Here is a 144179-nt window from a genome sequence, read left to right on the forward strand (position 1 = left end):
GCACACTGGCAAAGCTTTAGTACATAGAGAGATTAATAAGATTAGGTCTGTCTCTGTATCCATCCTGCATGGAGCATTGTCACATCAATGACCACAGGAATTGGCGAGACCGCACAAACAGATCTGGGACCAGGCTACACTTCTAGTCTAGCACCACATGGAGCTGTTTAAACCAGCCATATTCCCCAATATCTCTCTGTAAGCAGACATGACAAAGTCCTCCTGATGATGTCTCTTCATCTCTGCGTGGTGCCTTGCCTGGCAACACTGGGTTTGAGTGCTGCTCTCTGTGTCAGAGGTATAGTTGAGCAGGCTTACTGTTGCGAGTACATATCTGGCTCTGTGAATGATCACGTCTGTGATCTTCACAGGCGACTCATAGTGTCTGTGTTAATGAAATGTGATGAAGAAGTGAAATGTGTAAGTGGATCAACAGGCAGTAGAGGGAGAAATCAGAGCGCTTTAACTAGGCTACTGGAAACTGTACAGGGAGAGAGATGTAGACTAGATCAGAACAGTCGGCTTGCTACTCTCTCTCCCTGTAAACACTCAATAATGGATGGCATTTCAGATGATAGAGATGTGTTGGATGTGGGTTTGAAGGGGTGATCATAAGGGGATATGTACAAGGGCCCCTGTTCACATGCTTAACACAGATGCAAATGTCTGGAGTGTTTTGAAGATTTTAGATGTTCGTGATTAGTTTTGCTTATCAACAAATCCTACTCTCACACACACTTTTTTGTGTTGACCAAGCATGATCGTGTGATACCAATTATATTAGGCCTGAATTACAATCTACTGAAGTAGCTAGAAATGTAACCTACTTTTCATCAGAAACATAGCTAGCTTCTTTCCCTCTCAATGGAGCACTTTTTAGCACCATACGTAGAGAGCACCCCACTTAAAGCTCAATTCAACATTAGGCTAGTTATAACTGTGGTGCTGTACCGATTTGTCCAATCCACAACAGTCAGGATGACATTGAAACAGGTTCATGCGTCATTAATTTTGCCATAGAATGTTGAGCATAATGACTCTGAATACGGAGAGGAGTCAGAGTGGAATTAAATCACATGCCTAGGAACTCAATTTATGTAATAGCACAAGACCTTGGTTGGATTTTTTTGATGGTCATGAATGGGCATGCATTCACAATAACATTCTGCAAACGATGAGTAGAAATCACTGGTGTCAAGTGTCCCACCACAATGGACATTGCTCTGTAGTTTGATGAATACATTCCATGTTTCATACTCTTTACAGACAAAATGATACCCTGATTTTGAACACCAGAAATTATTTTCTAATCCACCCCATACTAATAATGTTAGATCAGACAGTTTCATTCCTTCACTACTTTTTTCCTTACTAATAGTCTGTGAAGTTCACATGCCATTTCATAATGCACTGGTTATCTTTTGCCATCTTCTTCTTCGGTATCATGGCGTTCGCACATTTTGTTTGCATGCCGCCACCGTTACACGTAAAAAACATTTAAAGGAGAAGGGGGAAAAAAAGGAAAGTATTGCACCACCAACTAAAAGGTGCTGCATGGTCAATCTGACGTCTGCATTGTCCGTGCAGCATTTACGGTGAAAAGGCCTCTGCAGAAGTCAGGGCATTCATATTTATTGCGCTTCGCGGAGCAGTGCAGAGCTGTTGAGCAGAGCTGTTGTGAAGGAAGTTGTCAAGGAAGTGAGTTTGTGTTTATACAGGACCTCCCACCCTCACCTACCATCAACCAATCATGTCAATGTGGAGCTATACGGAGCCCTCCGCATTGTTAAAAAATTTGAGAGGCGCACGGCAATGCGGTACGGAGCTTGATTTGGCCTCTGGAGGCTCCGCAATTGCGTCACATCTCCATATGAAGCCTCCGACCATATTTTCGGATCAAGCATAAATTGCCTTTAACCCTACACCTATATACCACTATTCCATAAAAATCACCACCCCATTCCACTACTTTCACCCTAACTGATCCTACACCAGGCCGACTGCCTGGGAGGACGGGACTCTTGTTCAACACACCTTGTAACTCTTCTGCAGTAAAACCTTGTACACCCAAGTACTTCTCTGCAGCTGCTACCGCAACATCTATTTTCTGTGATTTACGTTCTACTCTGACCCTTGCAACCTCAACCTGTCTCTCTCGCACCGGGCACTTCTGATCCCCAGCAACATTGGCACCCCCACAATTGACACACAGTTTCTTCCACCGATACTACACATTCCTTTGTCCCTTGCCCTCATGCACACTTCTCACAATCTCCCTCCTACACACTGCTGCAACATGACCATAAGCTTGGCATCTGAAACACCTTGGTGTGTTCTGCACAAAGGTTCTCACGGGATAGCTGACATATCCTAACATTACTTTATTAGGTAAAGACTCTGCTTCAAAACTCAAAAGGACAGACAGCATCATCTCAGTTTCACCACGCTCGCCACCGGGTCTGCGTCGCACAGGGAATCTTCAATTTCAGTTGCTCCACCTCTTAACTTAACGCCACCCTAGTAATCGCTCCTTTCAAACCTCTGGCCCAACCCATTGGTTTCTAGACCAATCAGACGGCCCCGAATATGTCACATTTGGTGAAGTGTCAGGAAGGTATTCAGATCTAGACCCTAGAGATAGATAGAGTAATCATCTTTGTATCTGTGCCATTATAGTGTATGTGACAACATGGGCAGCGCCATGAGGTGATCTCCATTTTGAAGTAGTTAATTTTCTTCACGATTTGGCTGATCTCTCCTGATGACCCGGTTGGACATGACTCCAACAGGGTCACCAGGAGGAATCAGCCAATGAAGTTGGAAGTCCCACCCAGCTGACTACATTAAAATGGTGGATGTCCTCGATGGCGCTGCCCATGCTAATACAGCCTTTTGGCCACTAGAAGTCTCTATCTTTCTCTATGATCCAGACTCATTGTGGAGAAGAAACAAACGTCTGTGGTCGTGGCGTAGTGTTTGTCTGGAGCAGGAGTCTGGGTAGCCAGGCAAATCAGATGGCACCATCAGACCCAACTCCTTGAATGCCCTACTCCTTGAAGTTTGCAGTTGTAAAAAAAAACCCACTTCTGCTCAACCATTTTTCTTTTACCTTTTAGTTTGTGTGCTTTAATGTATTTATACTTGGCCTCCCGAGTGGTGCAGCGGTCTAAGGCAGTGCTAGAGGCGTCACTACAGACCCTGGTTCGATCCCGGGCTGTTTCACAACCGGCCGTGATCGGGAGTCCCATAGGGCGGCGCACAATTGGCCCAGCGTCGTCCGAGTTAAGGGAGGGTTTGGCCGGGGTAGGCCGTCATTGTAAATAAAAATGTGTTCTTAACTGACTTGCCTTGTTAAATAAAAATAACAACTTGGGATATCGCTTTTTAGTAGGAAAAGTAACGAAATCTCTGCTGGAGGACGTCTTTTTAAAATACACTACATGACCCAAAGTATGTGGACACCTGCTCGTCGAACATCTCATTCCAAAATCATGGGCATTAATATGGAGTTGGTCCCCCCTTTGCTGCTATAACAGCCTACACTCTTTCTTTGGGAGGCTTTCCACTAGATGTTGGAACATTGCTGCGTGGACTTGCTCCCATTCAGCCCTAAGCATTAGTGAGGTCGGGCAATTATGTTTGCAGATTGTCATGCTGAAACAGGAAAGGGTCTTCCCCAAACTGATGCCACAAAGTTGGAAGCACAGAATCGTATAGAATGTCATTCTATGCTGTAGCGTTAAGATTTCCCTTCACTGGAACTAAGGGGCCTAGCCCGAACCATGAAAAACAGCCTCAGACCATTATTCCTCTCCACCAAACTTTACAGTTGGCACTATGCATTGGGGCAGGTAGTGTTCTTCTGGCATCCGCCAAACCCAGATTAATCCGTCGGACTGCCAGATGGTGAAGCGTGATTCATCACTCCAGAGAACGCGTTTCCCCTACACGAGTCCAATGGCGGCGAGCCTTACACCATTCCAGCCGACGCTTGGCATTGCACATGGTGATCTTGGGCTTGTTTGCGGCTGCTCGGCAATGGAAACCCATTTCATGAAGCTCCCGACGAACAGTTCTTGTGCTGACGTTGCTTCCAGAGGCAGTTTGGAACTCGGTAGTGAGTGTTGCATCCGAGGACAGACGATTTTTACGCGCTACACTCTACTTCGCGGCTTAGCCGTTGTTGCTCCTAGACATTTCCACTTCTCAATAACAGCACTTACAGTTGACCGGGGCAGCTCTAGCAGGGCAGAAATTTGACGAACTGACTTGTTGGAAAGGTGGCATGCACGTTGAAAGTCACTGAGCTGTTTGTCTGTGGAGATTGCATGGCTGTGTGCTCGATTCTTATACACCTGTCTGCAACGGGTGTGGCTGAAATAGCCGAATCCACTAATTTGAAGGGGTGTCTACGTACTTTTGTATATATAGTATATAAGTTGTTTTTTTTTTCCTCCTTTGGACCATTTCTATCCTTTTACAATTTTACAAACTGTACAATGTTGCACTTCACCACTGTAAAGGAAAGACACTCTTCATGGCACAGCAATTTATTCTACTGGAATAAGACATTAACTGTATACTGTGAATGGATCCTTTGGAGAGTGTGTCTTTTTAGATTAAATATGATTTAAACCTGAGGCGAAAATGTGGTCACCATCCAAAAACAGAACACTACTTTTTGTTGCCTCAAATAATGTGTACTGTTTGCATTTGAATGTGAACTGTTTACTTTTAAAAAAATCATGATTTACTCCAGTGTAGAGAGAGTAAACCTATCAGAGGTCTTATATTAGGACTTCTTATTGGATTTCAGTGTCTAGATGGAACAGTACTATCTATATGTGAATTAACTGAAGCTAGTCACGATTGACTAGATGGTTTGTAACTATTGAATCTAAAGGCTTAAATGTACTTCTATAACACCACCCAGCATGTATATTGTTGACAGAAGTGGTGAAAATAATCAGAAACTAACGATGAAGTAAGTCTTGCTTCAAGTAATCAAAACCATCACTGTCAGAAACTGAAGCTAGTAGTTATGAATGATTTGTTGTCATGTAGGATGTGATATAATTCTTGTTTGTTTTGAAGTTCAAGTGCATTTTTGTTTGATTATTATGTTTTAATCTGTTGTATTAAGGATGGCAAAGAGCCTGGTATGTGTATGGAAATGGTTTGAGAAACACGTATTTATTGCACTTTCTGATTTGGGTGTGAGCTGTTTCCTTTCTCATGAGACTCCTGAAAGCTGTGAATTGTATCATGGACACTGTACTGTCAACCAGAATTGTAAATATTTCACCAGCACAAAAAAAAATGTTTTGTAGTTTCACAACAAATAAAAAAAGTTTTTGTTCTACTCTTGCCTGTGCTTTCTCCTCTTTGTGTATCTGTGGTGTATTCAATGTCAATTTTGAAGGTCATTTGCAGAGCATTGCAAGTTGAGAATAAAAATAACAACATTGTTGCTATGTTTTATGAAAGTTAAAGCATAACTTTATGGCCCTTCCCATAGGGAGGCGCACAATTGGCCCAGCGTCGTCCGGGTTTGGCCGGTGTAGGCCGTCATTGTAAATAAGAATTTGTTCTTAACTGACTTGCCTAGTTAAATAAAGGTAAAAAAATATATATATATGGCTGTTGTACCTATTCGTCTGTGGTAGTACCTTGAGTACCCACACGAGGTCGGTAAATGGAATTTCCTACATTTTACTTCATTGCGACTCTGCCTCATCTAGGTTCAGAAACACATTTAGCTAGCTAGAAACACTCATCTAGGCTCAAACTCATTTAGCTAGCTAGAAACAAACACAAATGTACTGTTCTAACGTTATACTTTTACCGAAAATGGGAGATCCTGTGGCTGAATACACGTCCCGACTTCAACAGCAGGTCAGCTCTGATACTTTACAAAGACCTCTTGGTTTGCAATAATGTACTGAAGTTAAGCAAATGTAGGTAGCTACGCTAACGTGGACTCGTTTCTGTCGTAATGTGTGGCAACTGGCTAGCTTGCTGGCTGACTGGCTGGCTAAACATTGCAGCAACTTGCTAGCTGCCTTGAAATGTGCTATAAAACGTGTAAAATCAGCCTGATGCTAGGTAAGTGTTATCTTTGTTGTATTCTAGCTAGCTGTATTCAGTGTGTGTGTTACTGCAAAGACTGGTTACAGGTTAGCTGTCACTCATGATGTTGAAAATGCAGCCATGCATTCAGTGTACGTACGGCCCTTCCCATATAGACGTTTCCTGATAACTATCAATCATGACATACTGTAACGTTAAGGGACAATTATTAGCTAATTTAGCTGAAGCTTTCAGTTTTGTTCTGACGGGTGTGGCATCATGTGATTTTCTCAATATCTGCTATCAGTAGCTACATTTATGAGTTTGAGTCAAAGTCCTGAATATTGTCATTGCACACTGTACCTCAACCAATCCTGCATTTGTGCTGTTTTCGTAGACCGGGTATAGGTGTAGAGGCAGGACATTTTCTTAACAGTGAACCCTTCGTCTGTCTAGGAGCAGGATATCCATTCCCTGACTTCTGAGATCGAGAGCCTGAAGAACCCACAGAACCTGAGATCGTTCTCACACCTGGATGGGCTGAGAGAGGAGAACGCCAAGCTCAAATACCGCCTCAACGTCCTCAAAAGGGTGAGTGATCACTTGCATAGGTATTTCCACACTCCACGCTGGGTACATTAATGTTATGAGATTGAGCTATCTTATTCATTCACAGGATTACAGGCAATATCCGCACTGAGCTAAAGGGTAGAGCTGCCGTTTTCAATGAGCGGGACTCTAACCCGGACGCTTATAAGAAATCCCGCTATGCCCTCCGACGAAGCATCAAACAGGCAAAGAGTCAATACAGGACTAAGATTGAATCGTACTACACCGGCTCCGACGCTCTTCGGATGTGGCAGGGCTTGCAAACTATTACAGACTACAAAGGGAAGCACAGCCGCGAGCTGCCCAGGGACACCATAGACCCACTCCAATTTGCATACAGCCCCAACAGATCCACAGATGATGCAATCTCTATTGCACTCCACACTGCCCTTTCCCACCTGGACAAGAGGAACACCTACGTGAGAATGCTATTCATTGACTACAGCTCAGCGTTCAACACCATAGTGCCCTCAAAGCTCATCACTAAGCTAAGGACCCTGGGACTAAACACCTCCCTCTGCAACTGGATCCTCGACTTCTTGACAGGCCGCCCCCAGGTGGTAAGGGTAGGTAACAACACATCTGCCACGTTGATCCTCAACACGGGGCCCCTCAGGGGTGCATGCTCAGTCCCCTCCTGTACTCCCTGTTCACCCATGACTGCATGGCCATGCACGACTCCAACACCATCATTAAGTTTGCCGACGACATCAGTGGTAGGCATGATCACCGACAACGATGAGACAGCCTATATGGAGGAGGTCAGAGACCTGGCCGTGTGGTGCCAGGATAACAACCTCTCCCTCAACATGATCAAGAGAAAGGAGATGATTGTAGACTACAGGAAAAAAAAGAGGACTGAGCACGCCCCCATTCTCATCGACGGGGCTGTAGTGGAATAGGTTGAGAGCTTCAAGTTCCTTGGTGTCCACATCACCAACAAACTATCATGGTCCAAACACACCAAGACAGTCGTGAAGAGCAGCTGCACCATCGAGAGCATCCTGACTGGTTGCATCATCCTGACTGGTTGCAAGGCCCTAAAATGTTTCTAAGACTCCAGCCACCCTAGTCATAGACTGTTCTCTCTGCTACCGCACAGCAAGCAGAGATCCAAAACGCTTCTTAACAGCTTCTACCCCCAAGCCATAAGACTCCTGAACAGCTAATCATGGCTACCCGTACTATGTGCATTGTCCCCCCCACCCCATCCCCTCTTTTACGCTGCTGCTACTCTGTTTATTATCTATGCATAGTCACTTTAACTCTACCCACATGTATATATTACCTCAATTACCTCGACTAACCAGTGCCCCCGCACATTGACTCTGTACCGGTACTCCCTGTATATAGCCTCCCTACTGTTATTTTATTTTACTGCTGCTCTTTAATTATTATTATTTAAATTTTTTTGCTTATCTATATATATATATATATATATATATATATATATATATATATATATATATATATATATATATATATATTATTTTTTTCTTAAAACAGCATTGTTGGTTAAGGGCTTGTAAGTAAGCATTTCACTGTAAGGTCTACACCGGTTGTATTCTGCGCATGTGGCAAATACGATTTGATTTGACATACAGGAGGTGACTAGATCAAATCAATTGTATTTGTCACACGCGCCGAATACAACCGGTGTAGAGCTTACCGTGAAATGCTTACTTACAAGCCCTTAACCAACAATGCAGTTCAATAAATATTTAAGAAAATATTTACTAAATTAAAAATTAAATTAAAAGTAACACAATAAAATATCAATAACGAGGCTATATACAGGGGGTACCGGTACCGAGTCAATGTGTGGGGGTACAGGTTAGTTGAGGTAATTTGTACATGTAGGTAGGGGTAAAGTGACTATGCATAGATAATAAAGAGCCTGTTGGAGGAGAGGAGAGAGGCTAAGTAGCTATCTATAGATTGTCCCCTATACTTTGTATTGAAGTGCTCTCTATCTATCCTCCCTCCCCAGAGTCTGCAGGAAGAGAGGAGTCGGTGCAGTAAGACCATGATGAACATCAACCAGCGTCTGCAGGAGATCTTTGGTGAGGCCATCCGGGAGGCCTGCCCTGACCTGGAGAACCCTCCCCTGGCCGTCACCCCCAACCAGCAGGCCAAATTTGGGGACTACCAGTGTAACAGCGCTATGGCAATGGCCCAGGTGGCACAACAACACTGATGGATCTTATTCTCTTTGACGCTTGTTTCTCTGCACATCAGCCAATTAAAATCGTGGACATAGTTGCACGTGATAAAACGCTACGTTAGCTGTTCCCATTAGATAACCTGGCACATTTAGCCCTATGCTAACCTAACCAGCTGGCAGTGATTATTTCCTGTAACAAATTCCGCAGCAGCCTATCAAAGATCTTAGACTATATATCCAACAACCAATGGCATTTCTTAAAATAGGTCAACTTGGACACCAGAAGTATACATTAACCCTCCAAATTCAAGGTTGACTTTGTTCCAATTGGTCTGTCACGTGTAGTGTGCCAATATAGCATGATGCATCCTTGACCAGTTTACTAGCTACTAACGTTAGACAAAATTCTAAAGTCAAGTTTTCGCATATATGACAAAATCCCACGTTTCACACAACCATGTGTTTTTACGGGAAAGAGATAAAGGAGGTCTATTCAACATTTGTGACCGACTGCCTCGATTCGGTCTTATGTAGCAACATTTGAAATAGTGTTTTTTACATTGGATAAGTAGAGACTCAAAGCTAGAAAATGGTATATCATACACTACAGTTGAGGAACAATGGGTAAGTAATTCTGCTTTGAAAGTTGATAAACTTGTAACCCCACTTTTGAGAAAATGGCCCTTGAATGTTTTGGTACACCTACTGGAGAGCTCTTTTTTGTCTACACCCATTCAGCATCGTTCACATGTTCCAGAAGGATTTTCTGCCAAAAAACGCATTTTGATAAAAAATAAATGTTAACATTCTAATGCTGCTCCTGTGAAGTAGTGACGTGTGACGACATCCTAGTTTCCTGAAACGAGTCACATTTGAAGTTTATTGTACATCCCCCAAAAAATGCCTAATGGTCTTGTCAAATAGCTGTCATATAGCTCCATTACTATCGCTGCCAGGTGGCATACTCCGCTAAACCGGGTAACTGTGAATCTACTGGGCACAGTAACCGCGGGTTTGAGGCCCCCTCACATTAAGCGTTTTTGTTAAGGATTTTTTTTTTTTTTTACTGCTGGTCACTATGCTCGATACAAATAACGCGTATGTGACAAAGTGGATAATTCGAATAATGCATATAAAACATTGTACATTTAAGTGTAGCCCGGTGGTTCCCAAACCTTTTTTAACCATGTTACACCTTTGATGGGATATCAAATTCTGTGGCACCTAAAATTCCCCTATTAATTTATTTAGTGGTAATGACCTCCATCTCATCTGGTCCATACTGCAAATCATCTATTTTCTGTGACATAAAAAAAAAAAAAAAGATTTAAAATAGGGTTTATTTGAAATTGTTTCATGGTTAATTTGTGTGTACTCCTTTTAAGAGCGTCCTGCGAATCTGTGCCAGCAAGAAAACAATGTAGCTCCGGTAAAAATAGGTGTTTAGTTTTGAACGGTTTGAGCTAGAGGCAAGTGGTTTTCTGCATTGTAAAGATGCAACTACGAACACTAAGCCATGCTCCATTTGTTTCTATGGCAGAGGCTGTGGTATAGCTAAGCCCAGAGCAATATATGAAGAAATAAATGACTCTGGCTAATCAGACTTGCTTGTGCTAATGGTTTTCACAGACAAAGTAAAATTATACAAATGACTTTGCTTGTAATGCGCGCACATCAAATTATACAGCCTGAGCAAACTGGACTTGAAACAATGATACAGATGTAACCATGTGCCATTTAATGTTTATAAGTGAGTGTTACATTTTTCGTGGCACACCTGAACATTTCCTCAAAGCACACCAGTGTGCCGCGGCACATCGGTTGGGAACCACTGGTGTAGCCTACACGTCTATGTAATATATGTAGGCCTAATAAACTTGATTATAAGCAGTGTTCTTGTCTATAAGGATGAAGAAAGATGCAGCTCCTCATGAAATATATTCTTATTCTTCATTTTCAATGTGTTGTATGGACTTCCCTTCTCAACACACTAACACAATAAATGTAATTCTACATTTCAAAGGAATACACTATCTCACCTGGGATTTGAACTTGCCGCAAACTGCGAAAAATTACCAGGAGCCAGGTTCGCTACACTTTGAGCTATTCATACAGGTGAAATTTCTAGCGTGTTTTAGTCACTTTGCAGGGCTCAACATTAACGCTTGTCCTCTTGTCCGGGACAAGAAAACATTTTTTTGTTTGACAAGAAGAATATAGATTCAATTTGTCTGAATGGACAAGTTAAAAAAATCCCACAAGTCACTATCAAACAATTACTCCGATCAGAATTGGATCAAAGAGGCCAACATTGGAATAATATTCAAATCTGTTTTTCATGTAAATAAATAAAAAGCCTACGTGCATATTGGCTACAGCCCAAACCGATGCTGACATGAGGTACAGTGAGGGGAAAAAAGTATTTGATCCCCTGCTGATTTTGTACGTTTGCCCACTGACAAAGAAATGATCAGTCTATAATTTTAATGGTAGGTTTATTTGAACAGTGAGAGACAGAATAACAACAAAAAATTCCAGAAAAACGAATGTCAAAAATGTTATAAATTAATTTGCATTTAATGAGGGAAATAAGTATTTGACCCCCTCTCAATCAGAAAGATTTCTGGCTCCCAGGTGTCTTTTATACAGGTAACGAGCTGAGATTAGGAGCACACTCTTAAAGGGAGTGCTACTAATCTCAGCTTGTTACCTGTATAAAAGACACCCGTCCACAGAAGCAATCAATCAATCAGATTCCAAACTCCCCACCATGGCCAAGACCAAAGAGCACTCCAAGGATGTCAGGGACAAGATTGTAGACCTACACAAGGCTGGATTGGGCTACAAGACCATCGCCAAGCAGCTTGGTGAGAAGGTGACAACAGTTGGCGCGATTATTCGCAAATGGAAGAAACACAAAATAACTGTCAATCTCCCTCGGCCTAGGGCTCCATGCAAGATCTCACCTCGTGGAGTTGCAATGATCATGAGAACGGTGAGGAATCAGCCCAGAACTACACGAGAGGATCTTGTTAATGATCTCAAGGTAGCTGGGACCATAGTCACTAAGAAAACAATTGGTAACACACTACGCCGTGAAGGACTGAAATCCTGCAGCGCCCGCAAGGTCCCCTTGCTCAAGAAAGCACATATACAGGCCCATCTGAAGTTTGCCAATGAACATCTGAATGATTCAGAGGAGAACTGGGTGACAGTATTGTGGTCAGATGAGACCAAAATCGAGCTCTTTGGCATCAACTCAACTCACCGTGTTTGGAGGAGGCGGAATGCTGCCTATGACCCCAAGAACACCATCCCCACCGTCAAACATGGAGGTGGAAACATTATACTTTGGGGGTGTTTTTCTGCTAAGGGGACAGGACAATTTCACCGCATCAAAGGGACGATGGACGGGGCCATGTACCGTCAAATCTTGGGTGAGAACCTCCTTCCCTCAGCCAGGGCATTGAAAATGGGTCGTGGATGGGTATTCCAGCATGACAATGACCCAAAACACACGGCCAAGGCAACAAAGGAGTGGCTCAAGAAGAAGAACATTAAGGTCCTGGAGTGGCCTAGCCAGTCTCCTGACCTTAATCCCATAGAAAATCTGTGGAGGGAGCTGAAGGTTCGAGTTGCCAAACATCAGCCTCGAAACCTTAATGACTTGGAGAAGATCTGCAAAGAGGAGTGGGACAAAATCCCTCCTGAGATGTGTGCAAACCTGGTGGCCAACTACAAGAAACGTCTGACCTCTGTGATTGCCAACAAGGGTTTTGTCACCAAGTACTAAGTCATGTTTTGCAGAGGGGTCAAATACTTATTTCCCTCATTAAAATGCAAATCAATTTATAGCATTTTTGACATGCGTTTTTCTGGATTTTTTTGTTGTTATTCTGTCTCTCACTGTTCAAATAAACCTATTATTAAAATTATAGACTGATCATGTCTTTGTCAGTGGGCAAACGTACAAAATCAGCAGGGGATCAAATACTTTTTTCCCTCACTGTAGGTGCCAGAAAATGTAGCCAAACTTGAATGACTTTTAATTACATAAACATAGGCTAAACGCCAGTCATGTTTGACAAATATAATGAAGGATAATTAACATTAATGTCTAAAGGCTTGATTCTGTCGACAAGGCACGGTTCGTTCAGATCAAATGGTCAAAAGACCGGAGAGTGAAGGACAATGCCTGTTGCTCACTGCACATCACCCACCTTGCAATCTGAGCGGAGGCGGTCAGCATTTTAAAAAATGATTTCACCATAAACTTCATTGTTTAAAACCTGGATGTTTAATGTCATTTTATGAAGCATGTCTTACCTTGTTTCAAAGTAGCCTAGCCAAAATACGACCATAGAAATGTTGAGGGCATTATTTCATAAACACTTCACATGCCGTTGAAACCAGCATTTTTCTCGTGTTCTATTGGTTTTCAAATCAACATGATTTTATTGTCCAGCAGCCAAAGGAATAATCCTAGTCATATTAGTAACCCATGCTAGTTGATGCATCTTTAGATCTCCCCTTTTTCTTAATCTCTAACGGATATTTTAATCTGTGTCACATGAAACTGCTCACGCGTGGTGTGCTTTTGAGAACTGTTTGTTCCCGCTAATTCATTTTGGAACATTCCCGAGTAGCCTACTGCCATGTGTGCATTGTTGAGCTTATAATATGAAGAAATAAAACTTTAGAAACATTTTAAGCTGATCTGTTGCATCAGCCTCATTGCTTTTTTAAATGTTTTAATGTGCAGTGGTTGTATGAAATTTGGATCTGTCGTTCCAGAACTGTCCCCGAGTTTTTTTTAAACCGTAGACATTTTTTATTGTCCCAGGGACAACGGGACTCCCTTAATTTCGAGTCCTGGAGGGAATTATTTTATAAAGACATAAAACTATTTGGTTGTAATTGTAATGTTGCAATATTTTATAGGCTACCAAGGGTGGCCAACCATCCTCCAGGAGAGCCTTAAAAGGGGAGTGTTGTATTTTGAGACGGGCTTGAATATGAAAAGAAGCCAGTAAGCAGAGTGTAGCGAATTTTTTTTGTCTGATTCTCTATGGTAAAAAAAATATACTAATACATTTTATTTTGTGTGGCATCCTTGCATCATACAATTATGTGTTACAGACCTTTTTCTGGGGGGGACAAGTGACTTGAGCTTTTGTAAAAAATCTATCCTAAAATAAGCAGATCGTACCGTTTGAAGTTTGTTAAGGACATTTTCATGAAATAGTGCTAGTTCACGTCCAATTAAATTTGTAATTTGCCGATGCAGAATTTGTGACATGGATATAATCATGTCCATCTAGTGATATTAGCATAGTGCAAAGTGCGCAAGGTTAACTGATGAGAAAAGCTAATATGTAGCGTTTTATCACGTGCAACTACATTGACGATTTTAATTGGCTGATGCGCATTTTGAGACTGAGAAAGTTTAAACTGAAACTTTTTTCTAATGTTCAAGTATGGACCCACTTTGTCTTCTTTTGTTACCTGTTTTGTTATGCGTTTGTGTTGTTTCAGTCTGTCTCTTGCTCTTTCTGAGTTAGGCATATAGCCTAAATATCAACAGCTCAACTTTCATTTGAGCAGTTAGGGGGTGAATGAAATGGGAGTGTCATTGTTTTCGATTTATTGTGTTTCAGATGATGAAATCAAAGGGCCTGAAAGTGAACCCCAGGGAGATCGCCGAGAAGATTCAGCAGAACATTCCAGACAATGAGCTCATTGAGAAGACCGAAATTGCTGGACCAGGTTTGTGAAAATTCACCAAACAAGGAGGTGGGCAGAACTAGCAAGGAGGTGGGCAGAGCCAAGCACGAGCTAGCAAGATCTTATTGGCATGTTTTAGCATGTATTTGCATATTTCCGTTAGGGAACGCCTACTCTGTGAAGTGTGCATGTGCAATAACTCCATTTGCCCTTGCACTCCTTCTAAACAACGCAAAAGTCTACAAAACTTAGTGTACTTTATTGATATTAAATGTTTCATGATGAGAACATTTGCAGAATGTCGGCCCAGTTACATCTCGCTCCATATTCTACCACCACCGGCCACTGGGCTTCCTCTCCTCACCATAATTAGTGGGGAGTGAAATTCCAACCGATGCTTCAGATTGATACATCTGGTGAAACTAGGGTGACCACATGTTCAGGATTGTGCGGGATAGTCCCGCATTTTAGCCCTTTGTCCTGCAACTAAACAGTCATGTCCCGCATGTTATCAACAAATTCAAACCCCACTAATTTAGAAAAAAAGGTTGATTTGTCCCGTATTTCAGACATTCCAAACTGTCTCTTGCAGTCACGTTGCGCTTATTAACATATATATATATATATTATAAGGATGTGGTCTGTTAAACACTTCTCCAGTTATTGTTGAGATCTGATATTCTATCATCAACCAATCTCATTTCTCAAATCTTTTCAGACTAAATTCCAGTTAAACTTGGAGAGGACACTTACTTACAAAATGCATGTTTCTGACGAAGAGCTACAAAAGTTAATTGCCGTATTAGACAGAAAGATATAAGGTCATTTTGTGAAACTTGAGGTGTCCATGCTCATTACTTGCTCATTCAACATATTTGCTGCTACTTCACACAATCCCATTTTAAAAGTATCCCTTTCTAACTGTTTTACATTCCCTGAGACCAACCAGAAATGTTTCCTTTGGGAAAAATATTCCCAGATTTATAAAACAGCCACATATCTCGTTTCTGCATCACCACATTTTCCGTGAGGCATTAGAGTAGGCTACGTGCACTTAAACCAGCTCATTCGGTGTAGGGGTATAGTGCTGCCGGAGGGTTATCGCTCCGCCACTTCTCACAATGTTGCTTATTTAGTAAAGTTAGATCAAAGCTGAATCAATGTCTTGGAAGATCACATAATATTTAATTAGTATTCTACATAACAGAACCAAATATAATAGCAAAGTATAACGTTACTCTTACACCAAAAACACCACCTCAATTCTTGAGATTTTAGGATGGTTAGCTAAAATGTCACAAATGTTTTTTTCTCATGCTGCCACTAGGCAGAATGTGCTTGGTTTGAAACAAAATATAGGAAGGCTATATAGTTTTAACACCATCTGCTCTAATTTGTTCACGAAACAGTAATTCAATGAGATCTAAATGCATATTCCCATGAAACTGATTCAGATCAAACGATTGGCATGCAGATGATGTTTGGACGTTTCACTGGTAAAACATGGAGAATTATAATTCACGATTGACCGTGATGATGGCCTATTGTGAAATGAGTTATGCCTAACTTGGTGATTAAAAAACCATTATATTTTGAAAAAAAGTAAAAAAATAAAAAAATAAAAAGTCTGTAAATGATATCATAGGTAGGACTGGTGGAGTTATGTCGCACATGCAGCTAACAAAAACATATGGAAATGTCTGCTCTACTCAAAATTACAACCAAATAATTGCAGCATTACCGCAAAAATGGAAGAGGAAAGTGAAATGGGGAAAAAGTAAGGAACTTGTCTGTTGGCCCTGCATTAAAGAACATAATTGGTTAAAGGAAATTGTGATAAATAAAAAAGTATACCAGTTTCATTTAAGGACCAAAGGATTGACAGCCGTCCCATATAGATTGCAAAATAGTTGGGAAGAGATTTTTGACGTACCGATTCCATGGCATAGTGTTTATGAACTGATGCGCAAAACGATGCCGTATTCAAAACGTAGAATATTTCAATTAAAATTATTATATAAAATTCTTGCTACCAATAGAATGTTATTTATATATACAATCTTCCCAGCTCTGCAGATTTTGTTGCGAAGAGACAGAATCATTAGATCATTTGTTTTGGTACTGTCCATTTGTGGCTTGTTTTTGGACACAGGTCCAGGAATGGCTAAAGGATTGCAATATTTTCCTGGAGCTAACCCTGCAGATAGCACTACTGGGTGATCTGAAAAGTCATAGTCAATCGATCAATAATATAATAATACTTTTAGCAAAAATGTTTATTTTCAATTTACAATCTGTAGAAACAATGAGAATAGAAGGGTTCAGAACTTTTGTAAAACATCACAGTACAATTGAAAAATATATGTCAAATAGAAATCCAATATGGATGGTGTTGAATGGAGTAGAAGGATGGGACTAATAACAACTAACAACAACTAATAACAACAAGATAACTAATGTAAAGCATGCTGTGTCTATAATAAGTTTATAGGTTGAGAGCTTTTGTGAACTGGATGGACATCATGAAAATAAGTAGAGGTTGAGGGTAGAGGAAGTTCATGAGTAAAAACAAACAAAATATAATTATTGTAAAATTGACTGTGTCCATAGAATGTATATACACTGCTCAAAAAAATAAAGGGAACACTAAAATAACACATCTGAATGAATGAAATAATCTTATTAAATACTTTTTTCTTAACATAGTTGAATGTGCTGACAACAAAATCACACAAAAATCATCAATGGAAATCAAATTTATCAACCCATGGAGGTCTGGATTTGGAGTCACCCTCAAAATTAAAGTGGAAAACCACACTACAGGCTGATCCAACTTTGATGTAAGGTCCTTAAAACAAGTAAAAATGAGGCTCAGTCGTATGTGTGGCCTCCACGTGCCTGTATGACCTCCCTACAACGCCTGGGCATGCTCCTGATGAGATGGCGGATGGTCTCCTGAGGGATCTTCTCCCAGACCTGGACTAAAGCATCCGCCAACTCCTGGACAGTCTGTGGTGCAATGTGGCGTTGGTGGATGGAGCGAGACATGATGTCCCAGATGTGCTCAATTGGATTCAGGTCTGGGGAACGGGTGCGCCAGTCCATAGCATCAATGCCTTCCTCTTGCAGGAACTGCTGACACACTCCAGCCACATGAGGTCTAGCATTGTCTTGCATTAGGAGGAACCCAGGGCCAACCGCACCAGCATATGGTCTCACAAGGGGTCTGAGGATCTCCTCTCGGTACCTAATGGCGGTCAGGCTACCTCTGGCGAGCACATGGAGGGCTGTGCGGCCCCCCAAAGAAATGCCACCCCACACCATGACCGACCCACCGCCAAACCGGTCATGCTGGAGGATGTTGCAGGCAGCAGAACGTTCTCCACGGCGTCTCCAGACTCTGCCACGTGCTCAGTGTGAACCTGCTTTCATCTGTGAAGAGCACAGGGCGCCAGTGGCGAATTTGCCAATCTTGGTGTTCTCTGGCAAATGCCAAACGTCCTGTACGGTGTTGGGCTGTAAGCACAACCCCCACCTGTGGACGTCGGGCCCTCATACCACCCTCATGGAGTCTGTTTCTGACCGTTTGAGCGGACACATGCACATTTGTGGCCTGCTGGAGGTCATTTTGCAGGGCTCTGGCAGTGCTCCTCCTGCTCTTCCTTGCACAAAGGCGGAGGTAGCAGTCCTGCTGCTGGGTTGTTGCCCTCCTACGGCCTCCTCCACTTCTCCTGATGTACTGGCCTGTCTCCTGGTAGCGCCTCCATGCTCTGGACACTACGCTGACAGCCACAGCAAACCTTCTTGCCACAGCTCGCATTGATGTGCCATCCTGGATGAGCTGCACTACCTGAGCCACTTGTGTGGGTTGTAGACTCCGTCTCATGCTACCACTAGAGTGAAAGCACCACCAGCATTCAAAAGTGACCAAAACAATAGCCAGGAAGCATAGGAACTGAGAAGTGGTCTGTGGTCACCACCTGCAAAACCAGTCCTTTATTGGGGGTGTCTTGCTAATTGCCTATAATTTCCACCTGTTGTCTATTCCATTTGCACAACAGCATGTGAAATGTATTGTCAATCAGTGTTGCTTCCTAAGTGGACAGTTTGATTTCACAGAAGTGTGATTGACTTGGAGTTACATTGTGTTGTTTAAGTGTTCCCTTTATTTTTTTGAGCAGTGTATTATGTATAAGCTGGAATTAGAGGACAAAGCATTGTTGTTCACTAGTCTACTCCAATTAGGGAAGGGGTGGTGGGGTTGGAAAGTAATGAAGGGAAATACGGTGGGGAGAACAAGTATTTGATACACTGCCGATTTTGCAGGTTTTCCTACTTACAAAGCATGTAGAGGTCTGTAATTTTTATCATAGGTACACTTCAACGGTGAGAGACGGAATCTAAAACAAAAATCCAGAAAATCACATTGTATGATTTTTAAGGAATTAATTTGCATTTTATTGCATGACATAAGTATTTGATCATCTACCAACCAGTAAGAATTCCGGCTCTCACAGACCTGTTAGTTTTTCTTTAAGAAGCCCTCCTGTTCTCCACTCATTACCTGTATTAACTGCACCTGTTTGAACTCGTTACCTGTATAAAAGACACCTGTCCACACACTCAATCAAACAGACTCCAACCTCCACAATGGCCAAGACCAGAGAGCTGTGTAAGGACATCAGGGATAACATTGTAGACCTGCACAAGGCTGGGATGGGCTACAGGACAATAGGCAAGCAGCTTGGTGAGAAGGCAACAACTGTTGGCGCAATTATTAGAAAATGGAAGAAGTTCAAGATGACGGTCAATCACCCTCGGTCTGGGGCTCCATGCAAGATCTCACCTCGTGGGGCATCAATGATCATGGGGAAGGTGAGGGATCAGCCCAGAACTACACGGCAGGACCTGGTCAATGACCTGAAGAGAGCTGGGACCACAGTCTCAAAGAAAACCATTAGTAACACACTACGCCGTCATGGATTAAAATCCTGCAGCACACGCAAGGTCCCCCTGCTCAAGCCAGCGCATGTCCAGGCCCGTCTGAAGTTTGCCAATGACCATTTGGATGATCCAAAGGAGGAATGGGAGAAGGTCATGTGGTCTGATGAGACAAAAATAGAGATTTTAGGTCTAAACTCCACTCGCCGTGTTTGGAGGAAGAAGAAGGATGAGTACAACCCCAAGAACACCATCCCAACCGTGAAGCATGGAGGTGGAAACATCATTCTTTGGGGATGCTTTTCTGCAAAGGGGACAGGACGACTGCACCGTATTGAGGGGAGGATGGATGGGGCCATGTATCGCGAGATCTTGGCCAACAACCTCCTTCCCTCAGTAAGAGCATTGAAGATGGATCGTGGCTGGGTCTTCCAGCATGACAACGACCCGAAACACACAGCCAGGGCAACTAAGGAGTGGCTCCGTAAGAAGCATCTCAAGGTCCTGGAGTGGCCTAGCCAGTCTCCAGACCTGAACCCAATAGAACATCTTTGGAGGGAGCTGAAAGTCCGTATTGCCCAGCGACAGCCCCGAAACCTGAAGCATCTGGAGAAGGTCTGTATGGAGGAGTGGTCCAAAATCCCTGCTGCAGTGTGTGCAAACCTGGTCAAGACCTACAGGAATCGTATGATCTGTGTAATTGCAAACAAAGGTTTCTGTACCAAATATTAAGTTCTGCTTTTCTGATACTTATGTCATGCAATAAAATGCAAATTAATTACTTAAAAATCATACAATGTGATTTTCTGGATTTTTGTTTTAGATTCCGTCTCTCACAGTTGAAGTGTACCTATGATAAAAAGTACAGACCTCTACATGCTTTGTAAGTAGGAAAACCTGCAAAATCGGCAGTGTATCAAATACTTGTTCTCCCCACTGTATATATAAGAAAAAAGAACGGTGTTTTAGGGTATTAAAAAATATATATATATTGAGACAATATGTGTGGGCATAGGCAGACGTTGCAATTGGAGGATGCATTTTATGTATATTCTATAATGATATTCAATAGGCTACATCACATCTGTCGTACATCTGTGGAGGGGGGTGCGCCATTTTTTACAATTCATATAGGCTACACTGTCTCGCGAATGTCCCACAAAATCATCCTGTTGTCCCGCATTTGGGTATTTTAAATGTGATCACCCTAGGTGAAACATCTGGCTCCTTGTTCTATCTGTTGTGTTATATAGCTTTTTGTGCTCTCAGGGTTCATCAATGTTCACCTTAAGAGATCGTTTGTGTCCAAACTGCTGACCAACCTGCTACTCAACGGTGTTCAACCTCCTCCCTTAGAGAGCAAGAAGAAGGTAGGTGAACGTTCTGCTTTTACGGGCGGTTTTCCCTTTTTAAATGTGCTTGAATCTGATATGTCCATGAAAACCATTGGATGAATCTTATGTGGATGTGTGTGTTTTTTGTAGGTGGTTGTGGACTTCTCATCTCCAAACATCGCCAAGGAGATGCATGTAGGTCACCTGCGCTCCACCATCATCGGGGACAGCATGTGTCGCCTGTTTGAGTTCCTAGGCTACGACGTGTTGAGGTTAGTACATCAGTCAAAATGTGACACAGACATATAAATTCAGTTTATCTTTTTGAAGTGTACTGGTTTCACTTTATTTTATGTTACAGAAATGACTAGGTATTTACTTAACTACATGGTAAAGTAGTAATTAAACAATAATAACCTATGAATGTATGTAGAGTTTCTGTGTTACATTATTAAACAGCTGTAGCGATTGTCACTAATATACCATGACTAAGCCAAATGAATACCAACAGAGCCAGAGCAACCCCTACATTTCACAGTTAGTTTATTTGACTCTCTGCCCTGCAGTATATCCTGTTATTTGGTGTGTTTGTTTACAATATAATCACTGTGCATGTGTTTGTGTTGTGTTCCCCAGGCTGAATCATGTGGGGGACTGGGGCACCCAGTTTGGTATGCTCATCGCTCACCTGCAGGACAAGTTCCCAAACTACCTGACTGTGTCCCCTCCCATTGGAGACCTGCAGGCATTCTACAAAGTGAGTCCACCCAAAACATCTGCTCAATTTTTATTTTTTATTTAACTAAATATAAAAAAAATAGGATAAAGTTGACCACTACAGATGGAGGTGGTGGGTTTAATGTTGAGTTGTGTAGACTGTCCTAGGCATACACTACATATTGTTCCTCACTAGCTGTCATCAGATATGTTACCTACTGTCTCCCCTGATGATATGAGTGATTCCTCCCTGTCTGTCTGTACCAGGAGTCTAAGAAGCGTTTTGATGAGGAGGAGGACTTTAAGAAGAGGGCCTACCAGTGTGTGGTCAAGCTGCAGAGCAAAGACCCAGCCTTCATCAAAGGATGGAACCTCATCTGTGACGTTTCCAGGAATGGTGGGTGGGATGAATGGATAGATGAAGGGATGATGAAAGTAAAAATGATAGTAAAGGCTATGTTTTGATCAAGGGGTAGTTAGACCTTATGCCAATTACTGTGAAGAATCTAAAGTAACTAGGGCCCTAAAGATAACATTATCAGAATAAATTCACAAAAAGGAAATAGGCCTAGTACAGTAGTTCAGCTTATAATGAAAGGTCACAATCAGACAGAAAGATAAATTTATGGCATTGGCCATATTGGAGTTATTGACATAGTCAAAATGGGAGGTTCACATGGGGTGATGAGGTTTCATGGTGACTCTATTGTCAGTTCGGTTTAACTGGGGGGGTGTGTGTGTGTGTGTGTGTGTGTGTGAGAGAGAAAGCGCGCATGTGTGTGGGCGTGTATGATAAGGCCTGAGGCGTCACAGCTCTGACTGGTCACAGCGCTCCATATTGTGTGATCTCTGGGAGGATTTCAACCTTGACGTGACAGACCGGGAGAGAGGGAAGAAAGGAGGGAGAGACATTATGTTCTCAATGCCTTCATCAGCCAGCAGTCTTGTCCCCACTGAGACACAGATGAGGAAGGGCAATTGGGTTGCTCCATCCTTTTCTTTCTTCTTTATTTCCTGAACGAGTGACTTTACTTCCTCGAGTCTCATCCAAAGACATGCGATGTGGTTAGTGTTGATTTCCTCCTAGTGTTGCTACTGTACTCTAACACAGATTTTCCCTCCAACTCTTGTCTTTTTGTTTCTTGTAGAATTCCAGAAGGTTTACAACTGTCTGGACATCCAGATCATCGAGAGAGGAGAGTCATTCTACCAGGAGAAGATGACCGCCGTGGTCAAAGAGTTTGAGGCCAAAGGTCAGTCAGTTTAAATCAGTCAAAACAATTGTCATTGTCATTCAGTTGATTTTCATCTTATTCATATTATATTAAGATTGTACTCTTCACCTCACGTTGGTTGCTGTACTGCAGGGATTCCCAACCAAGGGGGCGCAACCCCCATAGGGGGGAGCCAACTTTTCGTGGGGGGGCGTGGGACCTTCCTTGATTTGAGGGGTAAAAAAATATAAATTTGCAATTTATTCCGATCTAAAACAGTGCATACATCCACAAAGCTTTAGGCTAGAAACATTTACATTTAGTCATTTAGCAGACACTCTTATCCAGAGCGACTTACAGGAGCAATTATGGTTAAGTGCCTTGCTCAAGGGCACATCGGCAGATTTTTCACCTAGTCGGCTCTGGGATTAGAACCAGCAACCTTTCGGTTACTGGCACAACGCTCTTAACCACTAAGCTACCTGCCGCCCCAGACAGGCATGAGTAGACTCCAGAGTACTGCCCCCTCACTAGTTCAACAAGGTAAAATGCCAGAGGAAGACGCGACTCTGTTGCACATAGGAATATCTTTGGTTTGTGTCTCTGACATTCAGAAGTTGAGCTATGACCTTCTAAAGTCGAGGAGTCAAAGAAATGTGACTTTGCTTGGGAAGTAATCTTATATAATTTCTGACTCTGTCGCTATCAATTGATCTATTCACTTTCTGTAAAAGAGAATATGTATAGCCTGATTAATAGCCTACCTAAAAGATGTCATGAGTCTTGTTAAACTATGTACAATTGCAGGAAATTAGCATCAGAACAACAACATTTTCCAAGGTCCCTCAAATTAAACTGAAAAAGGTTGGGAACCCCTTCTGTACTGTACAGTGTTTGCTGTGGTGTGTACGTGTCCAGAAGGGGGCACTGTTGTCTCAGCAATTCTCTCCTCTCCTCTCCTCTCCTCTCCTCTCCTCTCCTCTCCTCTCCTCTCCTCTCCTCTCCTCTCCTCTCCTCTCCTCTCCTCTCCTCTCCTCTCCTCTCCTCTCCTCTCCTCTCCTCTCCTCTCCTCTCCTCTCCTCTCCTCTCCTCTCCTCTCCTCCAGGCCTGGTGGAGATGGACGAGGGACGTAAGATAGTGTTTGCCCAGGGTCAGCAGATCCCCCTGACAGTGGTGAAGTCTGACGGGGGCTACACATACGACACATCAGACCTGGCCGCCCTGCGCCAGCGGCTCTTTGACGAGAAGGCAGACATCATCATCTACGTGACGGACAGTGGCCAGGTGAGGAGGGGGTTAAGGGAGCCAGGGGAGAGTGCCTATATTATAGCCTGAGTGCCAGTCTGTTGGTGCTATCATGCCTACTCATTGTCATGCCAAACATGTTTGGCTTTTACAATGACAGCATTGGAGTGGGCAAGAGGGCAAACAGATCTGGGGCCAGGCTAGCTCTGTTGTGCCTCTGAGGTCCTGGCTGCGTGACGCCACCGGTGTCACCTGATGAAAAGGTAATCCACTCAGGGTCAGCTGTCTGTGTCTTGGTTACTCTGAGCCGGAGAGAGAAGAAAGATACTGTCAGAGACAGGCATGAATAGAGGACTCCAGAGTACTGCCCCCTCACTGTAGTTCAACACCACAATGATTGGCTTGTCTGTGTGTTCACTCTCATTTTTAGGCTGTAAAAGTTTCTACTGGAGTGGATCGTACATGCAAAGTCATTAGGCTTACTTGCAGTGTTTTGCAACCATCCTTATTAGCCTGTCAAACTCTGTCTAAACATTTAACTGGTGCCCAATTCATGACTGTAGTTAATAATGCATATGTTTATTTCTTTTCTCTACAGGGCACCCACTTCCAGGTGGTGTTTGCAGCGGCTCAGATGATTGGTTGGTACGACCCCAAGGTTACACGAGTGGAGCATGCTGGCTTTGGAGTGGTGCTGGGAGAGGATAAGTGAGTATCTACAAATTACTGAAGTTCGTTTTTCCAGGGTCCTATTCATTAGCGCACAAAAAGTCAAACAAAAAAGTCCAAGGAGCCCCTCCTGTTTTAGTACGTTTTCTTCCATTTGGTGTCTAATGAACGCGACCCAGATTGATATACGCTAACAGTCACGTGATGTCAACAGACACATGCCTAATTAAGCATTCATAGCGCTGTATACTGTACTGGGCCATCCCAGAGACCACCCACCTGCTGCGTCAGCCTATCAGCATAGTGAATTAGCACTCTTAGGTTGTATTTGTCCATTCATTTGCTCTATTGGCCCATTGGTCACACATCATCCAGTTGTGTGTATGGCTACTAGGAGTCTCATTACTGAGCAGACAATATCACCCAGTGCTTTAATAAAGTATCAAACACAGTCAGAATGGGTTGTGTTGGTCGTAGGAGGCTGGAGGGGTGGTGAGAGGAGCAAGCTAAGTGGTGGTTTGTGGTTAGAGCCTGGTACTCCACTGTCGGGGATGAGAGGGAGCTGAAGCCCTGTTCAAACACTGTTCACTCAGTCAAATACTAGAAAGTGGAATAGCACAAATCGTTTCTCATGATCCAGTTATGTTGGATTAATGGTGAAGGGAGAAGGGATGAAAGTGTTTCTGAAGTGTTGAGTGAGTATTGTCCTTCCTTCTGTCTGTCTCTACAGGAAGAAGTTTAAGACTCGGTCCGGGGACACTGTGAGGCTGATGGACCTGCTGGACGAGGGCCTGAAGAGGTCCATGGACAAACTCAAGGAGAAAGAGCGAGACAAGGTGATGGATGCTGCCTGTGTTTCCATCAATACTGCGTAGCCATTTGTTTCATCCTATTACCCACCTGATTCTACTAATCAACTCTTTTTCGAGGCCTTAATAAGCCAAATAAAGCCTGCAGGACACACACTGTGAGTAGAGTGTGTAGAACACATCATTACTACAGCCTGAACAGTCATCTCTCTAATGATGGTGAAACCAGCCTGGCTGTGAGAGGTCTTTAGTGAATCGCCAAGAGGAGGTCCTCTGAATCAGGGTTTCGCTAGGCCTATACTTGTCAAGGATATCGAAAAGTTACACACGCTGCATTCAATTATGCAGAAAAGTTAGTAGGCGTATAATCGTCCTGCTCCCTGGGGCGTAATCAATTTAGCAAATGCCAGCGGATGGAGCCAATTCAGACCCCCCATGCCCTATGTAGTTGGCATCAGTGGCACCACGGGGCTGGACACACGCCCAACCCTGCCACCTTCTCGTCCCAACCTCATTTAAGTACACCTGCCCGCCCTGCTCAAAACACACTCATGCACACAAACTATATACACACAAATACTAAAGAACACAATCCACACACATCCCCACTCTCTCTAGGTTTACAGTTACAGTTTAGTCATTTAGCAGACACTCTTATCCAGAGCGACTTCCAATTAGTGAGTGCATACAGTGGGGAAAAAAAGTATTTAGTCAGCCACCAATTGTGCAAGTTCTCCCACTTAAAAAGATGAGAGAGGCCTGTAATTTTCATCATAGGTACACGTCAACTATGACAGACAAAATGAGAAAAAAAATCCAGAAAATCACATTGTAGGATTTTTAATGAATTTATTTGCAAATTATGGTGGAAAATAAGTATTTGGTCACCTACAAACAAGCAAGATTTCTGGCTCTCACAGACCTGTAACTTATTCTTTAAGAGGCTCCTCTGTCCTCCACTCGTTACCTGTATTAATGGCACATGTTGGAACTTGTTATCAGTATAAAAGACACCTGTCCACAACCTCAAACAGTCACACTCCAAACTCCACTATGGCCAAGACCAAAGAGCTGTCAAAGGACACCAGAAACAAAATTGTAGACCTGCACCAGGCTGGGAAGACTGAATCTGCAATAGGTAAGCAGCTTGGTTTGAAGAAATCAACTGTGGGAGCAATTATTAGGAAATGGAAGACATACAAGACCACTGATAATTTCCCTAGATCTGGGGCTCCACGCAAGATCTCACCCCGTGGGGTCAAAATGATCACAAGAACGGTGAGCAAAAATCCCAGAACCACACGGGGGGACCTAGTGAATGACCTGCAGAGAGCTGGGACCAAAGTAACAAAGCCTACCATCAGTAACACACTACGCTGCCAGGGACTCAAATCCTGCAGTGCCAGTACATGTCCAGGCCCGTCTGAAGTTTGCTAGAGTGCATTTGGATGATCCAGAAGAGGATTGGGAGAATGTCATATGGTCAGATGAAACCAAAATAGAACTTTTTGGTAAAAACTCAACTCGTCGTGTTTGGAGGACAAAGAATGCTGAGTTGCATCCAAAGAACACCATACCTACTGTGAAGCATGGGGGTGGAAACATCATGCTTTGGGGCTGTTTTTCTTCAAAGGGTCCAGGACGACTGATTCGTGTAAAGGAAAGAATGAATGGGGCCATGTATCGTGAGATTTTGAGTGAAAACCTCCTTCCATCAGCAAGGGCATTGAAGATGAAACGTGGCTGGGTCTTTCAGCATGACAATGATCCCAAACACACCGCCCGGGCAACGAAGGAGTGGCTTCGTAAGAAGCATTTCAAGGTCCTGGAGTGGCCTAGCCAGTCTCCAGATCTCAACCCCATAGAAAATCTTTGGAGGGAGTTGAAAGTCTGTGTTGCCCAGCGACAGCCCCAAAACATCACTGCTCTAGAGGAGATCTGCATGGAGGAATGGGCCAAAATACCAGCAACAGTGTGTGAAAACCTTGTGAAGACTTACAGAAAACGTTTGACCTGTGTCATTGCCAACAAAGGGTATATAACAAAGTATTGAGAAACTTTTGTTATTGACCAAATACTTATTTTCCACCATAATTTGCAAATAAAATCATTAAAAATCCTACAATGTGATTTTCTGGAAAGATTTTTCTCATTTTGTCTGTCATAGTTGACGTGTACCTATGATGAAAATTACATTGGCTGACTAAATACTTTTTTTCCCCCACTGTACATTTTTCATACTGGCCCCTGTGGGAGTGAGCCTGTCCATACCTAACAGGGTATTGGACTAGACATGGATGTCGGAAGAATTAGACTGTGTGTGGGGAATGGGGAGTTTAAGGCTGGAATGACAGGTCAGACTCATAACAGTACAGTACTTCAACCTGTCCCAGATACGTTGTGACACACAGAAACAAGTTGTGACCTGTGTCAGATGCCCAGTGGACTGAACACATGCCTGATTGCCTGTAACTCTGATCATGTCTAACTCAGGTGCTGAGCACAGAGGAGCTGACCAAGGCCCAGCGCTCGGTGGCGTTCGGCTGCATCAAGTACGCCGACCTGTCCCACAACCGCATCAACGACTACGTGTTCTCCTTCGACAAGATGCTGGATGACCGGGGCAACACGGCTGCCTACCTGCTCTACGCCTTCACCCGCATCAGGTGATCCTTCGCTGGGCCGTAGGGAGCGACCACCACTCCCTCCCCTGGTTCTCTCTCCCCTCCCCTGGTGGTACTACGGGCTCAGTGGTCATGCGCCCAGTCTGTCTCCATTCATCTGCCACAGAGGGGGAGGGGAAAGAGCCGTTTCGCCCAGGGTGGTTGATGGTAACACACAGCAATAGAGCACTCACAGGTGGCGGAAGACCCACACTGTGGGGGGAACTGTGGTTACACACGTACACACTAGGGGAGTAGTGGTTCACCAAACTCACGGTTCGGTACGTATTGTGGTTTTGGAGTCACGGTTCGGTTTCGGTACAGTGGGAAAATGAAATGCCAACAGTTACTGTAGTTAATTACGTACGTCCAACCTGCCTCACAACCGCAGACCCACGTGTATGGCGTCGTATGGGCGAGCGGTTTGCTGATGTCAACATTGGGAACACCGTGCCCCCATGGTGGCGGTGTGGTTATGGTATGGGCAGGCATAAGCTACGGACAACGAACTAAATTGCATTTTATCAATGGCAATTTGAATGCACAAAAATACCGTGATGAGATCCTGAGGCCCATTGTTTTTTAAGGTATCTGTGACCAACAGATGCATATCTGTATTCCCAGTCATATGAAAATCATAGATTAGGGCCTAATACATTTATTTCAATTGACTGATTTCCTCATATTAACCGTAACTCAGTAAAATCAATGAAATTGTTGCATGTTGCGTTTATATTTTTGTTCTATATAGTTCCCAGCTGCGCCTCACAAAAGGATAGTTTGAAATATGCCAGTTAAGATACACATTTCTATTACAACGTGTGCATAGGCTCTAGTTGTTTTTAACGGAATAGCCTACAATGTTTTTTCAGCTCAGATCGGTAAGTAAGCATTTCACTCTCAGTCCACACCTGTTGTTTACGAAGCATGTGAGAAATACAATTTGATTTGATTTACTTGAGGCAATGGCATACAACGCAGCGTAGGGATAAGCCTATAGGCCTAGGGTTTATTTTTTCTATGTCATTTTTTATGTATTCATTCCGGTTCACAGTGCGGACCGAACCGAGGTTGCTTGGTTTTAGCATTATGTTTGAAACCCCAGGATGTTTGAAACCCCAGGATACTGCTCATCTTGTATATGGTCCTCTGTAGCTCAATTGGTAGAGCATTGCGCTTGTAACGCCAGGGTAGTGGGTTCGATCCCCGGGACCACCCATAAGTAAAAATGTATGCGCACATGACTGTAAGTCGCTTTGGATAAAAGCGTCTGCTAAATGGCATATTATTATTATTATTATTATTATTATTATTATTATTATTATTATCTGGGGTTGTAGATGGCTAGCGAGAGAACACGAAGGCATTGTTCTGGGATAATTTGATTACACAGATATAGTCTATTTTGATAGCCGTTGATGCTCCAACCAACTGAGCTGTCTGGACCAGCAGCATCACCTGTGATTATCTTGTCCATTGTGGTCCCACCTAACAAGTGTTGCTATTATCATGTATTTATATGATAACTACATAGGCAGGTTATCACAATATACAGTATGCACACCTTATAAAATGAAGAGGGAAAAAAATGTGGTCTGACATTAATATCCTACTCAACTTCATATCCCTTCCACTCCTGTGTCTATATCTGAAGGTCCATAGCCCGGCTGGCTAACATTGACGAGGCGGCGCTCCGTAAAGCAGCAGAGACCACGGAGGTGCTCCTGCAGCACGACAAGGAGTGGAAGCTGGGCAAGTGTCTCATGCGGTTCCCTGAGATCCTGCAGAAGATCCTGGATGACCTCCTGCTCCACACTCTGTGTGACTACCTGTACGAGCTGGCCACCACCTTCACAGAGTTCTATGACAGCTGCTACTGCATCGAGAAGGACCGCCAGACAGGTAGGGCAGAGACACTGGGGTGATAGAGAATGAGAAAGTTGTCCATCTTTCTATCAGTCTATCTGTCTCCATTCATCCATCCATCCAATGGTCCATACTAAATGCTGGTTCTATATCCCTGTTAGGAGGGGATCATGATTTCTTGGAAATGTTTACTCTTTGGGCTAAAATCTGAGATATTTCTTGGCTTTGCCAGTTGGTAGTTGCTGTCATGCACAGCCCCAGACTTCTGCTCGTCTCATATAATCCTAAATAGCCCACTGAGAGGGACAATCACAAACAACACCAGTCAGAGGGGTGGTGGCAGAGATCAAGCATCGTTGTAAACCGATCCACTAGCATCTGTTAGCATTTACCCTACTGTGGGCCACATCATTTGTTTGTCTTACTGTATGTTATAATAATAATAATAATTGTATATTGCACCTACTCCACATTTTCCAGGAATATTCTTATCATGTTACTGAATGTATCCAGAGTATTTTCAGATTTTTGGGGCGGCAAAAAGTACAGTAAATGTAAAATGTACATAAAATCAAAAGTAATGTTTGGATTCAGTCTTGTCAGGTGAACTGTTGTGTCCTCAATTTTGGTCGAATAATTTCCCCATAATATCCAAACTCATTAAATCAAATATTAGTCACATGCGCCGAATACCTTACCGTGAAATGCTTACTTACAAGCCCTTAACCAACAATGCAGTTTTAAGAAAATCTACAGCTATGACCAAACTTGTCATAGCAAGACTCATTTTAATCCACTGAAACAAATCAGGAAGATAAAAACAGAAAATAATAAACTGTTCCCTTTTACTTGCTACCATGCTTAAGCATTTCATATTTTTTCTGATAGAAACATTTCAATTTAGCCCTATCCATATAGACCAATTCACACAAGTGTAAAGAGTTAACCTTATTCGTTTAACATTGTCTTTTTTTATGAATATGGCAGCTTGTTTTCCACCCTTCAGTTAGTAAGTTACAGTAAAATGAAGGGCAATTTGATTTTAGCCATACAAATATGGTTGCCTACAGACCAATATAAATCTTTCATGACTAGTCTATGGGTGGTTCTCAATAACACCTTATATCTTTGCCTTTGTCTACCTTTGCTCAACTGGGTTTAAAGGAGCCGACTGGGATGTGTAACATTGGATGACAATGGCTAGGACATTACCAAGGGCTTGAATGACTCTGTCGATAACAGATGATTGTCCCCTACGATGAAATCGGGAAGGGGACTGTGGATCGATCTCCATCTGTTCGTACGTTAGTTACGCGATATCTGATGGTATGGACCCGATTCTAACGAAACTTGGGTGAATGATGCGTCTTGCCATAGAAATCCATCATTTACAAAATTACACTGAGTGGCCCAAGGTGGGCGCTATAGTAATTAACTGAAATGTGTGAGTCACACCAGAGAGGAAGAGGTGAAGCGAGAGGCATAACTGGGCCCAAAATCTGTCTTCTCCAGTAGGTGGTGTTTTTCTTTCTTTTTTTTGCTCACCAAACAAGGATCTTTGGAATGGAGTTCAATGAGAAGAGTGTCGAATTTGATTAACAAAATATGTAATGGCTTATTTGCTACGCTTGGCTTATTTGATCGAGTAGAAGTTTCGTAATCCTTAGGTGGTTATGAGTGTACTGATATGTAGGACATGTGACATCCTGGCAACTTTGAGAAAAAACACTTGTGCCTGTTGTTCACAAGCATATCTGCCCTCTCATTGGCTAGAATGGTCCCACCTGATCTTGCCTCCTACCAACTGCCTTCTAGTCTGAGTACCAGTCTCTTTTTAGCTAACATTTCACTCCTTGTCATTGCAAAGGAGTCTTTGGCACATGACATAGAGTACAGGGAGTAGATTAGCTAAACTGGTACCTAGGCACTTAAATATTTTGTCTTGCTGATTCACCCTCTGAATGGCACACATACACAATCCATGTCTCAAGGCTTAAAACTCCTTCTTTAACCTGTCTCCTCCCCTTCATCTACACTGATTTTAAGTGGATTTAACAAGTGACATCAATAAGGGATCATAGCTTTCACCTGAATTCACCTGGTCAGTTTGTCATGGAAAGAGGTATTCATAATGTTTTGTACACTCAGTATATATTACGATAACTGAAATGTTAGTCACACCCGATATCTCAATTGGCCCATGGGGGACGACATGTTTACTGTTGCCTTGTTTGTTAGTGTAAATGAATTTAGAAACTGTATTGTTTGTCAATTACATTGACGTCCATGTCCTAAATGTCCCATCTGTGTAATTTCCCCTCTTCCTCTCATTACTAGCTTAATTAGGGGTTTAGCAGCGAAGCTGGTGAAACCCTATTGTATTTGTTGCCGTTCATTATTATTATACCGGGTTCTTCCCCCAAGGAAAATAAAATGCAAATTCCCATGATATGGTAAGGGCTAGGACGGCCCAACTTGGCATGATCGTAAAGGCCCATGGGCTACACCCTCTCATGCATAGCCATGCCAATTGGCCACATGGTGGCGCTATAACACGTGATTGAAAATGCCAACTTTGAAAGCTCACGCCCCTCACCCCGTTTGAAAATTTAGTATGTCTCTCTGCTCACAAGGAACACATTTTCCTCAAGGACCCATAAAGTCCGTAAGGATGGATTTTCCGTCATTTTGAGTTTTGTGAAAAACGCTTAAAACGCTACTCCTCTGGCGACTGATCTGCACGTAACTTGATATCTGGCATCTATGGACCAAGGTCTCTCAGCACACAATTTTCCAGGCTAGTATGTCAAACAACAATGCCGCTACTGACCAATAAACATTCAAGTGGACGTGGTCTCGCACAGAAATGCCTATAAATCAGTCACGGATATTCGTAATGTAATAAAACTTTGTGCACATATTGCAAACACTGTCAAGATTCAGCATAATCAAGCACCTTCATATCGACCACACGGTGGCACAATAACGGGCACATTTTTATATCTCTTGATCTGTTTGACTCAGTGATGAAATTTGGAATACATGCTCAAGGATATGAGTCTAGCCAACCTGTAAAGTATGGTTGAGTTTGGCCACATTGTGGTGCTGTTGGACAGGTAAAACCATTCACACAAGCTCATTGACTTGTAGCGGCCATATTATTTCAGTTAGACTCTTGGAAAATAGTGTGTTTGAAGATGTGCATCCATAGATGCTATATACCAAATTTGTTGCCGATTGATCCAGCGGTTCTGGAGAAGAAGACGTTTAAAGAAGTCAACATCATTGAAATTGGTCCAAAATGCATCAGAAGCATATTATATTGCATGATCAGTTTGATTTTGAGTTCTGATTTGGCAAGTGTGGTAAACGGTACATAAGTAGCTCCTCCTAGGACAATGTGTCCAATTTGTCCTGGCACAGTGGGCACACAGCTGAACCCTGGCAACACTGCTTGCAGCTTTAATTTCTATTGGATCTTCTCATCGTGTAGCAATATGCCCCATGGATCGTTGAGTTGTGAATATTGCATAGCATCACATTTATTTAGTGACTGTTCTGTTATTGGGACATGTTATGTGATTTTAGTGTAATTTGATTGGATGAAATGAACTAAGATCTACTACCAGTCAAAAGTTTGGACACCAACTAATTCAAGGGTTTTTCTTTATTTTACTATTTTTTACATTGTAGAATAATAGTGAAGACATCAAAACTATGAAATAACACATGGAATCATGTAGTAACCAAAAAAGTGTTAAACAAATCAAAATATATTTTATATTTGAGATTTTTCAAATGGCCACCCTTTGCCTTGATGACAGCTTTACACACTCTTGGCATTCTCTCAACCAGCTTCATGAGGTAGTCACCTGGAATGCATTTCAATTAACAGGTGTGCCTTCTTAAAAGTTAATTTGTGGAATTGATTTCCTTCTTAATGCGTTTGAGCCAATCAGTTGTGTTGTGACAAGGTGGGGGGCGGGGTATACAGAAGATAGCCCTATTTGGTAAAAGACCAAGTCCATATTATGGCAAGAACAGCTCAAATAAGCAAAGAGAAACGACAGTCCATCATTACTTTAAGACATGAAGGTCAGTCAATACGGAACATTTCAAGAACTTTGAAAGTTCCTTCAAGTCGCAAAAACCATCAAGCGCTATGATGAAACTGGCTCTCATGAGGACCGCCACAAGAATGGAAGACCCAGAGTTACGTCTGCTGCAGAGGATAAGTTCATTAGTGTTACTAGCCTCAGAAATTGCAGCCCAAATAAATGCGTTACAGAGTTCAAGTCACAGACACATCTCAACATCAACTGTTCAGAGGGGACTGTGTGAATCAGGCCTTCATGGTCAAATTGCTGCAAAGAAACCACTACTAAAGGACACCAATAAGAAGAAGAGACCTGCTTGGGCCAAGAAACACGAGCAATGGACATTTGACCGGTGGAAATTTGTCCTTTGGTCTGCAGTCCAAACTTGAGGTTTTTGGTTCCAACCGCCGTGTCTTTGTGAGACGCGGTCTGGGTGAACGGATGATCTCCGCATGTGTAGTTCCCACCGTAAAGCATGGAGGAGGACGTGTGGGGGTGCTTTGCTGATGACACTGTCTGTGATTTATTTAGAATTCAAGGCACACTTAACCAGCATGGCTACCACAGCATTCTGCAGCGATACGCCATCCCATCTGGTTTGGGCTTAGTGGGACTATCATTTGTTTTTCAACAGGACAATGACCCAACACACCTCCAGGCTGTGTAAGTGCTATTTTACCAAGAAGGAGAGTGATGGAGTGCTGCATCAGATGATCTGGCCTCCACAATCCCCCGACCTCAACCCAATTAAGATGGTTTGGGATGAGTCGGACGGCAGAGTGAAAGAAAAGCAGCCAACAAGTGCTCAGCATATGTGGGAACTCCTTCAAGACTGTTGGAAAAGCATTCCAGGTGAAGCTGGTTGAGAGAATGCCATGAGTGTGCAAAGCTGTCATAAAGGCAAAGGGTGGCTATTTGAAGAATCTCAAATCTCAAATATATTTTGATATCGTTAACACTTATTTGCTTGCTACATGATTCCATATGTGTTATTTCATAGTTTTGATGTCTTCACTATTATTCTACAATGTAGAAAATAGTGAAAATAAAGTCAAACCCTTGATTGAGTAGGTGTGTCCAAACTTTTGACTGGTACTGTATGTGTTGAACCATCTCTCTGTCTTGGTTTCTGTCTCTCTCTCTCTCGCTCTATTTCTCTCCCACTGTCCTTCTCTCTGTCTCTCTCTACAGGTGAGGTGGTGAAAGTGAACATGTGGAGGATGCTCCTGTGCGACGCCACTGCCGCCATCATGGCTAAAGGCTTCGACATCCTGGGCATCAACCCTGTCTCCAGGATGTGACCTCACAGAGACATCATCACCATGCCCTCTTCCTAACTCCTCAGACGACAGGGGGGAAAAAAGAGCCTCTTCACCCATTAACGTCACCTGGGATTTTACTGTATACCAAATAAATAAATAAATACTGCTTGTAAAAAAATAACAAATTGGCTCTGGCACCGTGCTCATTTTTCTCCATATACAGTGGGGGAAAAAAGTATTTAGTCAGCCACCAATTGTGCAAGTTCTCCCACTTAAAAAGATGAGAGAGGCCTGTAATTTTCATCATAAGTACACGTCAACTATGACAGACAAATTGAGAAAAATAAATCCAGAAAATCACATTGTAGGATTTTTTATGAATTTATTTGCAAATTATGGTGGAAAATAAGTATTTGGTCACCTACAAACAAGCAAGATTTCTGGCTCTCACAGACCTGTAACTTCTTCTTTAAGAGGCTCCTCTGTCCTCCACTCGTTACCTGTATTAATGGCACCTGTTGGAACTTGTTATCAGTATAAAAGACACCTGTCCACAACCTCAAACAGTCACACTCCAAACTCCACTATGGCCAAGACCAAAGAGCTGTCAAAGGACACCAGAAACAAAATTGTAGACCTGCACCAGGCTGGGAAGACTGAATCTGCAATAGGTAAGCAGCTTGGTTTGAAGAAATCAACTGTGGGAGCAATTATTAGGAAATGGAAGACATACAAGACCACTGATAATCTCCCTCGATCTGGGGCTCCACGCAAGATCTCACCCCGTGGGGTCAAAATGATCACAAGAACGGTGAGCAAAAATCCCAGAACCACACGGGGGGACCTAGTGAATGACCTGCAGAGAGCTGGGACCAAAGTAACAAAGCATACCATCAGTAACACACTACGCCGCCAGGGACTCAAATCCTGCAGTGCCAGACGTGTCCCCCTGCTTAAGCCAGTACATGTCCAGGCCCGTCTGAAGTTTGCTAGAGTGCATTTGGATGATCCAGAAGAGGATTGGGAGAATGTCATATGGTCAGATGAAACCAAAATATAACTTTTTGGTGAAAACTCAACTCGTCGTGTTTGGAGGACAAAGAATGCTGAGTTGCATCCAAAGAACACCATACCTACTGTGAAGCATGGGGGTGGAAACATCATGCTTTGGGGCTGTTTTTCTGCAAAGGGACCAAGACGACTGATCCGTGTAAAGGACAGAATGACTGGGGCCATGTATCGTGAGATTTTGAGTGAAAACCTCCTTCCATCAGCAAGGGCATTGAAGATGAAACGTGGCTGGGTCTTTCAGCATGACAATGATCCCAAACACACCGCCCGGGCAACGAAGGAGTGGCTTCGTAAGAAGCATTTCAAGGTCCTGGAGTGGCCTAGCCAGTCTCCAGATCTCAACCCCATAGAAAATCTTTGGAGGAAGTTGAAAGTCTGTGTTGCCCAGCGACAGCCCCAAAACATCACTGCTCTAGAGGAGATCTGCATGGAGGAATGGGCCAAAATACCAGCAACAGTGTGTGAAAACCTTGTGAAGACTTACAGAAAACGTTTGACCTGTGTCATTGCCAACAAAGGGTATATAACAAAGTATTGAGAAACTTTTGTTATTGACCAAATACTTATTTTCCACCATAATTTGCAAATAAAATCATTAAAAATCCTACAATGTGATTTTCTGGAGAAAAAAAATCTAATTTTGTCTGTCATAGTTGACGTGTACCTATGATGAAAATTACAGGCCTCTCTCATCTTCTTAAGTGGGAGAACTTGCACAATTGGTGACTGACTAAATACTTTTTTTCCCCACTGTAAATGTCAGAATACCTACCAAGAGATTGAGGAATGGTTGGAGAGGCGGCCAAAACAGCAATACTGACCTGGCTACAGCTCAATCATTGCACATGGGGTCCAAGATGGATGGATGTGTTACAAATGTATCTTGGTTTATTGTAGTAAATATGGGCTGATCCCGACTGGCCAAATAATACACTATTTCATAATACACTGTTTCATAATACACTGTTTCAGATGAAATACAAGCGAAAAAGGAAGCATAAGTAGCTAAACAGGTATCCATTCATTCTTGAAGTGTGTCGCTTAAATAGAGCATATTATTTTGGCTATTTGAGCCTCATTTTTGAGATGTTTGCCTTTGAAGTCGACAGTGGGAAGGTTTTCTGTCATCTTAGTCCACATATCCCATCTGTCATCCAAGTCTACATATTTGAAACCCAGGCACCTGTGGTATTGGTCACTTGAGGACAAAGAGCCAAGTGAAGAAGACTCTTGCCTATCCTGAAAAAGATTGGGAATAAATCAAGTATTTAAATCATATTTTTCATACTTTTCAATCCACTTTCATATCAATACTCAATTATGATATATGTATATATAATTTTTTATGTAGTTGATTAATAAATAATTTTAATATAACTTTATTGGCACTAAAAAAGGATTGACACGGACTGTTTTGTTAAAGACATAATTTTCATACAGTGGAGAATTTAAATGCCTGATTCACACTACAGGGCTGACCCAAACCATAATGTGCTGGCTCTATTTTATTTTCACATTGTCCTTTTCAGCATGGTTCCAACAACAATGGTGGATCCATAACCAGGCCAGCCCAGTACGGCTTGGCGTGGCTTTCCCTATAGTGTGAATCTGTCAACAGAGAGACTTGGGGACAACAGTTGTTCTCCCCAGTGACAGTGGTAGAAGATCCTCACCCTGGTTATTTCCCTACATGCCAAGGTAAATGAACACCAGTGATGTGAATGCCTTGTCCCATCCTGATAATCAGCTGTGTGATTAATGGAATTGATTAGCCCAGCTAAATGGACCATTGCATATTATTTACTAATTTCACAGGTAGCCGTGGAACCACAGGTATCAATTAGACCGAACTTGAGTTCTAAATTACACATGATAACAAGGGGATGTAGAAATAGCATGAAGACTAATTGGTTTGTCTTTCGATGCCAAATAGCCTATCCTCTTATGGTTGGAGTTACATTGTTGGCTAAAATACCATATTTTCTGTGCAGGTTTGATGATCAAGGTGCATCACTGACTTCGCACAGCTTGTGCCTTAACTGGCTTTACATAGTTGGTACTTTTGGGTCCATTGGAGCATAGGGTGTCCATCATGGCTTTCCACTTCAGTCATTACTGTGTGAGGACCTTTGCCCCATGCCAGGGCTTCATTGAGTTTGCCACAGCATGTGGTTGCATACTTATTAGACTTGTGGCCTCCAACTATACTCATTAGCCTCTCAAATGAAGTTTGACTAGCCTGAATAACCCCAAAACCAACATTGTTTTCTCTGTCGTCTCTCTCAACTAAGTGTTCTGTGTTAGCAGGAGCACTAAATTAGAGAACAAACTCTTTATAGATGATAAATTATAGATCTCACACTCCGAGGCAGCCCTCAAGACTTTAATTGTAAGGCTGTGTATGCCCATGGGAAAGTTCTGCACTGTTGTAGATGGACTTATGCTGTGAATGATGCCGCGAGGTGAGCAATATAATAGTGTTCCAAACTCGAGTTGAGCTCATAAACTGCCAAGAGGAAATCTCTGTGTATGATCCATCACAGAACGTATGAAATTTCCATTCACTATATTTATCTTTTATCATTTCACTGCATGACTTTATAGCCGCTCCTCAAAGTGATTCCCAGTGCCTTTATTAAAAATGTATGTCTTCCACAAAATGGGTACTTTGGTGTGCAGGTCCCCGGTTGAAGGACAATGTGCTAAAGGTGTTTTGACAGAGGCTTCAGGAGGAAAATGGTTTGCGACGTTGTTTTGGCACCAAGCTTCAATAGCACAACAATAGGAATATAGATCCCTCAGCAGTAGTCTATGGTTTCATCTTATTCTGCCCCTGTGGGTCAGCCAACCAGGTGACTTCACTGCACTAAATTAATGTGTTTTTCCTTGAGTGTCTACTTCAATTTCCATGGACTGTAGCCACAGCCCAGTCTTTCGTGCTATACTACTAGGCTACCAAGTGTTAGGTGGTGAGAGGTTAGGTGTCGAGGATCTGTGGAGTAATATTTCTGGCCTGATTCCATCGTGACCCCTTTTGACCTTTGAGTTACAGAGTCATCAAGTTGTCAAGACACTTCCTGATTGCGCAACCATATGGGATGGACTTACGCGAACCCAATCTGAAATATTTGCCACAGGCACTAGCTCTGTTATAAGCTATAAGTTGCTGTTATTAAAGACTGTTATAGGAATTCCAACAAAGTCCTCTTTTATATCCAGCCTGATGACCTAAACATGTGAGGTATTTCTACTTCCCATTCACATGCAGTTATTCAGCATATTCCTGATCTCAGGAGAATGTCTCAGTACTAAGTGTTTAAAGGGGATTGAATTATGTGATCTAGGAGATGACTCAATATGATATGCAAATGAAATTATGCAAATATGACACGAGTGGGCGGTTTGACAGTATAAATCATTTCCTAAGTGTATTGTAACAGAGGGAGAGAGAATGTTTGTCTTTGGAAATCAACATCATCATAAGCGCAGACCTGTAAATCTTCTCTGATGAATGCAGTGTGACACATCTTCCTCTGGCTGTTAGCTATTTCAGGGTCTTCAGAGGGAACAATCAGTGTGACTGGCTGGGATTCAAGCAGGCCATCATCACGACACACACAAAAACGAGAAGACTTTAGAGAAATCAACATTTTAATCAGTTGTCATTATTAATGTATCATTTCAATTCAACACACTTATTACAAAAAAGGTATACTGCAGTTTTTATCTTGAAAACCAATATTTAAATAAATCTCTTACTATTGCTAAATACAAATATTTTGTTACATAATTTTAAGAAATAAAAACCATTTAATAATACATTGAATAAGATAAAGCACACATGTATGAATATTTACATGTATAAGCATACTGTCATACATTTGTAAGTTTACAACATAAGACACACTTTAAAATCAGAGCAACACTGAATTGTCAAGTCAAATACACACATACAAGTAAAATTAAGTAATGAGATTCTTTTGACAGTAAAATAATTTACAAATATGAGAGTATAGGACAGCAACCTGCCTCACCGAATATCTGTCACAATGGCACAAATGTACAAGAGAATCTCCCCAGTTCTCAACTGCAAGACAAGGCTTTCCTGAATCCTTAACTTTGTCCCGCTTCAAAGTGTGACCAACCGAGTGTTTTATCTCCAAAGAGGTATATTTGCTACTCGTATCTTTGAACTGTCACACAGGCCCTGTTATAGCTCTGCCGGAGGCCCCCCTGCCATGCATTAGGCCTGAAACAGTCACTTAAATGGGATGAGAGGTTTCATTACGGTGACAGGCTCCCGAGTCACTCTTGATAATGCAAAGCTCCGCCGCCTCCGCCTGAACACTTCATCAGACGACCCCTGCTGTGAGTCCGCTTCTGGAATTCACATCAGGTCTCGGGTTTAAGACAACTTCTCAGCTCCCCCTCCTCTCCTGCCTTCTACTCCCTCTTTCAGTCCTTTGCTACAGCTGTACGCCTGGAGGCTTCTGTCTCTGTCTGTCTATCTGTTTGTGTTGTTCTCTCCTCTTCTTTCGGCTAGACAAGGCCTAAGCTCTGTCTCAGGATTATGACTCAGATCTTGGTCTGTCTGTGGTCAGGTCTGAAGGAGTCCCTGATAGCCAGGAGGTTGGAAGCCAGTAGGTGTCCACTCACTCTGTTGTGCCACTCCTGGGACCGGCCCCTGGAAACCAGACAGAGGAACAGGAAGTTAGTACACAGGAAGCATCACCAGGGTTCAGATAAGACACAGTCAGAGAGGCACAAAGGCTGCATTTCAGGCAGACTACATTGCAGTTGCCTGCCAGACCTAACCATATCATAGTCAGTCGGCAGGTTACCATTGACCCACGTTTATTCAAAAAAAGCAATGTCACAAATCATTGCGACATGTGTAATGGAAACGGCAGATCTAAGATACATTTTACATTTTAGTCATTTAGCAGATGCTCTTATCCAGAGCGACTTACAGAAGCAATTAGGGTTAAGTGCCTTGCTTAAGGCACCTAGTCGGCTCGGGGATTCGAACCAGTGACCTTTCGGTTACTGGCCCAATACTTTCAACCACTAGAAATGTTCTAAAGATCGACAACGTTTTTATCCGTTAGACGGGTGGATTTTTCTTTAGTCTAACTTTCTTTATTGCGACAAATGATGATGGAAACTGTTTTTCGAATAAATGATGATTGTCGAATAATTTTAGAAGGTACGCGGGGCACGATGTCATCACGTAATTAGAAAGCTCCACTCCACATTTAATTCTAAATGCCTACTGCTTGCAAAATAAAAAAAATTCAACTATAGAAATTATGTTTCTTTGCAGGACAAGGATTGTCCTGACTTTCAAGAATTCCTGAATTGTTTCACTTTGCTTTTCTGTTTGGCTGGCAAGTTTCACCATCCTATTATTTCTGATCTACAGGAATGTACGTTTCACCATGGCATAGACTGTGGCGATATGTTGCCACGTAAGAATGATTAGAATATGGCAAATATTAGTCAATTATTGCATTCTATCCATGATGGCTTTCGCGGGCTACCTGAGACATGAAACAGATAGGTGGGAGGGAATAGGCTTCACAGGCTGTCACCAATTTATTAGGCCTAATGCGCAATTTGCCTAAATGGATAATGGAAACACTTCAACCACTTTTTATTTATGGTGGGACGTCATTACTTGCAGCTGTTTTTATCGACACAAGATAGCTAAATGGAAACGCACCGTAGCATGCAATTGACACATCTATTTTAAAGGCAGTCTTTCTAAATATCAAAAAAAGAAATCACTGGACAAATTAATGGATAGCTAGTCATGTGACAAGCAACCATTGCTGCATGTAGCATGACTGCAATATAGTCTGCCTGGAACGCAACCAAACCTTGCTGTATAAGACACACTGACAGACCATTTCACTTTCAATTTCCTCTATATCATCTGATTGGATCAGTCTCATTGGCCTTCGCTATTAAGCTTAGCAGACCGAAGACCAGTGAGTTAATTATCGATAATAGGAAAACATTTTACTGCACCTATCCGGTGTATGTGACAATAAAAAAGAAAGAATAATAACCTAATGGCACTGGCACTGCAAATAAGCCCACTACATTTTAGGCCTGCCAAGCTCTTTTCTATGAGTATTTAAAGAGAGTAGAACGAGGCAGAGATGTTCTCTCCATTGCTGCTCAGTTCTGATGTAATGAAGTGAGAAAAACCTGCAGAGATAATCATCATAATCGTGTGAATCTGTCTTGTTGGCAAACCGTCTCATTCAAATCTCACTATGCTGCCTTACTGAAACTCCTAGTGTGATGAAAGTGTGGCTAAGTGAGTAGTCAACTACTTCCACTGATAGTGGTCTATTGGTGCAGTGCAATATATTTCAGTATAAGACACACACTCCCTCTACTTCCCTCTGTCATATTCTCTCTCTCTCTCTCTCTCTCTCTCTCTCTCTCTCTCTCTCTCTCTCTCTCTCTCTCTCTCTCTCTCTCTCTGTGTACAGTGGGGAAAAAAAGTATTTAGTCAGCCACCAATTGTGCAAGTTCTCCCACTTAAAAAGACGAGAGAGGCCTGTAATTTTCATCATAGGTACACGTCAACTATGACAGACAAATTGAGAAAACAAAATCCAGAAAATCACATTGTAGGATTTTTAATGAATTTATTTGCAAATTATGGTGGAAAATAAGTATTTGGTCAATAACAAAAGTTTCTCAATACTTTGTTATATACCCTTTGTTGGCAATGACACAGGTCAAACGTTTCCTGTAAGTCTTCACAAGGTTTTCACACACTGTTGCTGGTATTTTGGCCCATTCCTCCATGCAGATCTCCTCTAGAGCAGTGATGTTTTGGGGCTGTCGCTGGGCAACACGGACTTTCAACTCCCTCCAAAGATTTTCTATGGGGTTGAGATCTGGAGACTGGCTGGGCCACTCCAGGACCTTGAAATGCTTCTTACGAAGCCACTCCTTCGTTGCCCGGGCGGTGTGTTTGGGATCATTGTCATGCTGAAAGACCCAGCCACGTTTCATCTTCAATGCCCTTGCTGATGGAAGGAGGTTTTCACTCAAAATCTCACGATACATGCCCCATTCATTCTTTCCTTTACACGGATCAGTCGTCCTGGTCCCTTTGCAGAAAAACAGCCCCAAAGCATGATGTTTCCACCCCCATGCTTCACAGTAGGTATGGTGTTCTTTGGATGCAACTCAGCATTCTTTGTCCTCCAAACACGACAAGTTGCATTTTTACCAAAAAGTTTCATCTGACCATATGACATTCTCCCAATCCTCTTCTGGATCATCCAAATGCACTCTAGCAAACTTCAGACGGGCCTGGACATGTACTGGCTTAAGCAGGGGGACACGTCTGGCACTGCAGGATTTGAGTCCCTGGCGGCGTAGTGTGTTACTGATGGTAGGCTTTGTTACTTTGGTCCCAGCTCTCTGCAGGTCATTCACTAGGTCCCCCCGTGTGGTTCTGGGATTTTTGCTCACCGTTCTTGTGATCATTTTGACCCCACGGGGTGAGATCTTGCGTGGAGCCCCAGATCGAGGGAGATTATCAGTGGTCTTGTATGTCTTCCATTTCCTAATAATTGCTCCCACAGTTGATTTCTTCAAACCAAGCTGCTTACCTATTGCAGATTCAGTCTTCCCAGCCTGGTGCAGGTCTACAATTTTGTTTCTGGTGTCCTTTGACAGCTCTTTGGTCTTGGCCATAGTGGAGTTTGGAGTGTGACTGTTTGAGGTTGTGGACAGGTGTATTTTATACTGATAACAAGTTCAAACAGGTGCCATTAATACAGGTAACGAGTGGAGGACAGAGGAGCCTCTTAAAGAAGAAGTTACAGGTCTGTGAGAGCCAGAAATCTTGCTTGTTTGTAGGTGACCAAATACTTATTTTCCACCATAATTTGCTAATAAAATCATTAAAAATCCTACGATTTTCTGGATTTTTTTTTCTCAATTTGTCTGTCATAGTTGACGTGTACCTATGATGAAAATTACAGGCCTCTTTCATCTTTTTAAGTGGGAGAACTTGCACAATTGGTGGCTGACTAAATACTTTTTTCCCCCACTGTATGTGCTTCTAGACACCTGTTTTCCATTGCCTGGCTTGTTTCATTAAATCAGCTGAAACAGCGGGGGTCAATCAATCAATCAATCAATTTTATTTTATATAGCCCTTCTTACATCAGCTAATATCTCGAAGTGCTGTACAGAAACCCAGCCTAAAACCCCAAACAGCTAGTAATGCAGGTGTAGAAGCACGGTGGCTAGGAAAAACTCCCTAGAAAGGCCAAAACCTAGGAAGAAACCTAGAGAGGAACCAGGCTATGAGGGGTGGCCAGTCCTCTTCTGGCTGTGCCGGGTGGAGATTATAACAGGTCTACAGAATAACCCAGCAGAACCACGCAGGGAATAAATTCATCACGGAAGAAGCAGAAAATCTAGAGGGAACTTTGACGAGAGCTAAATCATGTGTACACGAGCGGGCCCTTCTTTCTGTAAATTTTTCTCTCTATTTGAGTGTGTCTCTTTTGAGAGGCTGTGATTGCACTTGAGATACTGCAGAGAATACCTCATTACTGAAGGTAAAGAATAAGCATGTCTCTGGATATCTTTTTTAAAGGCTGTGCATTCTCTCAAATCTTTCATATTCTCTCTCTCTCACCCCCTCCCTTCTCTCTCTTCCTCCTCCCCTCTTACCCTCCCTCCCTCCCTCCCTCAGTCTTTCCTACCTTGTATCTGTACGACAGAGGTGTGTAAGTCGGGACCTCTTGGCCCCCAGGGGTTCTACCAGGTAGAGACAAGAGAGGACGTGGGCTCTCACCCCCTCCATGGGGGCCTCACGGTGCTCTGTAGACACAGCCGACACATAAGCAAGACCAGCCGACAGGTCTGACTGCCAGGTCCTGCATGGGGAAATGGTAGGAGATTATTCTGGTCAATTTAAAAACAGACTTCAGAATCAAGCTGAGTGAGAAATAGGCCCTCAGATATTCAGCTACCATTTGACTGGCTGTTTGAGTAAACAGTCAACAATTCTTTGACTTTGACACTTTAATGTAACTAAACTCGCTCTGAACTAAACTAGCTTTTTCATTTTTCATTCACTGTGATGCCAAAATGTAGCACAAGTACAACAACAGGCACCATGTCAAAACAACTTTAGCCAGAGTGTTCAAGTCCAAGCTTAACTCTGTTTGTCCCTGACTCCTCTGTCCCTTATACTCTTAAGCAGCAGAGTCAGCAGCCTGCCTAAAGACCCATGCAGCATCGTGCAGCGCCGCGCAGCATCGCCCTGGTAACACCTCATTACCTCAGCAGCAGGTACTCCTGTGGCGGCCGGGGTCCCAGGCCCTGCAAGAGGTAGCGGTAGACCTCGGTGTCCTTGGTCAGGGTCTGGACTACTGCAGACTGTTTGAGGGTCTTCTCCCAGAGACCCTGCTCCCTCAGGACCCGCTGGAGGGCCTCTTTCTGTGGGGCATCCACCTCAACAGAGCCCTTCCACAACCGCAGAGGCCAGCCGTCATCCACCTGGTATGGAGGGGAGGGGGAGGGGAGGGGGAGGCAAGGGGGTGAGACCCAGTGTGAGAACCTGATAACCCCTCTTACTCAACACACACATCTCAGCTCAAGCTCTCAGTGTGCTTAATGTGTCTGACTCACTGGAGAATGTTTTTATGTTGACTCATACATAATGAACCTTTCATTAGTCTGGGCTGTTCTTTATAGGTGTTGTTGTTTTGGTAGTGGTTTGCTGTCAGAAAAACTTTTATGGGTCACTGTAACCAAGCAGTTACTTTTATTACACTAAGATGTTATTTTTCATCTTTGACAATTTAGTTAATTTGTTCGTTCATTCATTTTCTTTTATTAATTAATTCATTCATTCATTCATTCATTTGTTTTCATCCATTCATTCATTCCATCAGATTCCATCACACACCTTCTTAAAAACCAGGTCCACGTTGTCTGGTCCAGAGCAGGACTCCCAGCCTCTACTCTTCTCCCTGGCCTCTCTCAACAGGTGCTGGGTGGTCTGGTCCAGTCTGGCCCTCTCATCCTGCTCCTCCTCCCCACCCTGAGAGGGCGAACTCCGACCCCAATCCACCCAGAGAGCCTCCTCACTGGGTTTGCTCACACTCTGGCCCGGCCAGAACTCTGGAAGCTGGAAGGATCAGAGAAAGAGAGAGGAAGAGTTAACTTGATGTTTTCACAAATAGTGCCACATATGACTTCATCTCGACAACCAGAACCAAATATTGCGTGTTAACGTCTGTCACAAGAGACTACATATGACTTCTTGACCATTGGATATACTATTGCATTAAGCGAAGCTATGGTGATTAATAGCCTGTTGTTGGCATTCATGTTCTTATTTTCTGATATTCTTATTCTGTATTATCAAGTCAATACAATGAACTGACTGAACTGAATAACATAGATGAAGTGCCTCCTCATTTAATTTCCCCTGCAGATGGGTTATGGTTATGAACAATTGGAAAAGTGCCTGTCTGCTTTTTGTAACGTACAGTACATACTACTGCACAGAGAGAGTAGACTTATGAGAGAGGGATGTGTGCTCTGCTGGGTCTTGGCAGTAACACCCACACGCTGTGCACATGTGATGTGCATTAGTGTGGCTAGAACAGGCTTTAACTACTGTAGTGTGTACCTTGAAGAGGCGCAGGGACTCAGTCACCATGTGGGCCAGGCCCTGAGTGGCAGCCAGGTTCTCACTAAGGTCCCTCTGGTCAGGCCTACCCAGGCTGTACTTCCTGTGGCTCAACCTAGGTCAGAGAAACAGGCAATGTCCTTACATCAGAGTTGAATATTTATGGGGTACAGTTTCTATTGCTACGCTAGGCTCCCATAGACTCATAGTATGCAGTTTATTTGTGACCCTTACAAGCAGAAACTGAGGAAAAGGACTGTTATTCAATGTAAAAAGCAACGTCAGTATTGACTTCCAAACCCCAAAAAAACATGTAGCAAAGCAAAGCAGCAAAATATTTAATAACACGTCACTGTATCCTTGAGCACAATGTGCCACAACACAACAGTCAGTTGGAGTAGAGTTTATTTGTTCTGGTCATTGTTTCCAATGTGAGAGTGTGACATGTGTATCAAGGCAGAACTCTGTTTCCAGTGATGGGAGATACAAAGTGTATATTATGTTGTGTTCTGATTTCCATCAGTGCTCTGCTCTGACAGCCTGTGGGGTAATGGCTGAGCTGAACTGGCTGGCCTGGCACAATGAGGAGGAGAGGAGGAGAGGTCTATTGTCTCTGACCGGCTACATCAGACACAATCAGGCCTGTGCTATATGACATCACTGGGTCCATCACGCCACTTTTCGACGTGAAGTTGGAACTTCTAGACATGTTGTCAGAATACCGGGTGTCAGCAGAGTGTGTGCAGCTGAGCTGTGTGTGTTTGTGTGTCTATCTTCGCCAACAACTACAGATCAACAACCAGTCTTGTGAAGCTGATGAGAGCACCAGACTCAAAAGCTAAGTTCATAGACAGATGTGTTTTGAAAAATTGAATCGGGTGCAAATGTCTCTCCCTGTTTCTCACTTGGACCGTCTCTTTCTCTCTCCCTCTCTCCCCTCTCTTTCCCTCTCTCTCTCCCTCTTCTCTTTCTCTTGCAGTAACCAGCTGAACAGTATTAAATATATAACATCTCCTCTATCTAAGAGAAATTAAGGCATTACATAAGTCTCTCTCTCTCTCTCTGCCTTTAAACTAAACCCATCCGACAGCTATTCATTATCGCACAGGGAAATAGGGCTTTGGCTACATTACTACAATTGATGTAATCTCTGGGAACTCAAAGAACCCAACTCCACACTTTAACATGAATCTGATGCTGCATAAGAAGAAGGAGTAACAAACACAACATTTCAAACAGACTGAAATGAAAACCTGCAGTTGTAGCGATGAATGCAAAGCAAGGCGCACTGGAGTAATGTTATGCAACAATGTAAGAGGGAGTTATCACTTTAGGAATGTGGGACCCAGACCCCCAGACCTCTGCTCGTCTAGAAGTTGCTCTTACGCACAGAGCCAGGATCATCTTACACTCCCCCAATCCTAACCTCAGCCATTACGGTTGAAAACCCCAAAAGTGATCTTATATCAGCATCTAGGGGTTAACTTTGTCCTACTCCTCCCAGGAGGCAGTGGACTGCACTTGGCTACATTGACCAGGACCCTCCCCCAATCCTAACCTCAAGCACTATGGTTAAAACTCCCCAAACTGCTTAGATCAGCATCTAGACACTAGATTCTAGGGGCAACTTGACGTCCTCCTCCTCCCCAGGAGACAGAGCTCCGTACCTGGCTGTGTTGTCCTCTCTCTTCAGGGTGTTGAGGTGGAAGAGGGAGGGGGCCAGGCACACGGCGATGTTGGTGGGGGTCATCTGGTTTTCGTCCACGCAGCACACCACGTCTCGGAGGAAGAGGAGGAGTGTCTGCAGGGCCTCACGGTTCTCATCAGGCAGGAGGAAGATGGCTGCCTGGGCCGCACAGAACTGCTGGTCTTTGGGGAAGTCTGTGGAGGTGGGAGTGAGACATGTAAGTATGTAGAAATAATTGCTTTGTGACTCTCTCATTGCGCTTATACTATAAAAATGTCAAAAACTGGTTTCAAACTGCCTACTTAGCCAGCATTTTAACCTTTCTTGCATGTTTAGCCATTCCAGTCTTTACTGTACTGGCCCAAGCAGTGATGTAAGTTCTATCCTCGTACATTGGTAGATATGCAGGAAGGACTCGCAGAGCTTGCTGGAGATCACAGGTTCTGGTAGGTCTCTGAAGTACTGCTTCACCATATCAGCCACGTCAAACGCTGATTGGCCCTCGTAGGACACGGCCTCTGGGTCCGCCTCCACCATGTAACGCAAGTACTGGATACGAGACTTCACCCCTGACTTACGAAACAGACCCACCTGAGAGGACGAGAGGGTTATGATTGTGGGTTAGGAGTGTGTGTTTAGTGTGTGCAAGTGTGTGCGTGCGTGAGTGCATGCGTGTGCACGTGTGCGTGTGGTGTGGAATGGGGGGTTTAAAACCGGGATGGCAGGTCAGACTCATATAGGAGGCTATCCTAAGGCCTGTCAAACTAGGATAACCTCCATTCATCTCTGTAGGTAGGAGATCCACCTAAAGCACCTCATAACCCACTCTCAACATGGAAGAAAAATTAAAGCTGACCTCCCATTCCTCATGCTCATCTGTCTCTGTTCTCAATATAGGACCCTCCACTGTGTCTAACCATGACTCCAATTTACTGTAGGTCAAAGTGTCAGAGGGGTGTAATTCAACACAGGTGCTGTGTACTCCATAGTATCAATGCATGACACAGATGTTAATAGGTTGGAGAGGAATAGCTGATGGCCCAGACCTGTTCACCCCATGAATCTAAGTACCTTGTCAACTGTGGTCCATATTCCATGACATATGTTATGTAGAGAGCCCACTGTAGATGCCATGGAATCGGGACTGTAAGCTTGACTTTAGACCATTTTGAGATATGAAAACATCTAACCAACTGTGATATTGGGGTGAACTGTCCCTATAATGCCCAACCCTAAATATTCCTTTAAAGCTAGAATCCTTAGCTTTTACATATATTTTTGGACTTATAAATTAATGATATTGTCACAGATTCTGCCGAGACTGCCCTTCCTTCTGGCTCGGGCAGGCTTCGGCGTTCGTCGTCACCGGAGTACTAGCTGCTGCCGCTCTATGTTATATGTTTCTATGTTCACTTGATTGTTGTCTGTTGTTGCACACCTGTTCCCCATTATGTTAGTTTGTCTTCCCTATTTAACCTGTTCACGTCCACTGTTTGGTGTGCGTGTTTATTGTATGTACGAGTGTCATTAGTGTGAGCGGGTTTTGCTCCTCCTTTGTTGTTTTGGAGGATTTTCCTTGTATTTCTTTACTACTCAGTAAAGTGGTTCTTCATCTCATTCTGTGTCCTGCGCTTGACTCTGGCCTACCGCATTCCACCGACATTCGTGACAGATATATTGATTCTTGAAGAATATGAGTTATAAATGCCTCATGAGCTTAGTTCAACTGTCGTACCCCATCAGAATTTAAAATATGAGCTTGTTTTACTCCAATGTTTGTAAACAATATAACTATAAACACACACAGCCTCAAAATATGGTTCAAACTATCATTCTGATATCATGGATTGTCAGCCCTTGCTCTCTTTGAATTTGAGAGTGGTTACATTTCCCTAGACCCATCCCTCAGCTTTTTACCAAAACTGCTTTGTTATTGTTTCAATGAAGGACTCTAGCTTTAATAATGCATGAGCAGTACTGTATTAACTGGTGGTACAGGAGGTTAAAGAGTCCAGTACCTGACCGAGACACTCTGTCCTCAGATAAATGATGGCCTTGAGGATGCTGGGGGGTAGTGGTTCCCCTGTCTGCTGCACACTGTGGAGGAGGGGTACACCAAACACCCTGCTGCCCTTAAACTCTGGGGCCTTGGTCTTCCTCGGAGGCTTGGGGAATGTCCTGTGGGGAGACAAACAATTCAAGATGGACTTCAAGGGTTGCTGTTGAAGATAGAGGTTTCTGTATAAAAGTTAAACGAAGATAGGGCAATGTTACATTTTAGTAGACACTCTTATCCAGAGCAACTTACAGTTAGTGAGTACATACATTTTCATACTGGCCCCCCGTGGGAAACGAACCCACAACCCTGGCGTTGCAAGCGCCATGCTCTACCAACTAAGCTACAGGGGACTACAGAAGTATGACTAAGTTGTTGCATTGTATTTTATTCCTTTTGGATATGTTCTACTTCAAACAACAGTGCACTGCATGTTTGTACAATATGTAAGAACCCACTGGACAAAACTGGTTGAATCAATGTTGTTTCCATGTAATCTCAACAACAAAATTATATGTAATAACGTTGAAACAACGTGGAAAACTGATTGGATTAGCAAAAAGTAATCAATGAAAGGGAATTTTGTATTTTTGTCACCCAACTTTGAACCTAAATCCAATGTCATGGTGATTTTTTGTTGTTGTTGAATTCACGTTGAATTCACGTTAGTTGACAACTCAACCAAATGTAAATAAAAAATAGACGTTGAACTCACGTCTGTGCCCAGTGGGAGCCTACATAGGGATCTGACCAAGACACACACATGTACTTAGCAGAGGGCTTTGTGTACAACTGACGGGATATTTCTTTTAAAGCCCAGCGAGTGCTGAATGGCTTGTTTTCATAAGCCAGCGAGTGAGTGCCAACGGCCTGTGTAGCCAAGAAGATAACATGAAGACAAATTAAAGCCTCCTCTCATTATTCTTCCATAAAACAAGTTTAGGCATCTTGAGATAGCTAGCCTCAGAGCCAATCAAATGTATGATTGCAGAAATGAATCAAGTCTACTGGAATTAGATTCACAATTGTTCATACAGCATGCTTCTCTTTGATAGTGTTCTCTCCCATTACGGACTGCATTTCAATTCTAGTCTTCAGCTGTTCAATTAAAACATAGCTTCTGTGTCCACCTCATTTCATTAGCTTAATGGTGTTCTGCTCGTGATTTCGAGAGAGAGAGAGAGAGAGAGAGAGAGAGAGAGAGAGAGAGAGAGAGAGAGAGAGAGAGAGTTCGAGAGAGAGAGAGAGAGAGTTCGAGAGAGAGAGAGAGTTCGAGAGAGAGTTCGAGAGAGAGAGATGAGAGAGAGAGAGAGAGAGAGAGAGAGAGAGGAGAGGAGAGAGGAGAGAGAGAGAGAGAGAGAGAGAGAGAGAGAGAGAGAGAGAGAGAGAGAGAGAGAGAGAGAGAGAGAGAGAGAGAGAGAGAGAGAGAGAGAGAGAGAGAGAGAGAGAGAGAGAGAGAGAGAGAGACTCTCTCCCTGCTAGGTAATAACCGCATGTAGATATTGTTCATTAGAGACAAAGTCAAGGGGAAAGGTGTTTGGCCACAGCAAGTAACAGACAACAGTTATTTGGAATGAAACTTCTTCCACTGGAGGGAGTGTACAGAATACTGAAGCTCAGGATCAATGGGAAAGCGATGAGAGGCTGGAGTAGGTTATTTATTTTGTAGTTAGCTCAATGATTGTTAAAACAAATAGCCCAATTACTCTGCTCTCAAAAAGTCAATTACCCTGTCCTCTTTCCTTAAAGGGGCAATCAGCAGTTGCTACATCAATTTTTTGACTTATAAATTAATTATATGTACCCGTTGATTGTTGAAAAATATAACTTATAAATGCCTCATGAGCTTAGTTCAACTGTCTTGCCCCATTATAACCCAACATGTAAACTTGTTTAACTCCAATGTTTGTCAACAAAGTAAAGTAAACAAAGTAAACTTAGACTATATAGTCTTAAAACATGGTTAAAACTATAATTTTGATATAATGGAATGCCAGTCCTTGCATCCATAGCTCTGTCTAGGAATTCGAGAGTGGTTACATTTCTCCAGCCCCATCCCTAAGCTTTTTACCGAAACAGGCCTGGGGAGGTCGCTTTGTTATTGATTCTACTGCTGATTGCCGGTTTAAGCAATCACTTTTACTCCAGTTGGCTACACAAATTAATAATGGCAAACACTTTATTAATTGATCCGTGGGGGAACCAAGGTTAGGAGATCAGATTTCGAAACATGGGTGAGGAAATAGCTACAAACAATGAAAAGCAATATCTCATTCTGACAAAACAGATTGCGATGTGTTGACTTCCCATCATAGAAATAGATAGAGGACTCATCATGGATATAACCTGTTTTAGTATGGATGTTGCCATTGAGGGCTTCCACCATCTGCTGTCACAGACGCTATAACTGTAGCTCAGTTGGTAGAGCATGGCGCTTGCAATGCCAGGGTTGTGGGTTCGTTTCCCACGGGGGGCCAGTATGAAAATGTATGCACTCACTAACTGTAAGTTGCTCTGGATAAGAGCGTCTGCTAAATGACTAAAATGTAAGATACAAAGATGAGTCCTCTCTATCTCTATGTTCCCAGTATGTGTTTCTATCTCACCCTCATTACGTGTTTCCTTTGTAACGCTATTTGAGGTCACTGCCGTTAACCGCAGAGAGGAAAGGTTCCTAGCCACTATCTTTGAGATAACATTCCACCATATCTTTCATTAGTGTACTCTATAGGCTATAGGTCTTCACCCTGCGCTGTAGACACTTCACCCTATTCTAGCAGATGGTGAGCACATGCCTGCCTCTTTCAAACTAAAAACGCAGGGAAACTTTGGGATGTGCAAGCACTTCACTTTTCACAAATGTAAACAGATGTTTTGCCAGAAAGTAGAATCGTTTGGGATCCAAGCTCCCTTTAAATCACAGAGATAGATGCCTGGCCAATGCCAGAAAAGTTACCCCTCTAAGAGCCAGATGGGAGTGTACACCACAGACCTTAACCAAAAAGGAATGAAGAGAATCTGTCTATAATATCCCTATGAATCTAGGACGAAGGTTATACTTTGTCAACAATATCTACATGCGGTTATTACCTAGCGGGGGGGGGGGGGGGGGTTTACAGCTCTTGAAGCATTGTGTATTTTGTCTTGTGAGAGGCACAGCAAGGTTGCAGCGTAACATAAATAATAAATTAACCTCTAAACAAGCTGCCTCCAATCTTCCTCCTCTTCCCCTACCAACCACCCCTTCCCCACCACCCTCCCACTTTTCCCTCCTCCCCTCATCGCCCTCCTCCTCCTCATTTTTCTCACTCATCCCCTCCCTCCTTCTTTCTCCACAGCCTTCCCCATACCATTCCATCTTTCCTCTCCCTCTCCCCCTCCCATTCCTTACCAGTTCCAGCCCTGCTTGCTGGAGGGGGAGTACTTGTCCATGAGAGCAGTGAGTTTAAGCAGGGAGAGTTTCTGCAGAAGGTGGAGTTGAGAAACAGGCTGGGCCTCGACTCCTGAGCTGCTAGGGGCAACTGAGGGAAGACTCTGCTCGCTGGACCAGTGGTGCTGGCTCCGTCTGCACACATATACAACAGACAACAGAATGGCAGCCATGTTAATGTGGTGATAGAGTAATAAAGACTTCTTAATGAGTACTCAGACCAGCTGACATTGCTCTCACCTGATACTGCATGTTGGTGACTGTGCATCAGGGTCATCTCCATCCGCAAACTCCTTCTCTAGGCTCTCCTCATCCCCTTCACCCTCACGCTCCATGGCTCCCGGCCCCAACTCCTCTGCCTCCTTGACCTCCAGGTGGATGTGATTGGAGGAGGACAAGGGGCAGGGCGAGGGTGTGGAGCGGCGGTTAGAGTCTGAGTCGCTGTCCTCCGACAGTTTGTCTGTCCAGGTGTTGACGAGCTGCTGCAGGCCGATGATACGCTCCATCACACTGTCCAGCGCCGAGAAGACCTCATCGTTTTCGCTGATCTCCCCCGTCTCCGCCTCCCCGTGATGCTCCACCTCCTGGCCAATCACCTGACCTATTGGCACATTGTCATAGATACTGGCTCGGTGGTCCAATGAGGCTAGGGAGCTGCAGCAGGCGGAATTCTTGTTTTTGTCCCCTGCGCTCCCCCTGCTCCGTCGCCCACGGTACCCGTGGAAACTCCCAGTCCTCCAGTTGACGGAGGTGTTGTCTATGGGCAACAGGATGTTGTTGTGGGTGAGGGCTGTGGGGAACGTGCCTGGCTTGTGCCCCTGAGGGATCTGGAAGACCAGGCTCTCGTGGTTATTCCTGTCGTTCTTGTAGTCCTGGTGCTCTCGGACCGGGCCTCTGTGGAGTCCCACTTGGTTCTGTTCTCGGACCCTGACGGTTCGATTGTAGTTGCTGCGTACTCTGGTGATGGGGCTGGGGGTGCTGACAGTACTGCTGCTCTCCGAAGGGCTGGGGCTGCTGCTGCCCGAGTGGGGGGAGGAAGGCGAGGAGGAGGCCTGGCTGTCCGGCCGGTCCATATCCCTATCCCTGTCCTGCAGGGTGGAGATGTCCAGACACTGAAGCCGTCTCAGCCTGTACTCGACATCCAGACTCTCCTGGAGCACGGGGCCAGAGATGACCAGCCTGGCCCTGCTGTGGCCACTGTGGGCGGGAGAGCGGAGGTTGAACGTGCCCCTCAGACGCAGTTTCTCCATCTTCCTCAGCAGACTGGGGCCCTTCTTCCTGGGGGGCTTGTCAAGGAAGCGCTCCTCAGCGCTGCTGAAACTGGGCGTCTCACCCCCTGGGGAGGGGGGCCTGCTAAATGACGTGTCTAGGGACGGGATCTTGTTGATGGAGGAGCAGCGAGACAAGCTCCTGCTGGTCTCCTGGTCATCAGTGGTGGTCTTGGGGCACTCACGGCCCTCGCTCTCGGTGCTGCTGGTGCTGTGGAGGGAGTAGACCTCGTGGTGGTCATTGGCGTAACACAGGGACATGTCCTGGCTATCCGGTGAATGTAGGAAGCCCATTCCCTCCAGGCGACGCCAGCTCCTTGTCCGCCTCTCATAGGCCCATTTGGTGCTGATGGCACAGGGCACCTCGTCCTCTGATCCCTCCCCCTGAGAATCACAAGCAGACAATCAAGATGCTGTATATGAAGCCATGTAGCAACAAAATAACAGGGCCATCTATTTCTGGACATTCTGTAACTCTTCAGAGATATCTTTCACAAAGACAACTACATTCTGAGAGAACTAGACTGAGAAAATGATTATGCAACATTATTAATTCAAGATGAGTTTCCGCCCTAATTCTTTCCGCCTTTGCCTCACTTTCTCAAACAGAGACTAATGAAAGATAGAGGAGTTTTGAGGGTTGGTGGAGCTATCTATCCAGACATCGATATCAGTGGAAATCGAAGTGATAAATGCTAACGAGGAGCTTTTCCTCTGGTTCCTGCTGTAGCTCTGACAGAGCTGCCATGTTGGTGTTCCAAGGCGTTCACTCTCACTCACCCGTCTCTTTGATCTGCCCAGCTCCAGCCTCAGCTCCACAAATTTGTTTAAAGTGCTTAATCTCCTGGAAGCAGAGAAGCATGGCGGTTAAACAAACACAGCAGCATGGGACCCACTACCAAACACACCGACTCTCACTTTCTCTCTCTCTCTGTCTTTCTATTTTTTTCTCTCACACACACACTCTCTCTCTCTCTATGAGGAGATACTGGTGAGGAGAGAGTGGATGGGAAGTCTAGCTTCTCACCTGCAGAGGGAATCAAGCGCGTCCTTATCCAGAAAACCGTGATCACTCTTTACCCAGTCTATAGCAATGGGGAACCTACAATCTGAGAGGCAAACAAGGCAAATGAAAGTGGGATATGACACTGTTTGCTATGGATGAGCAAACATGTGGATGTGGTTTGTACTGTAATAGATTGTGCTTGATGGCTTGAGAGGATTCATATTTGATATTTACCTTTGTATAATTGCACGTACTGGGGGAAGCCGGCCGCTCTCAGCCAATCGCAAGCCTCCTTCGCTTCGATCTCTGCAAACAAAAACAATATTCAAATTCAATGAAAATTATTTTCTGGTCGGCCCATTTTAATAAGAAGGCAAATACAGTATTTGTGCATATTAAGCGAGCTATTTTACACTTTAGTCACATTCGCAAAAATATTGTGGACAAAAATAGAAGCAACTCTCATGTTGCTCTCTCATCTCTGAGAGGGTATTAATTAAAGCAGGAATCCTTAATGGTGAAACTGCCGTGTCCGTTTGCGATAATACAACAACAAAGAAGTTACTGCAAGCAACAAGCACTGTTTTTTTCCCTCGACATCATTGCACGCACAATAGAACAGCAGCATATGTACTGCTTTTTTCCCCCCTTGATGTGCGACGCTCCCCGAGCGCTCTCCACCTCTGCTTTTCAACAAAACCAAAACAATAACAACGGCCGTGGGGCGGACAGTGGCGCTGTTTTGCCCTACTGCGGATTCCATATTTTAGTGGCTTTTTGGAAGATGCCAGCCTAATTACTCCTTATTGGCTAACAGTGGTTTATGCGTGTCAGACACAGAAAAGGCAGGTAGGCATTTGTCAGAAGTGGCTTAAGTCCCTTCTGCCCCACACAGCCTTTCATGTCCCCTCTGTTCAGGTTCCACCCATCTGGTAACTCCCAACATTAACACAGCATTGTCAGCGACAGATGGCAGAAAGAAGGAAAGAAGCGCACTCTTTCTTTGAACTCGCTGGCATTCCATGAAACCCAGAGAGAGAGAATGAGAACATTAAAAGAGAGAACAAGAGAGAGACCGATAAAGAAAGAGATAAAACGAAAAAGAAAGAACAAGAGAGAGTTCTTGGAATAAGGTGTCTTTTTCCCAAGCCGTGAGGGTCAGGGGAAGACAGCTGGAGGTTGAGCTACACAGAGCAGATGGCTGAGATATGTAAACAGGGGGGAAATGAACTGCGAACATCACAGTCATCACAAGACCCCTCTGACGCAGGGAATAAGAACTCTGCTGGATGGGAGCAGGGTTCATCATACCAACAGCCAGGACAGATCACTAACTGTTAGTGTTAGAGGATGATGACTTCTGTTCTTGTCTCAGTGGGGGGTTGGACGGGGACGAGGTGGGGTGGGGTGACATTTGCGAGGGGATCAGCCGTACCTGCAGAAGTATCACATAGTATCAAATAATTTTGACTGAGGCTCTAAAGCCAGGGGTATCTGAATGTGCCTGTCAGGGAGGTAAAATGAAGCCTATGGTGGGAATGTTGTTACCTCCCTATTCATAACATCCTGCACTGTGATGTAACTATACTGTTAGCCACCCAAACAAGCGGTCAGAATGACATCACAGGGCTGAAAAAGGCCTGAGACAGGGGACCCAGTTGCAGTATAAGTGATGGCCCCAAAGAGTGGTAAACTCCTCTACGCCAAAAACAATGAACTTCACAGCGCCTACTGCAATGCATGCACTCGTCACCGTTCCACCACTGTATGAGCTGTGCATGACTGTTATATTACCATGATTGTATCAGCCCTCCAATTTTAATAAGGCCAAGCAGGGAAAGGCTCTTCCTTTTCCAAATACCTCAGGCCGCTTTGGAGGAAGTTGTGCTTTTGGGCTCTGGGTTCCGATAAGAGATGTATGCTCTCGATTAGACCCCTCCCTCGCAGCGCCAGTAAGTCGGAGGAGCGTGTTTCAGGGGTCTGAGAGGGACGGGATAATGGTGCTCCGTTCTCTGCAGGTGGGCTGTGTGTGTGTGTGTGTGTGTGTGTGTGTGTGTGTGTGTGTGATGTTTGCAGATAGCAACGGCAGCAGTATAGTGATTAAGGAGTCTTCACCTCAGGCTAGCCTTGACTCAACCTTCACGCTGCCTCCCAGAGCGGCATCCCAGCACACACCCAACACACACCACACACAGTCACTCAACGCCTGGAATCACCTTACAAAGTGCTACTACTCTGTGGCCCTCCAGGCCTAGAGGCCTAGCTGTCTTTCTCCAGAATCCCAACGCCTCTGTATGAGTTGATAGACACGAGAAAAGCATCTCGAAGCCATTGTGTGGTATGAGAACATCTCTCTAATCTGACAGTTTACATGGTTCTGATCTTCAAAACGTCCCTCCAGAGACAGTCTCAGTGGAATGCAAACACAGCAGACCTCTGCTTTTAACTGGGATGGCAAGTGTCAAGTGAGGCGTAAAAGTGTTTTGAAAACCTAAAATGTCTATGAACTTGAGTTGAGAACTGTAACTTTGAGTGCTAGGGATGATGTGGTCTAGTTATATATTTAACCATGTCAGAGATGAATGTACAGTATGTACAGTGGGGAAAAAAGTATTTAGTCAGCCACCAATTGTGCAAGTTCTCCCACTTAAAAAGATGAGAGAGGCCTGTAATTTTCATCATAGGTACACGTCAACTATGACAGACAAATTGAGAAAAAATAATCCAGAAAATCACATTGTAGGATTTTTAATGAATTGATTTGCAAATTATGGTGGAAAATAAGTATTTGGTCACCTACAAACAAGCAAGATTTCTGGCTCTCACAGACCTGTAACAACTTCTTTAAGAGGCTCCTCTGTCCTCCACTCGTTACCTGTATTAATGGCACCTGTTTGAACTTGTTATCAGTATAAAAGACACCTGTCCACAACCTCAAACAGTCACACTCCAAACTCCACTATGGCCAAGACCAAAGAGCTGTCAAAGGACACCAGAAACAAAATTGTAGACCTGCACCAGGCTGGGAAGACTGAATCTGCAATAGGTAAGCAGCTTGGTTTGAAGAAATCAACTGTGGGAGCAATTATTAGGAAATGGAAGACATACAAGACCACTGATAATCTGCCTCGATCTGGGGCTCCACGCAAGATCTCACCCCGTGGGGTCAAAATGATCACAAGAACGGTGAGCAAAAATCCCAGAACCACACGGGGGGACCTAGTGAATGACCTGCAGAGAGCTGGGACCAAAGTAACAAAGCCTACCATCAGTAACACACTACGCCGCCAGGGACTCAAATCCTGCAGTGCCAGACGTGTCCCCCTGCTTAAGCCAGTACATGACCAGGCCCGTCTGAAGTTTGCTAGAGTGCATTTGGATGATCCAGAAGAGGATTGGGAGAGTGTCATATGGTCAGATGAAACCAAAATAGAACTTTTTGGTAAAAACTCGTCGTGTTTGGAGGACAAAGAATGCTGAGTTGCATCCAAAGAACACCATACCTACTGTGAAGCATGGGGGTGGAGACATCATGCTTTGGGGCTGTTTTTCTGCAAAGGGACCAGGACGACTGATCCGTGTAAAGGAAATAATTAATGGGGCCATGTATCGTGAGATTTTGAGTGAAAACCTCCTTCCATCAGCAAGGGCATTGAAGATGAAACGTGGCTGGGTCTTTCAGCATGACAATGATCCCAAACACACCGCCCGGGCAACGAAGGAGTGGCTTCGTAAGAAGCATTTCAAGGTCCTGGAGTGGCCTAGCCAGTCTCCAGATCTCAACCCCATAGAAAATCTTTGGAGGGAGTTGAAAGTCTGTGTTGCCCAGCGACAGCCCCAAAACATCACTGCTCTAGAGGAGATCTGCATGGAGGAATGGGCCAAAATACCAGCAACAGTGTGTGAAAACCTTGTGAAGACTTACAGAAAACGTTTGACCTGTGTCATTGCCAACAAAGGGTATATAACAAAGTATTGAGAAACTTTTGTTATTGACCAAATACTTATTTTCCACCATAATTTGCAAATAAATTCATTAAAAATCCTACAATGTGATTTTCTGGAGAAAAAAAATCTCATTTTGTCTGTCATAGTTGACGTGTACCTATGATGAAAATTACAGGCCTCTCTCATCTTTTTAAGTGGGAGAACTTGCACAATTGGTGGCTGACTAAATACTTTTTTCCCCCACTGTATATGTTCTGACGTATGACCAACATTTGACCTCTGAATGTAAACCGGAAGCTTTTTTGCTGAAGACACCATAAGTCATGGAACAGATAGAAAATAACAAAACAGAACAGATTGGACTGACGTTGGCTATTTTACGTAAATTCTCTGAACCTTTGTCATTAGTTCTAACTAGCAACATAAATTCTCGTCTTAATTCTCCTTTATTGTTATGACGCAACAAGCAGCCTGGTCTCAGAGAAAATAGTATAATACTGTAAGTCCTCCAGGATGTTTGATAGGTTACATCATCCAATTCGTGTGATATTGTACAACCGGGTAAGATGTATGATACTATACGTCCTCTAATTCGTATGATATTGTACGACCCACTCTGGAAATTTGATGCACTTTTAGAGTATATTGTTCCAAATGAATAAAATCAAAAAGGGTATTCATATTAATATGTTTAGTGTTTAATAAATGAATGTGAAAATGTGTATGTCAGAATCTAGACATACTCCATATGTTAGAGCCCACTATAAGGAGTATAATGACACCATGATGTTGTCTGTATCATGTACGGTTGACAGATCATAATGTCTTACAGAAGACATGTATCGGTCTAAAAAGGACCTAAAATTGCCACTTTCCTTGTGATTTTCTCAACAATGGTTTGTGATATAAATGTAAAAAGCATGTCAAACATCCTTCCTCCCAATTAAGTTTCTATGTGAGAATTACCGGAACAATCTGAGATACCAAAAATAATTTCCGCTCCTGCTGGCGTGGAATCGCCCATAGATGCTTGATGAATCACAAATTCACTTAGCAGTTATATCCAACTGTTGGTCATTCCCATTCATGTTTGTGTCCAGTTAGCTCTCTCATGTACTGTATGACACAAACTGACAGTATCACTCAGTCAGAAAATCTGAGTTCATATGGAAAAACTAACAATGACTTTAATATAAAACATGGCAATCAGAGGGCACCTGGTGATTGTCACACAATAACTAATCCCCCTTAACAAGTGTCAAGTTAAAGTCACACAGCTGTTCATTCTCCACAGTGCTACCTATTCATTCCATCTACACCAGCCCTGGCTAGGCTTAGCTCATTATGTTACTCCCATGCCAAAGTTGGTATAATTGTTCCTGCTGCTCGCCTGTGCTCTGTTGCTTCTGGTTGCTAACAACAGTCCATGTAATCCACTCATGCCAATGGAAAGAGTGATTTTCGCTGCTAAAGTTAGAGAACTGTAAATACTCTCAGAATAAAGAAAATATACTTAGTGGAATAAAGTATTCTAAGAAATACTAGACACCACAATGAAAAGGTAAATCTCAACTGAACCTTTCCAGAGGACCATCTGCAAATGAGCCCAACTTATGTCTGGGTCTGCTCTCCATCACTTTGAATCATGTTGACTGGGTGGAAATACTAGGCATCTAATGGTCAAGTAGAACTATGCAAATTACAAGAAGCCACACCATGGGAAAAAAGCAACAGAGGTGCTAAGCCTTTTATGTCTGATTCCAAAGTAGCTGGTTTTCTATCATATCTCCTATTTAATCTAATTTTGTAACTACAAATTGTACGCTAGATAATGTGGGCGTTACAGGAAAGCCCCATACAAACCACCGCCATAGATTTTTCAACTAACCTGTTCTTGGCAATACTTTCTTCATTCTCGATTCAGTGAAAAAAGTATCTTAGAAATGTCCTTTTTCAGTTGCAGTGTCAATACTTCCTCCGAAGCTGCCTCCTCTCCTTGTTCGGGAAGGCTTCAGCGTTTGTCGTCACCGGCCTTCTAGCCGCTGCCGCTCCTCATCTCATCATTCCATTGGTTTTGTCTTGTTTATTACACACACCTGGTTCATATCCCCTCATCAGTACCTGTATAAGTGTTCCCTCTGCCCCCTTGTCTTTGTGTGTGATTGTTTATTGTGGAGGTTCAATTAGCCCTGTGGAGCTCTTTGTATTTTGTATCTATGGGTTATTTTCACCCGTGTGCATCGTTATTTTCCAGTGTGCCTGTTTTCCGGACTGGAGTGTTTGACGCATTGCTGCGTACTACTGTGTTTCGGAATAAAACTTTTATTCAGTGATTTGCCCTCCTGCGCCTGAAACACACACCCAAACATGGAGTCAGCAGGAGAAGCGAACATGCCGGGAGTCGTGGCACGGGTCCGGGAGCATTCTGATATGCTAGCCAGCTTGGAGGAAGCGATGGATCGGGTTCTCCAGGCCGTCCAATGCCTGAACAGGAGAGGACCCAATCCTTCGAGACCAGCTGAGCAACCGGATCCAGTCACCCACACCCCAGCACCCAGAGGGACGGGACAGCTGCCCGCTGCCAGGGATTCCTCCTGCAGCTGGACCTCTACTTCACAACCATCAGCCCGGCTCCATCAGAGCGGGAGAAGATGTCTGCCCTCGTCTCCTGTCTCTCGGGGAAAGCCCTGGAGTGGGCCAACACAGTTTGGAGTGAAGGAGGAGCCACGTTGGACAACTACAGGGAGTTTGCTCGCCTCTTCCGGGCAGTCTTCGACCACCCGCCCGAAGGAAGAGATGCGGGCGAGCGGCTGGTCCAACTGAGGCAGGGGACGAGGACCACGCAGGACTTTGCCCTGGAGTTTCATACTCTAGCGGCTGGGTCCGGGTGGAACGAGCAGGCCCTCATCGACCGTTTCTGGTGCAGCCTGCGAGAGGACGTCTGAAGGGAGCTAGCCTGCCGGGATACCATGTTGACTTTAGACAAGCTGGTGGACATGGCCATCCGGTTGGACAACCTGCTCGCTGAAAGAGGACGTCCTGGAGGGGGCCTGCCCGTTCCACCTCCCTTCAACCCGGATTCAGTTCCGATGGAGCTGGGTGGTGCAGCAATCCGGGAGAACGGAGGATGGCAGCTCCAGTGTCACTCTTGTGGCAGGAGAGGACATTCTGCTGCACGCTGTCGTCAGGGTTATTCCGGGTCAGGAGGCGGCAGGCAGGGCACTCTCGCGTCACCCCAGGTAGCGCAAACCCACCCTCGTTCAGAGCCCTCTGCTGCGCACTGCACTATACACGTCACCTTCCCTGATTACACAGTAGTTTCCCAGTGTAAGGCGCTGGTCGATTCAGGCGCAGCTGGGAACTTTATGGACAGGTTTTTGCTCATAGTCTAGTTATTCCATTGGTACCCCTATCCCTTCCACTGCCCATCAAAGCACTTGACAGTCGGCCATTAGGGTCAGGATTCGTTAGGAAAGTTACAGCACCAGTCACGATGGTTACGCACGTCACATTTTTATTTTTAAAGTCTCCCGATTTTCCTGTTGTGCTGGGTCTTCCCTGGTTAGCACTACACAACCCAACCTTTTCATGGCTGCAGAGGGTTCTCACAGGGTGGTCGAGAGAGTGTCAGGGTAGGTGTCTAGCTGTTTCCATTGGTGCAACCACGGTGGAAAGTCCAGACACTACCTCCACCGTGCGCATTCCCCCGAATACCTCAATTTGGCGCACACATTTTCCAAAACGCAGGCGACCAAATTACCACCTCATCGGTCGGGGGATTGTGCGATAAACCTCCTGGTCGATGCTGTGCCTCCCAGGAGTCATGTGTCTCCCCTGTCGCAGGCTGAAATGGAGGCGATGGAGACATATGTCTCCGAGTCCCTGCGCCAGGGGTTCATACATCCCTCCACTTTGCCCGCCTCCTCAAGTTTATTTTTTGTGAAGAAGAAAAAAGGAGGTCTGCGCCCGTGCATTGATTACCGAGCACTGAACAAGGGGACAATACGTTATAGTTATCCTCTACCCCTCATTCCATTGGTAATCGAGTCAATGCATGGGGCACGCTTCTTCACAAAATTAGATCTCCGGAGTATGTACAACCTGGTGCGTGTCAGAGGGGGACGAGTGGAAGACAGTATTCAGCACAACCACGGGGCATTACGAATACCTGGTGATGCCGTACGGTTTGATGAATGCTCCATCCGTCTTCCAGTCCTTTGTGAACGAGGTGTTTCGGGACATTACAGCCGTGCGTAATTGGCCGACTCCAACCACGGTAAAGGAGGTGCAACGCTTTATTGGCGCTGCCAACTGCTATCAGAGGTTTATCCGGGGATTTGGCAAGGTCGCAGCTCCCATCACATCTCTGTTGAAGGGTGGGCCGTCCCGGCTCCGCTGGTCTGCTAAGGCTGACAGGGCCTTCAGTAATGTGAGGGTTCTGTTCACCTCAGCCCCGGTACTGGCCCATCCCGATCCATCACTACCGTTCGTAGTGGAGGTGGATGCTTCCGAGGTAGGGATAGGCGGTGTCCTATCTCAACGCTCAGGCACGCCACCCAAGCTCCGCCACTGTGCCTTCTTCTCCAAGAAGCTCAACCCGGTGGAGCAGAACTACGACGTTGGTGATCGGGAGTTGTTGGCTGTTATCAGAGCCCTGACCGTGTGGAGGCACTGGCTTGAGGGGGCGAAACACCCTTTCCTCATCTGGACGGACCACCATAACCTGGAGTACATCCAGGCAGCGAGGAGGCTGAACCCTCACCAGGCCAGGTGGGCCTTATTCTTCATTCGGTTTGATTTTACACTGTCTTACATCCTGGGTACGAAGAACGTAAAGGCAAACGCACTGTCACGGCTGTACGACACAGAGGAGAGGCCAATAGACAACTCCCCCATACTCCCGGCCTCATGCATTGTGGCGCCAGTAGTATGGGCGATGGACGCGGACACAGAGCCATCTCCACCTCAGTGCCCAGCTGAGCTGCAGTACTGGTGGCCTATCTTGGCTAAGGACGTGAGGGTGTATGTCTCCTCCTGCTCAGTGTGCGCCCAGAGCAAGGCACCTAGGCACCTCCCAGCGGGTAAGTTACAGCCTTTACCAGTTCCACAACGGCCATGGTCCCACCTGTGTATTGACTTTCTCACTGATCTTCCCCTCTCTCAGGGTAACACAACCATCCTGGTCGTTGTGGATCGCTTTTCAAAAGCCTGCCGCCTCCTTCCTATGCCCGGTCTCTCCACGGCCCTGCAGACTGCGAAGGCCCTGTTTACTCACATCTTCTGGCACTACTGGGTGCCAGAGGACATAGTGTCTGACTGGGATCCCCAGTTCACATCCAGGATCTGGAAGGCGTTCATGGAACGTCTGGGGGTCTCGGTCAGCCTGACCTCTGGGTTTCACCCCGAGTCTAATGGGCAGGTGGAACGGGTGAATCTAGATGTGGGTAGGTTCCTGCAGTCCTACTGCCAGGACCGGCCGGGGGAGTGGTCGGTGTTCTTGCCATGGGCCGAATATGCCCAGAACTCTCTCCGCTACTCCTCCACTAACCTATCGCCTTTTCAATGTGTTTTAGGTTATCAGCCGGTTCTGGCATCTTGGCATCAGAGCCAGACTGAAGCTCCTGCGGTGGATGACTGGATTCGGCGTGCGGAGGAGACGTGGAACGCTGCTCACGTCCACGCCAGAAGGCTAACACTGACCACCTCCGCAGTGAGGCCCCGGTCTTTGTATCGGGTGATCAGATCTGGCTTTCGACCCGGAATCTGTCCCTCCGCCTGCCCTGCCGGAAGCTGAGCCCGCAGTTTGTGGGGCCGCTCAAAGTCCTGAGGAGAATAAACGAGGTCATCTGTCCCTCCTCAGGCTGGTGGTGGCTGGTCCGCTCCAGGAGTCTGAGGTGCGGGAGGTCCCTCCGCCCCCCCTGGACATTGAGGGGGCCCTGGCATACTCTGTCTGTTCCATCCTGGATTCGAGGCATTGGGTGGGGGGCCTTCAGTACCTCGTGGATTGGGAGGGGTACGGTCCGGAGGAGTGGTGCTGGGTCCTGGTGAGGGATATCCTCGATCCCTCCCTGTTGCGGGATTTCCACCGTCGCCATCTGTCTCGCCCTGCTCCGAATCCTCTTGGCCGTCCCCAAGGCCGGTGTCGGCGCGCTGCTGGAGCTGCGCGTCAAGGGGGGGGAGGGGGGGGGGGTACTGTCATGATGTTCTCCGAAGCTGCCTCCTCTCCTTGTTCGGGCAGGCTTCGGCGTTCGTTGTCACCGGCCTTCTAGCCACTGCCGCTCCTCATCTCATCATTCCATTGGTTTTGTCTTGTTTATTACACACACCTGGTTCATATCCCCTCATCAGTACCTGTATAAGTGTTCCCTCTGCCCCCTTGTCTTTGTGTGTGATTGTTTACTGTGGAGGTTCGATTAGCTCGGTGGAGGTCTTTGTATTTTGTATCGCCGGGTTATTTTCACCCGTGTGCTTCGTTGTTTTCCAGTGTGCCTGTTTTCCACACTGGAGTGTTTGACGCATTGCTGCGTACTACTGTGTTTCGGAATAAACCTTTTATTCTGTGATTGTCACGTCTCCTCCCGTTGCTCCCCTCCGGCGCTCTGATTCGCCGGTCTACTGAACCACCGGTCTGAGCGCACCACCTCGGCAACACCGGAATGGAAACCCATTCACCTCCAGCGCACCTGCACCTCATCATCTCATCACCACCCCTATATAGTCCTGAACTGTTCAGTGTTGTGTTGTGTGTGATTGTTAGTGTCATGTCGTGTACTCGCTCTTTGTTGTTCTCTCGCCCAGTGTTAAGTAAACCTTTACATTGTTGATTCCTGCATCTGCGTCCTACCTCTTCGTATCCTCAGTACTCGTCACAGTGATTTGCCCTCCTGCGCCTGACTCCTTCAAATCACTCACCACATGCAGGTGGTTCTAAAATAACCATAGAAAATTCAGAAAGATATTAAATACATGTTTTGGTAACACTGTGTGACGCTCTGTCATCTACTTCTATACATGGCCACTGCCGCATTGTATAGAAACAACTAGTTCCTGCTAAAATGCTGGGAAATGCTAGATGTGCGGCAGCTAAGATGGCGAGGAACATGGATTTAATTTATTTCTGAGTTTTCGCTGGTTTTTGTAGAACCACCAGCAACTGACATTTCAATTTTTTCACAGAATCGACAAAGAAAGTAATGCCAAGAGCAGGTTAGTTGAAAAATCTATGGCGGTGGTGTGTATGGGGCTTTCCTGTAACGCTCAGTAATGGACACCAAAAATCTTTGGTTATATCACATTATATGGCGTACAATCTGTAGCTACTAATTTTGCAGCCTAAGCGCTATGAAGATGTATGGAGTAGGCAAGAAATCCATTATATTACATACTCTAACATTTTCACTGACATTAATTTAAACAATTTACAGGCACCTGCATGAAGAATACAATAAAACACTCTCCCACATAACATTCAAACCTTCAGGACAGACATAAAATATTCAATTTGTACTCTGTAGGCCTACATTCTTAAGATGTCATTTGAATATTTTATGTGGACGTTCTTTATAGTATACATTTTCTTAATTTTAGAGTAAACAAAAACATAACTTTTAAATCTATGCGAAAACATAGTCTAAATGTTTCATTTACAGTTAAATAAGTATATTTTAAAAGCCTGTTGCAAAACTATATATGCTACCATATGTATTAGACTAGAGGACTGATGCTCATGTGGTGTTGCATAATACCTCACATCATCTGAACTCCTCACCTCATCTTGAGCATCATCCTCATGAACCTCACAGCTGACATCCTATCAGGTTACTGGCTCTCTGAATATGTTAATACATCTAAGTTGATATTTGTCACTGTCCTTGAATTTGTTATAGTAGTACTGAAGTAAACAGAATAAAAGTTGTTACTTACTTGTAATCAACATGGTGCTGTAATGTTGTCAGATATTTAACTCATAAAATACATACAAATTATACAAATCCAATCCAAATCAAATATTGAAGACAAGTCCAGTTCTCTTGGTCATTTAGGGCATCATAGTGAAATCAGTAAAGCGTTTCCACTTTCCCTCTCCTGCCTGGACCATACCAACTGCACTTAACACTCACCCCAGAGGGGAGGTTTCCAAAATTATATCATAGATGACCAAGGCTGTTGACTTTGAAAGCATGCCATGGTATTCATAAAGTATTTAACACACTGTGACAACTAGTAGAAATGTAACATCTGATATAAAATATTAACTTTAAATGAGCTAAAGTATCCCCTCCCCCTTAAGAGAGTGTGGTTGATCCCATGACGTTGCCCTGAAGGTACTAGACTAGAGTGACCCTGGTTTTAATGTCTATGGAGTGACCAGACAGAGATTTCCAAACCTCAGACTCCGGTCATGAGGGCATATTTTCCCTATGTAGTCAAACTTGATAGTTAAAATTAGTTGTAGCAGACATTTATCAGCCCATCAAAATAAACAAGGAAACTCTCTAAGACAGTTAGGCCTCAACCAAGAACATGGTGAACTTCCCTCCCCACAGGCTACATAATGAGCATGTATTTTTATGTAATACAGAACAATGTGTGTGCTTTATACTATTCCCTCCAATATCCAGATGCCACACATTCATGTTCTCACTTTCCTTGACAAAATGATTCATATTGACACTATCTTTACTGATACTACTACAAAAACAATCAACACATTTTTGTCATTAGAGCTCACTCAGGAACACATTCAGACATTTACAATAAATGTACCTTGAAAGTCTAATTATTCCCCTATGGTACCTATCTCTAAAACACCAACAAACACCATGTGGTCCGACCCTCTCCTGAAGACCCTATCACATCATCTTGTAAAAGGCGGCCATTGTTTCAAAGCAGCAATGGAACAATAATAACACTAATGATGACCCTTAAAGCACCATGGATGATGACAGAAACCTGCGGTGCTAATAGTTCTCCACTCCAAGGCTTCATCAGGATTCATTCCTAGGTAAGTCATTAGTGGTAATAGGTTCCATTTACAGCGTAGGTGTTTGATTAGAATCTTTTTAATGTGAAAACCCCTGGAGAGGTCCACCGCTTCGCTGCATTAATTCACAGTTGAATGAAAGATGGAAAGAAATGTAAACAACTAATGACTTTCACACAAGAGCGAAGATACAGGACCCATGATCCCCTTAGCAACCTTCCTGGACCGCTTAGCTCTGGTTTATAAAAAAACCAGGAGATAGGCATTCTTGGCTGTTAATGGGAATGAAATGTTTTTCTTGGATGACCCGTCCCTAGCCCAAGACTCTGGCTTATGTGCATGATGTCATAGCATAGCCACGGGAATAGTCCTGTATTAGCGGATCGATATAGCCATCGGCTAAAAACATCGCAGCACCCCCACCCCCAAATATCTTAAAGCGACTATGTGTCATAGACTATCACAATGCAGACTTAAGTTTAGTTTTTTTCCCTCTAGAATGTGAAACCGCTTCTGCTTTGTGTCTATGTAATAAAGGGTAACACATTACTTGACACCCAGCGTCATAACACGTCTGTAGCTCAATTGGTAGAGCATGGCGCTTGTAACGCCAGGGTAGTGGGTTCGATCCCCGGGACCACCCATACGTAAAAATGTATGCACACATGACTGTAAGTCGCTTTGGATAAAAGCGTCTGCTAAAAGGCTTATTATTATTATTATTATGTCATAATATGTAATAACAGCTGACATTACTTGTTATAACCTGTCATAATATGGTCATAACACTGTCATGACACATATATTTACACCTGTTGTGACATATTGGGTTATTTTATGGCTGGTTATGACACCTACATAAGTGTCAAAACCCACAAAACCTACCACAGAAGGCAAAACATTCCATTACACCATAGCCTACCTGTCAACAGTATGTTTATGTTATGTAACATTTTGATATAACATTGACCATGTTAAATTATCACTGTAATTGCGCACACATTGATGTCAGACATGCACCTACTCCAATGCTCTGTTGCTGATGACTGGGATGAATGCAGGAACAGATTTCAGGAGCAGGACAAGACACCCTCTTTTGACTGATGACTGATATAAGGGCATGTACGTGATAGGACTATCTGGCTTATATGATTATGATGGTCACAATGCTTCCTGGCAGTGTCATAAAGTGTATTTTCTTAGTCCAAGTAAAGTGACACAGGATGGTCATAATGCTTGACTGGAAATAATTAATTACATCAAAAACAAAGGATTTAAGAGACAAACTTTCAAATGAAAGTAAACTTCTTCATAGGGAACAAATTATTTGAATAAATGTTGGTTTTGACACTCTTTTGTAGGTGTCATAATCAGCCATAAAATAACCCAATATATGTCACAACAGGTGTAAATATATGGGTCATGACAGTGTTATGACCATATTATGACAGGTTATGACAAGTTATGTCAGCTGTTATGACATATTATGACAGTGTCATAACGTGTTATCACACTGGGTGTCAAGTAAAGTGTTACCTAATAAAGTAATAGCATGGAAATACCATTCATAATACATGATTGGGGGTGTGCACTGCAGCCCTCCTCCCATCACAATTTTTAAAAAATTCTATACCTAATACACTATATTAAACATATTTGCTGATGTTGAATAGTTTGAATTCTGTCAATGTTCGAAGCTTGCTGTTATGTAAGAGATATTATGACTTCTGGGCTTTCTTCCTGAGGACCACAACTCCCACATACTGAAGTGATAGTGATCAACAAGGATGAAAGGATCGCTGCTTCTGATATTTAAGTCTCTCTCTCTCTCTCCCATCAAATCAAACGTAACCATGACGACAGTCTGATCCTACTGAAGTCAAGTAGCACCTTGACAAAGCAGATATTTTTCTACATACGCTATATGTACAGTCAGCTTGCCTTACAATAAATGCACATCACTGAGAAATTGGCATATGGAGACATGGAACCAGGCTGGAACTAAAGAAACCACACTGAACACTACAACAAAGAAGATCTTTCCACATCTTCTCACTTTACGATATGAGCTTGGACAGGTTGGCTGAAAATGACCAGGCTATAACCATCATGGGTCTATACTGTATATCAAAGACACACATCCAGAGGTCCAATAGCATCTTTCTCCAAGCCATCATTCCTAAAAATGATGTCATCAGCGTTAGAATATTTGGGTTGATGAAATGATGTCACTCCAACAGCTGTGGCAGACTGGCCAGCAGCCATCCGGTCTGTTCTACTGGCTGGTTTTTATTTACAACGCTGAAGTATTTACAATGACTGTGATTAATGCTAATAGCCCAGTCTCTGTATTGGAAACAGTTAGATTCATCCACCGAGACTGATCTAAAGCAACACTAGTGACATGTGGACTGTGGGTAGGTTTAATACAAAGCGACATACATTATGTCCTAGTGTTTTCTGTGAGAAGGACAAAAGGACAGCCGTGTGTGTGTGTAGTTACTGCATGTGAAAGTTACCCTGTCCTCTTTTGTTTGCTAGGCCATAAAACTGAGAGGCTCACTTAGGCCTGACCTCTGCGGTTGGCAGCCGCTGAACTGCTAGCCCCTGGTCACTGTTTTCTAAGATTACACAAGAACACACTTCCTTTTCCCAAGCAAGAGGAGGAGGGCGTCAGACTAGGAAGAATTCAGCCCCGCTCCCAGGGGAGTGTGTGTGCGTGTGGTTATGAGCGAGTGAGGGAGGGTATGTCATGTGTTTACTTTCATGAGCTTTGTTTATATTTGTGTTTACTGTGTGCATTTTTGATTGATGTGTGTTGATGTGTGTGTGTGTGTGTGTGTCTGTGTGTGTGTATTTCTGTGTCTGTAATCTGAGTCAAGCCTCTTATCTTAAGGCTGGTATTTCCGATGCTGCAGGAAGCTCTCTCTCTGACTCTAGAACTGTGTCCCCTTCCACTGACCACCCTCTCCACTGACTGTACTGCAGCTCCAGTGGCGGCCAGGTCCCTATCTCTCCATCTAGCCTCTGTGTACAAATCAACCTGTCCTGAACACGCCGGGCACCTCTTTACTGCAACCAGGATGTACGGAGCACACTCACTGACCACCCCCTCCTTGCTCAAAATAACTTCTAACTTTAGCAGAAATATTTTATCAGAAGCTATGATGATAATAATAAAAATACACTATTTTTGCCTCTTTGTATACCCTTTAGGGACAGAGGTGGCGGTGGGGAATGAAGCCCTGCCCTGCATTGCCCTGCCATGGTCTGAATGTTATTGTATAATAGTGGTGAGTTTTCAGGTCCTGTTTGTCTCTGGCTGTACTAAATATAATTGCCATAGAGCTCAGAGCTTTGGCTACAGTTGGCCAGACTGTCAGGGGTGCTGAAGGTGGGTGTGGTGCAGGAATCAAGCGCAGGACGCAGAAACTAAGTCCAAAAGACTTTAGTGAAATATTCACGTAGTACACGAGCAAACAAGCCCGGAGGCGAGAAGAAAGGCGCACACAGGCGTCAAACAATAGGCGCACTAACATGTGCGAAAACCTCTCCAAAACAACGGAGGGAAACACGTAGCTCAGAACACCAAACAGAAGAGCAATCACACACAACACCTGACACACACAACGAGAACTAAATAGGACACTAATGAGGACTAACTAGACATAGGTGTACAACATCAAGACAAAACCAAACGAACATGAAACATAGATCGGTGGCAGCTAGTACTCCGGGGACGACGACCGCCGAAACCTGCCCGAACAAGGAGGAGGAGCAGCCTCGGCCGAAACCGTGACACAGACTCTGTCACAGGCCAAGCAACAGGGCCAGCCTCCGAAATGAGCCTCCGACGAGCTACAGAATCAATTAAGTGGGGATATAATTAGAGCTGTGCTTTATTAGTACTTAGGGATGATCTGGGGCGCAGAGTAATGGAGCATCCATGTACAGTTCATTTGGAAGGCATCTTTATCAGGACACTGTAGAGCTTATGGCTGCTATGTTGTCTGACAACAGATCTGTGTTTAGTTGCATAACTCTGCTATTGAATTGGAGTTTATGAACATAATTAAATGGAACAGTTTAGCGAACACTGTTGAGTTGGTCTACATCTATCTATTTAATATTTTTATTTCTGTCTAATGTTTATATTACATGATGCTGATCTGGACCATTGGATTTGGTGGTGTCTTATAGAATTATGTTAACATTTTATTCCGTTTTATTTTGAGTTCTATTCTGGTCCTGTTTTAAGAAAAAAAGTTGAAATATCTCTAGGAGATCTGTACAGTAATATTTAAAACAGAGGTCATGTCAGAAAGATTTTCCTGTAATAGAAAACCCAATGTTCTTTATTCAAGTTGATAATTGCCCTGAGGGCAGGACTCCCCCCTCCAATCTCCTCCATCTTAAACACAGGCTGAAACAAATGGAAATAATGACAGATTCTGACTCTGAACATTCCATGGTTGGGTAAAAAATGACAAAGGGGTTACCCTAGATCAACAGCCTAGCAATGGACCCCACTTAACTTACTTGTTAAGGTATTCAAACGTGTGTGTTTAGCATGTGTACTTGAGTTAACCTATATGACATGTGCACTTGTTACATACACTATGACGTGTGTAAATGTTGACATACATTATTTACAGCCCTCTAACCAATTGTACTATTATGTGCGTTTTTCTGCGTTATTTGTAATTTATTTTGTACATAATGTTTCTGCCATCGTCTCTTATAACCAAAAAAGAGCTTCTGGATATCAGGACAGCGATTACTCACCTCGTATTGGACAAAGATTCTTTCTTCAACGAGGCGGCCGCGAAGGATATCCTACAGACACCCGACAAGGCCCAAATCCCCGTCATTCGCATGAGGAAGAGACGGAGATATCGTGGACGTAGGTCGGGGTGCCTTGTAAGGATCCGACGGCGAGCGAGTAAACTGCCTCTCCCATCAATCCTATTAGCCAATCTTCAATCATTTGAGAATAAATTGGATGACCTAAGATTACGGTTATCCTACCAACGGGACATTAAAAACTATAATATCTTATGTTTCACAGAGTCGTGACTGAACGACGACATGGACAACATACAGCTAGCATCGGCAGGATAGAACGGCTGTCTCCGGTAAGACAAGGGGTGGCGGTCTGTGTATATTTGTAAACAACAGCTGGTGCACAAAATCAAATACTAAGGAAGTCTCTAGGTTTTGCTCGCCTGAGGTAGAGTATCTTATGATAAGCTGTAGACCACACTATTTACCAAGAGAGTTTTCATCTATATTTTTCATAGCTGTCTATTTACCACCACAAACCAATGCTGGCATTAAGATTGCACTGAATGAGCTGTATAAGGCCATAAGTCAACAGGAAAATGCTCATCCAGAGGCAGCGCTCCTAGTTGACAGGGACTTTAACGCAGGGAAACTTAAATCCATTCTACCTAATTTCTACCAGCGTGTTAAATGTGCAACCAGAGGAAAAAAAACTCTAGACCACCTTTACTCCACACACAGAGACGCATACAAAGCTCTCCCTCGCCCTCCATTTGGCAAATCTGACCATAACTCTATCCTCCTGATTCCTGCTTATAAGCATAAACTAAAGCAGGAAGCACCAGTGATTCGGTTAATAAAAAAGTGGTCAGATGACGCAGATGCTAAGCTACAGGACTGTTTTGCTAGCACAGACTGGAACATGTTCCGGAATTCTTCAGATAGCATTGAGGAGTACACCACATCAGTCACTGGCTTCATCAATAAGTGCATCGATGATGTCGTCCCCACAGTGACCGTACGTACATACCCCAACCAGAAGCCATGGATTACAGAAAACATCCGCTCTGAGCTAAAGGGTAGAGCTGGCGCTTTCAAGGAGAGGGACTCTAACCCGGACGCTTATAAGAAATCCCGCTATGCCCTCCGACGAACCATCAAACAGGCAAAGAGTCAATACAGGACTAAGATTGAATCGTACTACACCGGCTCTGACGCTCGTCGGATGTGGCAGGGCTTGAAAACTATTACAGACTACAAAGGGAAGCACAGCCGCAAGCTGCCCAGTGACACAAGCCTACCAGACGAGCTAAACCACTTCTATGCTCGCTTCGAGGCAAGCAACACTGAAGCATGCATGAGAGCACCAGCTGTTCCGGATGACTATGTGATCACGCTCTCCGTAGCCGATGTGAGTAAGACTTTTAAGCAGGTCAACATTCACAAGGCCACAGGGTCAGACGGATTACCAGGACGTGTACTCCGAGCATGTGCTGACCAACTGGCAAGTGTCTTCACTGACATTTTCAACATGTCCCTGACTGATCTGTAATACCAACATGTTTCAAGCAGACCACCATAGTCCCCGTGCCCAAGGACACTAAGATAACCTGCCTAAATGACTACCGACCCGTAGCACTGACGTCTGTAGCCATGAAGTGCTTTGAAAGGCTGGTCATGGCTCACATCAACACCATTATCCCAGAAACCCTAGACCCACTCCAATTTGCATACCGCCCCAACAGATCCACAGATGACGCAATCTCTATTGCACTCCACACTACCCTTTCCCACCTGGACAAGAGGAACACCTACGTGAGAATGCTATTCATTGACTACAGCTCAGTATTCAACACCATAGTGCCCTCAAAGCTCATCACTAAGCTAAGGATCCTGGGACTAAACACCTCCCTCTGCAACTGGATCCTGGACTTCCTGACGGGCCGCCCCCAGGTCGTAAGGGTAGGTAACAACACATCTGCCACACTGATCCTCAACACGGGGGCCCCTCAGGGGTGCGTGCTCAGTCCCCTCCTGTACTCCCTGTTCACCCATGACTGCATGGCCAGGCACGACTTCAACACCATCATTAAGTTTGCCGACGACATCAGTGGTAGGCATGATCACCGACAACGATGAGACAGCCTATATGGAGGAGGTCAGAGACCTGGCCATGTGGTGCCAGGATAACAACCTCTCCTTCAACGTGACCAAGACAAAGGAGATGATTGTGGACTACAGGAAAAAAAAGTGGAACAGGTTGAGATCTTCAAGTGCCTTGGTGTCCACATCACCAACAAATTATCATGGTCCAAACACACCAAGACAGTCGTGAAGAGGGCACGACAAAGCCTATTCCCCCTCAGGAGACTGAAAAGATTTGGCATGGGTCCTCAGATCCTCAAAAAATTATACAGCTGCACCATCGAGAGCATCCTGACTGGTTGCATCACCACCTGGTATGGCAACTGCTTGGCCTCCGACCGCAAGGCACTACAGAGGGTAGTGCGTACGGCCCAGTACATCCCTGGGGCCAAGCTTCCTGCCATCCAGGACCTCTATACCAGGCGGTGTCAGAGGAAGGCCCTCAAAATTGTCAAAGACTCCAGCCACCCTAGTCATAGACTGTTCTCTCTGCTACCGCACGGCAAGCGGTACCGGAGTGCCAAGTCTAGGTCCAAAAGACTTCTCAACAGCTTCTACCCCAAGCCATAAGACTCCTGTACAGCTAATCATGACTACCCAGACTATTTGCACTGCCCCCCCACCCCATCTTTTTACGCTGCTGCTACTCTGTTAATTATTTATGCATAGTCACTTTAACTCTACCCACATATTACTTCAACTACCTCAACTAGCCGGTGCCCCCGCACATTGACTCTGCACCGGTACCCCCCTGTATATATAGCCTCCCTACTGTTATTTTATTTTACTTCTGCTCTTTTTTTCTCAACACTTTTTTGTTGTTGTTTTATTTTACTCTTTTATTAAAAATAAATGCACTGTTGGTTAAGGGCTGTAAGTAAGCATTTCACTATAATGTCTGCACCTGTTGTATTCGGCGCATGTGGCCAATACAATTTGATTTGATTTGATTTGAAGTGTGTACAGTACTTGTTGATGCAGTGTGTGCAGTGGAAAGCCAGGGCATCATGCAGGCTGAAGGTCACAACAGTCCCTAGTGGGGTTCTTAGTGTTCCGGAGCCTTCCCAGAGCCTTCCCATCAGAATATCCCAGTCCCACGCCATCCCACATTCTGTCTCTGAGCCACCGACCTAAAATAGCATCTCTGATCCGTTCAGCTTGTTGTCCATCCATCCAAGAAATGTCTGAGCTGTGATGTACATTGGCCTGTTCTCTCTGATCCCCTTGCCTTCATCTGTGTTTCACATGGGTTTAGCTAAAGCCATCACGTGGAATTAGGCTCTATTGACATGGTCTTTAGTGTCTAAATCCAGAGCTCTGACATTTATTGAAATAGGGTTGGTCTATACCCATACCCGTCGCTATGGGCGGGCCATAGGGGGCCGGGCCCGCCCCCAAAAATGCTTGTGCCCCCCCACCCCCCACTTGAGGGAATTCAAGCAGCTGCTTGTTGTCGCTGATGACTCCGATTTGAACCCTAACTTCAGTTTGAACTAGGCTATATACAGTAAAGTATGTGATAAAGTATGTCAACAAGTAAAAATGTAGTATTGCATTACCCAGGTAAAGGAGTAAAGGAATGCTGGATTATAATTTAGTTTTGACACAATTCTTTGATTCTATGACGTTGAATGTCCAATAGAATTCAGTCTCAAAGTGCTTTCTTAATTACAGCTGGAGAAGCCCATTCAATCATGCAGGTGTGGAGATTGTTGCGCCCGTCAATGTCAGTGTTCATCTGCTTAGCTTAGGTAAAGAAAGACGTCTCCAAGATGTCTGGCAGAGGCCCAAAGATTACCCATTCAGCTCAGAGACAGGAGGGAGCCTGTGCGATTTAGGCAATGCCTGGACTGAATACGTGTGTGTGTATGCATGTGTGCGTATGTGTGTGTGTGTGTATATGTGTGTTTGACTGTACACAATAGGAAGAAAGGAGTGTTTGCCTCTCCTCTCCACATGCGATGCCAGCTGTTCTGCACACACGGCTACGAGCCAGAGCATACCATTTATCTATCCCCCTAGCCCACTATAAAAGGGATAGATGACTATACACACTTGCAACTACGTGTGTACACCTGCAGAGGAAATAGGACACACAAACAGATACAGAAATGATTAACATACTCAAATACACATAAGCGTGAGACAGCTGGGTGTGTGTGTGTTTGCACTGTGCCTCCTGTCACTGCCTCTGTCCCTCTGCCTTCATTTGCTTTTCATTGAGGCTTACAGAAGCGGTACTCCTCTCTGGTTGGGAACACCGCACTGCAGTCTGGCCAGCCAGCGGTTGGTGACAGGGAGAGAGAGACACACACAGGCATGCAGGCACGCAATCTGGTCATCGGGTCTTTATGATCAAGTGATGACTTGATTGCAATTACAGGGCCAGACACTGATACTTCCAGTATAAGATGAGTGAAATAATGATAGTAATAGGGGGAGTGAAATAATGATAATGACATAAGAGGGGGAGTAAACTGGGTAGTTTTGTGTCTGGAAGTCCCACAGTGAGTTGCTCCACAGGAATGCCGGGAAACAGACCAGTCTTCAAAGTCCTGCCGTCAGCCACAACAGTACCCAAAACTTCCCAAGAGACATTAAAAATGGTTAGATGAGCGCATGCACTATGTCTCACCTCGGGGGCTTTCCTGTGTTTCAACGACATGGGCTCTTAAACTATCTGGTATCACATACAGGCACCCTGCTCTAATGGTAACAGTCATTGGCTCATAATCGCAGAGCCAGGTGACTGGATAGGGCAGTCCAGTCAATTACATGTCCTGCCAGAGGAAGTGGGGAGAGAGAGAGAGCGAGAGAGAGAGGTACAGAGCAAGGAGAGAGATGGAGGGAGGGAGAGTCAACCCACTAATTGTCCTTGTAAGCAACCTTCACCGCGTCTGATCCCTCTCCCCTCAAATGAAGCAGGTCCCATTCTAATTAGCGACTCTCTCTCGCTTAGCGCCACGCTAACTCAACATCCTAACACAACGTCCATGACAAGACCCACATTGCTCTCCTCCATCTCCTTATGGGCCTAATAAACCCTTTGATGGCAACGATGACTGATATTCCCCACCCAAAATTACAGTGCTTAGTTATTGGTGATTCATAATCCAGTTTTGAAGTGTTAATAGGGAGCCCTATTTAAGATGCCAGTGTTTAATATACACTTCCTCCAGTTAATGTACATTAAATCTTCAGCACCTTTTTTCAGAGCTGTTACAATTGGCTGGTTTCCCAGGACAGGAGAGGAACTTTTGGGTCTTAATGCTCCGATGTGACCTGCATGTCTCTCTCTCTCTCTCTCTCTCTGTGTATGCTGGGAGTTTTTTGGAGTTTGAGAGTTTGTGTGGAGGGCTCTGTCCTAACTTATTTTCTTGATTCTTTCCTTGGTCTTTTCTTTCATTTTTAATTTTTATGTTGGTGGGTTAATGCACTGTTTGTATTAGTGGTACCCACTGGTTGTTTTTCAAAGTTAGGGAGGAAGAGGACAGAGTTTTAGTTTCCTGGGGTTTTGAACAGTGTGGTCTGCATGATGGCTTCGCAGCCTAGCGCGGAGTAGACGCTGTCGTTACGGCATGGATTCAGGTGTGTTCCTGAGAATGGAATTAAGGTGGAGGAGGTTCTGCTCGCGGTCGGCGAACAGGTAAGAGCTGAATTTATACATTCCGCTTCCAGAATGAACAAAGCTGTGGTTGTGTTCATGAAAAGAGCAAATTTGGTGGGTAGGCTCATTGCTAGTGGAATATTTGTAAGGGGTGTGTTGGTGCCAATTTCTCCTCTTTCTACCACTTCGCCTAGGGTGGTAGTTGGAAATTTGCCTCCATTTATTACGGATGATCAAATCAGAAAAGAGCTGAGTCGTTTTGGTAAGTTTGCTAGCGGTTTTTGGGTACTGTCGGCATGTTTTCAGGCATGTTGTTTCGTTCCAGAGGCAAGTGTTCATGTTTCTGATTAACAATGTGCAACAGTTAAATGTGCATTTTAAAGTGAGGCATGGGGAGGGGCTCTATGCAGGGTTTGCCAGCACAGATAGTCTACGGTACTTTGAGTGTGGGGATTTGGGGCATAAGAGCTTGGCATGCCCACATAAAGGCCGTAGACAAGGTGAGGGTACAAGCGCCAGTGGGGGAAATCGAGGTCAATGTGCAGGGGGCCATGAGACACAGGCAGCAGATGCTGGGCCTAGTTATGCTATAGATGGTGGTATAGATGAGGCTGGGTCTAGTCATGCTATGGATGGTGGTTTAGATGAGGCTGGGCCTAGTCATGCTAGAGATGGTGGTGTAGATGAGGCTGGGTCTAGTCATGCTAAAGATGATGGTGTAGATGAGGCTGGGTCTAGTCATGCTAGAGATGGTGGTGTAGATGAGGCTGGGTCTAGTCATGCTAGAGATGGTGGTGTAGATGAGGCTGGGTCTAGTCAGGCTATAGATGATGGTGTAGCTGAGGCTGGGTCTAGTCATGTTATGGATGGTGGTGTAGCTGAGACTGGGTCTAGTCATGTCATGGATGGTGGTGTAGATGAGGCTGGGCCTAGTCAGGTTATGCTAGTGGATGAGGAGAGTATAGTGGGAAAGGGGAAGCGACTGGGGGGTGGGGGGGTGGAGGAGGGTGTCAAGCTGAAGAGGAAAAAGGGGGAGAAGAAAGGAGGTGGCTGGTGTGGATTTATTTTCAGACTCCTCCTCAATGGGTCCAGAGCTGACAGCCAGCCATCAAAGGGGTCAAAGTACACGGTGAGGGAACTGTCAAGTTTCTTGAATGAGACTAAAGGGAAAAAGGTTAATCTTGATTTATTTTTTTGAGATCCGGGGAAGTTTGTAAGATCAGTACAACACGCTATGAAAAATGAGGGGCATGGTGTCCTCTCACCCAGGAAACGTTTTAGGTTGAGGAAGTGGGTCAAAACCGTGCGTAAGGGTCTACCTTCAGATGCTGTTTAGATGAATACTTTTTTTATGGCACTGGGGCTTTTTGAGCTTTGCTATTGGTCTCTTTCTTTGCTGGCTTTTCTCCCAATTCCTATGGAGACTCTTCGGGTAGGCTTGCTTAATATAAATGGCGCCAGAGATGCGGGAAAGAGGAGTCTGTTGGGTGAATATGTAAAACTAAAAAAAGTACAGGTGTTGTTTCTGCAGAAGACGCATAGTGATGTGGTGAATGAAGTTGATTGGGGGCTCTGGTGGAAAGGGACAAGTGTGCTGAGCCATGGAACAAATGTTAGTGCAGGGGTGGCAGTCCTTTTTGCACCGGGTCTGGCCGTAAAAATGTGCTCCTCAAAGGAGGTGTGTAGGGGTAGACTGCTTGTAGTAAAAGCATAAGTTAACAACAGGTGTTTTGTCCTTATAAATGTGTATGCACCTAACACAGGGGGAGAGAGGGGGCGTCTGTTTGGGTGTCTTAGACAGGAACTCTCACAGGTAGCGCCTGAGGAAACGCTGGTGGTCGGTGTGGACTGGAACTGTATGATGGATTTTACGAAATACAGAAATGGGAGGAGCCTCATTCAGGCTCAGTGGGGGTGTTAAGGGACATCATTAATCAGTTTGACCTAGTGGATGTTTGGAGAACTAGCATCCCAACACAAGACAGTATACATGGGTGAATGTCTTTGGGGCTAGGGTGAGTGCAGCCCGACTCGATAGGTTTTATGTTTAGGAATCAGAGCTATAGGCTGTTGGGCGCTACCATTCTCCCGGTGGGTTTTTCTGATCACCACATAACCATGGCTCGGCTGTCTATTTCACCAGGGCCTCGGCAGGCATCCTATTGGAAGTTTAATGTAAAGCTTTAAAAAAATGCCACTTTTTGCTCAGGTTTCCAGACTTTTTGGGAAAGGTGGGGGCAGCGAAGAGATGAGTATGAGTCTCTGAGTCAATGGTGGGATGTGGGAAAAGTCCAAATTCGGCTTTTCTGTCAACAGTATACAGCTCTCTCATCCTCAGAGGCTAGGAGAATATTGGGGGAACTTGAGCGTGGCATCAGTTAATTGGAGGTAGAGCTGGTGGGGCAAGGCAATGTAGGCCTCCAGGCTAATTTAGCTGAATTACGTAGGGACCTGGGCAGTTTTTTCCAGGCTAAAGCAAAGGGAGCACTTGTAAGAGCTAGGTTCTCCAAACCTTCTTCTTTGGTTTGGAAAGACAGAGGGGTGAAGCCAAGGGTATGCATTGTCTACGGCTGTCGGATGAGCGGTTGACTTCTGTGGTGGGGGAGATGCGGGAGCGGACTGTGGAGTTTTATACTGAGTTGTATAGGGCAGAACTGTGTGATCCTATGTGTGCTCAGGTTTTGTTTGCAGAACTGGGGAATAATTGGACTGGACTTCTTTTGCATGTTGAGTTAGTGCGTTGGGGTAGGCGACTCTGACTCTCCTGCCCAAAAAAGGGGACTTGTGTGAACTTAAGAACTGGAGGCCTGTGGCATTGTTCTGTGCGGTCTACAAGATATTTGCCAAGGTACTCGCTAACAGACTGAAGTCCCATCTGAACTCTATAGTACACAAGGACCAGACATATTGTGTACCGGGATGCTCAATCACGGACAACTTGTTCTTAATCAGGGACATGTTGGACTCTTTAGATCAAGATAAAGATTTTGATAGAGTGGACCATGAGTATCTGTTTAATGTAATGTCTGTGATTGGGTTTGGGGAAAGGTTTTTGGCATGTGTGAAGATGTTGTATGGTCGTCATTTATGGTCAAGGTGGGAGGGGGGCTCAGTAGGCCAGTCTGGGTGAGTCGGGGCATTAGACAAGGATGCCCTCTATCGGGGCAGTTATATACACTAGCTATTGAGCCTTTTTTGGGCGTGCTACGCAGGAGACTGCAGGGTGTCTGCTGGACAGGTATGGGTGTGTTGACAGGCATAGCAGTGTCGGCGTATGCAGATTAGGTTTCTGTGATGGTCAGGGTGTCACATTCGTTCAAGGACGGGTCAGACCAAGGCGCAGCGTGATATGCGTACATGTTTATTTAACTTATAAACACACGACAAAACAACAAACGAAACGAAACGTGAAGTCCAAAGGTTGAACACACAACAAACCTTAGATCCCACATCTAAACAGTGCCAATCGGCTGCCTAAGTATGATCCCCAATCAGAGACAACGAGCGACAGCTGCCTCTGATTGGGAACCACACCGGCCAACATAGATCTATACATACTAGATACACCACATAGAATATACACAACAAAGAATATACACACCCTGACTCAACATATACGAGTCCCCTGAGTCAGGGCGTGACAGTACCCCCCCCCCCCCCCCCCCCCCAAAGGTGCGGACTCCAACCGCACAACCTTCACCTAACAGGGTAGGGGCCGGGTGGGCATTCCGCCTCGGAGGCGGCTCCGGCTCCGGGCGTGACGACCTCTTACTCTCCGCCTTCCTGTTGCGCCCCTGGTCTGGTCTGGACCTCGGCGCGCTGCTTCCCCTCTCCTTCCTCCCATGATACTCCAGGCCCTGTCTGGACCCTGGTGTGGGAGACCTCGAACCTGGAGAGGGGCTGACGTCTGGGTCTGGACTGGAGCCGCTGACTGGAGCTGGACTAGCTTGGTGCGAGGAGCAGGAACGGGCCGGGCCGGACTGGCGATACGCACCACTGGCTTGGTGCGGGGAGCAGGCACGGGCTGTACCGGACTGGGAACACGCATCACTGGCTTGGTGCGAGGAACAGGAACGGGCCGGGCCGGACTGGCGACACGCACCACTGGCTTGGTGCGAGGAGCAGGAACAGGCCGGGCCGGACTGGCGACGCGCACCACTGGCTTGGTGCGAGGGGCAGGAACAGGCCGGGCCGGACTGGCGACGCGCACCACTGGCTTGGTGCGAGGAGCAGGAACAGGCCGGGCCGGACTGGGACCATGCACCACTGGCTTGGTGCGAGGCGCAGGAACAGGCCGGGTCGGACTGGCGACGCGCGCCACTGGCTTGGTGCGAGGAGCAGGAACAGGCCGGGCCGGACTGGCGACGCGCACCACTGGCTTGGTGCGAGGAGCAGGAACAGGCCGGGCTGGACTGTGGAGGCGGACTGGAGGTCTGGAGCGGAGAGTTGGCACAACCCGTCCCGGCTGGATGCCTACTTCCGCACAGTATGTGTGAGGCATCAGCACAGGACGCACTGGGCTGTGCACGCGCACTGGCGATACAGTTCGTAGAACCGGCGCAGGATATGCGGGACCGAGGAGGCGTACTGGAGACCAGGAGCGTTGAACCGGCACACCCCGTCCTGGCTGGATGCCCATCTTCGCACGGCACGTGCGTGGTGCAAGCACAGGACGAACAGGACTGTGCCGGCACACTGGCGACACAGTACGTAGCTCCGCATAACACGGAGCCTGCCCAGTCACACGCTTCCTCGCGTGAGTACGGGGAGCTGACACTAGGCCCCGCCAACCACCCTGTGTGCCCCCCCAAATTTTTTTATTGGGGCTGCTTCTCTGGCTTCCTCCTCGACCGGCCTCCTCTGTGTTGCCGTTGCTCCTCTCCTGCCTGGGCATCTACCTTCGCCCATGGTCCTCTCCCAGCAAATATCTCTTCCCATGACCACAAATTGCCCACCTGTGACATGGCTATTCGCTCTGCCTGGGCACGCTGCTTGGTCCTCGTTTGGTGGGATCTTCTGTCACGTTCGTTCAAGGACGGGTCAGACCAAGGCGCAGCGTGATATGCGTACATGTTTATTTAACTTATAAACACATGACAAAACAACAAACGAAACGAAACGTGAAGTTCAAAGGTTGAACACACAACAAACCTTACACGGAACAAGATCCCACAACTAAACAGTGCCAATCGGCTGCCTAAGTACGATCCCCAATCAGAGACAACGAGCGACAGCTGCCTCTGATTGGCAACCACACCGGCCAACATAGATCTATACATACTAGATACACCACATAGAATATACACAACAAAGAAGATACACACCCTGACTCAACATATACGAGTCCCCTGAGTCAGGGCGTGACACAGGGATGGGCAGGATATGCAGGCACTAGAGACTAGTCTGAAGGTGTACAAGGGAGCTTCGTCAGCTAAGGTGAACTGGGGCAAGAGCAAAGCTCTGTTATGTGGGGCATGGAGGGATAGCCCCCCCCCCCCTCTGCTTCCAGGGGGTTTGTGAAGGGCTTAACATTTTGGGGGTGTACCTGGGCTCGGAGAGGTGGGTCAGGAAGAACTGGGAGGGGCTGTCACAGGCAGTGGTGTCAAGACTGGCCAAGTGGAGGTGGCTCCTGTCCCAAGTGTCATAAAGAGGGAGGGTGCTGATAATCATCAACCTGGTGGCATCTTCCCTGTGGCATAAACTGCTCACAGACCTGCAACGCAAGATTTTTTCTGGTCGGGCCATCACTGCCTGAGGGCGGCAGTGTTGTATATGTCCGTACATGAAGGAGGACAGGGCCTGGTGGAACTGGAGAGCAGGGTGTCTGCATTCCGACTAAAGGCGGCGCAGAGACTGCTGTACCATACTGATGTCGGCTGGAGGGAACCAGCATGTGCGCTGCTGAGGAGAGCTGGCGGATTAGGGTTGGACCGGCAGCTATTCCTTATGAGGCTGAGTACAGCAGGTCTCTCAGATTTTTACTCTGCGGTGCTGAGGGCCCGGCAGCTGCTAAGACCCACACGAGAAGGGGGTGTGGAGCCTGGGCTGTGGGTGTGGGAGGAGCTTATCTTCCACAACCCAGCCATCCTTTTGAGATCGGTTCAGTCGGCCATCCTGCAGAGGCGACTGATGGCAGTGGGTTTACTAAGGCTGGGTGACCTGCGACTGCTGGGAGAGGAGGGGTGGAAAACCCCGGAAGTCCTGGCACAACAAACAGGACTAACATCTCTTAGGCTGCTAGAGAGATTCCTGGGGGAAGTCCAGGAGGCACTGTCTGAGCCGGTAAGGGGGGTGTTTGAGCGGCCAAAGGGTGAGGGGCCACCAATGTTTCCGCCACTGCAGGTGACGGCAGAGACTGGGGACTGGTAAGGGGGTCTGGAGGACTTGTTAGATTTTAACACTCCGAGCCTGGGGGAGTTTGAGGGGGTAGGAGGTAAAGCCCTCTACAACCTCTGCATTAAGGTAAGGAACATTAGGAGCCTAACAGGAGTGAAGGCACATCAGTGGAAGGGGGTATGTGGGGCGGAGAGTATGGTGTGTTTTAGATGGAGGGGGCTCTACAAACTCCCAGTGCCAAAGAGGTCAGGGGACCTCCAGTGGAGGGTTCTACATGGAGTCCTGGACACAAACAGCTGGTTGGCACGGATTGACCCGGGAGTCGGACAGGGGTGTCCTTTCTGTGTCATGAGTGAAACTGTGATTCATGTGTTTTCTGTGTGCGCCAGGTTAATGCCATTAATGTCTCTGTTGGAATGTCTGTGTAAGAGGTTGGGGGTGGAGTTTACTGTCGGGATGTTTATAATGGGGTACAGGTATTCAAATAAGGAAAATACCAAATGTGTGTTGTTGAATTTTCTGTTTGCTCAGGCAAAGTTGGCTATTTGGCTAACAAGGAGGAACAGGGTCAAAGGTGGGGGGATAACAGACCCTTTACTATTATTTAATGGGATGGTCTAATAGCAACTAATCTGCTATATTCTGATAGGTCAGATGTTGTTAATTGTTTGAGCAAGAACAGGATGTAGAGAAGTTGATGCATGGCTGTGAATGTGGTCACTCAGTTCATCATTATAGTTGTTTTCAATCACTTTAGTGCAATTTTCACAAGTACAGTGGGGAGAACAAGTATTTGATACACTGCCGATTTTGCAGGTTTTCCTACTTACAAAGCATGTAGAGGTCTGTAATTTTTATTATAGGTACACTTCAACTGTGAGAGACTGAATCTAAAACAAAAACAGAAAATCACATTGTATGATTTTTAAGGAATTTATTTGCATTTTATTGCATGACAGAAGTATTTGATCACCTACCAACCAGTAAGAATTCCGGCTCTCACAGACCTTTTTCTTTAAGAAGCCCTCCTGTTCTCCACTCATTACCTGTATTAACTGCACCTGTTTGAACTTGTTACCTGTATAAAAGACACCTGTCCACACACTCAATCAAACAGACTCCAACCTCTCCACAATGGCCAAGACCAGAGAGCTGTGTAAGGACATCAGGGATAAAATTGTAGACCTGCACAAGGCTGGGATGGGCTACAGGACAATAGGCAAGCAGCTTGGTGAGAAGGCAACAACTGTTGGCGCAATTATTAGAAAATGCAAGAAGTTCAAGATGACGGTCAATCACCCTCGGTCTGGGGCTCCATGCAAGATCTCACCTCGTGGGGCATCAATTTTTTTTTTTTTTTTTTTTAATTTATTTATTTATTTCACCTTTATTTAACCAGGTAAGCCAGTTGAGAACAGGTTCTCATTTACAACTGCGACCTGGCCAAGATAAAGCAAAGCAGTGCAATAAAAACAACACAGAGTTACATATGGGGTAAAAAACATAAAGTCAAAAATACAACAGAAAATATATATACAGTGTGTGCAAATGTAGCAAGTTATGGAGGTAAGGCAATAAATAGGCTATAGTGCAAAATAATTACAATAGTATTAACACTGGAATGCTAGATGTGCAAGAGATTATGTACAAATAGAGATACTGGGGTGCAAAAGAGCAAAATAAATAACAATATGGGGATGAGGTAGTTGGGTGGGCTAATCATACAAAGTGATTTTCTGTTTTTGTTTTAGATTCCGTCTCTCACAGTTGAAGTGTACCTATGATAAAAATTACAGACCTCTACATGCTTTGTAAGTAGGAAAACCTGCAAAATCTGCAGTGTATCAAATACTTGTTATCCCCACTGTATATGCTACATTTTCGCAACTCTTAGTACAAAACTCAAAACAGATCATAAAAAAGGCAGCTGTTTCAAAACTCTAAGCACATTTTCAATTGACTGAGTACATCACACAAAATCATACAGTCACTTTTTCATAAAACTTAATCATTGTTTTATCTAGAAATACATGTTTCATATAGAGTACTTGCATATAGAGTACTTGCTTTTCAAAATGCAATGCTCAAATGACTTTTGATATGATTGTCTTCTAATTTGTTAAAATACAATTTACTATTACTTAATCCATTTTTTAAATATTATAACCACTTAACCGTTTGGTAAACCTATAGATTTTAAACAGGTTTGTGTACTATATACATATCTTAAGACCTACAGAACTAATATTTATGTTTGTAAAGTATAAAGATATAAAGTATGATATATATACTGCAATGTAATATTATGATGATGACTATTAAGATTTTACTTTAGAGTAAAACATCTGATATTGACAGGAACAGAAATGTACTGCATGTAATAAATGCATCCCTTTTACAGTAAACATGTATCCAAAATGAAGTTACTGGGATCTAAAGGGTTTTAACACTGCTTTACTCAAATTGCATTGGCCAATACTGTAAACTTTGCCATTTACATAGCAGACACTTTTATCAAGTTTCAACAGTTATTCTATACATTTTCCTATGTGACCCCAGTGGGAATCGAACACACAACCCTAATGTTGCTAGTGCCATGCTCTTACCAACTGAACCACACAGGACCACTACAATACATAATTACAATACAATACTGTAAAATACAATACATGATTACAATACATAATGACTACTCATTATTCAAGTGCCTGGACAATGTGGGGGAAACATCTCCATGTCGATGAGAACCTATGGCCAAATGCTCAATATAGTTTTGAAGCAAACTAGTGCCTGCTAAACGTAATGTTTGTTTCATTAATTTAATTTGTTTAATTACATTTGTTTAATTTGAATACGGTACACTAATGTTGTAATTATATCAACAACACCAAAAAATTGCATCAATGATTGTAAAACATGTCTTCATTGATCACACATGGGAAATTATGGAAATTAGATTTTCACTAAATGTGTGTGTGTATTGCAAGTGTATAGCCTAATGTAAAATCAGTGTACTGTTCTGTAATTTACAGTACTGTACTACATTCAAAGGGACATTTTGAAACATTGTATCTTGCATTTTTTGCTATTGGATTAACTGGTTGTTAAAACAACTAAATTGAGAAGATATAGTCATGTTTTGTTTTGGTGATTAAATCAATGTTCTCATGGTATTTCACAGTACATTTATATTTTGGATCAATGGTTGTGTGGTGAAAGATGTCTCCAAACAAAATGAATGCACAATTAAAGGTTTTGAAAATAAGACTTGCTGCGTTACAAGTGTTGCCAGTTTGGAGTTTTGTACTAAGAGTTTTGAAAATTCACCACATGCTTGTGAAAATTGTGATAAAAAAAAACTGAAATATGCAAAAGAGTAATCAGTCTCCATCCAGTGTTTGTCTACATAGAGAGTCATCCATCCACCATCTGATCTAATCCAGTGGTTGTCTACATAGAGAGTCATCCATCCACCATCTGATCTAATCCAGTGGTTCCTAAACTGTGGGGTGGTTCCCAAACTAAAGGAACTCAGTCCGGCTTTAAACGTACTTTTGAAAGTTGCACAATAGTAGAATGCACAAGGTGCAATTTTGAAATTGGGAAGTGCATCATCAGTTCCTCTTGCCATCTTAGTCATTGCATACCTTAGAGAGCTATTTATAACTTGTCAGAAATGTCCAGATCAACTAGCCCATGTCAGCTAACGTTTTTTCATGTAGTTTTTTTAGCCCATAGATATTTCTGTAATTTTTTTGTCACTCAAATATCACATGAATACACATTTGACATGGCGAAATGTATAGAATTGCAAGAAAATTAGCTTTAAAACTGATAAATGTTTTTTTGCACCCCATGACAAAATGTGTAGAATAGCAGGAAATAAGCTTTAAACCTGCAAAATTATTTCCAGCAACAAGCGGGGTGTGGGATGTTACCCAATGCTGGAAGGGGGGCCCTGAGTGAAAAAGTTTGGGAATCCCTGATCTAAAGGAACTACACTGGTTTTGAAAGGCAGATAGAAGTAATTACATCCTCAACCGTATCTCTTAATTCTCCTGACATTTACAAACCATATACTTAACTCTCAAACAATATTAGAGGCTTAATGCATAGCTCACATCTAAGGCCTTACCATAAAGGCTGCTGTTGTTTAACCCATAAGAATCTAAGCCCTGTCTAAGCTGGGAGGTTCTACTAAGCTATATGGAATTGTTTTAAAAAGGTCATACCAAGGATAATTTTGCTATTTGATTTTGAATTTGAAACCCCTTTAAGTATAAAAAAATATATATTAAAACATTATTTGATTAACATTTTTATTTGGCCTTACTGCTATTGAACCATACAAATGCATTGAATAACAGATTCAACAGATAGTTCCCAACAAATTCTAAAGGAAGTTTGTTCTGAAGTGTCTGTCCTATATCTGAGAGATACTTTTGTATATATAGTGTATGTGGACACCCCTTCAAATGAGAGGATTCAGTCATTTCAGCCACACCCGTTGCTGACAGGTGTATAAAATCGAGCACACAGCCATGCAATCTCCATAGACAAACATTGGCAGTAGAGTGGCCTTATTGAAGAGCTCAGTTTCTTTCAACGTGGCACTGTCATAGGATGCCACCTTTCCAACAAGTCAGTTCATCAAATTTCTGCCCTGCTAGAGCTGCCCCGGTCAACTGTAAGTGCGGTTATTGTGAAGTGGAAAGGTCTAGGAGCTCAGCCGCGAAGTGGTAGGCCACACAAGCTCACAGAACAGGACCGTCGAGTGCTGAAGCACGTAGCGCGTAAAAATCGTCTGTCCTCGATTGCAACACTCACTACCATGTTCCAAACTGCCTCTGGAAGCAATGTCAGCATAATAACTGTTTGTTGGGAGCTTCATGAAATGGGTTTCCATGGCCGAGCAGCCGCACATAAGCCTAAGATCACCATGCGCTATGCCATGCGTCGGCTGGAGTAGTGTAAAGCTCGCCGCCATTGGACTCTGGAAACGCGTTCTCTGGAGTGATGAATCACGCTTCACCATCTGGCAGTCCGACGGACGAATCTGGGTTTGGCGGATGCCAGGAGAATGCTACCTGCCCAAATGCATAGTGCCAACTTTAAAGTTTGGTGCAGGAGAAATAATGGTCTGGAGCTGTTTTTCATGGTTCGGGCTAGGTCCCTTAGTTCCAGTGAAGGGATACATATACAGTTGAAGTCGGAAGTTAGGACATCTACTTTGTGCATGACACAAGTAATTTTTCCAACAATTGTTTACAGACAGATTATTTCACTTATAATTCATTGTAACACAATTTCAGTGGGTCAGAAGTTTACTACATATACTAAGTTGACTGTGCCTTTAAACAGCTTGGAAAATTCCAGAAAATGATGTCATGGCTTTAGAAGCTTCTGATAGGCTAATTGGCATCATTTGAGTTAATTGTAGGTGTACCTGTGGATGTATTTCAAGGCCTACCTTCAAACACAGTGCCTCTTTGCTTGACATCATGGGAAAATGAAAAGAAATCAGCCAAGACCTCAGAAAAAAATTGTAGACCTCCACAAGTCTGGTTCATCCTTGGGAGCAATTTCCAAATGCCTGAAGGTACCATGTTCATCTGTACAAACAATAGTACGCAAGTATAAACACCATGTGACCACGCAGCCGTCATACCGCTCAGGAAGGAGACGTGTTCTGTCTCCTAGAGATGAACGTACTTTGGTGCGAAAAGTGCAAATCAATCCCAGAACAACAGCAAAGGACCTTGTGAAGATGCTGGAAGAAACAGGTACAAAAGTATCTATATCCACAGTAAAACGAGTTCTATATCGACATAACCTGAAAGGCCGCTCAGCAAGGAAGAAGCCACTGCTCCAAAACCGCCATAAAAAAGCCAGACTACGGTTTGCAACTGCACATGGGGACAAAGATCGTACTTTTTGGAGAAATGTCCTCTGGTCTGATGAAACAAAAATAGAACTGTTGGCCCATAATGACCTTCGTTATGTTTGGAGGAAAAAGGGGGTTGCTTACAAGCCGAAGAACACCATCCCAACCGTGAAGCACTGGGGTGGCAGCATCATGCTGTGGGGGTGGTTTGCTGCAGGAGGGACTGGTGCACTTCACAAAATAGATGACATCATGAGGAAGGAAAATTATGTGGATATATTGAAGCAACATCTCAAGACATCAGTCAGGAAGTTAAAGCTTGGTCACAAATGGGTCTTCCAAATGGACAATGACCCCAAGCATTCTTCCAAAGTTGTGGCAAAATGGCTTAAGGACAACAAAGTCAAGATATTGGAGTGGCCATCACAAAGCCCTGACCTCAATCCTATAGAATCTTTACCAGGATTAAATGTCAGGAATTGTGAAAAACTGAGTTTAAATGTATTTGGCTAAGGTGTATGTAAACTTCCGACTTAAACTGTATCTTTTCTTTTTACTTTTACCCCTTTTCCTCCACAATTTCGTGATATCCAATTGGTAATTACAGTCTTGTCCCATCGCTGCAACTCCCCTACAGACACGGGAGAAGCGAAGGACGAGAGCCAGCCGCACCAATGTGTCGGAGGAAACACTGTCCAGCTGGCGACCAAAGTCAGCTTGCAGGAGCCCAGCCCGCCACAAGGAGTCGCTAGAGAGCGATGGGACAAAGAAATCCCAGTTGGCCAAACCCTCCCCTAACCCGGACGACGCTGGGCCAATTGTACACCGCCTCATGGGTCTCTCGGTCACGGCCGGCTGTGACACATCCTGGGATTGAACCCGGGTCTGTAGTGATGCCACTCGGGAGGCCCCAGTCAAGGGAAATCTTAACGCTACAGCATACAATAACATTCTAGACGATTCTGTGCTTCCAACTTTGTGGCAACAGTTTCGGGAAGGCCCTTTCCTGTATCAGCATGACAATGCCCCCGTGCACAAATTGAGGTCCTTACAGAAATGTTTTGTTGAGACCTTTGGGATGAATTGGAACACCGGCTGCGAGCCAGGCCTTATCGGCCAACATAATTGCCTGACCTCACTAATGCTCGTGGCTGAATGGAAGCAAGTCCCCACAGCAATGTTCCAACATCTAGTGGAAAGCTTTCGCAGAAGGGCGGAGGCTGTTATAGCAGCAAAGGGGGGACCAACTCCATATTAATGCCCATGATTTTGTAATGAGATGTTCGATGAGCAGGTGTCCACATACTTTTGGTCATGTAGTGTATTTGTTGTCAATGTTTTAGCTTCAAACTGGTGGCAGTTGTGAAGAAAAGTCAATACTTGGAAGAGTTGTAGAGTTAATTGAACATAATTACGTTGTTGATTAGATGTTTTTTTCATTAATTAGTCAATTTTTACTTTTGGTCATGTAGTGTATAAGGAAGATCAGGAAACATATTTTTTTTTTAAAAATAATCATATATTTAACCCTTTATTTTTTGGCACTAAACAGTCTCCATATATATTTACATTTTTAGTCATTTAGCAGACGCTCTTATCCAGAGCGACTTACAGTTAGTGAGTGCATACATTATTATTAATTTTTTTATTTTATTAATTTTTTTATACTGGCCCCCCGTGGGAATCGAACCCACAACCCTGGCGTTGCAAACGCCATGCTCTACCAACTGAGCTACCTCCCTGCCAGCCATTCCCTCCCCTACCCTGGACCAATTGTGCGCCGCCCCATGGGTCTCCCGGTCGCGGCCGGCTACGACAGAGCCTGGATTCGAACCAGGATCTCTAGTGGCACAGCTAGCACTGCGATGCAGTGCCTTAGACCACTGCGCCACTCGGGTACCCACTGGTACCGGGGGACCTTCAGACGAGTCTTGTGAGGGCTGTGGGCGTCATGTACAGTACGTGTTAGTGATAGTCTCACCTTTCCACAGAGGGGTCATATGAGTGTGTTGCCCAAACTCTTCGGATGCTACAGAGAGAAGTAGGCAGATCAGCTGTACCAACTTCAGACAACTCCCAAGACGCTTGTGGGGGTTCTATAGAGGGGTCATAATAGTTTGTAGGCCAAACCGTTCGGATGCTACAGAATATTTTTTGAGAAGACACATTTTTGGGATGTCTCATGGTCTGACAAACACCGCTCTGGGTCTGTCACCTTTCACCGCAGATGCGGAAGTGCGACTGAGGTGGATGCCGTGGATTGAGACGCATCCAATGAAAAAATAAAGATATCTCTAGCTTAAACTGACAGGTTTTTATGAGGATTTTTATTATGCTATTTCGATTTTCATGGGGTGCGGACATCGACCTTAGGGGGATATTCTGCACAATGAGGATATCTAAGGAAAATCTAACATCGTTCACCTCAGTTGCACTCTCTCTGACAACATCATGAAACTTTTAGACACCAACTACATCATTTCCCCCATTCTGATTCATACTTCTTCCGACTGTGTCACGATGTCGCTCTGATGTGAATACCAGCTTCATACCCTCATACTGTGTCATACAGTGCAATGCTGCGGTGGACTGGCCACCCAAACAAAAAATGCCATTTACCGTAATCATTTGGCCAGGGGGCAACATTAATCTAAAACCCTGCTAACTAATTAGCTAAGTACAGCTCTCTCTTCCATATTTCAGTGGGTTGAATAAGGCCTGGCTTTGGCCTCACACTACTTGGAGGTGATTGAGCACCGAGGCCCATCTATGGCTGTGATGGCAGAGGAGTTATGAAGGCAAAAGCTGCCAATACTCATCACCTCCTTTCCCTGGGTGTTGGAAGACAGAGGCTTTGATGAAAATGTCAAGCCGTCTTTTTATTATTGAAAATCATTAGCTGCTAAAGATCACAACAGCGGAGGAGAGCATAAACAAGAGATGGTAAACAGAGGTAAGAAGAGGTAGGGCTGGGGTGGTTTGGGCTAACCGTGCTGTCTGTGGTCCGGGACAGACAGATGGATGGACAGACATACACAGACAGACAGACAGACAGACAGACAGACAGACAGACAGACAGACAGACAGACAGACAGACAGACAGACAGACAGACAGACAGACAGACAGACAGGCAGGCAGACAGACAGACAGGTATGGAAGTGGAAATGCTGTCAAAGGCCCATTCATCATTAGCAGAATGGACGTGCTACAGGAGGCGCCATTTCCCTGCACTCTTTGATGCGTGTCTTTCTATTCTCAGTACGTACACACAAACACACACACACACATACAGTGCCTTCCAAAAGTATTCATCCCCCTTGGTGTTTGTCCTATTTTGTTGCATTACAACCTGTCATTTAAATTGATTTTTATTTGGATTTCATGTAATGACTGTAAGTCGCTTTGGATAAAAGCGTCTGCTAAATGGCATATTATTATTATTATTATTATTAATGGACATACACAAAATAGTCCAAATTGGTGAAGTGAAATGAAAAAAATAACTTGTTTCAAAAATTCTAAAAAATAAATAACGGAAAAATGGTGTGTGCATATGTATTCACCCCCTTTGCTATGAAGCCCCTAAATAAGATCTGGTGCAACCAATTACCTTCAGAAGGCACATAATTAGTTAAATAAAGTCCACCTGTGTGCAATCTAAGTGTCACATGATCTGTCACATGATCTCAGTATATATACACATGTTCTGAAAGGCCCCAGAGTCTGCAACACCACTAAGCAAGGGGCACCACCAAGCAAGCGGCACCATGAAGACCAAGGAGCTCTCCAAACAGGTCAGGGTCAAAGTTGTGGAGAAGTACAGATCAGGGTTGGGTTATAAAAAAATGTCAGAAACTTTGAACATCCCACGGAGCACCATTAAATCCATTATTAAAAAATTGAAAGAATATGACACCACAACAAACCTGCCAAGAGATGGCGGCCCACCAAAAATCCCGGACCAGGCAAGGAGGGCATTAATCAGAGAGGCAACAAAGAGACCAAAGATAACCCTGAAGGAGCTGCAAAGCTCCACAGCGGAGATTGGAGTATCTGTCCATAGGACCACTTTAATCCGTACACTCCACAGAGCTGGGCTTTACGTAAGAGTGGCCAGAAAAAAGCCATTGCTTAAAGAAAAAAATAAGCAAACATGTTTGGTGTTCGCCAAAAGGCATGTGGGAGACTCCCCAAACATATGGAAGAAGGTACTCTGGTCAGATGAGACTAAAATTGAGCTTTTTGGCCATCAAGGAAAATGCCTCTCATCACCCCGAGAACACCATCCTTTCCGTTTTTTTGTCTTATTTCTTGTTTCTTTCACAATAAAAAATATTTTGCATCTTCAAAGTGGTAGGCATGTTGTGTAACTCAAATTATACAAACCCCCCAAAAGTCCATTTTAATTCCAGGTTGTAAGGCAACAAAATAGGAAAAATGCCAAGGGGGATGAATACTTTCGCAAGCCACTGTACACACGATCCCCTGCACAAACGCATGTGTCTCTGTGTGTGCTTGTCTGTGACAGGACAGCTATGTCCCTCTACATGGGAGAAGGATGTTCTTGGAACACTGAGTGACCCGTGATGCTATGTTCCACACTAGGTCTGAAGGAACCACAGGCTAACTGTACAACACCACACAATCACCATGGTTATTGTTATTGAGACTATTTCAAATCAAATCAAATCAAATTGTATTGGCCACATGCGCCGAATACAACAGGTGCAGACATTACAGTGAAATGCTTACTTACAGCCCTTAACCAACAGTGCATTTATTTTTAATAAAAAAGTAAAAATAAAACAACAACAAAAAAAGTGTTGAGAAAAAAAGAGCAGAAGTAAAATAAAATAACAGTAGGGAGGCTATATATACAGGGGGGTACCGGTGCAGAGTCAATGTGCGGGGGCACCGGCTAGTTGAGGTAGTTGAAGTAATATGTACATGTGGGCAGAGTTAAAGTGACTATGCATAAAAATTAACAGAGTAGCAGCAGCGTAAAAGGATGGGGTGGGGGGGCAGTGCAAATAGTCCGGGTAGCCATGATTAGCTGTTCAGGAGTCTTATGGCTTGGGGGTAGAAGCTGTTGAGTCTTTCGGACCTAGACTTGGCACTCCGGTACCGCTTGCCGTGCGGTAGCAGAGAGAACAGTCTATGACTAGGGTGGCTGGAGTCTTTGACAATTTTGAGGGCTTTCCTCTGACACCGCCTGGTATAGAGAGACAAGACGATGCTGTAACATTGTGTAACTGTTTAAAGAACAAGTATAGACAACTCAATGCTTTAATGTTATGTAAGCGTTTAAAGAAGCGTTTTTAAAGCTTGATATTTTGCATCCTTTCACGGTTGAAGGATGGTTAAGTACATAGCGCTGATGATCATGAGCTCATTTTAGTTAACGCTGCTATGGGAATTCATCATTACAGTCTTCACATGACATACAGCAGCTGCAACTGCAAGTGTGGGATTTGCAATTCATGCATCTTGTGCTCATATTACTTTTGAATGATTACAGTTTTACACCGTATAGTACAGAAGCATCTCAGTTGCTTCACTGCGTGAAAAAAGCCCTGGAGGAAGTTTAGAACTCCTTGCGGCTCTAAGAAGATTCAACATGTCCTCCATGACACTAATATGCCACCTAGCGGCTTAACATGGCAATGAGACATCGCTGGCCAGTTTCTCTATGGGGGATTGACTAAGAATGGCCACTATAGGCACCAGTGATGCTCTTTTATGAATGACATTGAGAGGAATGTGGGACAGTTACCACTTATTCTTAAAATTACACAGAATGCGGTGCTGCAAAGTTGCTTCCTTTTGTCATCTGTCATAGCAGATTGGCCCATCATTGACAATTCAACGTCTTCTCCATTTTGGTTCAAAATAATTTCGTTGAAATTATGTGGAAACAACGTTGATTCAACCAGTGTGTGCCCAGTGGGATGTTCATAGAAACAGATTGTTAATATGAAACAAATAGTTCATAGTCTAACTGTTATTTACATGACAGCACACAACATGCGTCACCCTAAGGGGTCAGACACACCGAATGATATGTGTAGTTGTTACTTCGGGCCCTAGTGACAGGTGTCTGAGAACAGGGAGAGAAGCAGTGTGGTTTGGCTAATGTTTTCTCCATCCCAGGAGGGGGAAAGCTCGGAGGAGTGCACAGCTCCTTGTCTGTAACCATCACACTCTACTGGCTTTGAAGTCTTATCAGAGCGCCTGGGACCCCTAAATGAGTGTGTGTGTCTGTGCGTGTCTGTGTGGTGGTGGGGGGGTATTTGAGTAAGTGTGAATTGTGTGATGTGAATATGTATGTGCATGCGTGTGTGTGTGTGCCTGTGTGTGTGTATACTCATGCTCAATAGCTAGCAAGACAAGTCTTTGTACAGTCTGTCTTAATATTTGTGTACTCTGTGTCTGTGTGTGTATGCATGCCCTGTGGGAATGCTCTTCAAACAGTCCATGCCACAGCGCCCAGTGTCTCAACACTAACAAGGCAGCTCCCCCTGACTGACTACCAACACACACACACACACACACACACACACACACACACACACACACACACACACACACACACACACACACACACACACACACACACACACACACACACACACACACTGGCCCGCTGCACAGGAACAGTAACAGGTGTGGAGGGCAGGATTGACTGAAGCTCAATTAGCTGGAGCAGCCCCTCCACCTGTGGCTTCCCTCAATCTGTCTTCCAAATTAACAAATACACACACACACACACACACACAAACGACCACACTGCGCCTGACTGCAGACACCTGCACATTGACACGTCTGTGTACGTGTACAGAGTAACACATTAATTACTCACAAAGAAAATAATGTGCACGTACGCACGCACACACATTCCCTAACACACACCCCCATCAACAACTAGAGAGCCAATTTCAGTGGAGTGGCAGTGTGGCAGACAGTGGATTTTAAAGGACTTCACCTTGCAAACCCATGTAAACCCATTAAAAGTCTCCTAAGTTTCCTCTCTCTTTCCTTGTCCCTTTCTCTCTCTGCTCTCTACTCTCTCTCTCTCTGCTCTCTCTCTCTGCTCTCTCTCTCTCTCTCTCTCTCCCTCTCTCAGTCCTCTTTCTAGCTCACGCCTGTTATTGCATTTCCATGCTCTCTTTTAACTCGCCTGCATGCTGCTATTTATGACCAACCACTCTCCACCACCAGCTTATCAGGTACATCTAGCTCCTGTCCCATATTGATGCGCCTTTTTGTTATCAAAACCTCACACCTCCTTGGTTCTTCTCTCTCTTTCCCCATCTCTCTCTATCGCTCTCTCCCCCCTCTCTCCCTTCTCTCTCTCTATCCCTTCAACATCCCCCTCCTTCCCTCTCCAGTTTATGAAGGCCCAGGGACTCCTTGTCGCGATAAGGAAGCTCGGCGGCGACGTGATGGATTTTGTTGGGCAGAAAACACTTTACTTTTGGGTCAGATGAGGTCTGAATCCTGCTGGATAAGCAGGTCAAAAGGAACCGGTGTTGCAGGGAAAACAGCTGACTAAAAAGCAATGAGGAGGATAACCAGTAGACAGGATATACATCAAGTGATGGCGAGAATAAGGGAAGGAGCCGTGGATAAACCAACCGAGAGGAAGGACGAAAGCGTATAATTGATAGACTAGCAAATAGACACCTGGGAGAGGTGGAGGAAATATGAGTTGGAGGGGGATGGGAAAGAGGGATTTAGTGGTATGGCTGTAGTAATCTGGTCTCCCAAGTGCAAATGATACCTGTGGTTCTGTTCACTGCGTATGGCAGTAGTACTATCGTCAGTGTATGAAATCAAGATGACAGGGCAATGTAGTTCAATGGGCTTGACCAGGGATGAAGTGTTGTCCTGTGTTTGATCCAGTGACTCCAGCACTGTGAACCCCTGCTGACAGAGGAAGCCATAAATCCATGGCTTTGAGGTATCCGCTCACTCTGTGTTGAGAAAACCCTCATTTTGAGGTTGACGGTGACTCTATGAGACACTTTACGTTGAGATCATCAAGCAACCTCAGGGCCTGTTGTTGACTTCCTTGTGAGATGAGCAGCTGTATCGCGTTCATGTTATTTGCCGACCTTGACCGTCTCTCAGGTTGGGAACCACATACCTATGATGACATCATGACAGATCCCTAAGATGGGGTAACACATACCTAGGGGTCTAGGGTTTTTTCTCAGTCAGCTCATGTTGTCAGAAACTATAGACATCCATGACCATCCGTATATAACCTTGTTATGCCTCAGAGGACTGAGTGAACTGACCGACAGGGACCACATCTGGTCCTGGTCACACCTACCTCACCTGTAACAACATTTATGGCTCACACATGGGCCTGTACGACCACTTAGAATGGCACAACACATCCCTCTGATGCATGGACACATAAAGCCAGCAACGTATCATTTATGTAGCAATATCATCATCAATATCGATAAACAACCAGGAGAACAGCCAGGAGAAACGTTTGTGTGCACTGTATCTGCTGCATGCATGTAGGGGAAATCAAAGGGCTACGGTACTCCATAATTACTTTCCATAGCACAGCAGTTGGATGCAGAGTATGTGAAGTGTGTCTGATAAAGAGTGCATGAGAGGCTTGATACAGAATTCCCTGTACTGTACTGTAGAGAACTTTCCTGTATGTAGTAAATAGTTTCAAGTTTTATTAGTCGTATGTACAGGATACACATGGTATAAACTGTCCAACAAAATGCTTACTTGCAGGTTCCTTCTCGACAATACAACAACAATAAGAAATAATACAAGATAGGAATACGAACATAAGTAAATGGCTCAGTAGAATAGAATAAACATCTAAGCATAATTATAATACAAGGAGGAATAGTTTATAGTCCATATTTACACGTATATTGGGGAAGGGGGGATTGGGAGGAAAGTGTTTAAATTGTGTAGTATTTTGCAATAATAATAAGAGTCTGGTAGCAGCAGTTGTGATGTGTGTACAGCATGAATGTATATATGTGTGTGTATGTGTGTGTGTGTGTGAATGTGTTTGTGTGAGTGAGTGCATGTGTGCTTAGGTGCGGAGAGTCAGAGCAGGTGGTCAGTCCAGTTCAAGTGTTCAGCAGTCTGATGGCTTGTAGAGAGAAACTGTCTCTGAACCTGTTGGTATCAGACTTCATACTCCAATACCGTCTGCCCAATGGTAAGGGAGTGAACAGCTCGTGGCTGGGGTGTGTGGGGTCCTTGATGATGCTGTGGGCTTCCTCAGGCACCATAGACTTCCTGGATGGGTGGTAGGATGGTCCCAGTGATGTACTGGGCCATCTTCACCACCCGCTGGAGGACCTTGCAGTCGTGGACGGAGCAATTCCCATATCAGGCCATGATGTAACCGGTCAGGACGCTCTCGATGGTGCAGCGGTAGTATTTGGAGAGGACCAGGGGTGGGAAGCCAAATTTCTTCAGCCGCCTTAGGAAGTAGAGATGCTGTTGCGCCCTCTTGACAAGAGTGGTGGTGTTATTGGTCCATGACAAGTCCTGAGTGATGTGGACGCCGAGGAACTTAAAACTGTTGACTCTCTCTACTACAGTCCTGTTGATGTGGATATATACAGAGCGTACTGTACTGTATGCCAGCTGAGGCCCAGTGACTGTCTGTCTACTGCTCCATGCTGTACGCTGCTGTGCGTGTGGCTCCCCAGAGTGAGGAATGAGTGTTCTCTAGGGCCATATTAACTATAATGGAAACAATGATGTGGAATGAGCTCTATAAACCCCTACTCACCTTGAAACTTCAGTCTGCTCCACTCCAAAATCTGTCATGGCTCTGAGTCTATTCTGCTCAGTGCGGTGCTCTGTGCGGTGCTCTGTGCGGTGCTCTGTGGGGTGCTCTGTGGGGTGCTCTGTGCGGTGCTCTGTGGGGTGCTCTGTGGGGTGCTCTGTGCGGTGCTCTGTGGGGTGCTCTGTGCGGTGCTCTGTATTTCATTACTTCAACAACGGACTGTGGCATAGCCATTGAGATGTTGTTTCTGTCATGTATTTATGTCCCCAGACTACACTATAATAGATATCGTAGTATCAAACTGCAGCATCAAACCGTTTCCTCATCACTCATGACTTGGGACTCAAGATATGAAACTATTGCAAAACATTATTTTGCAACACTGCTACAGGATTCATTAAAGGCCCTGTGCAGACAAAAATGTGATTTTCCTGTGTTTTATGTATATTTCCACACTATGAGGTTGGAATAATACTGTGAAAGTGTGAAAATTATGATAATGCCCTTTTAGAGTAAGACCTGTTTGAAAAGACCGCATGCTCCAAACCTTTTTGCCAATAACACTACATTTTCTGTTTTCCCCTCCCCACTCAGACCACTCCCAGACAGTCCTAGCAAAGAAGCTATTTTTTTTTCTTTTTGACCATTTTAACCTGTTAAACTATCCCCCCCCTCCCCCACCAAAAGTGCACACATTTAGTATGCATGGAAAGAGAACACCCTGATGGTCATTGTAAAGCAATGCATACCTTTACATTTACATTTACATTTTAGTCATTTAGCAGACGCTCTTATCCAGAGCGACTTACAGTTAGTGAGTGCATACATTTTTCATACTGGCCACATTACCTTGTATGAATCCGCCACATGCGGCGTTAAGTCTGAAGTTTCCTCACCTGTCTGTGTCTTATTTTTTTAACTTGAAAGCCCTGATTGCTAAGGTCATTTTAAGATGTCAGGCTTGAAAATCCGTTCAGACATTTTGGCACAGTGACTCACTACCCAAACCAGACGCAACTTGTTTGAAGTGGCCAAAAGATGTCACGTAATTGCTATCTAGTGGAGGAACTGGGAATCAGACAGGGGATATATTTACATCAATGGATAGGTAGAGACTTCTCCTCATATGTATATCATTCATGTAAGAGGAAAAATGAAAACAGCTATACACTTCAGTGTTTTTGGGCCTGCTGTATTTCTGGCTCTGTAGTCACATTGTTTCTGACACCTTTTTCAGAATCCCACAGTTCTTACCTTTCTAACAGTACTAAGCATGTGTTTGTAGGACCTATCATTTTGAAACCGAAATTTACTTTATGAGGGTAGTATACAATATTGCAATTATTATGCGTTGTTTAGAAAATTCCACCAGAGGGGTTGAGAGTTTATCAGGTGAATTGAAAACAATCACAGTAAGGTACTTCATTGTTACCCAGAAATGAGTTGATATTGAGATAAAAACGGCTGCATTGGACCTTTAATATGACAGTGCATCATTCCATCAAAACGTCCCCTTATGTAAAAGTTCAAGTCAAGGGCTAGACACACATTACTACCTAACTGACTGAGTCTCATCAGGCCTGAGTAATAGGAGGTCATTCATATAATAGTGTTTGTTAATTCAGTTTAAGCAGACAAATGCTTGAACAGGCAAATGTATCCTTGGATAAATTACACCTTCAAACAGTGTGTCCAATAGTTGGCCACTGGAGAGCTGTGCCAAAGAGAGAAGAATCCCAGGAGTGGGGTTATCAATCAGGACTAATGAGTGAGGCAAAGTGACCAGACCAAATCATTTGCATAGTAATGCCTCCAACAATGTGTCTGGCAGTGGCTGGGCCTGCCATGGCTGAGAGGGCCTAGTATCGACCGTCTCTTCACAGCCCGGGACAAGAGGAGTGTTCCAGGAGTCCAGAACAGCACACAGCCTTCGATCCTACACTTTTTCAACCCTCCATTAATCAATCAGGGAAAAAATTAGGCACCCAACCAGCTAACCAATCGATCTATTTGTCTGTGATGGTGCGAGGGAGGGGTTTGGGTATGTGATGGGGTTGTTTTGAATGAAGAACGGGGAGTGCGGAGGTAAGAAGACAAAGCTTTGGAAGAATCATAGATATGGGTGGATAACTAAAGAAATACTGTTCGAAAAGGTTATCGAGAAGATGAATAACTTCAGTGGTACCATTGGAGAGAGAAGAGAAAATATTATTTTCTCCTAAATGAGCCGAGACTTTTCAGTGCCTTTCTGCCTCGCTTCCATGATCCCAATCACACAAGACTGAGCTGGCCCTCCCAACGAATAACAAACACATTACCCAGCATGCCATTTGTTTGGTGTCCTTCAGCAGCGAGCCAGCTGACTCATTATTTAGCTTCTGTGGAGGACATGTGTATCCTCTCTGCCCCTGGAAGTGGGACAAACAAACACAAACAGACCCACTGACTAAGTGCGTCAAACTTATTTTTTCTTCAAACCCAGTGTTATGAGGATGGAAGAGAAAGAGAGATCCCGCAGGAATGATGAGGATGACTCATCCACTAGTGTACATCTGAGTCCCATTAACTCATGTCTGCTCATTAATATTGTTACCTAAAGATAGGGCCAATAAAGTAACAGATGAATGTCTCTCTACCCCCAGGACATCTGCTTATTGTCTCCACAGCAGAGGAGGCTGGTGGGAGGAGCTATAGGAGGACGGGCTCATTGTAATGGCTGGAATGGTATAAATGGAACGGCATCAAACACATCGAATATATGGAAACTCCATTCCATCCATTAAAATGAGCCCTTCCTCCTATACATCCTCCCACCAGCCTCCACTGCTCCACACTGCAATGACACCAGTGGAACCAGTGGAGAGAGAGAGTTCATCGGAGGTGAGTGAAACATTGTCTCTGTGTCATGTGTCTGTGTGTGTTGGCCCACTTGTGTTATTTTCCCAGTGTGTCTCCATCTCCTCCTGGCAGCCATACTTCTGTGTGTTGGCCTGGGATGAAGAGGAGCCTCTGTTCTCCTACACCTCTCTGTCGCTGTGTCCATCCCTGCATCATCTCTCCACCTCTCCCTGCTGATCTACAGTACAGCAGGCAGGCTGGCTGTAAACGGTATCCTTTTAGGGCCATGAGGCTTTTGGCGCTTTGACGCAGGCGGGACACTTGACTTGACAAGGTTCTTTAACAACAGGAATGGCTTGCCAACCAGTCCACTCGCACAAAGTCAGATACAATGCAGAATACTGAGTGGAGTGAAACTGCTGCTTGCATTGCTGACTTTCCATCCTCAAACTTTCACCTTATTCTCTCCCCTCTCTCTCTCTCTCTCTCTCTCTCTCTCTCTCTCTCTCTCTCTCTCTCTCTCTCTCTCTCTCTCTCTCTCTCTATGATACAATGACTATGAGGTTCAAGTGCAGCATGTCAGCTTTAATTTGAGGGTATTTTCATCCATATCGGGTGAACCGTTTAGAAATTACAACACAGTCCCCCCATTTTAGGGGACCAAAAGTATTGGGAAAAATGCACTTATATGTGTATTACAGTTTTTCTCAATTGCTAAAACACAATTTCTGAAACCTTGCTCCATTTCCTGAAAACATTAAACACAAAACCTCATCTTCAAGCACTATTTACAAAACCTCTGACTCCTCTCGCAAAAAATGAAACATTTGCCTCAAAACAGTTTTACCTGTGTTCAAAATCAAACATTGCTCTCAAATCATAAACAAAGTTATCAAAATGATATACACTCTCAAGCAGTCAGTAAACAATACACCGAAAAATAGAAAACACATTGTTCAAAACATACAGTTCTCAGGGAGAAGTACATTTTTAATCTCAAAACAAATTTCATATTTTTCCGTCATTGTCTTTTGATGAACGAAAACATGTTCTATCATAGTAGCTCAAAATTGATCAGAAATTACTACTCTGCTTTGCTCTTTGCAATTTTGTTTTTTGTTCTTCCTCCTCCTTGTACCCCTATTTTTACGGTACTGTACCCTGCATCTCACAAACTTGTCCTTTGTCTCTGTGATATTGTAATTCTTGTTCTTTGTTGATATGAACCTGCAACCAGTCAAAATCTATTGAGCAGTCAGTACTGTTAACAAATGGAAAGCACAATGTTCAGGACCATACAATTTGTCCATTGTACAGTATACTGCCTACAATGCACTGTACTACAGTATACAATACTAAAAGGGACAAAAATCAAAGGAGTAAACATGTGATCAATGTGCTTCTTCTTGTCTTTGGGCTGGGTCAGGCCAGAGCACTTCGTCGACATCACAAGCAATATTGTCCCTCCTGAGGCAACGGGGGAAGAAGCCTCTTGTGTGCCGTATCCAGCCCTGACATGATTCCTCACCTATATCACCACAGGGTAAATCCATGGCTTGCAGCAGATTTACTCTGGTGTAGGGTTGTCTATCATACACTTTCCATCTCCAAGAGGAGAAAAACTCGGATTCAGGAAAGGCGAGTATGGAGGGAGGTACAAGTTCATAAACTGCCCATTGATGTTAAACCATTCCCTTACCTGAGCAGCTCGGTGGAAACTGACATTGTGCCACACTATCACATAGGTGGGAATGGGATTCTCATTTAGCTCTTGACCCTGCTGCTCTTGAACATGCTGCTCAAATAAAATATATATTAGATTGGCAATAAATCTTAGAAGGTGCTGGGTGTTATATGGCCCAATTGTAACATGGTGATGTAGAACACCATGGTTGCTGATAGCAGCACAGATTGTGACATTGCCACCTCGTTGACCAGGGACTTCAACAATGGCCCGCTGTCCAATCATGTTTGGGCCTCTCCTTCTCCTCTTTGTTAGATTGAAGCCTGCTTCATCAACAAAGATGAACTCATGGGGTCTGTCTAAGGATTCCAAGTCAAATATTGTCTGTGTAGAAATACAATATACTGTATGTAGGATTTTGTAAGTCGTACAGAGACAGTGCTATACTGTAGAGTAAAATTAGGCCTACTGTATGCACTTCTGATTCACATACATTGTATGTACTGAAGAGTAATGTAATTTACTGTAATGTCATTCACATAGTATGTGTTAGTACTGTAGACAATCTGGATTACAGTAAATGTTTCTGAATGTACACTTACTTGCACATACTGAACTTGCACATACTGAGCTCGCAGTTCTTTCACCCTTGGTGAGTTGTGCTCAAAAGGTACTCATGGTCTATGACTGTTGCTCGAATTTCATCAGATATTTCCACTCTTTGTCTTCCTCTTCGTCCTCCTCTTCCTCTTTCTTGCCCTCCTCCTCCTCATCGCCCACCTCGCATACGCACTCGTCCTCGTCCTCTCACATTGTTTCTTCTATCCATTCTCAGACTTTCTCCTTCCCACCTTCAACAACCCGTTTGCTCTCTGAACTGGCGTATATTGGTTGTGTCGCATCATTTGAAACAGGTTAAATCAATTTTGAGTGTTTGTGTTCAATCAATGACATGTGTTCTCTATTTGTATTCGATTGTTGCCACTTGTGTTTACCAGTATGGATGACATGTGCATTAGAGTGCAGAATGTGTTTTGAGAATGAGAATGTGTTTATAGTTTTGCTGAAAAGTCTAAGTGAGATCTGCAAATTGTGTTTTACCATGTGAAATGGTTTAAGGTATTGACAACAGACTGCATAATTAGCTAAATGAGTCCAGGCAACTGAGAACTTTGTTCAGCCATGTCACGATCGTTACATGATGAAGCGGACCAAGGCGCAGCGTGATATGCGTACATTCTTTTATTTCAGTACACAACACGAACCAAAACAACAAAACAAACGATACGTGAAGTCCTGGGTTGAACACAAACCTTCCGGAACAATATCCCACAATAAACATGTGCCAACAGGCTGCATAAGTATGGTACCCAATCAGAGACAACGAGCTACAGCTGTCTCTGATTGGGAACCACCCTGGCCAACATAGAAATACACGAACTAGAATGAAAAACATAGAAAACTAAACAAGGAAAATCCACACCCTGGCTCAACATTTAATAGTCCCCAGAGCCAGGGCGTGACAGTACCCCCCCCCCCCCCCAAAGGCGCGGACTGCGACCGCGCCAACCAAACACAACAGGGGAGGGGCCGGGTGGGCATTCCGCCTCGGAGGCGGATCCGGCTCCGGGCGTGACCACCACTCTATCTCTACCCCCCCGTAGCGCCCCTGGTCTGGACCGGCCCCGCTGGCCGGAGCTGGACTGAACACCGGTGGAGCGGATAGCTCTGGCTCCGGCGTGGAGCAGCTGACCGGTGCCGGACAAGGCACCGGTGGAACAGGCACGGACCGTGCCGGACTGACGACGCGCACCACTGGCTTGGTGCGGGGAGCAGGAACGGGCCGGACCGGGCTGACGACGCGCACCATTGGCTTGGTTTGGGGAGCAGGAACGGGCCAGACCGGGCTGACGACGCGCACCATTGGCTTGGTGCGGGGAGCAGGAACGGGCCGGACCGGGCTGACAACGCGCACCACTGGCTTGGTGCGGGGAGCAGGAACGGGCCGGACCGGGCTGACGACGCGCACCACTGGCTTGGTGCGGGGAGCAGGAACGGACCGGACCGGGCTGACGACGCGCACCACTGTCTTGGTGCGGGGAGCAGGAACAGGCCGGACCAGTCTGGCGATGCACACCACTGGCTTGGTGCGGGGAGCAGGAACAGGCCGGACCGGGCTGACGACGCGCACCACTGGCTTGGTGCGGGGAGCAGGAACATGCCGGACCGGGCTGACGACGCGCACCACAGGCTTAGTGCGGGGAGCAGGAACGGGCCTGACCGTACTGGGAACACACCCCACTGGCCTTGTGCGGGAATCAGGAACAGGCCGGACCGGACTGGTGACACACACCACTTGCTTGGTGTGAGGAGCATGTTGATGAGCATGTTGATGAGTAAGTTAAGAAAGTAAGAATTAAAATTGACTTATTTTATAGGAATAGGTCATGCCTTTCATTAACCTCTTAAGGATCGGACCCTTTTTTTTCAATTTTCTCTGAAAATGACATACCCAAATCTAACTGCCTGTAGCTCAAGACCTGAAGTAAGGATAAGCATATTCTTGATACAATTTGAAAGGAAACACTTTGACGTTTGTGGAAATTTGAAATTGATGTAGGGGAGTATAACACATTAGATCTGGTAAACGATAATACAAACAAAAAAACATGCATTTTCTATTTAGTTTTTTGTTCCATCATCTTTGAAATGCAAGAGAAAGACAACAATATAATATTGCAGTTTAGGCGCAATTTAGATTTTGGCCACTAGATGTGCCGAATTGGTCAATTGATGCATTTTCAAGTACATAACTATAGAGAACATACAAAAATTATATAGTATTACAAAATGTAAGTTTACACACTCCCAGGAATGTCATACATGATGGATCATTAGCTTATACACTAACTTTCACACATCTAGATGGCCGGGCGGGGTGGGTGTGGAGCCAGAGACAGCAAGGGTTCAAACTGTAGAACCCAGTTCCTACATTTGAATATAAAAATGGATTTTATCAAACAAAACTATGCTACATTTTATCTATGGGACCCTCAGGATGACAAATCAGAGCAAGATTACTGAATGTAAGTACATTATTTACCTTCAGAGGTGAATGTATCAAACCAGTTGCCATGATACGTTTTTGTTGTTGTGCACTCTCCTCAAACAATAGCATGGTATTTTTTCACTGTAATAGCTACTGTAAAAATCGACAGTGCAGTTAGATTAACAAGAATTTGTCCTGGAAAATGTGCTGTTACTTACAACAGTCATGATAATCACATTAGCGCACGTTAGCTGAACCGTCCCGTATACGGGACAAGAATCCCGTAGAGGTTAAATAGCAGAAAACAAATTCTTCAGTCGTAATTCATACTGGTTATAGACTATGGCGATATTGTCTATATGAATGCAGCTGCCACTGTATTGAAGCCATTGGATGCAGTTTATCATAGCACACTATGCTTTATTACGAGCGATAGGTTCAGTACACATCACTGCATTCTGTATCAGGACATAGGCTGGCTCTCTCTGAAGTCTCGTAGATCGATGCATTGCATTATTTTTGTTTATAAAGCCCTCCTGCATAAACTTCCACTGTACCTTACTTCATTGCTAAAGGACAATACCACTCAAACTATATTTTGTTATTTGTTTCATTAGTCCGCTGTTGATACAGCCCCAAAATGTTTTGCATGTCAGCAATCAGATTTTAAAGATATAGAACTTTCAGAATACAGAAAGTGTCACAGTATGATGGGTTTTGGATCATATGCAGGCCTGATCACTGGATTGGACCTGGTCTAGAACAATGGATGGCACAACAACGTATGACAGAGGATAGGGTCAGAATGCAAAAGTCCAGAAATCAGAATATCTGTTAGTTCCTAACCTAACATTTCGGCTGTAAATGTAATAAGAGCTGTGTAGAAAACGCATTGGTCAAATCTAATATCTTAGCAGGCAATGTTCTTTTGGAATAGTCTGGAGAGATGTACCATTTTCCTCTGCGAGAATACTCATAACAGATGTTTTTGCTTGAAGTGGTTTGAAGAGGAGGCATTTTATCCAGCTCAAATGTTTTGGAATCAAACAATATCTGATAAAATTATTTGGAAGCCTTAAACTAAAATATTCATGGAATCCACAAGAAGGCGTCCGGTGGAGAAACTATCTCTAAATAGGTCATAGATTTTTCACATATTCTCTTTGCTGTTGTTAAAGCCAAGAGAAACTTCTAATACGATGTCACTTCCTTTACTTTTTTCCAGTTTCTTTCTGCATTGCCACATCTGGTAAGGCTTTCTCACTGTAATCTTACGGCTCACACAGACCTGCTCTGCATCAGAATAGGACTCCTCGGACCCCCCCATACACACTACCACTCCTTTCTCTTTCTCCTATATACTACACACCTTAGGCCCTACACTTCTCCCCCATCCCCCAAACACACTACAGTACCCCAGAGTATGTCATATGTGATTGTGAACACACACACTGATATGCAAGATCACATCCACATGCACACACACTCACTACAGCACCCCACTGAGTCTGTCATTTGAGCACAGTGTGGCAGTAACAGGCAGAGAGGAGAGCAGAGCACATGGCCCTGGTGCTCAGAGTGAGGTAATACTGCTGATGAGACCCAGGGAGGCGGGCAGGCAAGCAGGCAGCTCAGAGCGGGGGAGAGGACTAGATATCTGGAGCCTGCCATAGACTCTGGCAATCTGCTCTATGCTTCTGTCAGAGGAACGAATAAGAGGAAAGAGAAGAAAGAGAGGCTTAGTTTGAGAGAAAGAGAAACCGAAATGTGGGACAGTTACCCGAAAGAATAGAGTGAAATAGGATAGAGATATGAGTTTTATCTTTAGAAAGAGGATCTGAAGAACAAAATAGAGAGATCCTGAAGATAAAACGGTCAATTGAGAGGAAGTAAGAAGACCAAATTAGAGAAAGACAGAAAAAGAGATGGAAAAATAGGAATGTGAGAGATACAATAACAGAGAGATAGATGTACTGTGAACAACTTCCACCTCCAGTGTGTGTGAGAGCGAGGGAGTGGAAGTGAGAGAGTAAAACAAAATAAAAATAAATTCCCCCTAGGGTCATGCTGGCCTGAAAAGGAAATAGCATCCAACTTGGGTCAAGAGTGTCTGCTAAATGAACTAAATGTAAATGTACTGTATATGTAAAAATGAACAATTACAAAGCATCTGTAGAACTCTGAAATATCGAGTTCCAGCTCTGTGCTTCTCCAGTTGGCCCTCACACCTGCAACCCTGTACATGTGACTATTAAACAATCTGAATCTGAATCTGCCTCTCTGACAGAAAGCAGATAGAGCACATGGCCTCACACATCACCATCCACCGTCCACCATTCACTATCCATCATCCAACGTCCACCGTCCACCATTCACCATTCATCATCCACCATCCACCATCCACCCTGCCTTCCTACAGCCAGACGTTTATCCACCCTACGAGGCCTGCTCCTTTCTCCACTGTTCCACACTATTTTCCTTGTCTCAGGGTTGTGAGAAGCTCCGTGGCGACTCGGTGGAATGACGCCTGCCTCGCTTGCAGTATCACATGTGACTGATCGCCTATTTGCACCCAGTAGTTGAACGGTGCTTTGGAAACCGTGTCTCCATACCTTTGATTGGGGCTACATCTGGCAGAGGTACTGTTTGGATGTGAGTTGCAGCGTTTGAATGGAACACCATATTTGGCGTGAGTTATGACAACGTTTAGTGCGGGTGTAAATATTAGGAGAGGTTTGTGATGTATGCCGGAGAGCAGATCCTCCCTGCAGTAGGGCAGAGAGAGAGAGAGAGAGAGAGAGAGAGAGAGAGAGAGAGAGAGAGAGAGAGAGTTAGAGAGTTAGAGAGTTAGAGAGTTAGAGAGTTAGAGAGAGAGAGTTAGAGAGAGAGAGAGAGAGAGAGAGAGAGAGAGAGAGAGAGAGAGAGAGGCTGCTTTGCTCATAAAATCCCTTGGGGGGCCTTTTTGCCGTTAGAGCTGGCTAGAAGCTGCTTCCTGGTGTCTGTGCCATTCCAAGTTCCCTAATGATTTGGACTCGGCCACAGCTAACTAGCATTGTGTAATTATTTCCAGCCAATGGGTGAGCTCAACTAACCAACATCACTATGTGGAGTTATTAATCCAACACACATGTTGAGAGGACATGAATATGAATGTCACAGCTGGTTCCATGTATTATCTCTAAGCCTGAAGACACCGCTGTCATCATCAGATACATACTTTGAATCTGATGCATATTCAAAAGTTGAAAACAGAGATGTAGCTACACACGGAGAGGCAGATTTTGAACGACACCTCAGAGATGACACCAACCAGCAGAAGCTTCTAGAGGACTGACAGCTTGATGAATGTGTGTGCACGTGCTCGCATGTGTGCGTGTGTGTGCATGTGTTGAAAAGGATTGTATAGCTCATAAGACTGTGCTGCAATGTGTGTGTGTGTGCATACTTCCATACGTGCACGTGTGAGTGAAAGCATAGTGAATGGACACACATGGCACACACTCGTAATGCACGGGCCCTGAAATTCATAAAGCCCACAGTGGAATCCAGATAATCTCAGCAGGTCTCCAGCTCCCCCCACTGACAGCCCACCAGAGGCTAGGGGCGACTGACCCCTCTGCAGGGCACTGAGCTACACACTGGAGCTTTTTTTCATTATTATAATTCTAATCTAGAGCATGTTTTGATCAGAGGAGGCTGGTGGGAGGAACTGTAGGGGGACGGGCTCGTTATAATGGCTGGAATGGATCAAATGTAACAGAGTCAAACGTGGTTTCCATATGTTTGATGTGTCTGATGCTGTTCCATTGATTCCATTCCAGCCATTACAATGAGCCCATCATCCTAAGCTCCTCCCACCAACCTCCTCTGGTTTTGATAGACACACAATCATGGGAAAATAACTCTCTGGTATGTAGGACTGGAGATGGAGCTTGAAACGGTGAGAGGTTTAACATGATACAGCTGTGAGGTGAGTGGAGTGTCAGTTTGGTGAAAGTGAAATGATTTGGTAAGGGATTTATGGGCTAGACTGTGTGAGACAGACAACTGTCACGTCAATGCAATTACTGATGGATTTGTAAACATAACAGTCAAGCCAGTAAATCATTTACTACACAAAGTTTGAGTCAACAAGTTAACAGATGGTCACATACTTCAAACACTTGGTCAACGTGTGAGAAAGAGTCCATCACTTACCCCAAAGCCTTTTCTCCCTAGCACTCTTCCAGAATACATCCCAAGCCTTGTTGGTAGAGACTTTCACGTGCTCACTGAAGGACCTCCGCAGTGGGGTTTTCACAGTATGAGCCATATTCCATGTGTCCTGTTCTCCCCCTGAAAAACCTCTGCACCTCTGCTAGTCACTCACTCCTCTCTGGATCCATCGGGGTGAAAAGCTCCTGCGAGTTAGTCAGTCAGTCAGTCCGTCCACCAAGTCCACCAGAGAGAGAGCGCTCTAAGGAAAGAGAGAAGTTCCTTTCGCAGGGCTGACACTTGATGCAGAAAGTCTGCATGCAATTTGTGAACACCCTCCTCCTCCAGTGTGTGTGAGAGCGAGGGAGTGGAAGTGAGAGAGTAAAACAAAATAAAAAACATTTCCCCCTAGGGTCATGCTGGCCTGAAAAGGAAATAGCATCCAACTTGGGTCAAGAGTGTCTGCTAAATGAACTAAATGTAAATGTACTGTATATGTAAAAATGAACAATTGCAAAGCATCTGTAGCTCAGCTGGTAGAGCACGGCGCTTGTAACGCCAAGGTAGTGGGTTTGATCCCCGGGACCACCCATACACAAAAATTTATGCACGCATGACTGTAAGTCGCTTTGGATAAAAGCGTCTGCTAAATGGCATATTATTATTATTATTATTATGTTGAGTATTACTCTAATGAGCTTCGACCCAAAACAAGGCCAATAGTAATATCCAGTGTGCTTTGCAATTCAACATTTGTAACCGTTACTGAGAATGTTGTTGCTGTTCAGGCCGGCTACTTGCAAATGTATTTCTGTATTTTAAAATACAATATACATGTATTTTAATTAAATACATTTCAAAATAGAAGTATTTAGTAGTTTATTTTGATACATTGATCTTTATGGTATTTTGTAATTTTATTTTGTAATTGTATTTTGTAACTTTTGCCCATCTCATCCCTGCCCATGCACATACATAAACATGCATGCACACTTGCATACACACACACACACACACACACACACACACACACACACACACACACTGCAACAATTAATTTACACACTTATTCCTCTCTTAGACACGAAGATAAATATGTTATGGACGGTGAGTTAAACCACGGGATAGGGAAATAGACTGAGTATTCTCCCCACACTTCCTTCTTATTTTCATTAGAGGAGTTCAAAGAGGAAGTATTTCGTGCTTTTGAGCTGACAGACCACATAGCAGACATATCTTACCCTGGCAACACAAATAACATAACGACAACAAACACAATAACGCTGCATGCAACTTTGTCAAACTTAGTGCATGATGCTCAGAGGTTTGTATTGTCACCTTTGACCACTGATGTTTTTTATCCATATCAGCTTTTAGAATGGGCCATGTAGCAGATCCATCTTACCCTGGAAACACAAACAACATAGAGACAACATGTGCTTTGCATGAAAGCTGCATGTTACTTTATTGTGTGGCGATCAGTGGATTGTAACATTGTCACTTTTGACCATGCACAGTTGTTTTTCATCCATTTCAGCTAGATGTGCACGGAATTGTGAGGAACTGACGATTTTCCTCCTCATGACTTTAGGGCCTAGATTCAATCTGGACCGTGGAAGATCCGCGCTATAATACAATTGAAATTTAAAGGCAACGTTCCCGCGTTTGCAGAGGCTGCATTCAAGGTAAACATAGCATATGTTGGCTCAATCGAAAAATGCCTGTTGAATCTAGCCCTACATATTGATAAATGTGACAGTGCATTTGTTTGTGTTTGCATAAAGATTGTGGGATAGATTGGTATGAATGTTGGGCCATTGCTTTTGTGGTACTTGTTTGAACACATATCATCAGCAGTAATCCATACAATTATGTTAACTTCTCTTTGATGATGGGGTGGACACAACTGTCTTGATAGTTTCTCACCACCGTATGTCCACACAAATTAAAACATTAGCAATGAGTGGAAGGAATAGCCTTATTCTAACATCTCTAAATATTCCCCCACAGCACATTTGTTACACTCATCTGTGCATTTTTCTCTCTGCTCTTAAGCCATTCTCACATCCTGTTGCCAGAGCAAACATCTACTCTCCCTCCCTCCCTCCCTCCCTCACACAAACAGGCTGAGCCAAGGGGCCCTCGCTGCAGTATAGATAGAGAATGGGGGAGATAGAGGTTAGAGGGAGCAATGGGGGAGACTGAAGGGGCAGGATTCTCTTACCAGCCCAACTCCAGAGTGATGGTTGAACAGAGATCATATCACTCTGATGGCACGTGTGCCCTGCTGGCAGATACTGAGGTGATAAGAGCAACACCAGTTAAACACAAAAGCACACAGTAACATAGACCACCACCTATCACGACTCAGGATGTGACCCAGATGCAGACACAGGAGGTGGATAGTGCAGTTCTCAGATCATTTATTATAACACAGGGGCAGGTCGAGGACAGGCAGAGGATCGTAATCAGGTCAGAGTCAGGCAGGTACAGGACGGCAGGCATGCTCAGGGTCAGGGTAGGCAGAATGGTCAGAACCGGGAAAACTAGAAACCAAAAACTTGAGAAACAGGAAAACGGGAAACAGAAGACAAAGGGCTAAGAGACTGGTTTAATCCTAGACACATGAAAAGTGGGATGTATACGGAGGGTGCGGGGCAACAGAAGACAAACAGCAGAGGGGCTAAGGATTTTAGAGATGGGGAAAGGGCCGATAAAAAGGGGGGAAAGTTTACGGGACTTCACCCGGAGGGACAGATCCCGAGTGTACAGCCATACCCTCTGCCAGAGACGATAGCGGGGAGCAGGGTCCGGTGGCGGTCCGCCTGTCGCCGATACCTGGAGGTGGTCTTGAGAAGAGCGGACCAGGCTCTCTTCCAGGTACGGCGACAGCGGCGGATGAACATCTTGGCATAGGGAATGCTGACATCTTCTTCTTGCTCAAGGAAGAGCGGGGGCTGATATCTCAAGGAACACTCGAAGGGCGAAAGACCAATGGCCGAGCAGGGAAGGGTGTTGCGGGCATATTCCACCCACACGAGTTCTGGCTCCAGGTGGTGGGGTTGGCTTAGACGAGGCAACGAAGAGCCGTCTTCAGGTCCTGATTGGCTTGCTCCGACTGGCTGTTAGACTGGGGATGAAAACTGGAGGACAGGCTGGCCGACGACCCAATGAGGGTGCAGAACGCCTTCCCGAACCGGGACGAGAACTGAGGACCGCGATCAGAGACCATGCATCCGGAAGACGTCCTACTCCATGAGCTGGGCCGTCTCCTTGGGCTGAGGGTAACTTGGGAATGGGAATGAAATTGTCTGCTTTGGAAAACCTATCCACCACCGTAAGGATAGTGGTGTTGCCATCTGACGGAGGGAGACCAGTGACAAAGTCCAGGGATATATGGGACTAGGAACAGGGAGTGGTTGAAGGAGGCCAGCCGAAGCTTGCCGCAGAGTGTTATTCTGCGCACACACAGTGCAGGCGGTGACAAACTCGGAGACATAAGGAACCATGGTGGGCCACTAATAACGTTGTTGGATGAAAGCCAAGGACTGGAGAATGGGCAGAGTCCGGGACAAACATCCGGTTAGCCGGGCCCCCCCTGGGGTCCAGCCTTACGGACCCGGCTTTCTATAACACAGATGAGGCTGGCATGCTAGTTGGCTATGGCGTCATAGGATTTGGTGCCCTGGACGGTTTTCACGGAAGAATACTGCACCAAGTTAGCTAGCTGAATAAACTAGGTTAGAGTCGCTGTAGTTTAAAACAATTATAAGTTCTAAAGTGGAAGTTGGGAGAGTTATATTTGAGTGTTTCAGTGAAACGTAAGTGAAGGAGGCCCCGCTCTCTCGCTTTCCCAGATGTTTAGTTAGTTTCATTCCGATCTCCTTTGCATTATTGTAGCCTTTTTCTGTAGCCTGTCAACTATGTGTCTGTCTAACCCTGTTCTCTCCACTCTGCACAGGCCATACAAACGCTTCACACCGCATGGCTGCTGCCACTCTAATCTGGTGGTCCCTGCGCGCACGACCCACGTGGAGTTCCAGGTCTCCGGCAGCCTCTGGAACTGCCGTTCTGCGGCCAACAAGGCAGTGTTCATCTCAGCCTATACTACCCTCCAGTCCCTCGACTTCATGGCGCTGACGTAAACATGGATTACCACAGAAAACTCTGCCACTCCTACTGCTCTTTCCTCATCTGACCATGTGTTCTCGCATACCCCGAGAGCTTCTGGTCAGTGCAGCGGTGGCACAGGAATCCTCATCTCTCCCAAGTGGACACTCTCTCTTTTTCCCCTGACCCATCTGTCTATCTCCTCATTTGAATTCCATGCTGTCACAGTCACTAGCCCATTCAAGCTTAACATCCTTGTCATTTATCGCCCTCCAGGTTCCCTTGGAGAGTTTATCAATGAGCTTGACGCCTTGATAAGTTCCTTTCCTGAGGATGGCTCACCTCTCACAGTTCTGGGTGACTTTAACCTCCCTATGTCTGCCTTTGACTAATTTATCTCTGCCTCCTTCTTTCCACTCCTTTCCTCTTTTGACCTAACCCTCTCACCGTCCCCCCCTACTCACAAGGCAGGCAATACGCTTGACCTCATCTTTACTAGATGCTGTTCTTCAACTAATCTCACTGCAACTCCCCTCCAAGTCTCCGACCACTACTTTGTATCCTTTTCTCTCTCGCTCTCCTCCAACACTACTCACTCTGCCCCTACTCAGATGGTAATGTGCCGTCGCAACCTTCGCTCTCTCTCTCCCGCTACTCTCTCCTCTTCCATCCTATCATCTCTTCCCTCTGCTAAATCCTTCTCCCTCCAATCTCCTGATTATGCCTCCTCAACCCTTCTCTCCTCCATTTCTGCATCTTTTGACTCTCTATGTCCCCTATCCTCCCGGCCGGCTCGGTCCTCCCCTCCTGCTCCGTGGCTTGACGACTCATTGCGAGCTCACAGAAGAGGGCTCCGGGCAGCCGAGCGGAAATGGAGGAAAACTAGACTCACTGCGGACCTGTCCTCCTCTCTACATTCTCTTCCTCTGTTTCCGCTGCTAAAGCCACTTTCTACCACTCTAAATGTCAAGCCTCTGCCTCTAACCCTAGGAAGCTCTTTGCCACCTTCTCCTCCCTGCTGAATCCTCCGCCTCCTCCCCCTCCCTCCTCCCTCTCTGTGGATGACTTCGTCAACCATTTTGAAAAGAAGGTTGACGACATCCGATCCTCATTTATTAAGTCAAATGACATCGCTGGTCCTGCTCACACTGCCCTACCCTATGCTTTGACTTCTTTCTCCCCTCTCTCTCCAGATGTAATTTTGCGACTTGTGATGGCCGACCGCCCAACAACCTGCCCACTTGACCCTATCCCCTCCTCTCTTCTCCAGACCATTTCCGGAGACCTTCTCCCTTACCTCACCTCGCTCATCAACTCATCCTTGACCGCTGGCTATGTCCCTTCCGTCTTCAAGAGAGCGAGAGTTGCACCCCTCCTCAAAAAACCTACACTCGATCCCTCCGATGTCAACAACTACAGACCAGTATCCCTTCTTTCTTTTCTCTCCAAAACTCTTGAGCGTGCCGTCTCTAGCCAACTCTCCTGCTATCTCTCTCAGAATGACCATCTTGATCCAAACCAGTCAGGTTTCAAGACTGGTCATTCAACTGAGACTGATCTTCTCTGTGTCACAGAGGCTCTCCGCACTGCTAAAGCTAACTCTCTCTCCTCTGCTCTTATCCTTCTAGACCTATCCGCTGCCTTTGATACTGTGAACCATCAGATCCTCCTCGCCACCCTCTCCGAGTTGGGCATCTCCGGCGCTGCTCACTCTTGGATTGCGTCCTACATGACAGGTCGCTCCTACCAGGTGGTGTGGCGAGAATCTGTCTCCACACCACGTGCTCTCACCACTGGTGTCCTATTCTCTCTATACACCAAGTCACTTGGCTCTGTCATATCCTCACATGGTCTCTCCTATCATTGCTACGCAGACAACACACAATTAATTTTCTCCTTTCCCCCTTCTGATAACCAGGTGGCGAATCGCATCTCTGCATGTCTGGCAGACATATCAGTGTGGATGTCGGATCACCACCTCAAGCTGAACCTCGGCAAGACGGAGCTGTTCTTCCTCCCGGGGAAGGACTGCCCGCTCCATGATCTCGCCATCATGGTTGACAACTCCATTGTGTCCTCCTCCTAGAGTGCAAAGAACCTTGGCGTGACCCTGGACAACACCCTGTCGTTCTCCGCTAACATCAAAGCGGTGACCCGATCCTGCAGGTTCATGCTCTACAACATTCGCAGAGTACGACCCTACCTTACACAGAAAGCGGCACAGATCCTAATCCAGGCACTTGTCATCTCCCGTCTGGATTACTGCAACTCACTGTTGGCTGGGCTCCCTGCCTGTGCCATTAAACCCCTACAACTCATCCAGAGCGCTGCAGCCCGTCTGGTGTTCAACCTTCCCAAGTTCTCTCATGTCACCCCGCTCCTCCGCACACTCCACTGGCTTCCAGTTGAGTCTTGCATCTACTACAAGACCATGGTGCTTGTCTACGGAGCTGTGAGGGGAACGGCACCTCCTTACATTCAGGCTCTGATCAGACCCTACACCCAAACGAGGGCACTACGTTCATCCACCTCTGGCCTGCTAGCTCCCCTACCTCTACGGAAGCACAGTTCCTGCTCAGCCCAGTCAAAGCTATTCGCTGCTCTGGTACCCCAATGGTGGAACAAGCTCCCCCACAATGCCAGGACAGCGGAGTCACTGACCACCTTCCGGAGACACTTGAAACCCTACCTCTTTAAGGAATACCTAGAATAGTATAAAGTAATCCTTCTTCCCCCACCCCCCATAAAAAAAATGTGTAAGTCGCTCTGGATAAGAGCGTCTGCTAAATGATGTAAATGTAAATGTAAATGAGTGCAGCCACCAGACAGGAGGTAGGGAGGATCGTCTCGGGGTCAGAAGGTGTAGCAGTGGGGCAATAAAGGCGTGAGAGCGCATCAGGTTTCACATTCTTGGAACCAGGGCGGTAGGAGATAGTGAAATTAAAACGAGTGAATAACAGGGCCCATCGAGCCTGCCTTGAGTTGAGGCGCTTGGCGGTGCAGAGATATTCCAGGTACTTATAGTCAGGCCACACTAAGAATGGATGTTCCACCCCCTCTAACCAGTGCCTCCACTCCTCCAATGCCATCTTAACCGCGAGTAGCTCTCGATTTCCCATGTCATAGTTCCTCTCAGCGGGGTTAAAACGATGGGAAAGGAAGGCGTAGGAATGCAGCTTTTGGTCCTTGGCAGAACGCTGGGACAGGATGGCCCCCACACCGACGTCCGAGGCGTAGACCTCCACAACGAACTGACAGGACGGGTCCGGATGGATTAAGATGGGAGCTGTAATGAATTGGTACTTGAGGTATGAGAACGCCCATTCAGCTGCTGGAGACCACGTGAAAGGAAACTTGGGAGAGGTGAGTGCTGAGAAGGGGGAAGCCAGGGTGCTGTAACCCCAGATGAAGCGGCAGTAAAAATGAGCAAACCCCAGAAAACTTTGCAGCTGCACTCTGGATGTGGGTTTAGGCCAATCCACCACCGCTCTCACCACCTTATCTGAATATTTCCTGCAGCGATGACATATCCTAGGAAGGAGATGGTGGAGCGATAGAATTCACATTTCTCAGCTTTAACGAAAAGCTGGTTCTCCAGGAGACGGTGGAGGACCTGTCGAACGTGGAGGACGTGCTCTTGAGCTGAACGGGAAAAAACAAGGATGTCGTCGAGGTAGACAAACACGAACCGGTTCAACATGTCATGGAGCACATCGTTGACCAAGACCTGGAACACTGCGGAAGCGTTGGTCAGTCCAAATGGCATGACAAGGTACTTGTAGTGCCCGCTAGCCATGTTAAAGGCTGTCTTCCATTTGTCTCCTTCCCGTATCTGAACCAGATGGTAGGCATTCCGAAGGTCCAACTTCGAGAAGATGGTAGCCCCTGGATTGTCTCAAAAGACGAAGGAGATGAGTGGTAGCGGGTAACTTTTTTAAACCGTAATATCATTAAGGCCCCGGTAATCGATACATGGACGCAGGGTTTTGTCCTTCTTCTCCACAAAGAAGAACCCGGCTCCGGCAGGGGAGGCAGATGGACGAATACTCCCTGCAGCAAGAGAGTCCTCAATGTACCTTTCAATCGTCTTGGTCTCCGGACCCGACAGGGTATAAATCTGCCCCCGAGGCAGTGTTGTGCCCAGGAGAAGGTCGATAGCGCAATTGTAGGGTTGATTCAGAGGGATAGATGTGGCACAAGCCTTGTTGAAAACCTCCTGGAGGTCCTGGTACTCCGCGGGAATGGCGGAGAGATCCGAGGCCTTTCCCAAGCCCGCAGAAAGACGTTCCGGGGCAGGTTGCGCTGACTTTAGACAATGCGCGTGGCAGATTGGGCTCCAACCCATGATAGATCCAGCAGCCCAGTCGATGAGGGGATTGTGCCTCTGGAGCCATGAAAACTCCAAAACCACGGATACATAAGGAGATTCGATGAGTATGAACTGCATAGACTCACTGTGATTACCCAACACTCGCAGGTTGATAGGAGCCGTATTGTGGGTAACTCTGCCAATAGAGCGCCCATCCAGCACAGTGACGTCCATGGGAAGGGAGAGGGGTTGTGTGGAGATACCCAGCTCCGACACCAGGGTAGTGTCCATAAAACTCTTGTCGGCCCCAGAGTCAATAAGCACCCAGAGAGATTTGGACGGCAGGATGGCATGAATAGGGGTACGAGTAATGGGAGATTGGAAACTCCCCGTACGGCTCTCCAGCATACTCGTACCTACTGATGAGCCTCCTTTTAATGGACAGGTAGATACGTGATGTCCTATAGTACCACAATACAGACAGCTCTTGGTGCTCAGTCTGTGCATGCATTCAACAGGAGACAATCTAGCCCTGCCCAGTTGCATGGGCTCCGGAGGTGATGAGTCGACAGCCCTCGGTGATTCCCAAGGGAACTCGGGTGACATCGGATTCTCCCGGTAATGTAGACTTTGGGAACTTCCGGGATTCCTCGGAGGCGAGGTGGGAGCCGTGGATGAGCGAGTGTGACCGGGAACAGACCTCCTCTCTCTCCTACGTTCCCGTAGCCGCCCATCGATCCGTATGGTCAAGGCTATGAGAGAGTTGAGATCCATGGGAAGCTCCCAGGCTGTGAGCTTGTCTTTAACCACCTCCGATAATCCATAAAGGAACGTGTCGAACAGAGTTTCCGGGTTCCAGGCATCTTTGGCGGCCAAAGTGCGAAAATCCACCGTGTAACCTGCCACACTACGGGAGTCTTGATGCAGTTGAATCAGCTTCCTAGCAGCCTCTCTCCTGGACAACGGAGAATGAAACACCTTTCTAACCGCCACCAAGAAGTCATCCAGACTGAGGCAAACGGTGGATTGTTGCTCCCACACCGCCGTAGCCCAGGCGAGTGCCCTCCCGGACATCAACGTTATCAGGAATGCTATCTTCGAGCGATCCGAGGGAAACTAAGAGGGCTGCAGCTCGAAGATGAGAGAGCACTGGGAGAGAAACACCTGGCATATTCCTGGATCTCCAGCGTAGCGCTCTGGAGGAGATAAACAGGGTTCTCGGGAAGCCAGGGTAGGCTGGGGAGAAGCGCCGCTGGTAGCGGGGTTACTGAGAGTCTGGGGGGTTACTGTTTGGCTTGCTGCCTGGTAGATAATCCGCGGAATTGCTCCAGCAACACAGTGAAAGCGTGGTCATGGCATCCCGCCAAGGGCTGGAGTCCTTCCATAAGGTTTTGAAGTAACTCCTCGTGTCTTCCAATGGCGGCTCCTTGGGAGGAGACAGCGTTGCGGAGCTGGACCGAGTCTGCTGGGTCAGTCATGGCCAGTTCGTACTATCACGACTCAGGATATTACACAGATGCAGACACAGGAGGCGGAAAGTACAGTTCTCAGATCATTTATTATAACGCGGGGGCAGGCAAAGGGCAGGCCGAGGACAGGCAGAGGTTCGTAATCAGATCATAGGCAGGCAGACTCAGGGCAGGCAGAATGGTCACAACCGGGAAAACTAGAAAACAAAAACATGAGAAACGGGAAAACACACTCGTAAGACCTGACAAGACAAGACGAACTGGCAACAGACAAACAGAAAGCGCAGGTATAAATACACAGGAGATAATGGGGACAAATGGGAGACACCTGGTGGGGGGTGGAGACAAGCACAAGACAGGTGAAACAGATCAGGGTGTGACACCACCAAGTGCGGTGCAAACGTTCAGAAACACTCACACTGGGCTCTGCAGTGTTAGAACGCACGCACTAGCATGCACACACACACACTCACATATACACAAACACACACACACGCACACACACACACACACACACACACACACACACACACACACACACACACACACACACACATACACACACACACACACACACACACACACACACACACACACACACACACACACACACACACACACACCAAGGCTCCATCATTGGTGGTAGGATCAGTGTTAATCTGAGCCTCCACATTGCACCCAGGGTCCAATTCTGGCAGAGAACATGATCAGCGGTCCTGTTCAGACAGACAGAAACAAGCCTGCTTCCTGTTGACTGGCTTTACAACATTTGACATCTCAGACCCCCAATTGGAGTTGGATGACTAGACACAAAGATTTGAATTTATTCAATGTTACAATTAGTTTCAGCTTTCAATCCCTTTCAAGTATTTCTCAAGCAGTTGTTGTGGTGATGGAAATGTTCGTAATAGTTTTACAACTCTTGGGGGTCCGACATGAGGCAGCTTTTGGCACATTTGTTTATGTTTCAAACGAGGCCCAAATTCATTGTTTTCCTAATGTTTCTCCAAGTACGTACTTAAATACCATTTTGGTGTGACGACTTTTCCTTTCTGGGCTTGGCCCACCATCCGTAGTCTAAGGAAATGCCAACAACAGCATGGTCCTTATTCTGAGATTGGCACAGCACTGATGGTTAGCCAATTTAACCTGGAATCACAGAGAACTTACAGTTTTTTTTGATTGCTTAAGCACGATTTTCAAAACAGGGCCCGTGTTTTCAAAACACTACACACAATTAGCACAACCACACACCCAATTAGCAAAACACTACAGATCCTTTGCAAAATTAAAAACTCTTGTAAAAACTATGCACTTCTTTTTAAAAACCACACTTTGTTACCATATGAAACACACACGTTTCACATTACTATACTCTGTTTGCACGAGTTACACTCTGCTGTGATAAACCTAAAACACTTTTAGCACTTCTACTTCCCTATGATTAGAGTAGGCTACTCTCAACAAAGTACAAATATAATGTAAATTCACCAAACACTACACAAGACCAATGTTGCAGACTGAAGAAACTCATTTATTTCTCAACACGCCCAAAATGTTGACATGGAGATTCATAATACTGTAACCAAACGTCACTTTACGTATTGTAAGTTCAAAAAAAATAAAAAAAAATAACTAGACATTGTCTCTTCGCCTAGCTGGATCTGGCCAGAGAATTTCATCAACATCGCAGGCAATGTTGTCATTAGCAAGACACCTTGGAAAGAAACGTCTTGAATGACGAATCCATCCTTGCATTGCTGCTACCTCCATCTGGTCACAGGCTTCCTCCATGGCTTGGATGAGGGGTACCTCAGCCTGGAGACGGAGATCATATACCTTCCACCGCCATGCCGAGAAAAACTATTCTATAGGGTTGAGGAATGGAGAGTATGGTGGAAGATATAGGACGGTGAAATGTGGCTGTTGCTGAAACCAGTTCTGAACCAGAGCAGAGCGGTGGAAAGACACATTGTCTCAGACAACAATGTATTGCATATGATCGATTTGATTTGCAGCTGTTATGTTGTGCAATTGGTCCAACAATGTAAGTATGAGTGCTGTGTTGTAAGGGCCCATATGGGCATGGCGGTGGAGGACCCCATTCTGTGTAATGGCTGCACAGAGTGTTATATTACCCCCACGTTGCCCTGGGACATTGACTATAGCCCTGTGGCCAATGATGTTTCTTCCCCTCCTTCGTGTTCTCGTCAGGTTGAACCCAGCCTCATCTACGTAAATGAACTCATGCTGGATCTCCTCTCCATCCATTCGTAAAACTCTCTGAAAAACAGTGTCAGGCAAAATTGTGTAGTTCAGTGTAGATCTAGTATGCATATTACAGTACAGTAAAATATTATGAGACAGTATGCAAGATCACACTGCTAAAGTGAATACATACCTCTGCATAATCATGCCGCAGTCGTTTCACCCTTTCGGAATTGCGCTCGAAAGGCACTCGATAAATTTGCTTCATTTGAATATGTTTTTTTTTTAGGATGCGTGCCAGTGTTGATGTTGAGACCTGATGGATATCGTTGAAAATGGCGTGGTTATTGACAATGTTAGCTTGGAGCTGCTTGAGTGTTATAGCATTGTTGGCCAAAACCATGTTTACTATCTCCCTCTCTTGCTGTTCTGTGAACATAGGAGGCCTTCCCCCTTGTCGTCCCTGACCCTCAATCCTATGTAGAAAAAAAAACAGTATACAATAGTACAGTAATTTCACAGGAAAAGGTAACAGAAGTGCTGATAGTGCATAGAATATAGTACTGTAAGCAGTTACTGAAACCGTGCAGATGTTTTTGATATGATGATATTTTTACAATACCTATTTTCCAGTCGAAATGTTCTCATCACACTTGCCACTGTATATCGGCTTAGATTTGGCTGTACTCGCAGTCCAGCCTCCCTCAGCGTCAGGCCGTGGTTGACAATGTGGTCAACCAGTGTTGCGCGGATCTCATTTGTCAGATTCGGTCCTCTTTGAGCACCTTCTTGTCTTCCTCTTCCTCTTCCTCTTCCTCCCCTTCCTCCTCCTCCCCCTCCTCCTCGTTCTCCTCCTCGTCCTCCTCGTTCTCCTCGTCCTCCTCGTCCTCCTCGTTCTCCTCGTTCTCCTCGTCCTCCTCCTCGTCCTCCTCGTCCTCCTCGTCCTCCTCGTTCTCCTCGTTCTCCTCGTCCTCCTCCTCGTTCTCCTCGTCGTCCTCCTCCTCCTCCTCCTCCTCCTCGTCTTACTCTTTCTCTGACTCTTTCCATTGTGCTTGAAGACCGATGAACTCACCTGCTGCTTTTTATAGTGCTTATACACCTGATTGGTGTGTCTACAATTAAGCAAACGAGTGTTTGCACACCTGATGACTGTGTTGAACCAATTGGTTGGACGGTGTGGTAATTTGACAGTCAGTGCTTTGGTATTGCAAGGACGTGACTTCATGATAGATTTTTGTGTGTAATGTATGTTAAGTGTGTTTAGTGTTTTGCAAATCACTGTGTGTAGAGTTTTGCAACAAGTGTAAGGTTGACAATGTGCTTATAGTTGTGCAAATATGGGCTGATGTTTTGCTTCTTGAGTGTAAGGTTTTGCTAATAGTGTACTACTTTTAATTTTAGTGTGTAAGCAATCCAAAAAAACTGTAATCAATGGAGGAATTATATGGTAACCTGATGGTGAAATTGCTCATAATACACTGATACAGTATGCTGTTATTTATCCCCCATATCGTACAGTATCTGTGATATGACTACAATGCAAATAGGATGTGTGGATAAGTTGTCGAAACTCTCGCCACAAAACATGGAGCTGAGGTTTCACCAATGATTGTATTGCAAAATACTCTTGTGTCCAGAGTGACATTTATAATGGCATTGTTGGAGCGCTGGCCTAGCCTGTAAATTATTGCTCCTAGCCTAGTGCTGGGCTAACCCCTAGTGCTGCACAAGCTGACATCTGGATCACATTAGGGATTTTACTACAGCCTCTCTATTGACTATTGACTGTTCCTGTGAGAAATTATCAAGTAAAGGACTTCTCATATATCTTCTTTATGGATTAACTCTCACCGGAGTGATTATTCTCTTTCCCATACTCAGTAATGGATCTACTATGGCTGCCTACCTCAGGAGAGACTGACCTACTGATAAGACAAACAACTTTGCATTACGTTGTATCCACTATCCTTCAGCCCCAAAGCAGCATAAGCATTTCAAAGTGCACATAAGTCTTCTCTTTGGAGTGGTCATCAACCAAACTGGTGAGAAGTTATAGAAACCATCATCAGTTATGTGCTTCATTCTGTTTATCATTTAAAGTAATGGTCTCTTGCTAGCTTTATCCTATAAATATTTATTAGCCTCTAACACTGACTAATTTACTACATGGAAAATGAGAGAGGGGGCCACTGGTAATCTGTGGCTTCATAAAAAATAGCGTGATGAATAGTGTTCTAATTTAGGCCTGCCATAACGTAGCTACAAGAAATCAACTAAACAAGACCCCATGCAGTTCTTACCAGCGCAATTACAGTTTTAACTAAAGTTATCATGCTTCCAAAAAGACTAATAACAAGCCTTGATTGTTAGGAGCGCTTATGCACTGGTGTGTAGTAGAGAGATATAAATAATTGAAAAGTCTTAAGAGTCTCTGTTTGGGGACAACCCACCGCCATCACATGGCTGCCCACGTCAGCTCGTAAAGAGGTCAAAGCAGTGACATGATTAATGGACTCAACTAGTGAGCCTTAGATAAATAATACACAGCCCCCCACAGCGTTGATAACGCCCCATAGGAGTGTGTTTCGGTGTGTGTGTGTGCACATTCCTGTGTGTCTATGTGTATGTGTGTTTACGCACGTGCCTGTTTATCTGTGTGTTTGCCCCACATTATCGCCACCATCCCTCAGTCGTAAACACAACGCACTAGACCTGTCAGGTGCTTGTCGAGAGAGTGCTTGAATTTCTTTATGGCTTGCCTCTGAAAGCCAGGCCTCTCCAAAGACCTGCTCGTTTATCAAGCTCCTCATCAATGGTGTTTCACTCACTGGCAAGAATTCATTTGGCTGATAATAGCCTCCTCCCGAGACTCTGCCCTATGTTCATTTGAAGGGACGGAATAAAACATGATTACTGAGAATGTGTTCTCTTCACTCTCTCTCTTTGGCTCGTCTCCTTTGCTCCTCTCTGGTCTCATGGCACTATGAAAAGCCTGGTCAATGCGGTACATGTCTGTAAACCAGCGTTCAGAGGCAACATTTTTAAATAGGTTGCTCATCCAGGAGGTGAGGTTGTTACCCAGGAGGTATCTGACATTAACTAAGCCAAGCTGTTTGATTGTTGCCAGCCAACAGATGCATCTTTCATCACATGACCTCAAAGCTCCAGATCAAATGTCCTGTAAGTGATGATCATTGCTTTTATTGATCATCTATCAAAGAGCAACCTAGTTACCTATGCCATTTATACCATATGTACGTTTCACATACATTTGAGCTTGTCAAAAACCCAACCATCATCGATTTCTAAAAGCTTTAACTTGATCTGATCTTAGGCTTTGGAGTTTTCACCTATCTACCCAATTCATCCATGTAGATCGCAACCGACTCAATCCGCCAGGACATGTACACAAGGGAAAAGAGATCTTCAAAATGGTCACGTTCAGGGACCTTTGGCCCTGTGCAGCAAAGTTAAAAGTTAATGAATCAGTCTGGTTTGGAGTGCGCTGCTCATTTTCTTTCAAATCAAATCAAATCAAATTGTATTCGTCACATACTTCATAAACAACAGGTGTGGACTAAGTACCAGTACCAAGTCTATGTGCAGGGGTACGAGGTAATTGAGGTAGAAAAGTGAAAGATAGTAACCAGTAGCAGCAGTGTATGTGATGAGTCAAAAAAAGTGAGTGCAAAAAGGGTCAATGCAGATAGTCCGGGTGGCTATTTAGTTAACTATTTAACTAACTATTTAGCAGTCTTATGGGTTGGCGGTAGAAGCTGTTCAGACTTGGTGCATTGGTACCGCTAGCCATGCAGTAGCAGAGAGAGCAGTCTATGACTTAGGTGGCTGGAGTCTTGACAATTTGACACCGCCTGGTATATAAGTCCTGGCTGGCTGGGAGCTCGGCCCCAGTGATGTATTGGGCCATCTGCACTACTCTCTGTAGCGCTTTGCGGTTAGATGCCAAGCAGTTGCCATACCAAACGGTCATGCAGCCAGTCAAGATGCTCTCAATGGCGCAGCTGTATAACAGTTGGAGGATCTGAGGGCCCATGAAACATCTTTTCAGGCTCCTGAGGGGTAAGAGGCATTGTCGTGCCCTCTTCACGACTGTGTTGCTGTGTTTGGACCATGATAGATCCTTAGTGGACACAGAGGAACTTGAAGCTCTCGACCCGCTCCACTACAGGTCCGTCGATGTGAATGGGGGTGTGCTCGGCCCTCCATTTCCTGTAGTCCACGATCAACTTCTTTGTCTTGCTGACGTTGAGGGTTGAGGTTGTTGTCCTGGAAGCACACTGCCAGGTCTTTCTGACCTCCTCCCTATAGGTTGTCTCATCGTCGTCGGTGATCATGCCTACCACCTTCGTGTCTTAGGCAAACTTAATGATGGTGTTGGAGTCGTGCATGGCCACGCAGTCGTGGGTGAACAGGGAGTACAGGACGGGACTAAGCACGCACCCCTGAGGGGCCCCCATGTTGAGGGTCAGCGTGGCAGATGTGTTGTTGCCTACCCTCACCACCTGGTGGCGTCCTGTCAGGAAGTCCAGGATCCAGTTGCAGAGGGAGGTGTTCAGTCCCAGGGTCCTTAGCTTAGTGATAAGCTTGGAGGGCACTATGGCGTTGAACGCTGAGCTGTAGTCATTGAGCATCATTCTCACGTAGAGTGCCTCTCACGTAGAAACTATTCATACCCCTTGACTTATTCCACCTTTTGTTGTGTTACAGCCTGAATTCAATATGGATTTAAAAAATGTAAAAGCTCACCCATACACACAATCCCCATAATCACAAAGTGAAAACGAGGGCATTGCGTTCATCCACCTCTGGCCTGCTGGCTCCCCTTCCTCTGCGGAAGCATAGCTCCCGCTCAGCCCAGTCAAAACTGTTCGCTGCTCTGGCACCCCAATGGTGGAACAAGCTCCCTCACGACGCCAGGACAGCGGAGTCACTCACCACCTTCCGGAGACATTTGAAACCCCACCTCTTTAAGGAATACCTGGGATAGGATAAAGTAATCCTTCTAACCCCCCCCCCCCCCCCCCAAATTGTAAAGTGGTTATCCCACTGGCTATAGGGTGAGCGCACCAATTTGTGAGTCGCTCTGGCTAAGAGCGTCTGCTAAATGACGTTAATGTGCCCTTGAGCAAGGCACTTAACCCTAATTGCTCCTGTAAGTCGCTCTGGATAAGAGCGTCTGCTAAATGACTAAAATGTAAATGTAAATGTAAAACATGTTTTTAGACATTTTTGCTAATTTATTGAAAATTAAATGCTCAGTTGGTGTGTGTGTAAGTGTGTGTGTGGTGCGGGGTTAAAGCTACGAACCCATAGGCTTGGCTCTCTCATTTTTTCTCTCACTCCCCAAACATATGGAAGAAGGTACTCTGGTCAGATGAGACTAAAATTGAGCTATATATATACAGTGGGGAAAAAAAGTATTTTGTCAGCCACCAATTGTGCAAGTTCTCCCACTTAAAAAGATGAGAGAGGCCTGTAATTTTCATCATAGGTACACGTCAACTATGACAGACAAAATGAGAAAAAGAAATCCAGAAAATCACATTGTAGGATTTTTAATGCATTTATTTGCAAATTATGGTGGAAAATAAGTATTTGGTCAATAACAAAAGTTTCTCAATACTTTGTTATATACCCTTTGTTGGCAATGACACAGGTCAAACGTTTTCTGTAAGTCTTCACAAGGTTTTCACACACTGTTGCTGGTATTTTGGCCCATTCCTCCATGCAGATCTCCTCTAGCTAGAGCAGTGATGTTTTGGGGCTGTCGCTGGGCAACACGGACTTTCAACTCCCTCCAAAGATTTTCTATGGGGTTGAGATCTGGAGACTGGCTAGGCCACTCCAGGACCTTGAAATGCTTCTTACGAAGCCACTCCTTCGTTGCCCGGGCGGTGTGTTTGGGACCATTGTCATGCTGAAAGACCCAGCCACGTTTCATCTTCAATGCCCTTGCTGATGGAAGGAGGTTTTCACAAAAAATCTCACGATACATGGCCCCATTCATTCTTTCCTTTACACGGATCAGTCGTCCTGGTCCCTTTGCAGAAAAACAGCCCCAAAGCATGATGTTTCCACCCCCATGCTTCACAGTAGGTATGGTGTTCTTTGGATGCAACTCAGCATTCTTTGTCCTCCAAACACTTTTTCAAACAAAAATTTGCATCCTGTAGCACTAACTCCAAAAAGGTTTGGGACACTGTAAAGTCCATGGAGAATAAGAGCACTTCCTCCCAGCTGCCCACTGCACTGAGGCTAGGAAACACTATCACCACCGATAAATCTACAATAATCGAGAATTTCAACAAGCATTTTGCTACGGCTGGCCATGCTTTCCACCTGGCTACCACTACCCTGGCCACCAGCTCTGCACCCTCCGCTGCAACTTGCCCATGCTCCCCCCGCTTCTCCTTCACACAAATCCAGACAGCTGATGTTCTGAAATAGCTGCAAAATCTGGACCCCTACAAATCATCTGGGCTAGACAATCTGGACCCTTTCTTTCTAAAACTAGCCGCCGAAATTGTCGCAACCCCTATTACTAGCCTGTTCAACCTCTCTTTCGTAACGTCTGAGATCCCCAGAGATTGGAAAGCTGCCACGGTCATCCCCCTCTTCAAAGGGGGTGACACTCTAGATCCAAACTGTTACAGACCCATATCCATCCTGCCCTGCCTTTCGAAAGTTTTTGAAAGCCAAGTTAACAAACAGATCACCGACCATTTCGAATCCCACCGTACCTTCTCCGCTATGCAATCCGGTTTCCGAGCTGGTCATGGGTGCGCTTCAGCCACGCTCAAGGTCCTAAACGATATTATTTACATTTACATTTTAGTCATTTAGCAGACGCTCTTATCCAGAGCGACTTACAGTTAGTGAATACATATATATATATATTTTTTATATACTGGCCCCCCGTGGGAAACGAACCCACAACCCTGGCGTTGCAACAGCCATAATCTATCAACTGAGCTACATCCCTGCCGGGCATTCCCTCCCCTACCCTGGACAACGCTGGGCCAATTGTGCGCCGCCCATGAGTCTCCCGGTAGCGGCCGGCTGCGACAGAGCCTGGATACGAACCAGGATCTCTAGTGGCACAGTTAGCACTGCGATGCAGTGCCTTAGACCACTGCGCCACTCAGGAGTGTATAACCGTGATCGATAATAGACATTACTGTGCAGCCGTCTTCATCGACCTGGCCAAGGCTTTCGACTCTGTCAACCACCGCATTCTTATTGGCAGACTAAATAGCCTTGGTTTCTCAAATGACTGCCTCGCCTGGTTCACCAACTACTTCTCAGATAGAGTTCAATGTGTCAAATCGGAGGGCCTGTTGTCTGGACCTATGGCAGTCTCTATGGGGGTGCCACAGGGTTCAATTCTTGGGCCGACTCTTTTCTCCGTGTATATCAATGATGTCACTCTTGCTGCTGGTGACTCTCAGATCCACCTCTACGCAGACGACACCATTCTGTATACATCTGGCCCTTCATTGGACACTGTGTTAACAAACCTCCAAACGAGCTTCAATGCCATACAACACTCCTTCAGTAGCCTCCAACTGCTCTTAAACACTAGTAAAACTAAATGCATGCTCTTTAACCGAACACTGCTTGCACCCGCCCACCCGACTAGAATCACTACTCTCAACGGGTCTGACCTAGAGTATGTGGACAACTACAAATACCTAGGTGTCTGGTTAGACTGAAAACTCTCCTTCCAGACTCACATTAAGAATCTCCAATCCAAAGTTAAATCTAGAATCGGTTTCCTATTTCGCAACAAAGCCTCCTTCACTCATGCTGCCAAACACTTCTATGCTCGCTTCGAGGCAAGCAACACTGAAGCATGCATGAGAGCACCAGCTGTTCCGGATGACTATGTGATCACGCTCTCCGTAGCCGATGTGAGTAAGACTTTTAAGCAGGTCAACATTCACAAGGCCGCAGGGCCAGACGGATTACCAGGACGTGTACTCCGAGCATGTGCTGACCAACTGGCAAGTGTCTTCACTGACATTTTCAACATGTCCCTGACTGAGTCTGTAATACCAACATGTTTCAAGCAGACCACCATAGTCCCCGTGCCCAAGAACTCTAAGATAACCTGCCTAAATGACTACCGACCCGTAGCACTGACGTCTGTAGCCATGAAGTGCTTTGAAAGACTGGTCATGGCTCACATCAACAGCATAATCCCAGAAACCCTAGACCCACTCCAATTTGCATACCGCCCCAACAGATCCACAGATGATGCAATCTCTATCGCACTCCACACTGCCCTTTCCCACCTGGACAAGAGGAACACCTACGTGAGAATGCTATTCATTGACTACAGCTCAGCATTCAACACCATAGTGCCCTCTAAGCTCATCACTAAGCTAAGGATCCTGGGACTAAACACCTCCCTCTGCAACTGGATCCTGGACTTCCTGACGGGTCGCCCCCAGGTGGTAAGGGTAGGTAACAACACATCTGCCACACTGATCCTCAACACGGGGGCCCCTCAGGGGTGCGTGCTCAGTCCCCTCTTGTACTCTCTGTTCACCCATGACTGCATGGCCAGGCACGACTCCAACACCATCATTAAGTTTGCCGACGACACAACAGTGGTAGGCCTGATCACCGACAACGATGAGACAGCCTATAGGGAGGAGGTCAGAGATCTGGCCGTGTGGTGCCAGGACAACAACCTCTCCCTCAACGTGACCAAGACAAAGGAGATGATTGTGGACTACAGGAAAAAAAAGAGGACTGAGCACGCCCCCATTCTCATCGACGGGGCTGTAGTGGAACAGGTTGAGAGCTTCAAGTTCCTTGGTGTCCACATCACCAACGAACTATCATGGTCCAAACACACCAAGACAGTCGTGAAGAGGGCACGACAAAGCCTATTCCCCCTCAGGAGACTAAAAAGATTTGGCATGGGTCCTCAGATCCTCAAAAAATTCTACAGCTGCACCATCGAGAGCATCCTGACTGGTTGCATCACCGCCTGGTATGGCAACTGCTTGGCCTCTGACCGCAAGGCACTACAGAGGGTAGTGCGTACGGCCCAGTACATCACTGGGGCAAAGCTCCCTGCCATTCAGGACCTCTATACCAGGCGGTGTCAGAGGAAGGCCCTCAAAATTGTCAAAGACTCCAGCCACCCTAGTCATAGACTGTTCTCTCTGCTACCGCACGGCAAGTGGTACCGGAGTGCCAAGTCTAGGTCCAAAAGACTACTCAACAGCTTTTACCCCCAAGCCATAAGACTCCTGAACAGCTAATCATGGCTACCCGGACTATTTGCACTGCCCCCCCACCCCATCCTTTTTACGCTGCTGCTACTCTGTTAAGTATTTATGCATAGTCACTTTAACTCTACCCACATGTACATATTACCTCAACTACCTCAACTAGCCGGTGCCCCCGCACATTGACTCTGCAACGGTACCCCCCTGTATATATAGCCTCCCTACTGTCACTTTATTTTACTGTATATATAGCCTCCCTACTGTCACTTTATTTTACTTCTGCTCTTTTTTTCTCAACACTTTTTTTGTTGTTGTTTTATTCTTACTTTTTTTGTTTAAAATAAATGCACTGTTGGTTAAGGGCTGTAAGTAAGCATTTCACTGTAATGTCTGCACCTGTTGTATTCGGCGCATGTGACCAATAAAATTTGATTTGATTTGATTTGATTTGAACATGCCCTCGTAAAACTGACTATCCTACCGATCCTTGACTTCGGCGATGTCATTTACAAAATAGCCTCCAACACTCTACTCAGCAAATTGGATGTAGTCTATCACAGTGCCATCCGTTTTGTCTCCAAAGCCCCATACACTACCCACCACTGTGACCTGTACGCTCTTGTTGGCTGGTCCTCACTACATATTCGTCGCCAAACCCACTGGCTCCAGGCCATCTATAAATCACTGCTAGGTAAATCCCTGCCTTATCTTAGCTCATTGGTCACCATAGCAACACCCACCCGTAGTATGCGCTCCAGCAGGTATATCTCACTGGTCATCCCCAAAGCCAACACCTCCTTTGGCCGCCATTCCTTCCAGTTCTCTGCTGCCAATGACTGGAACAAATTGCAAAAATCTCTGAAGCTGGAGACACTTATCTCCCTCACTAACTTTAAGCATCAGTTGTCAGAGCACCTTACCTTCACTGCACCTGTACACAGCCCATCTGAAATTAGCCCGCCCAACTACCTCATCCCTATATTGTTATTTATTTTGCTAATTTCTACCCCAGTATCTCTATTTGCACATAATCTCTTGCACATCTATCATTCCAGTGTTAATACTAATTATAATTATTTTGCACTATAGCCTATTTATTGCCTTACCTCCATAACTTGCTACATTTGCACACACTGTATATATATTTTGTTGTATTTTTGACTTTATGTTTTGTTTTACCCCATATGTAACTCTGTGTTGTTGTTTTTATCGCACTGCTTTGCTTTATCTTGGCCAGGTCACAGTTGTAAATGAGAACTTGTTCTCAACTGGCTTACCTGGTTAAATAAAGGTGAAATAAATAAAATAAAAATAAAAAAAACACGACGAGTTGAGTTTTTACCAAAAAGTTATATTTTGGTTTCATCTGACCATATGACATTCTCCCAATCCTCTTCTGGATCATCCAAATGCACTCTAGCAAACTTCAGACGGGCCTGGACATGTACTGGCTTAAGCAGGGGGACACATCTGGCACTGCAGGATTTGAGTCCCTGGCGGCGTAGTGTGTTACTGATGGTAGGCTTTGTTACTTTGGTCCCAGCTCTCTGCAGGTCATTCACTAGGTCCCCTCGTGTGGTTCTGGGATTTTTGCTCACCGTTCTTGTGATCATTTTGACCCCACGGGGTGAGATCTTGCGTGGAGCCCCAGATCGAGGGAGATTATCAGTGGTCTTGTATGTCTTCCATTTCCTAATAATTGCTCCCACAGTTGATTTCTTCAAACCAAGCTGCTTACCTATTGCAGATTCTGTCACAATCGTTGACTGAAGACACGGACCAAGGCGCAGCGTGATAAGCGTACATTTTATTTGTAGTACACCACACGAACAAAACAACAAACCAAACGATACGTGAAGTCCTAGGTTAATACAAAACAAACCTTACGGAACAAGATCCCACAAAGACTAGTGCAAAACAGGCTGCCTAAGTATGGTCCCCAATCAGAGACAACGAGCTACAGCTGCCTCTGATTGGGAACCACCCTGGCCAACATAGATCAAACGATCTAGAACAAAAACATAGAAAAACTAAACATAGCAAATCCACACCCTGGCTCAACATTTAAGAGTCCCCAGAGCCAGGGCGTGACAGATTCAGTCTTCCCAGCCTGGTGCAGGTCTACAATTTTGTTTCTGGTGTCCTTTGACAGCCCTTTGGTCTTGGCCATAGTGGAGTTTGGAGTGTGACTGTTTGAGGTTGTGGACAGGTGTCTTTTATACTGATAACAAGTTCAAACAGGTGCCATTAATACAGGTAACGAGTGGAGGACAGAGGAGCCTCTTAAAGAAGAAGTTACAGGTCTGTGAGAGCCAGAAATCTTGCTTGTTTGTAGGTGACCAAATACTTATTTTCCACCATAATTTGCAAATAAATTCATTAAAAATCCTACAATGTGATTTTCTGAACATATGGAATCACGTGGTATCCAAAAAAGTGTTAAACAAATGAAAACATATTTGAGATTCTTCAAAGTAGCCACCCTTTGCCTTGATGACAGCTTTGCACACTCTTGGCATTCTCTCAACCAGCTTCACCTGGAATATTTTTCCAACAGTCTTGAAGGAGTTCCCACAAATGCTGAGCACTTGTTGGCTGCTTTTCCTTCACTCTGCGGTCCAACTCATCCCACACCATCTCAATTGTGTTGAGCTCGGGTGATTGTGGAGGCCAGGTCATCTGATGCAGCACTCCATCACTCTCCTTCTTGGTCAAATAGCCGTTATACAGCCTGGAGGTGTGTTGGATCATTGTCCTGTTGGAAAAACAAATGATAGTCCCACCAATCTGCAGAATGCTGTGGTAGCCATGATGGTGTAGTGTGCCTTGAATTAAAAATAAATCACTGACAGTGTCACCAGCAAAGCACCCCCACACCATAACATCACCTCTTCCATGCTTCACGGTGGGAACCACACATGCGGAGATCATCCGTTCACCTACTCTGCGTCTCACAAAGACACGGCGGTTGGAACCAAACATTTCAAATTTAGACTCATCAGACCAAAGGACAGATTTCCACCGGTCATGTCCATTGCTTGTTTTTCTTGGCCCAAGCAAGTCTCTTCTTCTTATTGGTGTCCTTTAGTAGTGGTTTCTTTGCAACAATTCGACCATGAAGGCCTGATTCACGCAGTCTCCTCTGAACAGTTGATGTTGAGATGTGTCTGTTACTTGATCTCTGTGAAGCATTTATTTGGGCTGCAATTTCTGAGGCTGGTAACTCTAATGAACTTACCCTCCGCAGCAAAGGTAACTCTGGGTCTTCCTTTCCTGTGGCTGTCCTCATGAGAGCCAGTTTCGACTGCACTTGAAGAAACCTTTAAAGTTCTTGAAATGTTCCGGAATGACTGACCTTCATGTCTTAAAGTAATGATGGAGTGTCGTTTCTCTTTGCTTTTTTGAGCTGTTCTTGCCATAGTATGGACTTGGTCTTTTACCAAATAGGGCTATCTGCTGTATACCACCCCTACCTTGTTACAACACAACTGATTGGCTCAAACGCATTAACGAGTAGGTGTGTCCAAACTTTTAACTGGTACTGTATATGTTACGAATTTGCAAAAAACGTACAATATGCTACGACTACACAAAATATACGATATGTTACGAATTTGCTCAACATATGATATGTTACGAATTCTAGCTAGCTGTCTAGAGTTAGCTATGCTAGGGGTTAGGGGTTAGGGTTAAGGTTAGGGTTAAGTTTTGGATTTAGGGTAAAGCGTTAAGGTTAGGGTTATGGGAAGGGTTAGCTAAAAGGGTTAAGGTAAGGGTTAGCTAACATTCTAAGTAGTTGCACTTTGACTTTGACATTATGGGGTATTGTGTGTAGGCCAGTGATAAAAAATGTCAATTTAATCCATTTCAAATTCAGGCGGTAACACAACAACATTTTGACAAAGTCAAGGGGTGTGAATACTTTCTGAAGCCACTGTAGGTGTCCAAATGAGAAAGGGCAGTGTGGAGTGCAATACTGTTTGTGCATAATGCGACTTGGAGTGGGTCCAGGGTGTCTAGGATGATGCTTTCAAAGCATTTCATGGCGACAGATGTGAGTTCTACGGGGAAATAGTCATTTAGACAGGTTACCTTGGCGTTCTTGGGCACAGGGACTATGGTGGTCTGCTTGTAGGTATTACAGACTGGGTCAGGGAGAGGTTGAAAATGTCAGTGAAGACACTTGCCAGCTGGTCAGCGCATGCTCGGAGTATGACTCCTGGTAAACCGTCTGGCCTTGTGAATGTTAACCTATTTAAAGGTATTTTTCACTTCGGCTATGGAGAGCGTGATCACAGAGTTGTCCAAAAAAGCTGATGCTCACACGCATTTTTCAGTGTTGCTTGCCTCAAAGCGAGCATAGAAGGCATTCAGCTGGTCTGGTAGACTTGAGGCACTGGGCAGAAAGAGGCTGGGTTTCCCTTTTTTAATCCATGATAGTTTGCAAACCTTGCCACATCCGACGAGCGTCAGAGCCGGGGTAATAGGATTTGATCTAGGAACTGTATTGACGCTTTGCCTGTTTGATGGTTCGTCGGAGGGCGTAGCGGCATTTCTTATAAGCGTCCGGGTTAGTGTCCCGCTCTTTGAAAGCGGAAGCTCTAGCCTTTAGCTCAGTGCGGATGTTGCCTGTAATCCATGGCTTCTGGTTCGGATTTGTATGTATGGTCACTGTGGGGACGATGTCGTCGATGCACTTATCTATGAAGCCGGTGACTGATGTGGTAAACTCCTCAATGTCATCGGATGAGTCCCGGAACATATTCCAGTCTGTGCTAGCAAAACAGTCCTGTAGCTTAACATCCACTTCATTGGACCACTTCCGCCAGACCACTTCCTGTTTGAGTTTTTGCTTGTAAGCTGGAATAAGGAGTATAGAGTTATAGAGTTCCCAAATTGAGTGCGTGGGAGAGCTTCTTATGCGTCTTTGTGTGTGGAGTAAAGATGATCTAGAGTTTTTTGCCTTTAGTTGCACAGGTGACATGCTGGTAGAAAGGAGGTAAGACGTATTTCAGTTTTCCTGCATTAAAATCACAGAGCAACTAGGAGCGGTGCCTCTGGATGAGCATTTTCATTGTTGAGTGCCTTTTTAGTGGCAGCATCGGTTTATGGTGGTAAATAGACAGCTAAAAAAAATATAGATTAAAACTCTCTTGGTAAATAGTATGGTCTACTGGTTATCATGAGGTACAGTGAGGGAAAAAAGTATTTGATCCCCTGCTGATTTTGTACGTTTGCCCACTGACAAAGAAATGATCAGTCTATAATTTTAATGGTAGGTTTATTTGAACAGTGAGAGACAGAATAACAACAAATAAATCCAGAAAAACGCATGTCAAAAATTTTATAAATTGATTTGCATTTTAATGAGGGAAATAAGTATTTGACCCCCTCTCAATCAGAAAGATTTCTGGCTCCCAGGTGCCTTTTATACAGGTAACGAGCTAAAATTAGGAGCACACTCTTAAAGGGAGTTCTCCTAATCTCAGCTTGTTACCTGTATAAAAGACACCTGTCCACAGAAGCAATCAATCAATCAGATTCCAAACTCTCCACCATGGCCAAGACCAAAGAGCTCTCCAAGGATGTCAGGGACAAGATTGTAGACCTACACAAGGCTGGAATAGGCTACAAGACCATCGCTAAGCAGCTTGGTGAGAAGGTGACAACAGTTGGTGCGACTATTCGCAAATGGAAGAAACACAAAAGAACTGTCAATCTCCCTCGGCCTGGGGCTCCATGCAAGATCTCACCTCGTGGAGTTGCAATGATCATGAGAAAGGTGAGGAATCAGCCCAGAACTACACGGGAGGATCTTGTCAATGATCTCAAGGCAGCTGGGACCATAGTCACCAAGAAAACAATTGGTAACACACTACGCCGTGAAGGACTGAAATCCTGCAGCGCCCGCAAGGTCCCCCTGCTCAAGAAAGCACATATACAGGCCCGTCTGAAGTTTGCTAATGAACATCTGAATGATTCAGAGGAGAACTGGGTGAAAGTGTTGTGGTCAGATGAGACCAAAATCGATCTCTTTGGCATCAACTCAACTCGCCGTGTTTGGAGGAGGAGAAATGCTGCCTATGACCCCAAGAACACCATCCCCACTGTCAAACATGGAGGTGGAAACATTATGCTTTGGGGGTGTTTTTCTGCTAAGGGGACAGAACAACTTCACGGCATCAAAGGGACGATGGACGGGGCCATGTTCTGTCAAATCTTGGGTGAGAACCTCCTTCCCTCAGCCAGGGCATTGAAAATGGGTCATGGATGGGTATTCCAGCATGACAATGACCCAAAACACACGGCCAAGGCAACAAAGTAGTGGCTCAAGAACAACAAACAAAACAACAAAATCCCTCCTGAGATGTGTGCAAACCTGGTGGCCAACTACAAGGAACGTCTGACCTCTGTGATTGCCAACAAGGATTTTGCCACCAAGTAGTAAGTCATGTTTTGCAGAGGGGTCAAATACTTATTTCCCTCATTAAAATGCAAATCAATTTATAACATTTTTGACATGCGTTTTTCTGGATGTTTTTGTTGTTATTCTGTCTCTCACTGTTCAAATACACCTACCATTAAAATTATAGACTGATCATGTCTTTGTCAGTGGGAAAACGTACAAAATCAGCAGGGGATCAAATACTTTTTTCCCTCACTGTATCTCTCTTAAGAAGCTGCCTCACCTTGCTTGAAAATAGTGACTGACTGCCTAGGTACAGTATGTGTAACACTGTAGAAAGGTAGAAATTGCTTTTGGATCGTTTGGTACTGGAGGGCGAAGAGAAGTAAAACTTTCACTTCCTGTATTTTGTGTCTGAATGGAACAATTGATGCAACTTGTGAATGTAAGGGGTACATATGTCTGGTAATGAGTCAATGCTGACCAGGCCTTTTCAGAGGAGCAGATGATGTACTGAAATTCTATTTTTGTTCTTTCATTTCCTCGCATGTTTACATTTGATAGAAGAAGCAAATAAAACACAGTCTCTGCATTTTGTGGTGATAAAACCATGCTGAAAATAAAACTGTGAAATTGCAGAAATTGTTATGCTTAGCTGGAAGTTGGGAAAGTCTACAACCTAGGCAAAATAATACAATTGTTAGCAGCAGTGGCGTCATTCCCATAGGGGGCACCACGGCACGTGCCCCCTCAGATTCGTACTGTTTTTTAAAAATGCAGATGTTGAATTATTGACTAAACTTCCTTTTTAAGCCCACGTTTTATAATTGTTATTTATAAAAATATCTGTCAGCTGTATTTTGTGGAGGGGGCACACTGACAGGACACTCCCTCTTCTCCCTAGTGGGTCCTTCCAAGGTGCACGGAGCAAAGAGATGCCTAGGCGGAACGCTAGTGTAGATACTCTAGTACCTGCAACATCGTCAGTGGAGGAGGAGAGAGAGTGTAGAGTGACACACACAGCTTTTTTTGTATTTTAGCTGCAGGTGATGGGCAGGACCTGTGTTTGTAAATGAATTTGATCAAGCTATGTAGCCTACTGATTCCTTCTTGATGAATAAATACAACTAAAATATTTTGTGGTTTCCCTGTAATACTAGCCACCTAGCAATTTTATGAAGTTTGCTTTAGCTAGCTAGCTATATAGGTTCCCAATCTCCCAACCTCATAACTAGCTACAAGCCATTTAAGGCTATCAATCAAGTTAAAGTAACTTGTCTAACTATCTTAGCTAAGATAACCTAATAGAAAAAAGGCATATTTCTTTACATAGAATTAGGCATTATGATTAATGATTGCAGAAAAAAGCTGTTTCAGGTGTTTTAAAAAGGGTTTGGATTCCCTTTCAGTCAGTCAACTTCCGCACAACATACTATGGGAGTCGCACTCTCGCGACTTCGGTTGAAGGATCTACAATCACGCCTGACAAGGACAATGAAATCCGCCTTGATGGAATGTACTTCCACAGGTGATAAGCGTGAGGCTCGGATTCATTCTTTCAATTATTCCGCTCTTTACCTGGGTGTGAACAGGAACGATTCACACTACTAAAACAAACAATTGGAAAACTAAACTGTCCCATATGGGTGGAGTGTGCTCATCCCCTGGACATTGTGTGCTGAAGGTTGTACTTGTTCTCATAAGTTTCTAATCACAAACAATTAGCTATTCTTCAATTTTCTGGTGCAATGAGTAAGATGGCTAAGAAAACAACCGAGACGACGATGGCTAAGCCAAGTTCGGGGTCATGATCATTCCCCCAGTCATGCGGTTATAGCATTTCTCTGAAAGATACTCATGATCTAAGTGTAGTTTGTCTCGGCTTGGAGCACACTCAGGCAGCCCTCGCTCTAACCAGTCCATGTGCGCATTGCCATGTACTGCGTACAAACTCCCTGGAAAGATGTGTAGTATTCTTGAGGAAGCTTGGAATTACTGATGGAGACTTTCCTTTCCCGGATGACGATACCTCGGCTGGGACCGAGCTGCAGGAAGCGGAGATGTGGGCCAGGCTTTAGGCAAACCCTGGCACATAAACAATTTTTTTTCAACTGAGTTCCACAGTGTTCACGGGTGTTAAAAGTGTTGTCTCCTGTATGTGAGTTCGATGAAAAGGGTTCCTTCTCCATGTTCAAACACACGGTTGCAAAGAGTGGTGGAAATGGAAGATGAACCAATCTCTCCCAGTCCACAAGGTGGCGTCCCGCCCCTTCAGAGTCTCGCTGTCTGCTCCGACCAATGGCGCGCATGCGCAGTGTCGCCCTGGATCATGTGAACAGTGACGTTAGGGTACAGGCTACAATTTGTTGTGCCTCCCCCACACTTCTGCAGCATCATCACTGTTCCTGAGGCCTCTGTGTCCCTCCCGTCTCCAGAAGCAGGCAATCCGAGTGGTTCCTATGTCGAAGATCTGGGACTGCTGGTACAGACGGTATTCCTGATTACAAAAAGGGACGGCACATTGCGTCCCATTCTAGGCCTACGTGCCCTCAGCATGCACCTCAGACCACAGGAGGTTGGTGGCACCTTAA

The 144179-nt window shown here is 44.9% G+C and overlaps 2 protein-coding genes across 3 annotated transcripts; one reads left to right on the plus strand and one right to left on the minus strand.

The window, feature by feature from the left end:
* Positions 1-5719: 5719 nt before the first annotated feature.
* On the plus strand, positions 5720-35578 carry LOC311143194 (arginine--tRNA ligase, cytoplasmic-like). 2 transcript variants are annotated; one of them, XM_084178980.1, is made up of 15 exons: positions 5720-5895; positions 6526-6660; positions 8669-8857; positions 14500-14608; positions 20777-20877; positions 20992-21113; positions 21478-21598; positions 21826-21955; positions 22707-22811; positions 23878-24056; positions 24616-24725; positions 25417-25522; positions 27989-28161; positions 29813-30060; positions 35313-35578. In XM_084178980.1, the coding sequence occupies exons 1-15, from the start codon at positions 5818-5820 to the stop codon at positions 35420-35422; spliced, it is 2016 nt and encodes a 671-aa protein (XP_084035106.1). In that variant the 5' UTR covers positions 5720-5817; the 3' UTR covers positions 35423-35578. The 2 variants fall into 2 exon arrangements, with proteins under 2 accessions (XP_084035106.1, XP_084035107.1); XM_084178981.1 differs by lacking the exon at positions 5720-5895 and adding an exon at positions 5990-6105.
* Positions 35579-40084: 4506 nt separating this feature from the next.
* On the minus strand, positions 40085-113941 carry LOC311143193 (rho GTPase-activating protein 7-like; the record flags this gene model as incomplete). Its single annotated transcript, XM_084178979.1, has 14 exons — positions 40085-41138; positions 45202-45375; positions 45783-46000; positions 46413-46634; positions 47142-47256; positions 48809-49022; positions 49221-49419; positions 50847-51006; positions 54276-54449; positions 54555-55966; positions 56363-56426; positions 56610-56691; positions 56823-56894; positions 113827-113941. The coding sequence occupies 14 exons, from the start codon at positions 113939-113941 to the stop codon at positions 41030-41032; spliced, it is 3330 nt and encodes a 1109-aa protein (XP_084035105.1). The 3' UTR covers positions 40085-41029.
* Between the last annotated feature and the right edge of the window lie 30238 nt (positions 113942-144179).

Source organism: Coregonus lavaretus (assembly GCF_964263955.1).
Source record: "Coregonus lavaretus genome assembly, chromosome: 15".
NCBI lineage: Eukaryota > Metazoa > Chordata > Actinopteri > Salmoniformes > Salmonidae > Coregonus > Coregonus lavaretus.

Excerpts from the sequence above, each read along its gene's own strand:
- LOC311143194 (XM_084178980.1), top strand. The coding sequence starts at position 5,818 with ATGTACTGTTCTAACGTTATACTTTTACCGAAAATGGGAGATCCTGTG. Across the intron at positions 20,878-20,991 it reads CCTTAGAGAGCAAGAAGAAG|GTGGTTGTGGACTTCTCATC; the intron begins GTAGGTGAACGT and ends TGTTTTTTGTAG. Across the intron at positions 28,162-29,812 it reads TACGCCTTCACCCGCATCAG|GTCCATAGCCCGGCTGGCTA; the intron begins GTGATCCTTCGC and ends CTATATCTGAAG.